The following is a 144,179-nucleotide window of genomic DNA, read 5'->3' on the forward strand; positions in this document are numbered from 1 at the left end:
TAAATCTTAATAATAAAACAAATCAAATTATTATCAAAATAAATTAAAAAATTAAATTAAACACAAAATTAAAAATAAATCAATAATTAACTAATACATCTTATTATATTAAATATATTTAATTTTGTTCAAAAAGATTTGTTTATATAAATTAGATAATATAAAAATATATGTATATATTATATGTTACTTTATTAAAAAAATATTATAATAAATTATTTTATTTTATTTTTACTGTTTATCCAAATAATAATTATTAAAAATTTTTTTTTTATTGATTTTAACTATTCAAAATAAGAGATAAATATACCTTTTATCTTTCTTTTAAAAAATTTACCTTTTTTTTTTTTTCTTTTTCCTTTACTCTCCTTTATGGCCCACTATTTACCAAGGTATATCAGCAATGCTAAACCCTGCTACCATTTGTAGGACTGGAACGTGCAAAGATAGGAGACCCAGGCTTTCCTTTTGGGTTATTAGAGTTTACATTTTTAGGATAATTAATTCTTCCCATCACTTATTTCAATAAAAAAAAAAAATCTTCCAATCACTTGTGTAGATAAACACTGTAAAGCTAACACAAGTACAGAACTTAGATTTCAGTGATTGCTTTTAGGGGACTTGAGTTTTTTATTTATGAATTTAACAGTTTGCGACGTAATATAATATGATATATGTAAAGATTTTAATATATATTTATAAAATATTTTTTGTACGATAAAATTATAAAATATTTAAATTAAAATAAATAATATCTTATGAATTTTTAATTTGAGTAAATTATTTAATTAAGTTTAGCAGTACAATTTGTTTATTCAAAGGATATTAATTAATGGGATCTGTACAAGCTAGAAATCACAACTAGCTTGATAATCTCTTGTTTCTGTTAGGAGGAAATCTGTCAACTATAGTTGCAATAGAATTTAAGATAAGTCCAAACCATCATTATTTTTTTGAAAAAAGAGCACAATTAGATTAAAAATTGACTTATAAATGATGATAAAATATAGTACAGAAACATACAACTATATACATGTTAAGATCCCAAATGTATTAAGAATTGAATTTCTTGTGGTTTTAAATTTCAAGATAAGTTTTTTTATTTATAATCAATTAATTTTAAGTTAGATATTTAATATAATATTAAAACTCAAGTTTTGATTCATAATTCATGAAAATTATGCTTACACATGATGAATTATATATATTTTTTGAGATTATCACGTATAATTATACATACAAGAAATGATAGTTTGTTAAATTGACATTATTTCACGTCTGTTAAATATTGAATTTTCTATAATTTTGTACTAAGTTAGGTACCCTCATATCTCATCCACTAAATATTGAATTTTTTGTAATTTTGTACTCAAGTTAGGTACCTCATATAACTAATTGGTCTTAATTTGGACGGTTATTGGAAGTATTTCTTCCTCTTCGTACCAGCTTAAAGAAAAAAGCAGCATGTTCATTTGAAGTAACCAAAAAGTTTTTCTTTTCCTTTCTTCTTTCTCACTTATTCGATGATTCCTTAGCTAATCAGCCACCTTTTAACCAGAGATATATGTATTTAAAAATAGCATCTATTGAAAAGAGTATTTTAATTTAATAATTAATTGGAAAAATGAAATTAAGTGGGAATAGTAAAGCCAAAAAGTTTGAACTAAGTTATAGTGGGTTTGGCTTGGTAGCAGAAGTTAGGCCAGGTTGAAGATGAATTTGTGTAACTAAGAATTAATCAAGAAAGTTGGAGGATTTCCACAATGTTGAAATTAATCAATAAAAGGCGCCTTTATTGCTTTGAGTCAGAGCTTACTAGCTCTGATATGAATCCAAAGGAGGATATGGAATCAATGGACCTTGAAGAAATAATATTGACTTCATGTCTCTGATGATGTTGGTTTTACAGAATGCAGAGCAGATAAGAATTTATTAAGGATTTTTGGGATTTTCAAATCCCAAATGATGGCTTCTCACCACCCATCAATGATCACATTTGAACTATAAAACTGAATATCAGGCTTTGGGTTTCCTCAAGAAAACGTGGAAACTCCTCCGTTTCCCAATTCTTCGAAGGAACCTAATTTTATACAGTAATGGCCTCTAGCAGTTGTTTCTTATTGGTTTTCTCTATTTTTATCGTGCTTTCAGGCATTGATACAAACTTTGCAGCTCGATATCTTCTTGACAAGACACCATCTCTAGCTCCATCTGTGCTGTCCGTTTCTGCTCCACAATCTTCACTGGCTTCGCCTGGTTCGAAATCAAGTTTGACACCACCTGCAGACCCTCCTTTGGCCACCCCTACACCATCTGTTTCTAGTTCCATGCCAAGTTCATCAGAATCAACTAGGTCTGGACCACCCTCGGCTTCAGATGAACCATCTCTGACTAATTCCAGGCCAAGCTTAACGCAACCTGCAATGGCGCCTAAAGCTTCTATTCCCACACCCTCTCAGCAATCTTCAGAGAATTCAGTCCCAGGCTCAACGGAGTCTACAGTGGCTCCAATGGCCTCCTCTCATCCGTCCTTATCTAATAAGAAGCCAAGTTTGATGCAACCTGCAGTTTCACCTTCAGCTGATACCCAACCATCTTCTTCTACTAATAATCCATCTCTGCCCAATTCAACGATCAGCTTGGCACAACCTGCTATGGCACCCATGGCTTCTACTAATCTATCTGCACCAGATAAAGTGCCAAGCTTGACACTGCCTGCAACATCGCCTTCTGGTACGACCCAACCATCTTTCCCAACTAATAGTCCATCATTGTCCAACTCAACGTCAGGCTTGACACAGCATGGACTGGCACCTAAGGCTTCCTCGGAGGCATCTTCACCTGATAAAATGCCAAGCTTGACATTGCCTGCAACATCACCTTCTGCTACCACCCAACCATCTTTGCCTACTAATAGTTCATCATTACCAAGTTTGACACAACCTGGAATAGCACCTATGGCTTCCTCTCAACCATCATTGTCAAACTCAACACCAAGCTTGCCACTGCCTGGAATGTCGCCTTCTGCTACCCATCCCTCTTTGCCGACTAATAGTTCATCGTTATCCAACTCAACTTCAGGCTTGATACAACCTGGAATGGCACCTATGGCTTCCTCTCAACCATCATTGTCAAACTCAACACCAAGCTTGGCACCACCTGCAATGTCACCTTCTACCACCCAACCATCTTTGCCTACTAATAGTTCATCAATACCAAGTTTGACACAAACTGAAAAAATGGCACCTATGGCTTCCTCTCAACCATCATTGTCAAACTCAACACCAAGCTTGGCACTGCCTGGAATGTCGCCTTCTGCTACAACCCATCCGTCTCTGCCGACTAATAGTTCACTGTTATCCAACTCAACTTCAGGCTTGGTACAACCTGGAATGGCTCCTATGGCTTCCACTCAACCATCAATGTCAAACACAACGCCAAGCTTGGCACGACCTGCAATGTCACCTTCTACCACCCAACCATCTTTGCCTGCTAATAGCTCATCATTACCAAGTTTGACACAACCTGGAATGGCACCTATGACTTCCTCTCAACCATCATTGTCAAACTCAACACCAAGCTTGGCACTGCCTGGAATGTCGCCCTCTGCTACCACCCATCCATCTTTGCCGACTAATAGTTCATCGTTATCTAACTCAACCTCAGGCTTGATACAACCTGGAATGGCTCCTATGGCTTCCTCTGAACCATCATTGTCAAACTCAACACCAAGCTTGGCACTGCCCGGAATGTCGCCTTCTGCTACCCATCCATCTTTGCCGACTAATAGTTCATCGTTATCCAACTCAACTTCAGGCTTGATACAACCTGGAATGGCACCAGTGGCTTCCTCTCAACCATCATTGTCAAACTCAACACCAAGCTTGGCACTGCCTGGAATGTCGCCTTCTGCTACCACCCATCCATCTTTGCCTACTAATAGTTCATCGTTATCCAACTCAACTTCAGGCCTGATACAACCTGGAATGGCTCCTATGGCTTCCTCTCAACCATCATTGTCAAACTCAACACCAAGCTTGGCACTGCCTGGAATGTCGCCTTCTGCTACCCATCCATCTTTGCCGACTAATGGTTCATCGTTATCCAACTCAACTTCAGGTTTGATACAACCTGGAATGGCTCCTATGGCTTCCTCTCAACCATCATTGTCAAACTCAACACCAAGCTTGGCACTGCCTGGAATGTCGCCTTCTGCCACCCATCCGTCTTTGCCGACTAATAGTTCATCGTTATCCAACTCAACTTCAGGCTTGATACAACCTGGAATGGCACCTATGGCTTCCTCTCTACCATCATTGTCAAACTCAACACCAAGCTTGGCACTGCCTGGAATGTCGCCTTCTGCCACCAATCCATCTTTGCCGACTAATAGTTCATCGTTATCCAACTCAACTTCAGGCTTGATACAACCTGGAATGGCTCCTATGGCTTCCTCTCAACCATCATTGTCAAACTTAACATCAAGCTTGCCACTGCCTGGAATGTCGCCTTCTGCTACCCATCCATCTTTGCCGACTAATAGTTCATCGTTATCCAACTCAACTTCAGGCTTGATACAACCTGGAATGGCACCTATGGCTTCCTCTCAACCATCATTGTCAAACTCAACACCAAGCTTGGCACTGCCTGGAATGTCGCCTTCTGCCACCCATCCATCTTTGCCGACTAATAGTTCATCGTTATCCAACTCAACTTCAGGCTTGATACAACCAGGAATGGCTCCTATAGCTTCCTCTCAACCATCTTCACCAGATCATAAAATTCCAAGCTTGACACTGCCAGCAAATTCACCTTCCAATACCACCCAACCGACTTTGCCTAACAATAATCCATCAATATCCAACTCAACCCCAAGCTTGACACAACCTGCAATGTCACCTTCTGTTCACCAGGCTTTGCCCCATTCCCCAATGGCACCTATGGCTTCCGCACAACCATCTTTACCAAACACGACTCCAAGCTCGACAAAAGCAGCAGTTGCACCTTCTCCTACAGCTCATCCTTCTTCATCTAATACAACATCAGGGTTAAAACCATCTTTGCCTAGTGCTTCCTCGCCTCCAGTTTCTGGCATGAATCCCATCAAGCCAACAAATGCAACTACAGCATTTCCGTCTATCCCAACGAAAATCTCTTTGCCATTCCTTTCCCCACCATCTACCAAAGCTAGGCCTTGAAATAACTATTTTTCAATTGCCTAGCTTGCATGCAAAGATAAGTATTTTATATTAATGTCAACAATAAAATGGTAAATCCTTTTACCTAGATAATAAAAATATCAAATCATTAGAATAAGCTTAATGACCGGGAAATTTTTAGCTATTTGTTTGGCTGAATTTCTTGGGTTTTTTTTTTTCTTTTTTTTCTTTTTTAAAGTTTTAGGAGAGATTCAAACTTGTTCTTTGACAGAAAATATGTGCATTAATTATCATATAAATCAAGTAGTTGTAATTTCTTTTCGATCCAACTGGCTAGGAAATTATCGGTTTTGATGTATAATGTTCTTTCTCATTTTATTTGATTTATGACAATTCAAATTTATCAAGTTGTATTTCCTGGTTACACATTTGTGAAAATTTAAGAAAGATATATGAACTAATTAAAAGCTTATATTGTTGGGTAAATTATGTTATTATCAGTTTTTTTTGTATTTTTCTGTCAAAATTTTCATTTTCCATGATTATATTTCACATTTAAAATTTTAGTTCAAGCAACCAAAAATAAAACAAATATACATATTTAATTTTTTTATAAAAAATGAATCACGATTTTTCATCAAATAAAACAAAGTTAGAAATAAAAAAAAAAAAAAAAGATTAATGAAGCATATGCCTTTGCTTTCGCCATTTTTTGGTAGAAAGCCAACGTGCTTTCTTGCATCACATTCATTATTAGTCAAACGAAAGGGTTTGGTATATAGCTCCACAAATACTAAGAATTTTCTAGGATAAGAGTTTGAGCATGTCCTTTTCCAAATGACCCCATTTTTTTAAAAAAATGGAATTAATAATAATTAAATTAATAAAATTTTAGATTAAAAATGTGAAAGAAAAAGGAAATGGGATGTGTGGCTAAAAAGTAAAAACCTTGTTTCTAATCATCTAGTTTCCAATTGTTTTGAGTGAAACCTAACTTTGCTGTTATATGACATTGATATATTCATATTTATAATCTATTTATAAAGTTTACAATCAATAGTATTTGTAACATCTACATCTTAAAACTATCTCTTAAAATGTTATAACATACTATTAAAATTATTTCTTAAGGGATATAATGGTGACATGTGGCAAGAAATGTGCCAAGCCTTTTGCTTGTCACATGTATTTTTTATTTTCTTAGTTTTTTTTAATCTCTTAAAAAATTTAATATTTTGACATGTAGCAAATTCTTTGTTTGTGATGAAAAATTTTAAAATTTTTCAAAAAATCATTTTGAAATTTTTTTATTTGTTTAATTAAAATTATAATAGAATAAAAAACATAATGGGAAGTGAGATAGGAGTAAGTATTATTTGCAATTAGAAAGCCTTCCAAATTTTTTGTAAAAAAAAAATCAAATATCTAAATAATAAAAAAATTAAAAAAATATATTCAACTCATCAAGAAAAAAGTTAACTTCAAAATTTCTAATTTTTTTATCAAAAAATCTCTTAAAAAATTAGTATGCCATGGGAAATTTTAAAATTTTTGAAAAACCTTTTTTTTGAAAAATTTATTTACTTAATTATAATTATAATATAATAAAAAATTAAAAACATAATATAGGAGGTTAGAGAGGAGTAAGTATTGTTGGCAATTAGAAAGCCCTCCAAATTTTTTTGTATAAAAATCAAACCAAAACACTTAAATAATAAAAAAATCCTTATAAATATATTCAACTCATCAATAAAAACAAGTCAACTTCAAAAATTTTAAACTAACCATATTAAATTTCAATAACATATTAAAAAATAAAAAAATTTATATTTGATATATTGTCAATGTATAAATTTTATACACTATCAGTGAATCAGATGATAACAACTCATTAATGAAGTGAATCAGATGATAATATCTCATTAATGAATAAGTTTTTTAAAAACTTTTAATTTGGGTAGATTTATTTTAAAGGTTGATATATGCTCATTAATGAAGTGTTATCATCTGATTCATTGATAGTGTATAAAATTTATATAGTGACAGTGTATCAAATATAAACTCAAAATGAAAAGACACAATTAAAAAAATAATTAATTGAAAAAATAACTTACACAAAAATTAACTAAAAAACTCACCAAAAAAGAATAAAAAATTCTTTAAAAGTTTTCTAGATCTAGAATTTAATTTCTTTTAAAAAAAAGTATTCTAAAAGCAAAAATAAAATAAAATTGAAAAGAATTAAAGACATTAGTTCAATAAATTTTTAGTAAATTTCAAAAGAAAAAAAATTAAAACAATCAACCATATAAAAACTGTAGATATAAGATTTTCAAATTCTATTTTTCTTTAAATCTCAAAAATCCAAAACTAAAAAAGATAAAATTTTTAAAATGATTTTTTATAAAAATTTTAAAAATCTCAAAGCAGCAGTAGCATTTTAGTAGAATAGAAGTTCTCGAAGTAAAAGTTGTAATTATTACAACTCAAAAATTGAATAATAATAATAATAATAATAATAATAAGTATATACAAATCTGTCCCCCACTTAAGATTTTTAGCCAACTTGTCAATGTAGTAAAAAAATAATTAGAGGATAATTTAAGGAAGAAGGGCAAAGCTAAAAGTAGGTTTTTAAGCCGTTTTTTTTTTTATTTCACTCCTGCAGATGTCGTGCCTGTCCTTTATGTTGGATATGCTTCATCATTTTCTGCGGCTTCACCTGCGGTTCCACTTGAGATGATTCAGCAGTGGATTCCCTTCATACATGCTATGTAGGGGAACATGGTAAAGGGGAAAAAGGCTATCGATGGACCAATCCTTCTACCGCTACCTCCTCATTCCTTAAGTTTTTATTTTTTATTTTTTATTTTCCTATTTTAAGATTTTTTCCTGTTTTTCGATTTTACCTTCAATTTTTTAATTTTTTGCTACAATGTTCGTTGTTGGTAGAAGCTAGGCTTTATCAGAGGAAAGTGGAAGCTGCAAAGAGAGAAGTTTTCTGTCATATTCAAGAGGTAATGACATGTGTTTTTTGTGAAAAATTTTATGTTTTTATAAAATTTTCAAACTTTATCTATTTGAGATACATACATGAAAAAATAATTTTTTGTTGGATTTTTTTTATAGATTACAAGTTTTGATTTTCTGAGTTTTTTTAGTGGAAGAAAATAATATGAAGTGTTTTTTCCAACATACTTTTGTTGCTTTGATTAGCCATTTCCATGAGAAGAATAGCAAATCATTTTTTAAAAAGGTAATTTGGGTTCATTTTAGGCTCAGTATATGAACATGGCTAGCAATTGCAAATCTTTCATTGCTTTTACAAGGCAAAAGGTGGCTGTTGAACAGGTGCATTTTTTAATGTTTACTAATTCTTTTGATAATCTGTTTTCTGGGTTTCTTTTTCATGCGCTTAGAATTATGCTAATGGGCTATGGCGGAGTTGAAATTTGAAACATTAATGAACCCATGAGTCCACCATAGTTCTAACACTATATTTCATCACTAAAATTCAAATGAAAATTGTTCTTCTCTCTGATTGAGATGCCAAATCCCCTCACTTTACTTCACAGGTATTGTAAAATGTGGAATGGCCTGAATAGTTCCTCTTTCAGGATGAGGATTTCAAACGCTTTGATGAGTAAATAATACAAACTAAATTTTTTTTTTTTAAATTGAAATCTATGTTAAAATTTTGTTTTCCTTGAGATTATTCATCTAATTTTGTTCATGCTTTGCTTCTTCCATGCGTTAATTTTCGAGCTGCTGTTACTCACCATCTTCATGATGATTATTCACATTTGTGATTGCTAGTTAGAAATTGGAGAAGTAAATTTTGAAGCATCTATTACCAATTTACTACAGGGGTTTTGGCTTTTAGTGGCCTTTTTTTATTGTTTAGCGACGTTTATTAACACCACTATAAGGTTACGACATTTGCAAAAAAACGTCACGCACTGCCTATTCACGCGTCACGGTAAACAGCGACGTTTTTACAAAAATGCTACTATTTTAACAACGTTTTTAAGCACAAACGTCACTAAATTTAACGGTATTTTCTAATACAAATGTCACTAAATTTAACGACGTTTTTTGATACAAACGTCGCTAAATTCAGCATTTAATGACATTTTTAAATACAAACGCCGCTAAATAAAAAATTTTACTTTTTTTAAATTTTCTTTTAATATTTATTATTATAATTAAGTAAAAATTGTTAAAAGAAATAAAAATGAATTTAAATTCATGAACTGAATATTATAAATATTTAAATATCTAAATCCATAATTTGTTCTAATATGCATGTAACACAAAGTTTAATATATGTAATAACATTTCACTTTGCATTTGTTTTCCTCTTGCCCATCAACGAACTCCATAAAAAGAGTCACATTTGCTTTTAGTGGAGCCTATAATGCCTATTCCTCCTCTTGGCTTCCATTGCTAAAAAGAACATTTATCCAGGAATCTCAAAATGTGTTGTTAGAATTGCATCACAGTACATTTCATTTATCTTCTCCACAACTTCATGTTCCATCCTGATTAAAAAACGTCATTGGGTAAGCTATAATGTAGCATAATACTTGTAATGCAAGATAAAATCAAGGAAGATATACAAGATCTCATTGATCTACACCTAATTGATGCTAAAACAAGTAATCATAAATTGGAATTGAAAAGATCAATTAAGGAACCAAAAGGAAAATTGATTTGAAGAACAAAAAGTGCAAGAAAATACAAGAATTAACTAGAAACAACTAAAATATAAAGTGAAATTCAACCAAAATTCACTGAGTTGAGGAAAGAAAAAATTAGGTCTAGAAGCTTATAATGAAAATGAACTTGAAATGAGCTAAGAAACAATTCATCAATCAAGTTTGCTACAAAATTCAACAAGAAAATGGTAGCAAAATAGAGAAAAATCGGCTTAATGAACTAGCAACTCAAGTGATACTGAAAACAGAGAAAACCAGAGCATTAACAATTAAATCTATACAAACAACAAATGAATTCATGAAAATAAATGCAATAAATTAAAAAATAACAAGTAAACATGTAAAACTAAGAATGTAAAATATGAGAGAATCAAATCAAACAACTAGAAGGAGAGAGGATCATCATTCATCAAGTTTTCATGCATGGATTGTTTCTGCCTTCTGAATTCACCCTTAATTTTGAAAAATTAACTGTACTTGTACAAATGGAATTTGAGGCTGAATTTTTACTAGATTATAGATCAAGCTAGAATTCACTGAGTTTTGATCAAAAGATTGAAGATAGGTCAGGTGTGCAATTTTGAAACCAGATTTGAGTTCAACGTGAATTTTACAGAATTTGAAAAGGAAATCATGAGAATTTGTAAATTTCATTATGAAAACCTTAAAGAACATTCAAAAAGAGTGTAGGAAACCTAAAATTATAACAAGATTCAATTAAAAAAATTGAAAATGACAGCAGATTAGGTTCTAACAAGAAAAATGAAAGGTAAAATATCAATGGTGTGCTTTAAGTTGCACCAGTAAAGATATATGGAAAGCATAAACTTTTTATAAGACAGTAGATTAGTCATAAAATATGGCTTAAATAAGGTTAAAAAAAGTATGAATAAGCATCAACAAATATCATACAGACATTCATGTGAAACCATGGCCTCTCACTTCAAAACCCTTCAGCTTTTTACAAATTATTAAAAGAAGTTCTTTTTGTAATTGAATACAAGATTCAAGTACATTATCATGAATTTATACTTTTATGCAGTTCTCTTGATTCAAAAGATTTTCTTTTAAAAAAATTATGTTTCTCGCTTCCTCTCACACTCACCCAAGCACATTTAACACATTAAATCAAATAGCAAGCAAAGATTTCTATATTAAACCAGCAGAGATAAAGCAAGAATCAAGGCAAAGCATTCACATATAGTTATGAGATAAGTGAGAGCAACCTTGTGCTAAGTACTCAAAGAGCTTTTCAACTGTTGAAAATACTAGAAGAGTTATCTCAGCATCGCAAAGAGTGGAAAGCTCATGAGCTTTCTTAAAAAGTCCTTATCTCCTTTTTGAGAAAGTCACCTACCTCATTGTTACGTTGTCAATCTTCTTGATTTGAATTTTCTTTCTCACCATTCTCTTCCAAGAAAAAAGTTGGGGAAAGAAAGAAAATTATAGAGGAGAAAGAGGGGGTTTCAATTTTTAAAAAAAATTTAGCCGTGCTATTTCATCATGATAGTGGCGTTTACTTTAAAAAAATGTCACTATTTGCAATGAGGATTATTGAAGGCATTTTTTGAAAAAAAACGTCTTCAATAATCCTCCCCAATTTTTTTGAAGAGACTATTGAAGGCATTTTTTTACCAAAAAATACTAGCAATAATCCTCTCTAATTTTTTAGAGGGGATTATTGAATGCATTTTCTGTAAAAAAAAAATACCTTTAATAATCCATTTCAATTTTTTATAAGAAATTATTGAAGGCATTTCAAGCAAAAAATACCTTGAATAATTTGCTTATAAAAAATAAAGATGATTATTGAAGTTTTTTTTTTTTGCCAAAAACACCTTCAATAATTTCGCTAAAAAATTGTAAAGGATTATTAAAGGCGTTTTTGGACAAAAATGCCTTTAATAAATTTTCTTATCAATAAATTTGTCAAAAATAGAGTAGCGTTGTCGGTTAGAATTTATGATTGTTAATCATAAGGTTGTAAGTTTGATTCCTCATTTCAGCATATTTTAAGTTTTTTGAGGGATTATTGAAGGCGTACAAATGCTGAAAAGAAAGATTGAACTTATGACCTTATAATTAATAATTGCATGCTCTAACCATCAATGCTACTCCATTTTTCACAAATTTATTGATAAGAATATTTATTGAAGGCATTTTGAACAAAAAATGCCTTCAATAATGTCTTAAATTTTTAAAAGAGATTATTAATGACGTTTTTTGACTAAAAATGCCTTTAATAATTCCCTCTAATTTTTTTAGAGGGGATTATTGAAGGTATTTTTTTTGTAAATAACGCCTTCAGTAATCCCTTTCAATTTTTTATAAGGGATTATTGAAGGCATTTTAAGCAAAAAAATGCCTTGAATAATCTGCTCATAAAAAATAAAGATGATTATTAAATGTGTTTTCTACTAGAAATGGCTTTAATAATTTTGCTAAAAAATTATAGAGTATTATTAAAAGCGTTTTTAGTCAAAAACACCTTCAATAAAGTTTCTTGTCAATAAATTTATCAGGAGTAGTGCTGTCGATTAGAGCATATGATTGTTAATTATAAGGTTGTAGGTTTGATATCTTTTTTCAGCATTTTTTTTATGTTTTTTAAGGGATTATTGAAGGCATTTTTGGTTAAAAACGCCTTTAATAATCCAGTGAAAAATTTAAAAAATGCTGAAGGAAAGGATCGAACCTATGGCCTTATAATTAACAACCGTATATTCTAACCATCAAGCTACTCCATGTTTCATAAATTAATTGACAAAGAGATTTATTGTCAAAAACGCCTTTAATAATTCTATACAATTTTTTAGGCGAATTATTGAAGGCATTTTTGACAGAAAATGCATTCAATAATCACTTTTATTTTTTATGAGCAGATTATTCAAGGTGTTTTTTTTGCTTGAAACGCCTTCAATAATCACTCTAATTTTAGCAGATAGGATTATTCAAGGCGTTTTAATTGATAAACGTCATTAATTTTTATCTTTAATGGCGTTTATATGTATAAACGTCACTATTTGAATATTTAGTGACGTTTGGATAATAAACACCTGAAGTTTTATAAAAACATGGAAGCTAGTGACGTTTGTAAGTGAAAGGTCACCACAAAACTGTTGCTAATACGCCATTTTGCTATAATGATTTTAAATGAATTAGGCTTGTTGATATGAGAAGACATGTTTGGCAAACCCTTTGTTCAAACTTCAAAGAACATGACTCTGTTGAATTTATAATTTCTCCTAGACTAAGGGCTTTATGTTTCAATCAAGTAGTTTGTACTTTTTGCTTGGGTATATCTCACGTAATTTTGCTACACTTTGCTAGAATAAAATAGAAAATGATGTTCATTATACTATTAAACAAACAGGAAACCTCACAGCACTCTATTACTCATCCTTGCATATATCATATAATTATTAATTTTGTTTCAGTACTGGTTATATTGGCCAATACGCTTCAGTTATATAAAAATATGATATAATTACAGATAATTTTTTATACTAAATTTGATACTAGATAATACATGTTGTTTTTGTTAGTTTCTGCCTGTTTCGGTGAATTTTAGTGAAATATCATGTTTTAATCGGTTCGTGAATGTGAAATATATTTTATAATTTTTAATTTTTTTTGTTATTTAATTATTTTTAACTTAATAAAAATAAAATTAATTGACAAAATAACCCTTAAAAATTAAGTTTCTTTATTTTTTATTTTAATTTTTTATACTTTATTTTTTCAAACCAAAGTTTATAAGTATTTCAATTTTTTTTCAAGAAAATAATTATACTTTTTTTATAAAGTTTAACAATCAATTTTTTCATATCTTTGTTTTTATCTTAATATTTGTATGAAAATACTTATTTATATATCATATTATCAAATTAAGTGTTTAAAAATATCATGAAAAACTTATGATATTATTTATTATGCTTTTAAACTTATTTATTTGATTTTTGAATATAGTGCATATTTATTTTGTATATTATTAATAACATTATAATGTACAAGTTCATATATATATTTATAGATATATTTGTACTAAACTAAAAAATTTGAAATAATATGTCAAAACAACTGGCATGCGTATATATTATATTTTTAAAAAAAATCAAAATGTTATCCGATACAATATTAATAGCATTGATATATCATCCTATATCATATTGATTACAAGATTTAATGCTTCAATGAGTTGTTCAATCAAGAAGATATCATTTAGCGCCTTCAATTTGGATTTGTTTTTGAAATTTGATAGTAACCTAGATTATATTTTTTAGGATGAATTTATTGTAAAGGCATGAATACATGACTGATATTGGATTTGTTTGGGATTTTGTTTTTTGGACTCAAAATGGTTTTTTTTTTGAAATTTTAGTTATTAGGGAATGTTAGGATATTAAGGGAAAATTTTCTTTTTTTTCTCTTAATTTTTCATATTACCTTAAATTAGTGTCCTTTCAAAAACTTTTTTTGGCTTTTTGGTTTTCGTTTGTTTAATATTTTATGTCAACCAAATGATCATTGTTGCTAATGCATCTTTTTTTTTTTTTATCTTAAATTGAACGTTTTAGTTTGTTTAATATTTTATGTCAACCAAATTATCATTGTTGCTAATGCATCTTTTTTTTTTTTTTTTTCCATTAGCATCATTGAATTATAAGAGTACTAACAAGCAATGCTTTTTGTTGTTCTAATCATATACTTTTAGCTTATTGTTATACAAGCTCCTAAATTGTTAAATGTTTAGAAATTTTTTGTGTTTGAGTAATGAAGGTTCATATCATTATCATAAACTTTCATTGCTGTGATTGATCTTGATTTCCAATTAGATGCACAGAAGTTTTTACAGTTGTTTGGTTTTTAAGTGCCTTCAGTTCTTATCTAAAAGATCTTTACTTTAAAGTTTTTCTCAATTTTGTTTTTCTCAAATACAAAGTGTTTGTGACATAATTTTTGTAGTACTGCTGCTTATAATTTATTTCTAAACCTAATTATTCATAGATTGAACCTAAATCAATTATGTATGCTACTTTTTGATAATTGCTATTAATCATTATTTTTATTTATCATGTCACATATGTAGTTATTGCAACAATCATCATAATTGTAGAAATTTTGAAAAACAATGGTTTGGCTATTGAGAAGAGTAAGATGTCTTCCATTTTTTATTTTTTAATTTATTTAAAAAATGTGTTAATGTAACCATTGAGTCTTGATAATCATTGGAATTAACTTACAGCTTTGCAAAGATCACAACCTCAATAGTTGACATGAATGAAGACTCTAAAGGGTGGCTTGTCCAAAAAGGAAAGGTAAATCGGCTTGATAGCTTTTTATGCTTCCTTTTGGATATTCCATGGTTTATGAAAAAACATATTTGCAAGCTGAGATATATTAGTTCTCTGTAGATAAAGTTAAAATTTAAAAGTGATATAGGGAAATTCAATATTAAATTTTTGTTTATTAAACATTCATTATTATTGGTGCTTATTTAACCATAGTGTTATAGTCATTGTAATATTGAGTTTGATCCTTCTTTTTAGCTTGGGTATTGATAAATATGATTTTTTGTTATTTTCTCAAATTGAGATATTATTGGGGAAGACAAAAAACTTTGATGAATTAATGGTAGCTTCTGCTAAAAAAAGAGATGCTATGGATGAAGAAGAGCAGAGTTGAAAAGTTGTTAGTTTTGAGTGATCATTTCTAAATTCTATAGTATGGTTAAGATAATTAGGTTTATTGCACATTGTAGGTGTATGAGTTATCTTGGTCTTACTGTTATAATGTATAGATCCATGAATCTATGGCTAGACATGGATTAAAGGAGTCACTACTAATCTTTTTTATTTATGTGTGATTAGTCACCTGATCAAATCAGTCTCATTTAAAGAGGAGTCCTAAGATTGACTTAGGTATATTTAAATAGTAAATTCGGATTCACGAAATTAGATTTTTGATTCAAGAGTACGATTACATATAAAAAAGGTTATAGCATTCCAATAGTGCCCATCCAAAAGATGGTATCATTTTGATTTCAAATTATCTAAGTCTTAAATATATTTATAATTTACCAACATATTTAATATTAAAAATTAATTTGAAATTACTTCAATAATTTAGTACCAATTTAAGATAATTTTTTCACTCAAGAGTATTCATGGAGACTAGTATCCTATCTTAAATAGGCTTTGTCATTAGATTTATTAATATATTTTATCCAAAGAAATAATTAGTAAAGTCCTCCAATAATTTAGTAAGGTTTACATTGATGTAAATCTCTCAAGAGTTTGGTGAGATTTTATTATAAAATATTTATAAAATGTATTTTTGAGAAAACTAATTAAATCCTCAAATAGTTTGGTAAGATTTAATTTAAGATGCAATCCTCCAATAGTTTGGTAGGATAAAAATTATTTTTCTTTTGGAAATCAATTTATGAAATTCTCTAATAGTTTGATAGATTTCATAAAATTTAAATTCATGAAAAATCCTCTAACAGTTTGGTAGAATTCATAAATTTTACTTGAAAAAAGATTTTTTTTTCATTTATATTTTATTTATATCTTTGTTGTTTTTTTAAAATAAATAATAAAAAGAGTTTTGCAAAATATTTAATAAATTACTTAATAAAAAATAGAAATAAATAAAAAAACCTAAAAATAAAAATCTTAAAATAAAAATGATAAAAATATAAAAAAAAAGTAAAATAAAATGGAAAAAAAAAACTTGTAATCAGGTCAGGATGAAATGTGGATCAGCATGCGAGTTAATGGATCTATGCTCGAATCTGGGGTTTTTAGAATGGTGTTGTCTTGGCATGATATAAAAGTTCAGATTCTTTATTTTTTCCAGAGTAGCCTCAGTCTTTTTTCTCTCTAACCAAAATATTCTCTGTTTTCTCTCTAAAAAACCCAGGCATTGTCACCGAAAATTGGACTTAGTTGTCGATTTCTGAAAAATTAACTGGAATCTTGTCGAAAACTTCCAACCTCACCAAAAAATTCAACTGGTAAATTCAAACATTCAGACAAAAACTCAAATTTTTTCAAAAATTTCCAAAAGTTTCCTGAAACTTAAATTCCAAAATCCTAGAAATCTAAACCTCACACTTAGAAATCCTAATCTTTAATCTCAAACCTTAAACCTAGAAAAAAAAACCAAAACCAAGAATCTCTTCCCCTTAGAAACTTTAAATCGCCAGAAACCCTTAACTCAGAATTTTCAAACCTTTTTCCCTATAAATCCACTCTTTTTATATCCAAAAATTCATTCCTCTTTCTTTGCAATATTGTGTCCAATTTATAACCAATACTCAGTAGAAATTTTATGGTTCGAACAGATCCAATCCAAACTTGAATCCTGAAATTAGATTTTGTCAAACATAAATTAGGCATAAGTTTTGGAAGTTGGTTTGATTGATCCGATTTTGAACTAAAAGCATATTTGATTTCCTTTGACTAGTTGGTTTGATTGGATTTCCTTATTCAATCATAGATCAAGAAGAAAAGGAAAGAACCATAATAATAATAATAATAATAATATACATAAAAATCTACGTTGACCTACATATAGGTCTCTACACTTATTATAAAATAATAATTAACAAAATATGTTTTTCTTTTAATATTCAATTTTGTTAACTGAATTTTTTGGCTTTTATTTTCCAATGAGTTGAAGGAGAATCAATGGGTGGTGAAAATAGTGATGCGATCGCTTCATTACACTTTCGTGGGACTCCAATAGAAGATCTCTATTTGGATTTTACACTTCCAGGCTATCCAGACTACATATTGAAGCCAGGCGATAAAACTGTATATCTTCAACTTTTCATTCTTTTCCCCTACCTCTTTTTTTTGTCAATAGATTATTCTAACATTCTGTTAAATACATCAGGTTGATATCAATAACTTAAAAGAATACATATCATTGGTTGTTGATGCCACTGTCAAGGCTGCAATTATGTGACAAATGGAGGCATTTAGGGCTGGATTCAATCAGGTCAAGTTGCTTTCTTTATTTTGAGTTTTCCTGACTAATCACAAGTTGATGTTCATCATGGATTTCCTTTTTAATTACTTGCATTAAGGAGCTATTTTTGGGATTCATTGCAATGTTAATATATCTATTATATGACAAGCTGGTTTTTAATATTGCATCATTACAGATATTTATTCCCTAAGAGTTGGACTATTTGCTATGTGGTCGTATAGAGTTATGAGAGGTAATTTGACACTTGGAATGTGTAATAATATTGCTAAATTCTTTGATTAGAACTGGTTGTCCGCTTTGATTTTAACAATATAACTTCTAATAATGCAGGCTGAGACACTTGCTAATCACATAAAGTTCGATCATGGATGTATTGCAAAGAGCCCTGCAATCTTAAATGCATGTTTCTTTCATAAGATTCTCATTTGAGTATTTTGAAATATATATTTGATCCATAATTATGTTTAGTTTTAAAATTTCATAGTTACATGAAATTATAGGAGAATTTACACCAAAGTAGCAACAGGTCTTTTGCAAAATTGTTACTAGTGCTTCGAGACTTCCATGTGGCAGTCTAGCAATGTTGAATCCAAAGTTGACAATTGTTAGAAAGGTAACTCGAGTTGCATTGAAAAAGCTTCTATCAATGTTTTATGTTTATTTAATAATTAATTCATTTTTATAAATATACTTTTAATGAGATAAGTTTTTTTTTTGTTACATTAGTAGACCTAAGTTTTAGTACAAGCAAAGAAAGAATGGGAGGTCTGATTCGAAATCAAATCCTTATTGTCTTCTCGTACTCTTTTAATTATTAAGTTAAAAGCTTAGATATGAGACAAGTTTCAATCAATATATAAATATATTGTATTTGTGAACTTGAATTAAAAAAAATAAAAGAAATACATATGTTTCGCATCCCATAAAAAAAATTGTATTTTCTACTTAGAGCTGATATAAATTCAACCCAAAACCAAAAACATTTGATTTGGTATTCTTATCATATGTGCTTTAAGAAGCCAAAGTATAATTCTTTTTATTTGTAGTATTGATAATCTGCTGTCCATGCTTGGAAATGAATCAATTTCTTTTAGCTATGATATGCGGTCAGCTAACCCTATTGTATTTATATCCAGTGAACAAACTAATCCGAGTATACCAAAAATTGAACAAGTCAAAGGAAAGCGAAAGTAGAACTTGCATTTTAGGATTGACTCTTAAGTTTTATCTTAATTTTATTATTATATTATCGGGAGATCCACACCAATTACTATGCTGTAACTCGGACATTTTCTATTATCCTTTGTTTATTTTTAAAATTATTTTAAACCTTATCTATTATTTTTTTTTGAACCATTTTAAAACTTTTACTTTAAATTACTACATTTCTTACATTTTTTTCATGACAAATAAATTTCTTTCCTTACTAAAATAAACTTGTAATATTGCGCGGGCCTACGCACTAATAATACTAATAATAAAGATCAAACTTTGAAATTAGAGTTATTCACGGATCAAGCTTTATATATAAGAGTTTTGGAGTCAAGGCTTAGTTTGGTTTGAAATGTTATTTTATTAATTAAATTTATTTTTAATTAATTTTAATTTTAAGATATATTTAAATATTAAAATTTTAATAATTTTTTAATATTTAATATATATTTAAAAAATTTTGAGTATCTAAACCTGATGGAGAGGTTTTTTGAATGATCAATCGAAACTCAACTTATGAATAGATTTATTCAAAATTAATAAATCTCGTTAAATTGATCACTAATTCAATGAATAATACATATATATAATTTAAAAATTTTATAAAAAATGTTAATGATAATAATCCTATAACAAATCATGGCTATGATTTTCTTTATTCAACAAGGAAATTGAAATGGCTTGGAGGGACCATTACTTGGAAACAGTTGAGCAATCATCTTTATGATCAAAAACTTTACTTAAGCTTTCTTTTTTTGGCTATAATGGGGCTTAGACAAGTAGAACATTGGCGAAAATTCAAAGCACTATTTTGATAAAAAAAAAAAAAAAACAAATTTATTGTAATGGGTCCATTGGATTTGTTCATGCTTAATCATTTTTAGTGATGTGACATCTGTGCATGGATAGACAAAAAATAATTATTATATTATTAATTAATTGGAGAGAGAAAAAAATGGGTATTTTGAATATTTCATGCCAGAGAAATAGAATGTTTAAAGGTAATATGAGATGAGACATATTAAAATAACATAAAGTGTTAGAGATAAAGATAAAAATAAATAGTACAATGAATTCATGAATAAGATGATTTGGATTTTTTTTATTTTTATTAGTTTATTTTGTTATTATATAATTAAATTCAAAATTAATAGGTATTTAAATTTTATAAAATTGGCAAAATTATTTTTTGAATTAACATGTATTAATATAAATAATTAAAGAAAAAATTTTTTATTAATGGATTTAAAAAATTGACTCAACCATAAATATATATTTTTATTTTTTATTCATTTTTTGTACATGAAAAAAACATTTTTTAATTTCACAAACTAAATTAAATAGCTGTCATATGTTTCATATTTTTAATTATTATTTTTTACATACTAAATCTGTTTTTTTATTTAAAAAATTAAGTTTAAAATTTTTCTTCAAATAATAATATTTTTACTTTTATTTTTCAGTTCACGTAAGGGAGCTATAGTTACAATCAAAAACCCCGAAAACAAGGCACTCATTAAATGAGAGCATTACACGTGGGCCGTCATTCCTTTTAAAAATTTAACCGCTTCGTAACTTTGTCTTAATAGTTTTCATTTTTTAAAATTTAAATCATTAATAAAAAAGAAGAATATAAAAATTATCTAAAATGAATTTATTTTCCAAAGAACATTATTGCATGCAATTAAAAAAAGAAAAAATCACAGTTTGGGGGAAGACGTGGAAGCCTCTTCTCTTCCCCCAACTGTCAATTTCTTGGGGGTAAAATTATTTTGATTAAAAAAAATTTACAATCCAAAATTTAATTTGACTACAAATTACATAATTATTTATTATTCTATATAAACTAGAATGAATTAGACTTTTTTTTTTTTTTAAATTTTCTGGAACTATATTCGTTGAACCGTTCGTCTCTTGATTCTCTTTCAGCTTTCAGGGCAAATACAGATCGAGGCTCTGGTGAGCTAGGTTTTTTGGTAGAATTAAGAGTTTCAAGCAATTGAATTGGTGGGTTTTTCTTAAATTTCGATGATTTTGCTTTCATTTCTTGCTATTACTATATATATTTTTGAAATATAAAATGTTTGATGAACCTTAAATCCTGCTAATTCTACCTTGAATATGAGAAGGGCATTATGGTTGAAATTTAGTTGATTTTGTGTTGTTTGCAGTTTGACCGTTATGATTGATGAGTAAATTGCCGAATTTTGTTTATGTTTTTCAATTTTTGGTATAGTATTTCTGGTTGATTTTTTTTGGTGTTGAATTTGGATTTTCAGAAAAAGTGTTTGTTTGAATTCCCATTGAAAAAAATGGGGGTAATGTCAAGACGGGTTGTGCCTGCCTGCGGTAACCTCTGTTTCTTTTGCCCTTCAATGCGTGCAAGGTCAAGGCAGCCTGTTAAAAGATACAAGAAGTTGCTATCGGACATTTTCCCCCGTAATCAGGTATTGTTTCAGCTCATCTTCTGTTACTTTTTATTGAATTTTGGGATTTTCAAATAGTTTTTTTGTTAATTTTTGGTTCTTCGAGTGAAAATTGCCGTTGGATATTAGTCTAGCTTGTTCATTGCGTTGTGCTTAATGATTGATGATCAGTAGTATTAAATTTAGTTAATTGTAGTATGATTATGATATTGTCTATTTGTATCTTGTGGTGAAAAACATGTAATTGATATTTGATGATGAAGGTTTACACAAGTATAATTTGTCTGTAAGATCTCTCACAGCTGCTGCTGCTATTTTGGTTTGGCTGCATAAATTTCTAATGCTGAACCTAACGATAGGAAAATTGGGAAGCTTTGTGAATATGTTTCAAGGAACCCATTATGAATGCCAAAGGAATGGCTTTTCTTTTGGTTCACTTATTCTTGGTAGAGTTTGATTCTATTATGGAATTTCTAAAATTTTAATTTTTTCTGTTTGCAATGTTGGTTTCCACCATTTTGTTGGGAAGTTCTTATCTCTGTTTTCAATTTTTTTTTTTCTGTTCACAATGTTGGTTTCCACAATTTTTGTTGGAAAGTGCTTATAACTGTTAATTTAAATGAAAACACAAAACTTGTAAGTGAGAATGTAGCTAACTCTTTTCTATTATTTTGGTTTCTATTTAGTTTAGGATATAAATCTTGCTTTTAAGGTGATTATGTTATGTTGGTTAAAATTGAAGTGGTTTAGAAAATTTTTTCTGAAATGTAGGTAAATTTTATCAAGAAATGTTCCAAACTGATTGAAACTTTGGAATGGTATTAATCTTGGCACAATTCAAATTAATAGAAATATCCTTGAGATGTTTGAAATTAGTTTGAAATTTACTATATCCTGTAATATATATAACTTTACTGAATTGCCTGTTGATTTGTTTTCTCACATCTTTAAATAATTTGTCTGCACAGATTACAAGTAACCTAGAGCAAAGATGCTTCAAGGATTTACGGAATGAGAACTTTGGATGTGTGAAAGTCGTATTGTGCATTTATCGGAAAATGCTATCATCATGTAAGGAGCAGATGTAAGTTTGATGTGTTGAAATTTAAACATTTAATTGATCTAAACATTTTATGGCATCAATTTTTCGGCCAAGTTTCATTTTGGGGTGAGCAGCTAGGACAGGGGGAGTTTCAAAGAATGAACCACTGAATTTAGATAACAAAATGTAAAGCAGAGCATAATATTTGGCTTGTTATTGTCACGTAATTGCTGAAGAGGCTTGTGTTGGGTGACCAAATCCTAGCGGGGGTTAAAATTACAAGATAGCTACCTATTAATTTATAATCTATATATTAACTTTCTTTGTTATCATTTAACGTTTCGCCTTGTGTTTGGTTTCATGGAAGGAATACCCAATTAGTTAACAGTGTTATTCTTCAAAGTTAACCATATTTTTGCATAAAAAATAAAACTTGGTTTATGATGTGAGACAAGATCATGTTTTTTGAAGGATTAAATTATTTAGAAAATTATTCTAGTAATTTTATCTATTTTCATGGGTTCAATTTTCAGTTTTAGCATTTAGGGATTTAATAGGGGATTTAGGGTTATATTAATTGTTTCATATTTATTCTAGTTTAGCAGGTAGCCTTTAAGTGTAAATGTGATTTAAGCATCCATATTTTTTATATGTGACATTCATGGGAGCACTTTATTCTTGCAGGCCACTTTTTGCTAGTAGTTTATTAGGGATCATTTGGACTCTTTTGGAACAAACCCAACAGGATGAGATGCGAATTATGGGTTGCAATGCTCTTGTAGAGTTCATTAATAGTCAGGTGTGTAGTAGTACGGATATGCCAGTAGTACGTATATGTGTGTCACTGGGTACAGCTGTTAAGTAGCCCTTTGAACTTTAAGCATTCCATGACTGGGCTTTTAAATTTTTGAAGTAGACGTTGAAGGAGCTCTTCACATATCTGACACTGGACTGAGACCTGCGGATTCACTTGTAGGCTTTAGATAACAAACAGACTATGTACAGAATACTTTACATATTAGCTGTAAACTAGAGAGCGTTTTCTAATTGTATGGGATTTGAAACTAGATGGACGGTACACAAATGTTTCACTTAGAGGGCCTTATTCCTAAACTATGTCAACTGGCTCAAGAAGATGGAGATGATGACAGAGCTTTGCGTTTGCGTTCTGCTGGATTGCAAGTGCTGGCTTCCATGGTGCTGTTCACTCTCTAATCTTGAAAATTTTCACATAAGAAACTCTTTTGCACAGAACAATACATGCACTGACATTAGCTCAAGCTAAAATTTATAAGTATTCATAACTTTTCTTCCTTAGGAACATACACGAATATGTGAACTCTTACTTTTTTTTCGTCTTTTTTACCTATTATCTTTTGTATCTAATACTTGTTGGAGTTGTGTGCATGTCTTTTCAGTCTTTTCCTTCTTTGCAATTTTTCTACTCTAGCTGATTTAGACTTGTTTCCAGTGAATTTACTGGTTTAGTTACCGGCAATGACAACTGTCTACCAGTTTATAAAAGCATGGGCTTAGTAAGATTTTGATGCAGCTGGTTGATTTACATATTTTCAAGTAGCTTCTGCTTCTTCTACCTTTGTGCAACCATCTAAATCCTCTGTTAGAAGATGTCCTTTAAAATGAGAGGCTGACTTTCTGCATATGTTTTAATGGGTAGGGGCTTTGATTTTGTGGTTTGTGTTCTATAACACTAGGTTAAAGTTGAGCTTAGATTAGTTAGAAGTTTAAACGATTGAATTTTTAGATTGATCTTTCTAGATTTGAAAGAAATCACTTCTATAATTTTGTGGACTCGGGGAATATTGTGGTTTTGGTACTAAATTGATGGAGAAAGTCTAAAATTCATTACCAAAGGGTGATCAGGTTTGTTCAGGTTGAACTTACAGCTTTAATTAACATGTGAATAGCCTTATGTCCTAATATGTTGAGTTGACATACAAGTCTTTACAAGTTCAGATATATAGGAGAATAATCCTGAATTTTTCTTGTTGAGTTTTTCTTTCATTAATATTGTTTCATTTGCTCTACTTCTTTTGTCATTTAGTATTTTTTACTCGTATTTGTTTTCTTTTGCTTCTATTTCTGGTCACTTATTACTTTCTCATTTCTTTTGCCTAGGTCTGCTTCATGGGTGAGCACTCTCATATATCGATGGACTTTGATAGTGTAAGTTATCATCTTTTATAGTGGCTTTTCCTATCAATGCTATTTTATATTCAAAGTTTGATGCCATTCCTGATCTGATACAATTTAACTGTGCAAATATAACTAAGTATATTTTAGTCCTAGCTGTAGTTCATTAAAAATATGGAAATAATTAAGATTCTCTTTGGTCTAGCTGGAGCTTCATTAAAAAGATTGAAATACAGTTTTGAAATGGTTACAAATAACTAAGTGTATTTTTGTCCATCCCAAATTTGGATTAATCTCTCTATTGGTTTCTCTCAGTTCACCTCCTCTCAGAAGCTTCATTTTTGGAGTTTCAGCTTTTAGCCTCTTGAATCTCCTTTTAAATATTGGAAACAAAAACACACACCAGACAAAGAGATATGCAGTAGGTACTGGCTTTTTTGTTCATCTTGAATTCGATTTTCATCTTGCATAGATCATATCAGTGACCTTGGAGAACTACATGGATATCCCAATGACCCTTCTCAATGGCAGTAAAGTGGATGAAAATGGTTCGTCCTTCCCAGATGTCAATGAGAAGGCTTCCTCTGTACCTAACCTTGTGATTGACTCTGACTTCGATCCAACCATGTAAGGCTTCATTTCAGTAAATCTCTTGCTGCATTAAATTCATTAGGATATATTTCATGTTCAAATCTCATCCTTTGCTTCATTTGGCTCTTTAATAGGGATACTTCCAATAGTCCCTCTTACTGGTCAAGGGTTATCTTATGTAATATTGCCAGATTGCCAAAAGAAGCAACAACTATCCGGCGTGTTCTTGAACCTCTTTTCACAATTTTGATGCTCCCAAGAGAAGGGAGTCGCTTTTTCTGTTCTAATTTACTTGCAGTTGCTAATGGAAGAAACAGGTTACTTTGGGAGTTTTAATATGCATCCTTGGTAAATATATACTTTTTCTGACAACTCTTTAGTTGACATAATGGTATTTATTTTTTAATGCCAGGAGAGAAGTCCCACCTACCATTTGCTATCTTGGTGAAGCACATGGAGCATAAGAATGTAGCCAAGCAACCTCAAATACAAGTTAACATTCTCAATGTCATTACTCAACTTGCACAAAATGCAAAGCTTCAGCCCTCCGTAGCAATCATTGGTACAATAACTGACTTGATGAAGCATCTACGAAAATGCCTACAAAATTCAGTTGAATTATCTAGTTCTGTGGGTGATATGGATAAATATAACACTGATCTTCAGTTGGGATTAGACAAGTGTATCTCACAGCTCTCAAGGAAGGTTGGGAATATGTTCTTGTACACATCCAATTTTAGCTTTCTGATTATTTTAAGATACTAACAGAAGCTAGTTTTTCTTGTTATTTAAATATATATATATTTTTTTTCCATTTAGTTGATTTTTTTTCTGCATGCATTTAACAGGTTGGGATGTGGGACCAATTCTTGATATGATGGCCGTGGTACTAGAGAATATTTTGAGCAACAGTATTGTTGCCAGAACAACAATCTCTGCTGTTCATCGAACAGCAGAGATTATCTCTTCTATCCCAAACGTATCATATCACAAGAAGGCAAGTGTTCTTGTGTAACATACTGTTATATTTGTACTTATCTTGTATTTGCATCTAAGTTCTGACATTACAATCTGTTCAGGCCTTCCCTGATGCTCTATTTCACCAGTTGCTCCTTGCAATGGCCCACCCAAACCATGAAACTCGAGTTGGAGCACATAGCATTTTCTCCATTGTGCTTATGCCATCCTTGCTTTCACCTTGGTCAGATCAAAATAAAAGAAATTCTGAAGCTGTTTCTTGTGACTTAACAGTTAGTGCATCCAAGAAGGTAAGGAGTTACAGCTTTGCCTTTCAGGATGATGGTAAAGACCAAGCAGAACTCATTGAAGGAAGACTAAAAGAAAATGGAAATCAAGCGTTAGATATGGCTGTGAAAGAATCAATAATGTGTCAGTCCCATGGGAACTCATATAGCTTCAAGCATGCTCTGGGTGATGGAAAAATGGTGTGAAACTGCTGTCTCTCTGTTGCTTAGTGTTATTATCAATTCAGATACTATTGAGTTTTCTTATGTGTCTGAAACTTTCAGCAGTTCACTTCCCTTCGATTAAGTAGCCATCAAGTGAGTCTTCTTCTTTCATCAATATGGGTCCAGGCGATTTCTGCTGAAAATACCTCTGCAAAATTTGAAGCTATGGCCCATTCGTTTTACATTGCAGTATTGTTTACCCGATCCAAGGTTAGTCATAATTTTAAACTGCCTATATTCCAAAATATTAATCTTCTTTATCAATTCACAAGGTTCAAAAATATGGTTGGTTTTAATGATATTACCTTACTCTTGATGATTGATTTTGATTTGTTTTTGGAGATGATGTATGATACAGCAAAAGGGTAGAATATGAAATTGGAAAATGATTATTACTTTTGGTAATGAACAAACATTTTGGAACAACCCAAAATAGAAGAAAGGACAACTTCTTTATTTATTTATTTTACAGTGAGAGTATCTGCTACTGCTGATTGTTCTTAATTTGATATTGTAAATGTCCTTTTCAAACATTATAGAAGTTCTTAGTCCTCACCATTGATGCTTTCCATGAACGTAGAAAAGCAACAAAGAAAACTAATGATTCTCCCTTCAATTCATTGTCTCTTTCTACTTGTTAGCTCCATCACCATTATCTAGAAAACTCAAAGTGAGATAGCAATGGTCAAGCTTGCTGTTGCAAGCATCCAAGTTAGGTTTATCATTTGATATTCAACTTCTTTTTGCTGTGAGGTGTGGCATGGGCCAACAGTTGGGTTGTGATACTATCTGAATATTACCTTGAGTTGCTCAGAGGGATGTCCCAGATCTTCTGCTAAAGAAGATTCCTTCTATCTTTAGTATTTTGTCTATGGAAATTTGTGATATTATCTTTAATGCTATTAGAGTTTCTCTCTTTCCATTTTGGTAGCTATTCCTGAACCGGTCTGTTAATAAATTATGCTGATGACAGACCTCCAGTCATAAGGCCCTAATTCGGAGTTTTCAGCCGGCATTCTCCCTTAGGAGCATCTCTCTGGATCAAGAAGGTATGTCACATCTATCATTATTGGTATTTATGTTTTTTATAGAGTGAAAGAGCACAATGTTATACGTATACATGCAGTAGGATTATGCTTTCTGTCCATTTTGCCAATTGGAAGCCTCACTTAGTGGACTATTCCATACACTTCTATTATCTGATTTATCTTTTGTTGATTTTTCTTAAAGATGTTACTTTAATTTGCTCACAGGCATCTCAAGAAGCAAATGGAAAGGAAACTCTGGCTTAGCAAAGTTTTTTCTTTTTGTTTTCCTAGATATTTACTAAGTAATATAGATTAATGGTTTATGGTGCTATCACTATGCATTCACGAACTTGCATGCTCATGCCAAAGAATATTCCTTATACATCCCTGACCTTATACCCTGCTGATTTTGTCTCACAAATGCTCTCTTAATGTTTCTGACAATCAAGAAAAATGAAATAGAAGCTCAGGTTTATCAAATATGATTCCTTTTCTTGCCCTCCTTTTTTATTGAGGAAATCATATCTATACCAATATTTAATGCAACTGGCTCAGATGGTATCACACCAACTTGTCTCCTTTAAAAAATTTAATATGTGTTGGTCTTCTAGATTTTTACTGAATTCAAACTTCATTTTCTTATTCTTTCTCCCTTATTTCATCAAACATCATACCAGGTCGTGTAACATTTAAATAACTTTACTACCTTTGTTTTCTCAGATAATTTTTTTAATACTTATTTTAAATAGTAAAAAATGATTGCCACATGCTTTTATCCACATGCCTAGTGGGTGCACAAAGGACTAGTTGATTGTTTATGTAAGATCATGCACATAATAATAAAGATGATAGCATCAAAAGATGGTTTGCACTGAATAACCTTTTTTTGTCAGTGGTAAGGGAAAAAGAATAGTCTTAAAAAATGTGATTTATCCTTAGGAAGTGGTACTTGTTCAAGTTTTGTAGGTTTGTTACATATGTTGAAAAATTCTCCTGACATTTGTGTCCCACATGCACGTTGAAGGAGGTTTGCAACCATCTCGAAGAAGGTCTCTCTTTACCTTGGCATCCTACATGCTTATTTTCTCAGCCAGGGCAGGCAATCTTCCAGAGTTGATTCCTATTGTTAAAACATCTCTGACAGATAAAACAGTCAGTTTATCATCCTTAATCTATAGGAGAGAATCATTTATATTGTTACTGCACTTTGTTTTCTGATTCTACAGGCTGATACTTGAGTTTATCATCCTTCACTAGGTTGATCCTTATCTCAAATTAGTTGAGGATGTCGGACTTGAGGCTGTTTGTGTGAAATCCGATCTGGGCAGCGTAGCATATGGATCAAAGGAAGATGATATTGCTGCGTCAAAATCTCTCTTGGCAATAGAGCTAGATGATCTTCATTTGAAGGAGACGGTCATATCCCATTTCATGACTAAATTTGAGAAATTGTCGGAGTCGGAGGTGATATATCAGTTTCTGATTGTTAGTCTTTTATTTTGAGGCTGATAGTGTTCGAGCTTCCCTAGCTCTATTGACTGTGATAACTATTTCTAATTGGAGATTATAAACAGTTACACCATCATAGGTTGAGTGAAGGGTGGTTCCTTTGGTTTTGATTACGTTATCAGTTACATTGATGTAGACTTTTTTTTTTTCTTCTTGAAGTGAGGACAGTGTTGAACGAAGGTTCTTTTGACTAGGTAATTAAGGATTCTTCATTTAATGAACATTTTATGTGAAAGATTTTGTCTGTGAGCAGCTTCTGTTGTTAACTAATAGGAACAAGTATCACAAAACAGAATGTATTTAGGAGTAATTTTACTTTGAATGGTGGCAGCTACTGCTTTCAATGAAATATAATAAGAAAGGGTTTCAAGACAAGAAAAGAGCCAGGTGAAATGAGGGAATCTAATCTTAACTTGCAAATTGCTTGTTATCAGTGAATTGTTGCCCCCCATCCTGTTCAGGTGTGTGACTTGTAAAGGGTAACAATGACGTTAACTATCAGTGCTCTTGGATAGCTATGGTAAGATTAGTTGTGGCATGTTATTAAGTTGTTCCATGTTTCATGTGAAAGGAATTAATGGTATTTATGGGAACTTGTTTGCAAACAATTCATCTCATCCCTTTGTGTGCTTCTTCCAGGATGAACTATCAAGTATAAAGAAACAACTTCTTGAGGGCTTTTCACCAGATGATGCATATCCATTAGGTGCTCCATTGTTTATGGAGACACCAAGACCATGTTCTCCTCTTGTGCAGATGGAGTTTCAGGCATTTGAAGAGGTAGATCTTGTTTGGATTACATTCTCTCCTTCAACACTATGATATTGTTTGGTTGATTTGATGCTTTTCTTTCAGATTATGCCTCTAGCTGCAATGACAGATGAAGAAGCCTTCCCTGAAGCCAACGGAAGTCAATCAGATCGCAAAACATCATTATCCATCAGTACACTAGATGTCTTAAGTGTCAATGAGCTTTTGGATCCGGTAAGATGGGAAGTTCTATTTATTAATATATTTTTATTATTTTTCGATTTTTATTATAATTTCTCAATGAATTTGGAAACAAAATAAACTACAAAAAAGGACGATATGTTTTTATTTAACTCCATTGCTCATCATTTGGATGTTTTGTGCTGTTTGTGCTTTTGATCGTTCATCTTGTTTTTTGAGAGGGTGCAGTAATCATTTTGGACATTTTGGGAGGGTACAAGAAAATAGGTTTGGGAGTCACATTATGAATATGTTACATTGTGATTGTACCTTATTTTGAGTTCTAAAAAGGTATGGTGTTGGCATAGAAATATAAGTTGCAAAAGAGTCGGCTCTTGAAGCATTATACTCATGAGTCGGTGTTATTTTGGGTAGAGAAGAAAGCCTACTAAATTAAACAGTGAAGGGTTCTTATCTTTGGCGAAAGATTCTAAATTTTTAGGTAAAGCCTACTAAATTAAACCATGAAGGGTTCTTATCTTTGGCCTAAGATTCTAAATTTTGTAGGCATTTCTCAGCCATCTAGTATATATTCTCAGGCTTCGCCATGTGGAAGTTGTTGATGTAAGTGGTAAATTAGAGAACTATGAAATAGTTGAGATTTTAGATTTTTTCCTAATACATGACTAGAATGGAGATGGAACATTTTATGGGTAGAGTTGCAGTACAGAAAAAAATGCTGCTATCATTATTAACTTACAAAAATAACTAATGAAAACCAAATTGAAACTATTATGTAGGCGGCTGAAAACATAAATGTCAGATGAGTTGGCATTGCACCAACTTGTTAACTATTTTTTAAATATATATTAGTGATTTAAAATTTCATCTAACTCGGTAATTCTCCCTCCCAATATTATTTCGTCTGCTTTCTCTTTAAAAGGTTGTGCAGTAAGAAACTGACTTCGTTTCTATTTAACTCTCCTCTAATTTAACATCAAATTGGTTAGGTTGAAATACAAAAACTATCCAACAATAATACAGTTATTTTTATCGTACTGGTATGATGGAGATGCTGATAAAACAAGAACATTTGAAAAAACTGATAAAAAGTTGAGGTGAAATATATTTCCAATGATATGTATAAAAGTTACGAAGATATTTTTGAAGCATTCCCCTTGATTGCTATAGAGTATTTTTTGAGTCCCTAAAGTATCTTCGCCATCGAGAGACCTGCCTTTCTTCATCTGAGCAGTTCTTATAATCTATAAAATATTAGATGGGTACAGACCACTTTCTGATTGTGGGATTGCGAGGGTAATTTAACAATTGAATTAATATTTGATACATTATCAATATAAAATTTTAATTACACAAATGGGATTAAGAAGAGGACGCAAGTTCCATTATCTTTTTTTTTTTTATAATTAGATTTTTATTTTTTAAATATACCTGTGGGACATGTGTTACCTTTTTAATCTTGCTTTTGTAATTAAAATTTACACTGACAGTATATCAAATATTAACTCTTTAACAATTACATCTTTGGAAAAGTAATGACTTTTGTTACATGATGGTGCAGTTTTGGTGTCTTTGTTTCGTTGTAAATGTATTGAACTTTTGCTTTTGCTTTAGAATCTTGTCAGACCACTTCCTTTTCCCTCGCCTTGAAGACTGTATGAAAAAGCAGAGCGCATGTATATATATACATACATTCTTATCTACTTGTATTAGATAGTGCATGGTAGACAAGATGATATAACATATAAACTTTAATTCATATCTCCACGAACTGATGAATGGAGTTGAGCTAGATCAAATGGGTTTGGTTCTTCAATGTTAATTTATGCGTCTTTGTACCTTTGTCATGCAATATATTTTACCACCCTAATTCTATGTGGTTGGGGACTTGAGATTTTTTTATCAAAATTGAACAAAATATAAACTCATGAATACACTCCCTCCTCCTGTGTGACGTTTAAGAATGCAGATGAGATAGTCTTGAATTAGATTATTGATATTAAGTTTGAGAAATTGCAGAAGTTAACAAGAGTAAGAATGGTCATTCCTATTTAGGTAATTGAACTTGGAAGGAAATAGAAAAGGAGAAAAGAGTATGCATGCTGTTTTAGCAAGTGTATTTACTGCTCAGATCATCATTCAAAAACCAAACACGATACTACTAGGGGGTTGGCGTGATATGATTAGATTTAGATTGAACACTTGAAGTTAGAAGAGAGAAAGCTATTTAATCCATTTTTTTGAAGAACCATTTGAACGATTTCTGGCCATTGGGTCCAGAGAAACTAATCTTCACATTCTTCATACATTAACCCCACTATATCTCCAGAGATTCATCTACCTTTCATTTTCTTACAAATTATATCGATTTTTTAATGTGAATAGGTTCTGGAAACAGCCCGTCAAGTTGCAAGCTTTTCAGTTTCCCCAACCCCCATTCCTTATGACCAAATGAAGAGTCAGTGTGAAGCTCTTGTAATGGGTAAACAGCAGAAGATGTCAGTGCTTCATAGCTTCAAGCATCAACAGGAAGACAAGGATACCTCGGAGGAAAGTGAAAAGGAGATCCTCTATTTAGCAAGTGTGGTAAGTTGGTCTATTAACACACGACAAACATCTGTATTATAATCAATTATGTGTTATGGAATTGGCAGGCACTACAGCAAGAGTTATAATCAATTAAATAGTATTCATGCAACCTATAATAGCAGTTTTGATGGATTATTCTTCTCTATTTCAGAAAGTGGAGTTTTCAGAAAATCTGAAGTTAATCAGTAAGGAGCAAGTTCGTGTACGGGGACAGCTTGCCCTCTGTTCACAAGAATACAGACGACATTCATTTCGATTACTGCCATCAAGCCCTTACGACAAGTTCTTGAAAGCAGCTGGATGCTAAAGAGGTTGGATATGTTTTATACATGTACATATGTGTGTGTGTGTGTGTGTGTGTGACAATCTATTCCTTTTATTTCTCTTTTCATTTTCAGACAATTGCCAATTCTTCTCATTTTTTTGGTTGCCATGGAAGCTCATTCAATACATTTCTACACTTTGCACCAAAATGAAAGAACTGATTAGGGGAGAGGTAGGGTGGGCATGATATAATATTTGTTTGAACAAAGTTTGTTTTTCTTGTTTTGTTTTTTTTTTTTTTTTTGGTGTGTAAATTTGTTAATGTTTATAACACTCCAGCTTGTAGGACTCAGATTATTCTTTGTATGGTAGTTTTATGATAATGTAATTTTATCCTTCGCAATTTTAGGTTTACCCTTCCATTTGTGTAAATTCAAACATTTTAACAGTTAGATCAAACAAGAGAGGTGTTTACCTTTGAAGTGCTATGTATCATAATTCTTCCTCTTATCCTTTAATTCTTTCGTGTATATATATATATATATATATATGTATATACATGTATGTATATATATGTCTATGTTTATATACACATATATATGTATATGTATATATATGTAGATGTATGTAAACATAGACATATACATATATATATACATGTACATCTATATACATACATAAGTATGTATATGCACATAGTTATGTACATATACATATATATATATGTATATCTATATATATATATATTATATATAGAAGATAAGGGTCACTTGTTCTATTGCATCATGTATACAAATTCATTGATTTAGGTGCCGTAATTTGTCGAAAAATATATTATTTCATATGTTGCCGTGAAGTTTATTTATTTATTGATTATATTAATTTATTAATTTTTAAAATGGTATATGATTACCCTTTAATTCTATTTATGAAATTTAAAATTTAATTGATGGTGTATTACATAATTTTTTTAAGAATTGAAATTCATTGAATTAATGAAATTTAGAAATTTGAAAAGCTTCAAAATAGATTGGGATCAAATTTATTACTACTTATTTTATAGTAGGTTAATGTTGAATTTTATCATTGTATTTTAAATTTATTATATTTAGTTATAATTTAAATTTTATTAATTTTTTAAGAAAAGAATAATAAAAGTCAATAAAATTTGCCGTAACTTTAACATTTTTGGACAAAGAATAATTGAATTTTTTATACATAAAAACATGAATTTAACTATTTAAAATAAAAGAACTTATTTTTCCTATAATATTGATAAATTGCTAACGCAATAAGCTCTGGATTTGACAATTTTAAATGAAAGTAACATGAATATACATTAAGATATAAAATTTTAATAAAATTTATATGTGAATTTGATAAAAATAAAAATTTTATTTCATAGTTACTATTAAAATAAAGAAAAAACATTAAACAAGTGGGAAGTAAAGAACAATTGATTTGCACGTAATTCCATTTTTATAGAAGAAAGTAATTCCATTTTTTTATTACTGATTTACACGTAAGTCTTCCCTGACCCAACACCGACGACCAAACCTTTCGGTTTACTTGCAAGTTACAATCCGAACGTGTTTGTCTCCAACTTGGTAAGAGAGAGAAATAAAGAAAAAAAAAATTATAATTTCGTTGTCCAGTCTCGTTCATCTAACTTTCCTTCAAGAGAGAGAAAGGAAAAAAATTCATTTTTTCTTTCTCTTTCTCTTTCGCTCCAACCAAAAACTGTCACACCACCATGTCGTGTCCTCCCGGAAGCCGACGCCGCTTTGCGGCGGCTCACCCTTTATTGTATTTCGTGGCTCTGTCATTTGCTGTTGCCGCCATCGCCAGCGCCGACGATGCCTCCCAGGAAGATGGCCCTAAGTTACCTTCCTGTAACAATCCTTTCAAATTAGTAATTTCATTTCTTTCCTCTTTATAATTATTAGAATTTACGACATTTCTATATGCATTTGTGTTTTTTTCTTTAATTTCTAATTTTCGACCTATTCCAACATGATTTGCAGTAGTTCCAAATTCTATTAGCTTCATTAAGATTTTTTTTTTTTTTTTCATTTTAAGGGTTCTGAGTAAAAGAGATAGAGAGAGAGATAAAAAAAAATTATTTCATTTTTCTTTAATTGGAGAAAGCAATGGAAAAAAATGTGGGTGTGGATAGAATTTTCACTCACAATGTAATTGAAGTTGGATATATTTATTTCAGCCAACTTGCACACGGCTGGCGAATTCCCTAGGCAAATTATAACAAACATGGATATGGAAAAAGAATTCAAATAATCTGCTTGATTGGGATTCTGTTATGAGATAGAGATTTGAAAAATTAGGGTATTTTAGGATTTGGATTTGTAATAGAAAGGGGTTTAGGATTTTTATAAAGTGGAAAGGTGGATGGTAGCTGAAGGTCATTTTGTAATTTACAAAGGAAGAATTAAACTGGTTGCCAATAATTGGAAACAAGCGGATGCTAAAGAGTGCTAATTATGAAGATAGGTTTTATCTGAAGGATCAAGCTGCTGGAAAATAGTGCTGTATAGGACAATAAAGCTACAGTAAAAGTACTGAAAGATAATTATAAGAAAGGCAAGGACCAACCTTGAAAACTTTAGTTCCTGGGATGCTATAAATTGGTGTGCTTGTGTAATGGATATATGGGAATTGAAATTTTTTTGTGATAAAAATAATGTTTTACACCTGTTATTTAATGGTACAGAAAATTTTGAGTTTTTGTTTAAGATCTGAAGGTCTTTTTACTGCTATTTTAAGGAGTTCCACTATCTTATGAAAGAAACTGGTTACTTTGTTGATTGGTGTTGAAACGTAACCTAGGGAAAGATAAATAACAGAGAAGTAGTGAGTGAGATTTTTGACATGGTAGGCTCCTTCGAATTTCTTATCTAGAGTAATAGAGTGCAAAAGAAAATACTATATGTTTACCCTAATTCCTTAATAATTGAGTTCAAATCTTCCAGGTCAAGGTGAAGATCTGGGTTGATGGTGTTGAAGGTGAGGATTTAACTGGGTTAACTGCGAGCTTTGGAAAATCATTGCCCAAGGAAGCCAACGAAAGTCCTAAATTGCCTGCTGTTTTCTCAAATCCCCTAAATGGTTGTTCTGATTCTTCTTCAAAGGTTTTGCCTCAATTGATCCTGTTCTCCCAAAATTTTTGGCGAACTGGCCTCGTCAAGAATTGTTTAGCTTTTTTATTAGGAGTCAAAGTTTCTTGTTTGATTAAATATGGTGAAATTTATAAATCATACTCTCAAAATTTCTCCAAGTTCTGGGAGGATCATGGCATCCTATGAAGTTCGGAGATAATACTTTATTAAAATTTTGAATAAAGTTTAATTGTTTCATAAGCACTATAATCTGATGTAAGCCAAATGAAAATTTTGAATCGTCATGGTTAGAATTTTATGATTACAGCTATCTGGCTCTGTAGCCTTGGCTACACGTGGTGATTGTGACTTTGTAACGAAGGCACAAGTTGCACAGTCAGGAGGTGCTGCAGCCTTGCTGGTGATAAATGACAAAGAAGGTTATAATGTTTTGTTTGCTAGCATATGCTATTTGTATTTTAAACTTTAGTTTGAAGTTCAACTAGGTGATTGATTAAAATATCGTAATGGTTTATCATTCTCTTACATAAGCTTCCTTTTTAATGATTTATCCAGAACTTTACAAGATGGTTTGTTCTGAGAATGATACTTCTTTAAATATTTCGATACCTGTTGTGATGATTCCTAAATCAGCGGGAGATGCAGTTAACAAATCTATGGAAGAGAAACGTGGTAAGTGTTTGTGCTCATTTGATATGTCTTCTTTTACCATTTGTTTATATTCAGATGTATATTAGCTATTTCCTAGATTGTTAAAAACAAGGATATCTTGTTCTGAAAGTGTTTTATGATGCTGTAGAACTGAATGCACTTATACCTCTAGATCTGATTAGGGCTACTTTTTTTACAGGAAAATATTAAACCTGCCAAGTGCAACTAGCTTTTGGTTAAGTCTTAGTCAAGTGCATTTCATATAGAAATATGTCTAAACTATTGTTAAGCACAGCTTTGGAGAGAATGGACAAACATTTTCAGGAAACACTTTATCATCCTTTGATTAGTTAAACAAAAATTTTAACTGGTCTAAATCTAAATGAAAAAATTACTTAGTGCCATTAATATAAGGTTTGTGGTTTTGGGGTTATGTATATGTCTTTCACAATGTGCAGGTTTTGTGCGTTTGTAGATGCGTGTTTGTATATAATTATGGGTCAGTGTAAGTGAACATTAAGCTTTAAAAAAGATAAAAAAATTGTTATGTTACTAAACAAAATCTTCAATGTTATTTCCCTTATATATGAACTTTTAATATAAGAATTTGAGGCTTTCTGCTTTTCTAGAATGCGTTGGGGTGATCTGGATTTGCACTAAAATAGTTCTTTTTTTTTTTTTTTTTAATTTTCAAGCAGACAATAATATCATTGGGTATTTAAGATTAGAATGCCTTAATAAGAAAGAGAATTCAGGTCTGAGTTGAGAGCGGTACTTTTTCCGGCTGAAGCTTTGAGGGGATGGGGGTTTTCTGCTGGCTAAGAATGAATCCGGAGGAACTTAAGAAAAGAAGTAAAATACGGGTAGAAAGAATCATCTGTCTGGAATAGAAATTGCAGGTTGCACTTCAATCTACTTCAGTTTGCAACATCCATTCCCAACAATCTTCATGATTTTCATGTCTATATTTTTATTCTCTTTCTCTCCCCCCCTTTTTTTTTTTTTTTTCCATGAATTGCACATTAAGCCTAAAGTGTTGAGACCAAAACTTCTACCAGCAATTTCTGGCTGAGTTTGAACTTGGTTGCTATTATTATAACTGCTAGTTCTTAGCTTGAGGTTCATGCTTTTTGTTTCAGTTTTTTACTTGAGGTTCATGCTTTTGCACTGATTCTTTATTTGGGGTTCACACTTTTGCTGCTAAGATTTTTTTTTCCTGGGCAATACTCTACTCTTGAATATTTAATAATAAATTTTATTTATATTTTACATGGAAATAATAAAATATAGAAATAAATAGTTTATTGATTGTCTATAACCTATTGTTTGTTCATGTGTGTGTCAGTTTTACTTTAGGTATATTTACATGTACATTCTTGTTGAACACAATTTTTGTAATATTTTCAGTTTATTCTTGTATAAAGATTCATATAAACCAAATCATGTTAATTTCCAATGCAGTGGAATTTTTATTATATGCACCAACTCGTCCCATCGTTGATTTGTCGGTAATATTTTTGTGGGCAATGGCTGTTGGCACAATTGTTACTGCTTCACTTTGGCAAGAGTTTGGAACTTCTGAGCATACTGATGAACGCTATAATGAATTATCGCCAAAGGTTTACCACATTCTATTCTCTATCATAGTTGCAGTTTTCTTGTTGATGCGTCTTATAGATATTTGTTAGCACCTGTTATAGGAAGTAATTGGTTGTAATGTGTATGCATAACATCTCTCTCGGTTATCCTAAAATTTTGAGCAACTATTAGTATTCCCATACAAATGATGTTGATGGCAAGTGCTCCTTCCAAGAAATATCATTGGTGCTTATAATCACTTTGTGCTATTTTTGAAGTTCAGGTGGTTATTTGTATGACTGTTTTCCTTGAAAAGTAAGTTTTTGGCAGCCCATAGTGAATGTTCCCTTAGTTGTGGGTGGGCCTAGTAGGCAGGCTGTTTAGAATTGAGTTTTTCTCTTTCTAGATATTTTTCTATTATTCAATCAGTTGGTAGATGATTACTATATATATAGTTTCTCATATCTCTAAAATGCCAGTTTGATGGGTAGTATGGTGCTTGTTCCATATTTACAATAAAATTATTAAAATTTTCTTGTTGGCACATGACACTGCAATGGGATACCTGGAGTTAATGTCCTTTGAAAGGAATTAAAAATAGATATGCAATTGATACTGCTTCATCAACAGTTATGGCATATAATGCTTTCTTTAAAAAGTTGTTCGGAATACGAACTGGTGAAGTTACAGTTTTTCTTTAATATAAAATGAGAATCTTATTATAGATTTCCATGAATATTTTTGTTATTGATATGTTTTCAAATTATATATTGAAGTTTTACATACAACAATTTTTAAAATATAAATGTTGAAGCATTGGTGAAAATTTTTTAACATTTAAAATTTCCAATTAATTAGTTAATGTTAGAACTAGGAGAAAGAGGAAATTAGGGATTTTAACTGCCTGAAACTTTTGACTATTGAAATTCAACTTGAAATTCAATTAGTTTTAACTATTGAAATTCAATTTGATAAGATTGATATCTAACTCAGTAACTAATTACTGTGAATGCATTTGTATATCATATTATGTTATATTATTTTGCGGGTGATAACAGCAATTAACCCTGGTACTGCTGGACTATACTTTTTACTCAGAAATTATATCTCAGGACCTTAGATGTTTGTAGAATTTCCAGTCCTCATCTAGGCTTGATTCTTCCAAAGAAAGCTGGTTTTGTTGCTACTTGGATTTGTGTCATGTGAAGAAACCATATCCAATTTATTTTAATTTCTCTCTTCCTCTTCTTAATTTATCTGAATTTTCATTTTTCTTTCTGATTCTATCATTATAGCATCTGATTATTGAAAGGAAATTCAAGTGAATTTTTTTTTTTGGCTGCTGTTGACTAGGAATCTTCCAATATTGGAACAGGCAATGATGATGAGAAGGAAATCCTTGATGTTACTGCAAAGGGTGCTGTAGTTTTTGTGATAACAGCATCCGCTTTTCTGGTGCTACTCTACTTTTTCATGTCCTCTTGGTTTGTCTGGTTGCTGATTGTACTCTTCTGCATCGGCGGTGTTCAGGTAATGGAGTTACTTTTGTGACTAATGTGTTATTTATCATGTATGTTTGGATCTATGTTTGAATTTGCTAATGATTAGACAGAGCATGTTCAAAACAAACTACACTTGTGAGTTATTGGTTTTTCCCCTGTTTTCTTAAATTCTTTTTGCTGGTTGTTTGCAAAATGGAAATGCATTACAGAAAATATAGCACCTCCAAATATATGACCATGCCCAATAAATAAATACAAGTAATGATTAGAAATGCATTAGTGGATTGCTGTTCATTGCAGTACTTCTGCATAGTTTATGTTGGAAAATACCATCTTCTGTCTCAACTTGTTTCTACAAAATGTAAAAGCACAGTACTGAAGTGCCTATTATTTTCCCTTTTTCTATTTCTTGTTATTTGCTTTTTTTTTTTTCTTCTCAATAGTGATAGGTTTTTCTTTTCTCAGGGGATGCATAGTTGCATTATGACGCCTATAGTAAGGTATGCTTGAAATTTGCTGTCTTTGCTACTAAACCTGTCACATAGCTGTTTTATAAGATCTGGTTTCTTTTTGTTCACGTTCCTAATATAAGTGTACTAGCAGAAAATGCAGAAATTGTTCACAGAAGACACTGAATTTACCCCTCTTTGGGGAGGTTTCTATTGTCTCACTTGTGGTTGCACTATTCTGTTTGATATTCGCTGTTGTCTGGGCTGTCAATCGGCGGGCATCATATTCATGGGTGGGCCAAAATATTCTTGTAAGTCTTCCATACCAACACCTGTATTCCAGACTGATTGTGGGGTTTTTTTTTTTTTTTTTTAGTCATAATTTCTAGATTCAAATACTTATCACTTTCTGCTGTGGTAATATCTTGGCTTAATGAAATGTTGAGTATCTGAAAGACAATTGTAGGGCAGGAAAGACGGTTGTATCAAATTGGCAACAAATTGATGCTATTGCAGGGAAACAAATAGGATTTTGAGAATAAATTTTAGGGTTAATGATGTTAAGAGGATTGGAAATTGTATTACAAGGTTTGGAATAGGATTCAGATCCAGGTCAGAAAATCAGAGAGTTAGAAAGTTATTTAGTTATGGTTCTGCTAATATGAACGGTACCAGAACACAGTAGAATATGAATTGTTGATTTAGTTAGCCATAATTGGGTTTTGAAAGATGTGGTATTTAGGATCTTTTGGTTGCAATTTAGTAGATCTCATATTGGAATTCCTGGTGATATCCATTGTTATTCCTTTTATTTTAATTGCTGCTATTTCATCTACACATTTCTCTGTTGTTTTAAATAGCATGAAGATAGTATTAACTCTGATTGCTGTTGGTTTTGCATAGAAGTTGGTTTAAACATTGTTTAGGTGCCTTTTGCTTTGCGATTGTTGACTACCTTAAAATTGATTTTTTTTTTTTTTTTGGGTTTAAAAGGGTATCTGTTTGATGATAACAGTCTTACAGTTGGCTCGATTACCTAATATCAAGGTACTGTGGGTTTTTTTTTTTTTATCATGTAGTTATGAATTATGTTTCACATCTTTCCCTAATTGTTCTTCATGACTCAGGTTGCTACAGTACTTCTCTGTTGTGCATTCGTTTATGACATCTTTTGGGTGTTTCTATCACCACTTATATTCCATCAGAGCGTGATGATTGCAGTAAGTGCTCATCCTTTTGGATTTTGAATTGAAATTGCTCTGCTTTGTGTTAATGATTGTAAAGCATTAACTAGTCTTTTGGTCTGACTCCATGGAAAGTATTGAATATTTGTGTTTAATTGAGCAGCAACATCTTTTCACATTACTACCATCAAAGTGGCGATCATGGCAGTTTGGTAATATGGGAAAGCCACAGTCTCATGATTTCCTTGTGTTTAGCTGGTGCAGTAGTACTTGATGGACATAAATAATAACACAATCATATATATGCTGATGGAACATAGGATGGTTTCCTGCTTGGTTTGGTTGCTGCTATGATTTTTCTCATATGCTTCTCTTGTTTGACTTATAAGAAATGATTTCTAGATTACAAAACATGCATGGAGCTACTAAATTGATTTTATTGTATTTTTGTTTTGGACTTTTTGCATGTTTTGTAGCTACATCTTTTTTTGGGTTTTAAATTCTTTGTTTTCTTTCTCTTTTATGTGATAGACAACATTCCCTATCAGAAAGCTTGTTTTTGTCAATCATATAATTTGTTGTCCTAATCTTTCCTGTCAAACATTTGGTTAAGGCCTGAGAATAAGTTTTTAACCCCAAACATCCTTATGGACAAGCCTTATGAAGTGTAAGCCAAGCTGGTCCATCACAAACTTGTGCTGAGATTTATATATTAGAAGAGGGCCTATTTGAATTTAAACTCTAAATGGCTAGATCAAGGAGGCTTTGATACCACATAAAAGAATCAATAGTGTTTTAGATGTCAATGTGTTTGAGGGGTTACTACCTATGTAAACTGGTTCAATTGGTAGGTCAATCCGGCTGCCTAATATATACTTTTTAAATATGCTAGAAGTTGGCACTAGTTTATACTTATAGTAAAATGTAAAATCCTGCTCTTTGCCCACGATTCCACTTTAACAAAAGGGTCTTGGCACATGGCAAGTTTCTAATTAATAAGCCAAGCTGGTTCCTCTTTTGTTTGGTTTTTCTTTTTATAATTACACTAAACATCCAGTCAACCTAAAGACTTATAATATAAAGTGACAGTCCAAGGACGAGCTTTGATCTCTTAAAACTTTGCTCCTGTTAATAGGTTGCTCGAGGTGACAATAGTGGTGGCGAATCGATTCCCATGCTCTTGAGAGTTCCTAGAGTTTTTGATCCATGGGTTGGCTATGATATGATTGGATTTGGGGACATTCTGTTTCCTGGTTTGCTTATTGCATTTGCTTTCAGGTACTATGTTTCTTTATTCTGTTGCTTCCATCATCTGATACCAAGATGGAAAGTTTTTGCTTTTTTTTTTTTGGGCAGTTCTGTATTTAAAAGGCTCTTTTATTTTTTATTCTTTTATTTTTGGTAATGCCCTCCCTAACTGGTAGCATAAAAAACTGGAAGCAGAAGAGACATTTGAGACTCCATTGTATTCGATTATCTAGATTCTAGTGTGATTTAACAGGTCATTAACCTTTTTCCTTAGTTTGCTCATATGAGATCCTTTTTGATACTACAACTTGCTTTCAAGTTAATGAAAAGCTGCTTTAAAAGATGGTGGATGTGGCTTTTAAGCTAGAATATTATATGGTGATGAGACCATTTTGCAGTAGGCTACTATAATAGCAACAACTTCAGTTATAATCCCCATAGAGTTGGAAGGAGCTAAAATTGCCCTTATTGGTTAAAAAGTTTTGCACCGAACCTCTTATGTTTGTGTTTGGCATAGCTTATGGAATATTGGTTCTTTAATAACTGGGATAATTACCTACTCGTAACTTATAAACTGAAAAATCGCTGCATCAAGACCTTTTCTGTTTCTTGATTTCTAGCTGAACTACTTGCTGTAGTAGGCAGGATCAAGAACTCCTGTTAAATCTGAGTTTGAAAGTCCTTTTATCAACAATAATCACCAAAGCAGTCAACTGTAAATTTTTGAAACCAATGATCCATTATTTAATTATGTAAAATCACATGAGGGGTTAATTGTAATTTGAATCAGTCCAAGAAGCCATACATATTCCATTTTGCAAGTTTGTTTTATTTGAATAAGCTAGTTATCACTAGGAGCAAGTTAGAAATATTTATAGTCCTTAGAAGGCGTTGACTTTTGTTGTTTTGTTTGCACTTGGAGAATCTAAAGTTAATGACCAATTAATTTTAAGAGTAAACCTTGCAATAACTTTAATTTTCTTTTTCAAATGACACAGATTAATCCTCTAAGGAGACATGAAAGCTAAAGGGTAGCTTGTTATTTTATTCTAAAACCTGTGGAACTTATAGGTGGCAATCACATCAGCTGTGTTGGGTTACATTAAGTTTGAGTCATTGATTTTTGAAGTCATTTATATTGGGCAGTCGAGTTTCAGCCTGGTCAAGCTGTGTCAACTTTTGCTGCCCTTATCCCTCTACCATGCTAAGCAGTCAGACAGGTTGAGTGTAGGTTGATTTTGGATTCCTTGTCACATCATTTGTCGAGTTTTTAGAGTCAAATCAGGGTAGGGTGCATCAGAATAGGTGGGATGTTGTTTTGTCTTTATGCACTTGTTATTTTTGGTGCATTGCCTTTTTTATGCCCTTGTTTTTGAAGGGTTTTCATCTTTTGTTATATGTGGGTTAATGATTATTTTCCCTGTTTGGTTGTCTCAGATACGATAAAGAAAACAAGAAGCATCTTGCCAATGGTTATTTTCTGTGGTTGGTAATTGGCTATGGATTTGGTGAGTGTGCATGCATCATGGTTTGTTAATATATATATATATATATATATATATAATATTTATTTATTTCTTTCTTGCTTTCCCACCCTAGGTCAGAATAACATATTTTTTTCTGTGAAATATAATAGTTTCTTTAGTCTAAGTTTAAACTGAGTTTGGTTGATTGGTGTTTCTGTCTTTGCAATTTCTTTTCCTTCTCTAACTTCCCTACAAATGTTTATTTAACTTGGAATGATTTCAATGATGTTTTACCTGGCATGTATGTTCTGTGATTTCAAATAATAGCAATTTTTGTCCGGTGGAAATGCAAGTGTTGAGACCAGCATCTGCTTAGTTACATACTTATATTTAATTATAGTGTCATATCTGGTTATCACTTTAGCTTTAAAGAGCGATTCTGTGATTCATGGGCATACAACTATCAAAAGCATCAGGCTTACCTTTATTTGGATATAAATGGCCTGTGGAATTACTTACTTTATTGTTCCAGTATAATTACTGGAATACATATTGATATATGCTCTTGATATTTTGTCTTGAAGGGAAAAGAATCAATCATTGACACGCACATACATACAGACTACACACTCACATGTACTATTGCTATTATATTCTAGTTTGTGAAACACGGTTGTTAATCTTGGGAAGCAAAATGTATCTTTCCGCGTATCGTGTAGGCTTCTGAGTATGGTATTGTCTGTGAACGTGAAAATACTGAATAACCTCGATGTTTGATTGGTGAAAATGACTGAATATCAGAGGTGTATTCTTGTATTTAGTTGGTTGAAAAGCTATTAAAAAAAGAGTTGGGTAACAACAAAATAACTGTTGTGAAGGTATATAGTTAATACTTATTTATTTCAATTTCACGTATTGCAGGCCTGTTCTTTACATACCTAGGGTTATATCTAATGAATGGGCATGGTCAACCTGCACTCCTCTATCTTGTTCCTTGTACGTTAGGTAACAAAGTTCAGAATTCCACCTGGATATAGGCTACTTCAGGCTGGCTTGTCAGAAAAAATCTCATATACTCTCTCATTGTAACTTTTTTGCCCCTTCCCTTTCTCCCTTCCGATTTTTCTTGCCTTTTTCAGGAGTTGCTGTCATATTAGGTTTGGTAAGAGGAGAGCTGAAAGGGCTTTGGAATTACAGCCCTGAGTCATCTTCCACGACAAATCCTTCTGGAGAAGCTTGAAGCGGGTAATTTCCTTCAAAAAGGGAATGCTGATCACCAGAAGCTAATGGTGTAAAGAGATGGGTTCCTTGTTACGTATACAAGGAGTACAGGGTTCAAGAAAGGCCGGTTCGAGCTTTCAGAGGCAACTTGCCATTCAAATCTATAATCCTGTCTCTTGATTTGTATCTATCTTGTAATATGAGGGCTCGATTCTTACCACCACATTGCTGCTAATGTTGTAATATTCTGGAATCTTATATAGATTTGTCATTTTTGTTTGTCAGAAGTTATGGGCAGGCAGATATATAACTTCAACGTTTAACGTACTTTGTCTACTCTTAAATGTTCAAATTTGACTGATGCCAATGCCACTGAAATGGCCTGTTGCACAAAGTTGTGATAAGCGAACTATAATTATGTTATTTTCAGTTCTATTCCAATTCAGTTATTATTTTTATATTTAGTTTCGCTCAATAATACGTAGGATGCCATAGAATTGAATTATTGTGGTCAACGAAAACTTAATATACAAGTCATGATTTTTTTCTCAAGGAAAAAAAAATTCCGAGTCATGGAATTGAATCCTCTTTTCCCATAAAGTAGTCGTCCTTAATTTGTTTATTTTGTTTGTAACAAATCTGAACTGCAAGATTCCTCCTTTTTTTTAGTCATTCTACAGCCAAATTTTCATACTTTTCCCTCCCATGAACTGAACACATGTATCAAACACAAGCATTAAATGTAAACAGTGGGTGCCAAGATTGATAGTGCCTTAAACTCTCCCCATAAATTTTATGCAAGAAGAGCACGAACTAAATACATGAACCCGACCAAGATAAAGTCCAAGTTTTTGCCAGGAAAATGCCACAAATAGAAAGAAAAGAAGAGGACAAGCGGAATAAAACAGAAACAAAGTTTTTAAGTTTCTCCTCCTTGGGTTTTGAAAGGCACTAGCTTTCTGAAAAAGAAGAAACCTTTTTTATTATACCAGTCAAGGAGCGCCCACTACAACATGAACCCGAGCCCCTGTGCTGTAAAAAAGGAAATCACCATTGGAGATGTTGACAACAAACAGAGCTTTTGCTTTTCACGTAAGAACAAATGTGGAAGGAGAGAACCATGTGGTTTTTTTTTTCAATCAAAACTAAAACGAAACTCCATCTCATTCCCAGCTTATCTTTTTTAATGACCCACTCAAGAAAGTTAACGACTTTCAAAGTTTCACTTAAAGAAAAGAAAACCAGCTTTTAAACTTACCCAAGAACCATTTATTTTAGTTACAGCCTTCCCCTTTTTTTTTTTTTTGGATGGAACGAAACCTCACTCACGGTTATGAACTATTTTTTTTTAATGTTTTATTTAAAAAAAAAAAAGAAAAAAAACTTAGAAAAGAGAACGTTCCTTTATGTATAGGATATAATTGTTAGGAAAATGGGATTCAGTCCCATATAAGTGGTTATGAACTATTTTTTTTTAATGTTTTATTTAAAAAAAAAAGAAAAAAAACTTAGAAAGGAGAACGTTCCTTTATGTATAGGATATAATTGTTAGAAAAATGAGATTCAGTCCCATATAAGTGATTTTGGATCAAGTAAAGGTCATGGGCCTTGATCTTTTATTTTACACAGAACCCTAGCTACTTAATAAAAAAGAGGTAGGGTTGTTTTATGTGTGTGTCGACAACCAAGTAAAAAAAGAAGAAAAGCCAGAAAAAGCAGAGAGAAAAAAAAGAGAAGGGAGAGTTGGTTGAACGAAAGTCGATCCGTGATCCGATTGAGTTAGAACCTTGTCAGGAGGTTTATGATTCAGAGTTATACATTCTGAACGGTGAAGATCGGGTTTGAAGCTCTCTAGGAACAAATCCAGGGTATATTTGTTGAGTCACTTATTTGGTGAGATTTCTCCAATTGTTTCTCTAGTTGTTGATTAGCTCTAGTTTTAGCTAGAGAAGAACTTTGTATAACTATTATTTGATAGTGAAGATTTTTCTGGTGACCCGTAGTTTTTTCCTCTACACTGGAGGGTTTTCCACGTAAATCTTGGTGTGCTTTATTTTTCCTGCGCATTTGATTATTGATTGTTGTCTATTGCTTCTGTATTGTTGTGATTATTGCTTCAGGCGCAACAATAATAACCATTTATGTTTTGAACTTCACGTGAAAAAACGCATAGAAAATAAGAAATGACATTATGATGTGAAGTGCTTGAGATGGGATCAAAGAAATCACCTTTTTGGTTTCTGAAGTTTATTTTCCTTCTTTTTCGTTGTACAGCCTTTCCTTGTTCCCTCTCTTTTTTTTTTTTTTTTGTTCTTGTGTTGTATATTTTGCCTTTTATAATTTTCCTTCCCTTTTGTGTTCCCGTAAACCTTTTCCTCTCCCTCCTCATTTTTTTTACCCTTTTTTTTCTTTCCTTTCCAGCCCCCCTTTCTTTTTCTCCTCCTTCTCATTTTAAAACCAGACACCCTTTCGCGTTCTTTTTCTCCTCCTTCCCCTCCTTTTGTAAAGAAGAAAACCCTTCAAAATATCTTTGAAAGATTGAATATAGGCCCTTGGATCAAATTCATCTAATGACTAAAATTTTTTTTTTCAAGAAGTAATCTTTAGTTATTGTATTAAGATTCAATATGAAATCTACTAGTCTATATTATTCACCGCAAAGATAAGATTTTTATAACCTCTAAACCATATGAAAAAATCATTTTACTTTTAATACAAAGTTTTGGTATTTAAGTCATTTTTTTATAAATCAATGTTATCATGCTCTTTTTTGAGATTTTAAAATACTATAAATCATGAAATATTATTAAATTAAGATATAAAAATTTTTGTGAAAATCTAAGCTTAAAAATATTAAATTTCGAAGATACTTTTAAAGGATATTTTCGTATTTTTACACTTATCAAGATATTGCTTGTGATTTCGATTCTTTTTAGTTACATTTATTTTACTAGAATAACTAGTACTAGAATAACTAAAATAAATAATAAAAAAAACTATGGATTTTTGCACAATCCATTTTTATGTTATGATTAAGTTCTTTTGTCGAATCCTATTTATCAAAACTCCTATAACAAAGGAAAGAAGTTTTTATTTAGTTATTTAAATTAAATAACTAATATTTTCTTAATTTTATCAAGTCTTCTGACAAAAGGCGGCAAGGTTCTAATTTTCAAGATTTTTTATTCTCTTATCTTGTGATCCTATCTTGATTACGCCCAATTCCCCTGTTCGACAAAGGGTTTCAAATAGTCTGCTTTTTCGTGGATACTCGGGTTCAAATACCTATGAATTCGTTGTTTGCTTACCGACTTCATATAATTCAGAAAACACTAGTTTTCTCGAAGCCTTTTTTTCATATCTCTCATCAAACGGTGCTATTCGATAATGTCTATCTAGTAGACTCCCTGCTAACCCAAGAGAGCATTCAAATATCTGTCCCACATTCATTCATGAAGGGACTCTTAATGGGTTGAAAACCATAGCAATAGGTCTTCTGTCTTGCAAATAAGGCATATCCTGTCTAGGTAAAATTTTGGAAAAGTTTGGTTTCAAACCCCGATTCGAACAGGAGAAGTACGCCATGCTAATTTGCCTTGGATGATCCACATCTCAGGGTCAGGCGCTGATGAGCACATTGAACTATCCATGTGGCTGAGAGCCCTCACAGACCAGGCACAACAACACAATTATCAGGGGGGCGCTCTACCACTGAGCTAATAGTCCGTCGTGCGGGCCTCCGCCCGCTATGCCAAAAGCGAGAGAAACCCCATCCCTCTTTTTCCTTTTTACCCCCCATGTCACCACACGGGAGGGACATGGGGGCGTAAAAGGGGATCCTATCAACTTGTTCCGACCTAGGATATGGATACATATAATTTAGAAGAATATGTGAGTGATTCATATACGGTATCCCTTTCTTTTATCAATGGTTCCACCAATTGATATGTTTCTACAAATAATTGAAATTCAATTTCTTGATCTGTATCTTCAATTTTTGGAAACTTATCAAGTTTTTCTGTTAAGCCCCGATCTATGAACCCACTAAATCCTTCAAATTGTATTTGATTCAACTAAGGTATTGTACACATTTCCCATCTTTTATTTATTATAGGATTCAATATCGACCTATTTTATGGACTCTTAAAGGGGTTTTTTTCCGGGCTTCAAATGGATTTTGTTTGGGTCTTTAAATGGGTCAAGTTGTGAGCTCTTTATGGGTTGTGAATGTGCCTAAATCAATCATGTTAAAAATATTTTAAAAAAAAATTGGTGTCTATAAACTCTAAATTAAGACCTCGATATAAATGGCCTGTGGAATTACATACTAAAAGCTTTAGCAACAGTGGGTGTTCAAAATTTGAACGAGAATATGAAAAGAGTCCAAAGAAAACAAGATGGACGGACTATTATATAAAGGACGGATGTAGAGTGGATGAGAAAAAAAATAAACAGTATATTTATTGCCAAAAATGAAAGCTTAGAAACTAAGGGGCAGAAAGGAACTTGTAACTTGTTTTAACTTGAGCAATAACCACATCGAATCCTTGAATTAATGCTCCTTTATTTCATTGATTCATATATAGCAATAGAAATGAAACAGTCGGCATTTTACATTTTAATTAATTTTGTGGAAGTAGCAGGCTTGTAGTTAGGGGTAACTATGGTATCCTTCATAAGAAAAAGAAGTAAAAAATGGCATAAACAATGAGCAAACCGGGAATGAAGGTGAGGCCAAGGGAACATGTGGCGATAGCAAACCCCATGGAAGATTGTAACACTGAGTAACTGCCTGTGCTGAAAGCAATCACCATTGCTATCATCGCAGAAAAAGTTAAGATTTCTGCCAGACCAATCACCTGAAATCGGAGATTAACTAGACTCCAATGCAGGCATACCAAGAGAAAATGAAGCAGGACCGCTAAAAGAGAGGAAACAAATGCGAGGGTATTTGTTATAATGAAGGCTTTAAAAGCTGGGTCACGACTTAAGGTTGCATCCCCTTGCTCATCACTCTTGTATCCACCAGGTACGGTGAATGCTGCGGCGAATGTTACGGTGGCTACAAGCGTTGCCACCAGCAAATGGGTCTCTCGTGTTTTTTCCACGTATTCGATGAAGGAGACATCATCCTCGTCCTTTACCTTTTCTCTGAAATTTGGGTGAACGCGTAACCCTTCCACTTCTGCATTATCACCAATGTCATTCAACAATTGGCGAATATCTTGCTGCAACGATAATCGTCGATTTAAGGAATGATTAGCATTTATCAGTCTATGAGTAAAATTCACAGGTACTTCACAATTTTTATAAATATATCATTTTCATTCATCACATAAAAGATATATATCTTTTTTTTTTTTTTTTAAATTCACTATCCATCGTTTTATCAATCAATAATTAGAAAATTAAAAGAATGTTCACGCAAACATTGTGATATAAATACAAACACGTGACAGGATCTACGCATGGGCCACATGCAAGTTTTAAATTTATTAAGTGAGATTTATCTCACTCACACCTACTTCATAAGTCATTGAAACATGTCATATCTATGCACCGAATAAAGATTTAGATGAAATTTTGTATGTGAAATACATGAAAATTTTAATTAAAATTAATTAAATAAAATTAAAATTTAAAATGTTTTGTTACGTAGATTAAATGTGTAAATTTTAAAAAATTTAATAAATTTTAGTATATACTTTTAAATGGATATTTTTAGTAAAAATATTGATATTACTAAATAAATACCGATCAAATTTGAATTATAAATAATATTTTTAATAATTTTTTTTACATATTATTAATCTTAACATTAGACTTTATCAATTTATTGGTTTGAATTTTCTATTAAAATTTGTATTAAATTATTTTTAAAAAAATTTACAAACTTCACCTAAAAATTTTTATACAAATTTTCTCCGTCCTAGGGGTAGACAAGTGATACTTGTATACATATTTTGATTGATTGTTGACTAAAAGAAGATAAATCATAAACTTTTGTAAAAGTTATTCATGGAAAATCAATTAAATTGATAAATATTGTCATTAATTCTTCTGTCTATGAAAATCAATTAAATGAAAAGAAAATCAAGAAAAATTATTACTATATTTTAAATTAATATATTTTCTCTCATTTTGTTTTGCATTAATTTCTTCTTTATATTTCATTTCCTAATTTTGAGTATTTATTATTTAAATTACTTATTTATTATTATTGTTTTTTTTACTAAGGTGTTTAATATTATGGTTGAATTGATTCTAAAAAAATTATTGAAATAATAAATTTATATTCTTTCTTCTATACAAGAAAATTAAACTAAATGAAAAAAAAATCTAGAAAAGTTAGATTAGCCTAATTTAATTTTCTTTAATTTTTTTGTAATTTTTATGAAACTGTTTATCCCTAAAAAGATAAAAAAAGAGAAAAATATAAAATGAAAATATTTACAAAAAATAGATAAATGAAAAGAAATTTAAAAAAATGAAAATGAAATTGGGAAAAATCTCATGGGATCCTTTCAATATATTGTATAGATTTGTAAATGAAACAATAAATTAGGAATTTATTAAAGGAGACACATGCATGTTGTTGTTAATTATCTAAACTCTGCATATAGTAGTTAGAGTTTAATATTTTCCTATCAGTAATTAAAAACTTTGCTTATAGTAGTCCACTTTTAAAGACTAATAAAATGTTAAATTATGTACTTAATAAAATACTAATCTAATCACAATTTTTTATCCATCTTTTCTTTTTTAAAACCCAAAAAAGCCAAAATCATTTTATAGAGTAAATAGTAATCGTTATCCTTAAAATTCGACTCCTTTATTTTCAAAAGTCACTTTTCAATCCTCGTATTTGTAAAGCTGTAACGATTTGATCCTTTTATTAGTCTTAAATCATTTCAGACGTTAAATATCTACTGGTATCACGTGTCTTACACTTGACATCAGTTGTTATGTACGAAATTGATGACTTGAATTTTTTTAGAAAAGAAAAGGTAAATATTAAGCACGTCAAAATCAATAATTTTTTTTTTCTGAAATTGAAAAAAAAAATTAACAATTTGAAAAGGAGAGAATAGTAAAAATCAAGCAGGGTAAAGCTTTATACCTTCTTTCGTGTCATTTGGGCGAAATATTGCTCGGACTTCCATCCTCTTACTTGAAGTTCACGATCTAGAAGAAAAGAACTAAAAGAAAACCAACCAAGGAGCTGACGAGCAGGCCCCGTTAAGGAGATATGGATAGGCGTGTACCCGTTAACATCCTTTTCATGAAAAAGATTTCTATTTGTGAAATCATTAATCTTGTTATCAACTAAGAATCTCTTAAGTTTTTTGGGAGATACTGCAACGACAGCAAAGTGAAGAAAATTCCAGCCTCTTTTGTCCACCATTTCGCAGCAACCTGGACAATTGGAGATAATTTCTTCCATTATCCCTTGCTCGCCTTGCCAAGCTGCCATATGAAGAGCCGACATCCCTCTCTCTTTATCACTTATATAAGCAGCAGACGCATCTTTTTCCAACAAAACTTTGGCAATTGAACGTTTACTGAAATGCGCAGCATAGTGGAGTGGAGTCCGCCCATTGTCATCAGTTTGTTTGGTTAGTTGCATTTTTGCCTCTATTAGTTTCCTTACTGTCTCTGTCATTACCAAAACACAACAAAAAGATAAAAAAGTTCAACAACGGCAGTACATGCGAATTTATTTAATTTTGAAAAATGAATGACCAAGACTATGCATTTGTTTTGTTTTATTTTCCTCGTTTGGCCAGGGAAGAAACAGAACATGCGTTATTTAGAATGATGAGGAAGATTATCCCATTGGCAGAAAAAGCAACGAGAATAGCCATTGAGTTAACTATCCCAAAACAACAACAATAACACAAAATAATGAACTGATCACTTACTTTCATCTCCGGCCAGGACTGCTGCATGCAAAGCTGTTCTACCATGGGGGCCGCCATAAACCGTTGATTTGCAATTATCTAACATCTCAGTAACCATACCGTGATATCCTCCCTCGGCAGCTAAGTAGAGTGGAGTCTCACCGCTTGTATTAGCGAAGAAAGCAAAATCAGGATCTTCTTTGGCCAATAGTCGCAACACATCAAGATGACCATATCGAGCGGCCAAATGGAAAGCAGTATTTTCTTCCTCATCCCTCATTCTCAGCATCTGCCTCGCCCCGGTTGCAACCAACCCTCTCTCGGGGTCTTCATGTAGCACTACATTGGCGCGTTCAATAAGGACTTTGACTATGCCAGAATGCCCATGTCTTGCTGCAATGTGCAATGGGATTTCCCAGTTGGCATTGCGTTGCAGTAGCAGTGATGGGCACTTGTCGACAAGTTGTTCCACAAAGTTAATGGAGAACTCTCCTTCGAATACCCTTTTCTGAAAACACGGAAACGCTCTAACATTTTTGACTACCAGGCGTCCTCCGGTTCTGGAGTAAATATGAAGCACCGTGTTTTGGCTTCCGTCAACCAGGCAATCAAGAGCAACTTGGCAGTCACTAAATGCTTCCACGTCACCATCCGCCGCAGCTTTGAACAAAACAAAGTCCATGTAGGTGATAGCCTTTTCTTCCATAGGCTGTTCAGAGGGAATGGATGAGCTAACTGAGGGATTCAGCTGCATCATTATAAATTCCATAGGCTGTTCCACCACGAGGGATATCATATTATATTTTACTTATACCAATAAATTATAATATTATAATTATGGAATTTAACTATTATCTTATTCACCAATTACTAACCATTTGACACTTTTATTAATATTAATTATGGAATTTGCTACTATATTATCAATCATTTATTATTATATTATAAATATTTGCAACCATATTATTTATCATTTTCTACCATGTTAAAAAAAATCATCAAAAGCTGTTTTACTATTTTATTTTTTTAACTTTTTTCCTTATTTAATTATATTAAGGTTTATTTTTTTAACTTTTTTCCTCTGTTTATTTAATTCTAATTATAAGCATAAATTTAATTTAATTTTTTATAAATATAACAATAAATTGAATAAAAATAAAAATAAAGAAAATAATTAACTGAATAGGTTAAATTTTATTATTGTAATTTTTGAAAAATTCAATATATTAAATTTATCGTTTTGGTTTTATTATTATTCTTATTCTTTTAAAAATAAATATTTTCAAAATACTATTTTTGTTTTATTATTTTCATTATTATTTTAATAATATGCGGATTCAAAATAAACCATCAACTTTTGTAATTCTACTCAACTTTTGATATGAGAATAAAAATATTCAAGACAAATTCTCAACCAAAATCTTATTAAGAATTCGATTGAATTTGTCCTAACAAATAGTTTGATCCTTAGATAAGTCCAATAATAAAATATCATATAACAAGGTGTCATAGAAGCATTTATACTATTTTATAAAAACAACATCTAATTTACGGTAAAAAATTATAATAATAATTTATTTAATTCCATTCAAATAAATGGCTGAAAAGGAAAGCTTAGCTGGATATGATGAAAGCAAATGCATCAGCATCGGTTGTAATTAATTAAATTGCAAATTTCAAACTCTCCCGAAAGTGAACAAAACAGTATAAGAAAAAATTTGCAACGAGACAAGTATGTCTTAACGTGTAAAACCAAGCAGAAGACCTTATTTAATGTGACAAGAGACAAGTATTTGTCTTAATGTGTAAAACCAAGTAGAAGACCTTATTTTCCAAAAAGAAAATGAATGTAAATGAGGTCTTTTTCTCAGGCCACTTGCAGTATGAAGAAATTAGTGGGAGTGCCAACAAAAATAAGATCCAAAGGAACAATGCAATTGATTAATTCAATGTCTTTCATATGTAGCAGCGTAATAATTTGTTAATAGGGAAAATAAATGATCGAAAATAAACATCCTAATCATGTTATTTGCTAAGGATTAGTAACTGTGGAGAATTTTATGAAATATTTTAAAAATTTTGAGAAAAATGTAAAAAAATAAATAAAAATAAAAAAGAGATGGTTGAAGAAACGCTACTGTGACGTAATATTTAATAATTAACTCGTGTTCTGTGCAAAAATAAAATTTATAGTATGGACTGATAGTATTAGAATTGAGATTTGGGAAATTGAATTCGTCCACACTGTCTCTAAAGAGGCCAACATAATTAAAAAAATAATTAATTAAATTGTAAATTGCAGGAAACTTTGGCAATTACTGTCAAGGTCGTCTTCTCTTGTCCGTAATAAATTTCAAACTCTCCCAGAAGTGAACAAAACAGTATAAAAGAAAAAAATTGCAACGAGACAAGTATTTGTCTTAACGTGTAAAATCAAGCAGAAGACTTTATTTAATGTGATAAGAGACAAGTATTTGCCTGAACGTGTAAAACCAAGCAGAAGACCTTATTTTCCAAAGAGAAAATGAAATTAAATGAGGCCTTTTTCTCAGGCCACTTGCAGTATGGAGAAGTTAGCGGGAGTGTCATAACGTCTAGATCCGAGGATCCATCGCTAGACATTGATTTGAAAGAGTCACCACCAATTTTTTTTATCTAGGTGCGATTGGCCACCCAAAGAATCTGTCCTTTTAGGGAACACCTAAGTTTAAGGGTCCCTAAAAGAATAGGTTCAGATCTACTAACCAGAACAGGGTTTGAGAGTTCGGTTACGTGTGAGGAAGGTTATAGCACCCTCACAAAGCCCATCAAAAGATGGTACCAACTTAAATTTGTATTATCCAATGAGCCTTAAAAATTTACCAAGTGATTAATTATTGAAAATTATTCTCAATTGACTCTAATACTTTTAGCAAAAAATTAAGAAAATTCCCTCACCTCAGGAGTATGCAAGAAAACTACTGTTTCACTTGCAGAGGCTCCATCGTTGGATTATTTAACATTAAAAAATAAAAAGGAAGAAAAGAATGATTGTTTCTGTGCAGGAAAAATTGATACTTTCAACTTTTCTCCAAAATATTTTTTAGAAATTTTAATCTCGAGAAAAATTGGTACTTTCAACTTTTCTTCAAAAACCTTTTTTGAAAATTTATTTTTAAGAAAAATTGATACTTTTAACTTTTCTCCAAAAATATTTTTTAGAAACCTTAATTTCGAGAAAAATTGATACTTTCAACTTTACCCCAAAAATATTTTTAGAAAGTTTATTTTTAAGGAAAATTGATACTTCTAACTTTTCCTCAAAATTTTTTTTTGAAAATTTATTTTTAAGGAAAATTGATACTTTCAACTTTTCTCCAAAAATATTTTTTTTGGATTTTATTTAAAGAAAATAAAATAATAAAACAAAATAAAAGTGAAAATAAAAAAAATAAAGAAAAGTAAAACAAAAATAAAAATAAAATAAAGATAAAAATAAAAGAATATTAAATAAACCTAATCTAATAAAATAAATAAATAAATAAATAAAATATATATAAATAAAAAACCTGGAACGACTCGGCTAACGGCTCGGCTCGGCTTAAGGAAGAAAAACGGCTCGAAGAAGCGGCTCAGGGGTGTCGGCTCGGCTTGACTAACGGCTCGAAGAAACGAGACACGCGCGGGTCGAAAGCGGGTCGACGCTCGGGTCGGGTCGGATCTCGACAAAACGCACAGATCTTCTGGGTTACTTAACGCAAAAACGACGTCGTTTTGAGAGGGTATATAAGGCTGATTCCTTCATTTTTTTAGCAGACCGAGCCTTTTCTCTCTCTCTCTCTCTTCCTTTCTCTTCTCCTCTTTCTTTCTAAACTTTTTGAAGAACTCCGGTTGAATATTCATCGAATTCTAAAAAATTCATCGAAATCTAGATTTTTCTCCGAAAGTTCGTCGAAAAGTTGGTCGGTTTCTGGGAATCTTCATCGAAAACTGGGCAGCTAGTTGAAAACTTCAATCTTTACCGAAATCGTCATCGAAAAATTTAACTTTCGCCAAAAAATTTAACCGAAATCTGGAAATTTTTCAGAAATTTCCAGAAAAAATTCGCAGAAAAATCTTCAAAAATTTCCCAATGATTCCTAAAGCTATTCTAATGCCTCTAAACCCTTTTTCAGCTTTCAAATCTCTTCTGTCTACCTTTTTCTCTCAACCAGTACTCTTTTCCTTCTGTTTTTCTGTGTGTTTCCTTTGATTTTGAGGATCCTTTTATAGGGATTGATCAGAAAAGTTTTTGATCAATCCCAACTCCTCTTTGGATCGGAATTCAATCATTAAATTCAACATGGACTCTTCTGATTGAATCCCAATCCAATCTTCAGTCGAATAAATCAAAAAAATAAAAAAAATCAAATAAAAATATTAATGAAAATAAATAAGATAAATAAAAAAATTAACAGATAAATTAAAATTAAATAACAGATAAATTATAACATATAATCTGATAAATATACATATAAATATTAACAGAAAATAATAATAATAATAAGGATATATATATTAATAAATAATAGTAATAAATAAATAAATAATAAATACATAAGATAAAAATAAAAGAAAAATATATATAAAAACAAAAATAAAAATAAAAATAAAAATAAAATAAAAATGTAAAATACAAAAAAAAAAAAAAATAGACTTACCTATTTGGACCAGGCCCAATTGATCCGGGCCTGGACCAAATTGGGTGTCTACAGCTGCCCCTCTTTGCATATTTTCTGTGAAACAAAAATTGCACAAAGACGTAAACACCCAATCAAGACTCATCTTGACATTTTTCTTTTAAGATTTGATCAAAACTCTTCTAAATAGAGGCTCAACGACTTTGAAAAAATAAATGGCTCCTCTAATCAGAGGCTCAACGACTTGGAAAAGTAAATTGCTCCTCTAAACAGAGGCACCACAACTTTGAAAAGTAAATTACTCCTTGACAATCATGTCCAAAAGAGTTGAAAATTGTGTTTGAAGGAATTTCAGGAGATTATGCCCGAAGGTTTTATAAATCAATCCTGATACCAAAAGACATCCTATTTCAAAGATTAGGAACTTACCTGACAAGTTTCTTCTCAAATTTGAAAATATCTTCATATCTGTCTTCTCTATGTGGGATCTTGGAACACCTCTGCTTCTTGAATTTGTACACTATACTTTCCTGAAAGTAGTATATGCTATGCAATGCATATGAATTTTAATGCATGCTATGCAAATGTTAGCCAATTAATTCCTATTCAATGTATGGTACTCAAGTTTCTCAAGCTCTTTTCTTGGGAATCAAGCCCTTTGATTCTTCAAAGATCCAATTACACTGTTCTTCTAAGATTGAGCCAATGTAGCTCTTAATTGTCTCTTCCACTCACATTCTTCCTGTAAGAAATCTCTTCCCAGATTCAATGTCCTAATCAAGAACTGAACATCTCGATTTCACCTTTATCACTCTTGACTTAATCAATGTAATGTAAAAATCTTTCATGTTGTTATTCATTCATCAATCATTATCTCAAACTCAAAAAGTAAGAATGCATTTGCACATTTCTTCCATGGTGGGGTATTAGAAAGAAAGGAATATGAATGGTTGAGAAACAGTCACCAGAAAAAGACACAAAGAACGAAATAGAATGTCTCTTATTAGCAAAATGTTGGCTAATTTCGGCCAAGAGAGAATTACAAGGATAAGTATGGAGACAAAGCCAAAAATGAACAATCAGATAATCATGATAACACATCTCAAAGTTTTTTTTTTCTAAAAACCCAACCATCTGATATACTTAACAATTTGAACACTTCCGAATTTGCTAGCCTCCATATCAGCAGACTTTCAAATTCGATGCTGTATTCTCCTTATCTAAGCTAACTTTTCAGGTTTTCAACTTAGACAAACCCCCTATGACTCAAACCGCCCTTTCAAGGTTTTCGCCTTGAGTCTTCCCTTTTTATTCAATTTTTTTTCTTTTTTTTCACTTTTTATTTTTTTCTTTTTTTTAAGCATAATATTTTTTCACAGCATCAAAATTTATAGGATGAGGTAAATCATTTCCATACATCTTAGTCAGTATCAACGCCCCACCTGAAAAAGCCCGTCTCACCACATACGGTCCTTCCTAAATTTGGAGTCCATTTTCTTCTACTATCATATTGGATAGGAAGGATTCTCTTTAAGACCAACTCTTCTTCTTGAAAGTAACGGGGTCGAATCTTCTTATCATGAGCCCTCATCATTCTTTTTTGATATAGCTGATCATGGCACAGTGCAGTCAATCTCTTTTCTTCTATGAAATTTAACTGCTCATAACGTTCTCGAATCCATTCAGCTTCTTTCGACTCAACTTCTTTTAGAACTCTCAAGGAAGGGATCTCTACTTTCACTGGTAGTACAGCTTTCATCCCATAAACCAAAGAAAATAAAGTTGCCCTAGTAGAGGTGCGAACTGATGTTCAATATGCATGTAATGCAAATGGTAACTTTTCATGCCAATCTTTGTAAGTCTCGATCTCTAAAATCCATTTTATGTTCTTATTGGCTGTCTCAACTGGCCCATTCATTTTCGGACAGTATGGTGCCGAGTTATGATGCCTGATCTTGTATTGAGCACATATTTCTTGTATCATCTTACTATTTAGATTCTTGGTATTGTCTAAAATAATTCTCTCTGAAAGTTTATATCTATAGATGATCTCTCTCTTTATGAACTTACAAACCACAGAGCATGTCACACTTGCATATGATGCTGCCTCTACCCATTTTATGAAGTAATATATCATCACAAAAATGAATCTGTGCCTGTTGGACCGATGACATCCATGCCTCACATTGAGAATGGCCATGGTGGTGCCATAACATGTAAAGCAGATGGCAGATCATGGATCTTATTAGCATATATCTGGTATTTATGGCATTTACGAGCAAAGTCAATGCAATCATTCTCCATCATCAACCAGTAATATCTTGCTCTTATGATCTGTCTCGCCATCATATGTCCACTGGTATGTGCCCCACATATTCTATTATATACCTCTTCAATAATTTTTCTCGCTTCAGTCTTACTTACGCACCTCAATAACACCTGATCCCGATTTCTTTTGTACAGAATATCTCCATCTAGGAAAAAACTCATAGCCAATCTTCAAATAACCCTTTTATCATTTTCTGTTGCTTGAATTAGGTACTGCTGATCCTTAATATACTGTAGGATATCATAATACTAGGACTTTCCATCTTCTTCTTCTTCTACATTAGAGCAATAAACTGGTATATCCTTAACATCTAACTTGATGGGTTGAATGTCAGTATTATTATTAATTTGAATCATTACAGTCAGAGTAGCCAATGCACCAGCAATCAAATTCTCTTCTCGAGGTAAATGGTCAAACTGGATATCTTTAAATTGTTTTGTCAACTCTAAAATATACTTATGATATGGAATGAGTTTTGAATCTCTCGTCTCCCATTCTCCTTTCAACTGATATATAACTAGAGCTAAGTCTCTAAACACTTTTAGTGCGTTCACTCCTCTATATATAGCAGCTTGTAAGCCCATGACACATGCCTCATATTCAACGATGTTGTTTGTGTAATTGAAATTTAACCTTACTGTTACAGGACAGTATTGTTCTTCTGAAGAGATCAGAATTACCCTAATTCTATGTCCCAAAGCATTGGCAGCTCTATCAAAATACATTCTCCAACATTTTTCTTCATGCTCTCTTTTCTCCAGTTGAGAAATAGTTATTAAGTCTTCATCAGGGAATTCCAACTTCATTGGCTCATACTCTTCAGTAGCACGATCTGCAAGAAACTCCGCTATAGCGCCCCCTTTTATTGCCTTTTGGCTCACATATATAATATCATACTCCAAGAGCATTACTTGCCATCCAGTAATTCTTTCGGACAAAGAAGGTTTCTCGAAGATATATTTAATTGGATCCAGTTTTGCTATGAGCCATGTGGTATGATAAAGCATATACTATCTGAGTCTTTTGGCAGTCCACATTAATGCACAACATATTTTCTCCAATGAAGAATACTTATATTCGTACTCTGTAAACTTCTTACTCAGATAGTAAATAGCTCTCTCTTTTCGATTAGACTCATCTTGTTGCCCCAACACACATCTCATTAAATTTTTGCATACTGTTAAGTACAGAATTAAAGGTTTCCTTGGAACAGGTGACACCAACACTGGAAGGTTTGAAAAGTATTGCTTAATTTTATCTAATGCCTCTTGACATTCTTCATTCCATTTTTCAGGATTATTCTTACGAAGAAGCTTAAATATGGGGTCACATTTGTAAGTAAACTGAGAGATAAACCGAGAAATGTAGTTCAATCTCCCCAGAAAACCTCGAACTTCTTTTGGTGAGCTAGGAGGTGACAAATTCTGAATGGCCCGTATCTTATCTGGATCGACTTCAATTCCTCTTTCACTGATCACAAAGCCTAGCAACTTCCCTGACTTTATCCCAAAGGTGCACTTGGCTGGGTTTAATTTTAGCTAAAATTTTTTTAACCTCTCAAATAACTTTCTAAGGCTGGTGACATAATTTTCATCCTCACAAAGACTTTGTAATCATATCGTCTATATACACCTCGATCTCTTTGTGCATTATGTCATGGAAGAGTGTTACCATGACCCTTTGATATGTTACCCCAGTATTCTTTAACCCAAAAGGTATGACTTTGTAGCAAAAGGTTCCTTACATGGTCATAAAAAATAATCTTTTCCATATCATCTGCAGCTATTTTTATTTGATTATACCTTGAGAAACCATCCATAAAGGAAAAAATTGAATGCTTAGCCGTGTTATCTACCAGTATGTCGATATGAGGCAAAGAAAAGTTATCCTTTGAGCTAGCCTTATTCAAGTCCCGATAGTCTACACACATTCATACCTTTCCATTCTTCTTAGAAACTGGGACTATATTGACTACCTCTTTGGACACTTAGCCACTTGTAGAAAACCAGCATCAAATTGTTTCTTCACCTCTTCTTTAATCTTTAGTAGCATTTCGGGCTTCATCCGTCTTAGTTTTTGCTGAAATGGCTTACATTCTGGCTTTAGGGGTAATCTGTGCTCCACTATTTTTGTGCTCAATCCTGGCATATCCTAGTAAGGCCAAGCAAATACATCTACAAATTCTCGAAGTAGGTTTGCCAATCATTGTCTATCTCCTGATGAAAGTGAAGTGCCTATTCTGACATCTTTCTTATTCTCTTTATCTCTCAAATTTACTAAACCAACTATCTTCTGATGAGGCTCAATTAGCTTATTTTCTTGTTCAATCAATCTCATTAGGTTTGAAGGCATAACATATTCTTCAAAATTCTCTTCATTGTTAAGTTCATCAGTGTTAATTGAATTCTCAAAGCTAACCTCTTGATTGTTATCATGATTATCTTCATGTTCATTTAAAGACTTGAAATTGAATGAAATGGGATATGTTAGCAAGATGTGCTTAGAAAGATGGAAATAATGAAGACACAAGAAGAAATGAATGAAAATGCATCCTTTCTATTTTTTATTAAAAAAATAAAAGACAAACGACCCAAACAAGAAAGATCACCCCAATGCCTTGGGCAATAGCTATTGGGATGTTACAATTACATTGTATTAGTCTCAAAAGTCACAGACATCTTGATGGCACTCCAATTATTTAGCTCATAATCTGGTGGACAAAGGTGAACCCACTCATTTTAATTAAGCCCTACTTCATCTTCAACAGCATGAATGGTTAACTGCGTAAAAACGTTTTCCATGCTTTTTCTTGTATCTGGGTATATGAATCCTCCAGGTTTGAAAGTTTCATACAGGTGAGGGATAACCATTAGTCTTGTTGTCTTTCCTGATGACATTCTTTTGACCTTCCATTCTGTCATCTCATAGCCTAGGCCTATCATATCGCTATTGTTTATTACTGTCGGAGGTTCTTTTATCCCCTACAAGTTTTTACCTAGCCCTGATCCTGGATACCAACCCTTGTTGATGACTTGGCTCATCACTATCCTTGAAAAGGGTTAACTTTTAAATCTTTCACCTACAGAATTAACTAATTCAAAAGATCGATAAGAGCATTATAATGCTTTTTCGATAGCCTCTACATATAGAGTATTCAATGGTTGGGTCACTAGCATGTCTTCTTCCCCAACTACCATTACTAATTGGCCTTCTACATTGAACTTGATCTTCTGATGCAAAGTAAAGGGCCAGCTCCTGCCATGTGAATCCATGATCTTCCTAACAGATAACTGTAGGATAGAGAGATATCTATCACTTGAAACTTTACATTGAAAGTGCATGGCCCAATTTGTAAGGGCATCTCGATATCCCTCAGGACTTTTCTTCTGGTCTCATTAAAGGCTCTCACAATCATCTGACTGTCCTTCATATGAGAATAGTCAATGGGTAGTCTTGTCAAAGTTGACATAGGCATAACATTTATAGTAGAGCCATTATCGATAAGGACCTTGGCTATGATATGGCTCTTGCACTTGACTGTGATATACAGAGCCTTGGCATTTTTTTCCCTCCAAAAGAATCTCATCATCGCTGAATGAAATATGATTTGGCATGACTAGATTTCCAGTCAGGTGGTTCACATATTCAACAGATACATTATGTGCCATGTATGCCTGATTTAACACTTTCAGCAGGGTATTTTGATGTGGCTTTGAGTTCAACAGCAGTGATAATAATGAGATTCGAGCTGGCATTTTATTCAATTGTTCCATAATTGAATACTCACTATGTTTTATCAGTTTCAGGAATTCATAAAGCTCTTTTTCTGATTCTGGCTTTGGATGATCTTCTTTAGGTTCTAATTCAAGATTATTTCATCTTTCTTCTTCTTTAGCCTTCTCTGTTCTAGCCTTCTTTAACATTTCTGAAGTGTAGCACCTTCCACTTCGAGTAATGCCTCTTACACCAGTTATATTGAAAGCGTCAGCTTTGGAGACATCTTCTTCTTGCCCCTGAACTACAATGTCACAACCATATCTCCAGGGTACAGCTTTATTATCTTTGTATGAAAAAAGAGTAAATATTTTAAAAGTTACATTCCTAGGGATGAGTTTGTCTATGATTGACTTCGATTTGTTCCCACACTGAATTGTCATTGGTTTTGGAAACAGCTTTACAGGCCTATCAGTTATGGACACCTCAACATTCTTTAAGTCTTCTCTTCCTTCATAGACCACCATCTAATGTGAATCTAAGAGTTTTTACACCTCTTGGAGAAACTGTTCACAGGTTTCAATGGAATGGCCTATTGCCCCATTATGATACCTACAACTAGTACCAGCTATATATGTTCTATGATAGTTATGTGAACTTACTAGTTGTATTATGTCAGCTCTCCGTAAAATATCGAACAGTTGGCTGAGAGGTGTCTTAATATCTGTCACTTCTTTCTTCACATGGCGCTTCTGTTCTTCACTTATAGCATTCACATTATGATTTGGCAAGGGATTGCCACTAACATTCGATGCAGTCATTCCTCTTGTATCAAAACAGATCATTCCATCTTTAATCAAACATTGCACTTTATGTTTCAGAGTGGTGTAATTTTTTATGAAGTGACCAGCGATCCCATAATGGTAGTCACAATGGGCTGTGAGATCATACCACTTGGGGTAAGGTGAGGGGTTTCAATTTACTAGGAGCAATCAAATGACTATTGTAAAGCTCTTTATATAATTCTGTATAAGTCATTAGAATTGGGTCAAACATAAGTTTCTCACGGGTAGTTCATTGCTATCGCGAACCACCAATGGGGTTAGTTGGGCGATTTTGGGGTCTTGGGGTAGGCTGATTGTTAGGACTGTACATGGTATTTTAAGGCATATGAGGGGTTTGATATGTTTGGGGGTATGATGATTATACAAATGGTTAGTATAGGTGAGGGGAAATATTATTTATAGTAGGATAATATGGTAGATATCCTAGTGGTGAGTAGGGTTGATAGCCTCCAAATTGCTGTCTATCAAAGCTCACAGCCTGAGCTTCAGTTTCTTTCTTCTTCGAGACTCTCTTGCTAGATGTTTCATTTTCTTATAGCTTACCATTCTTGATGGCATTCTCAATAATTTCTCTCAAAATTACCATATCAGCAGAGTTTTTCGTTGTATTCTCTATTATCTTTTCATAATATGGAGGTTTTAAAGTACTAACAAACAGCATTGTAGTCTCTTTCTCAGTCAGAGGAGATTGTACTTGAGAAGTAATATCCCTCCACCTCTAGACATACTCTTTAAAAGACTCGTTTGCTTTTTTCTCCAGATTCTGTAAAGATAAATGATCAGGGGCTAAATCGATAATATGTCGATATTGACTGATGAAGTCATGTGCCATATCGCTCCAAGAGTGAATGCAGGTTCTGTCCAACTAAACATACCATCTGGTCGTAGAGCCAGTAAGGCTATCCTGAAAGACATGTATTAAGAGTTTTTTATCATGAGCATGAGCTATCATCTTCCGACAATACATGGTGATGTGAGTTTTGGGGCACTTCGTACCGTCATATTTTGCAAATTTTGATACTTTGAACTTATGAGAAATGACCACATCAGGGACTAGGCAGAGCCCAGCAGCATCAACTGACCCATAAAAACCAAATCCATTCACAGCCCGTAGCCTTTGCTCAGCATACTAATCTTGGAGCTTTCTTGAGTTTCCACTCTTATATTTTTTTTTTCCTTCTCTTTTAAATTATCTAGATCAGGAATTGGTTCTGCTGTATTTTCAGTAAAGATAGGATTTACATAGCTATTATAATGCCCTGGGTTGGAAGCTGACGGTATTCCAGGATATGTTGGATATGTGAAGTATTGCGGTGGAACTTTTTGAGCAGACTGGGCTTGAGGTGGGCCAAAACCTGGAGGATATAAAGGGTCAGTCACTTCTTGCGATGGGAGAACTTATGGGCTTGCATTTTCTTCAACTCTCTTTCCTTTATTCAAGTTATTAAGAGCATTCAAAATCTTGCTCGACTCACTTTCAATCTTCTCATGTGCTTTTTCTATCTTTTCAAATCTGTGAGAATTTTTCTGCTCCATTTACCTTGCTCTGAATCTTGTGTTGTATCAATGGGTAAGGTTCTCGCTAGCTGGAGCTATCTTTGAACCTTGAGTACCATATCTTAAAATTAGTAAATTTGCATAACTATCACATAGTTACTTTGTTAAGTGTAATGAATGAGAATGCAATGAATGAAAAATGCATGTATGCAAAGAACATTTACCTTAAAAATGGTATTCAACTAAAAGATTTCATTTATTCCAAAAAAACTTTTATCTACATTGAGTTTATCATCCTAGAATTATAGTCATAAAATTGTTTGATCTGTTCATATTGGACCTTGGCTTCTTTGATGAAGTTTAACAGATGCTGTCCATATTCTCCTACTAGGGTCACCATTTATCTCAACGTCTCTGCTTCTTCCACCATCTTTCTTACCTTGCATACCCTTTTACAGATTTGGGTCGTTAGGTGCTCAATGTATATCTGTCTTTCTAAGTTCTTTCTTTTACTACACCAGACTTGGTATGATAATTCTCTATGCTCCCTAACCAATGCAGCAATGTGGTCTTCTTGTTCATTCAATTTTTACCTTAGCCTACTCAAGTAACTGTTTAGCATGTTATTCTCTGCCTATACTTCGGTACTTTCTTCTTCCAGTTCAGCATACTCTTGTTTCAATATTATATTTTTTTTAGTCAGCTCGATAATGGTTATCTCTTTGGCCCTTTCTCTCACACATAACCTTTTATGCTCTTGGTGTAGCTTTGCTAGATCTTCAATAGTTGTATCACGTTCTCTAGCAATCTTGTGAACTTTAACTTCATGACTTTCGGCTCTATCTTTCCACTAGGCTTTTTCTTCTTGAAGCTTCTGGATTTTTTGCTTTAATTTGTCCTTTTCAGACTCAAATTCTTTTGTTGCAAGCTCTAATTTTGATGGTGTCTCTTCAAGTTTTTCTTCTGTTGGTGGTTGAGAGATTTCATAAGTGAATACCATTTCTTGTCTTCTTTTTGTTCTCCAAACCAAGTACCCTGGGGTGACTTTATCAGTGAACGATCTAGGACTCACTCTTCGAGGATTTTCCATGCTTTAATCATCTCATTTATCTTCTGAAATGTTTTTGGCTCACTATAAAAGAAATCTAACTGATAAGGCCCATAAGTCATAGGAATGAACTGTTCTCCCACAAATTGCCTTCTCACTAGGAGTGGTGCATAATTTGTCGCTCCTCATAAACCCAAAAGTGGGACCACTATACTATCCCTACATTGGTACAACATAGGCTCACGATTCATCCATGGGGCCAACCATCTCACCTTAGCGCTTTTCAACTTTTATAGGAAAATTATCCATTCTTGTTTAAACTTTCGTTCTGACCACTCACTTTCACAGAATTCCTTAATCAGAGCTCGATTATGGATATAAAGCTTCGAGAAAGCACCATTTCCCTATTCAAAATGGCTTTTCATCCATAAGTACAATAACTATATGCAACCTATGAAGTGCCCTCAATTTCGATGATAATAACTTAAAGATCTGATAGTCTCTGCTAATATTACCGTTGAAGGATTACAGCCATTGATCACACTCTCGAAGAAGTCAACCATCACTATCTTAATATATCCCAAAACTTTTGAAAGATCACCAGTCCGTATACGGCCAAGGCAAATACGTCTAACCCCCGTTTTTCATTGGCATGTTGCATTAGAAACTCATGAAAGAACTTTCAAGGTAGGCAAACCTATTCTTGCTTCTTCTTTGTATGAGAATGTACAATTTCCTTGTCTATCTCATGTGTTGAACCAGACCTTTACGAAATCCTGACTTGTGTTTTTTGACATATATCTTGTTGGGAGCCTTAAGGTGCAAATCCAGTAGAATAAAATATTCTTTAATGGTGAGAGTCATACCAGCTTTATTGAAGATGAAACACTTGTATGCAGGGTCCCAAAACTGTGTTGCAGCTCTGATTAGTTTATCATCAACAACTACTGCTAGAAGGTGTGCTATATGACCGTGCTTCTGGCAAAACTGCTCTTGTCTTGACGGACTCATCTTTTTTCAGATATCAACCAAATCCTCTAGATTGTTCTGTTTGAAGAGGATGGATGTTTCTTGAGATAGAATAGAATCATATCCAATTGGTAAACAATCCCCCATCTTCAGTTGAATCTTTTTTGACTGGGCCCTTACTTCATTGGGTGTCTCACAAGACGCTAATACGGATGAAGAGCAAACTAGTCGTTCATTGGAGTCCACGAAAAATTTTGTTGAAGACCGTTTTTCAAGCAAATGTTCTTTATGCAACTTTATGATATACATATGAACCAATGCAAAAGAATAAGAAAAAGGTTAGTATACCCAGAAAAAGAATAAATAAATCACTAAGTAAATTTAAACATCACACAGAGTAAAAGGAATGAATCCTATGCTTTTAGTTAATTCTAAAAGGAAAAAGTGATGGCTCTATCTATAGGTTAGGCACACTTAAAGTTCACTATATGCGGTTTTAAGGTCAAAATCTAAAGGTTCCCAAATTGTTCCTTACATCTTTGTCCATCACAGACTAGTAAGGCACCCTAATCCTCACCCATTACAGGCTACAAGCGAAAAAGGTTCAATTTGAGTGGGAGTATTTCGCTAGCCACTATGGAGGCATTAGACCTCACGAAAATAATAGGTACTTTACTCCCTCCTTATCCAATATTATTTACCAAATATGTTTTATATTTTCAAAATTCAACAAAAATAAATAAATAAAAACATAATTTAAAAAAAAACAAAAAACAATTTTAAATAGTCCAAAAATTTGCCAATTATACAAGATTTTCCTTGACTATAAATGTTATTTTTGGTAATACTATATTAACTATTTTTTCTTGTCAAGTAGCTAGCTAGGTAGCATAGCATGCATTCAATTGGTCATGGTTTTCAAAGCTCAATTTGTTATTTTACTTTATTTATAAATATTTATTTATTTATTTATTTGATGGTGTTGTGCATCTATATAAATAAATTACTATAGTAGAATTGCTTATGGGTCAGGTCGGGCTTAGTTTAGGCTGAGCTTATGTATGTATTCTAGTATTTTAAGCAAGTTTAGGTTCGGCTTGACTTCATTTTTTGGGCCTTATTTTCTATCAAATCCCATTCTTACATGTAATAATAAAGCACAAACCCGCCCAAAGCACTAATATTTAAAATTAAAAAAATGATTTAAATTTTTTTTTATAAATTATTAATTTAACTAATTTATTTAATTTTAATTAAATTTATGAGTTATTTAGGCTTGGATCCAATTTAATTTTATTGAATATAATTTAAAATTAAATTATTATTTTTAATGTTTTATATAAAGAAAAAATTGAGTTTTATCCTATTATAAGTAATAAAGCAAATGGGCCTTATCCATTATAAAAAATAAAGTAGATGGATCTTATCTTATTATAATAAATATATATATTTTAATTTTCAAGCCAGACCTAGCCAATCTTTGGATCTTAAATGGTGAAATCCAAGCTCGGTTTTTTTTTTTTTTTATCGAACCTCATTTGTTATTCAGATCCTTTTAACGGGCTTAATATTTATATCCAAGCACTTTAAAATTTTAGGCAGGCTTTCGAGTTCAGGCAAATAGCCTAACCCTTGAACAAGACTATTCTATGGACACTACAGAAGCAAAATTTAGACTTGTTCCTATTGCATGAAGTGAGCTTCTAAGATAGATATATTTCATCTATCATTTATATATAAAAGTATGAACTTCAACAATGCTAAAAGTGATTAATTTAAATACTCCTATAAATGTTTAAATTAACAAATATATCTTTAAATATCTAACTTTTGTTAATTTGTTTAAATTTAATTTAAATCAATTAAAAATAAAAATAAAGTTTATGTGAAAATAAATTTTTAAAAATTTTAAAATTTTAATTTCAAAAATATTAAAAGTGATTGACTCAAAATACCCTTAGTAATTTCTTTTATAAATTTTAATTTAAATGAATATTTTATTAGTAGACTTATTTTTTATAATTAAACTCAAAATGTGCTAAAAGTGATTAACTAAAATACCTTTAATAAAATTTAATTCCAAAAGTCTTAAAAATGATTGATTAAAACACCATTACTAATTTTTTTTTATAAATTTAATATAAATGATTTTTTTTTATTATTAAACCCTTTTTTTTTACAATTAGAGTCATATTAAAAAACAAAATATGATTTTTATATCAAATAAAAATATAAATATAAAGAGATCAAAACTAATTAGTGTGCATAGCTATAATTTATGGAGTTTTCTCTTTATTGTTGTAAAAACAATTGGGCATGTAGTTTATGTTAATAAATAAATTTATTAAAGATAATCATAATTAAGTTATTAAAGTAATTTTTTTCTATTTTTTACCTTTCAATTTTTTCCTTAATTGATTTGCTAACTATATGTGTATGTTAATGATTTTATTATTTGTATATTTTATGACTCGAACATTCTATCATTGATAACATAATTAAATATTTTTAATCCATTGAAATAATTCTTTGATATATATCATTTTTATAGTTTAGTCTGATCTCTATAATTAATTTCTCTATTGTATTTTTTCTTTAGAATTTTTTAATTGTTATTTCCAAGAACAAAAACTAATATTAGATCAAATGCAAATTAATTGCACACCTTCCTTCCCCCAATAATTAGCAATATGTGATTCATTAAATAGTTCAATTTGACTTCCCACCTATAGAATTAGGAAATTCAAGAGGTGATAGAGCTATTAGTAGCTCAGACCCAAATTACCATAAGAGTTGTTTATCTTAACTAATTTTAACACTCTTTTGTTCAATCTAATTAAGCCAAGGTAGGTAGTTATAGTATTTTCTTGAACCAAATCATTGAGTCCTCTTTAGGCGTGTAATTGAGCCGAGCCAATATAGTGTCAAGCTGGAGCTCAATTCAGAGATTGAAACTTGAAATTAGCTCAAGCTTGATCGAGTTCTATTTTTCAAGCTCGAGTTTGACTATAGATAAAACTCAAACTAAGCTCAAGCTCACTTGATTAAACTCGAATGATAATAAAAAATTTTCAAATTTGTTTAATATAAGCATAAGAGCGCTTACATCTTACCAAGAAATTGCCCCATTCGAACTTTCATTCACTTGTATTTGTAAAATTGCTTCATCATTTGGAACTACCTCTTGAAAAACCTGTCCTGTCTATGCTATTCGTATATTCCTTCTTTATAAAATTACTCATCTACAAAACTAAAAAATCTATTAATTTATTGTGTCATTTTCAAAATCATAAATTAAATTCAATAAATCACTCCAAATTCCCAACCTGCATGATATGATCTTTATAGTCACCAACATTAAAATTAATGAACTTGAACTTGATTCTCAATCATATAAGCCCTATTAACTAAAAAATATTCCAAATCTCAACATTTATTCAAAAAATAACCAAGACAAATGAGGTGCGGTGGAGAAAAAAACCCAAATTTCAATATTTATTAAAAAAAAAAGCAAGACAAATAAGAGTGTTGGAGAAAAAGTAATTTTCTATACCTAGAATATTCAACAGAAGAGCATTCATCATGAAGTTTGAAGTTCGGAGTTAAAGGTCCATCTTGATTATGGAGTTTTCAACTTTTTTAGCTTGAGCATGAATCTCATGATGTTATTTTCCACCAAGCAGCTTCAGTCCTTTTGATTATTAGTTGTCAGTGGTAGAGCAAGGATAGTGGTAGATCTTGATATATAATTTTACAGGGGTCAACTAATAGTATATAATATACTTTATTTTATTTTTTACCTAAAGTATAGTTTATAATACTCATAAATATATATATGCAAACAATATACTAATAAAAACATGACAAGTTCATAAAATTATAAAACAAAAATATTACTATGACAACATTATACTTTTAACAATAAAATGATTTACAATTAACCTTTTGAATTACTAGTTACACAATATATCAAAGAATTATGGGAATTTTTTTTATTTTTTTAATAATTTAAAATTTAAATAAAAAAGAGTACGAATAAATCAACCATATTTAAACATTTTATCAAAAAAAAAAAAACTAAATATTTTTTTTAAGTGAATATGAAATTTTGAGACTAGGAGTTTGGTGTTTTTCTAGCATTTTTGTAAATTAGTTTCATATATATATATATATGAAGAGAAGGAGTTGTAGTAAGCTAAATCTCCTTTTTCTTTCCTTAAATCTACTTAACTTTGACCTTGTACTAAAAAAAAAGAAGGAAAAACACATTTGGTACTTGGTTAAAAACTTAAATCTTGTTGAGAAAGTTGAAAAATTAATTTAACTTTTGTTAAATTCATTTTGATTGTAATCTAAAAATTGTGACAACACTCTTAATTTTAAGAATTTACAAGTAATAATTGTTAGATATAATAAATAAACATATATCAATGTGATTTGAACATCTTCTAAATTACAATGCATAAAATTAATTTATAAAACACAAAAATAATAAAATTAACACTTTTAGTTTGTAAGATCAATTTAAATGTATTTAATATAAATAAATATATATGTTAATAAGGGTTTTAAAATTTTTGGAGGGGCAAGGCCCCTTTAGGCCATTATTATCAATTACCCCTGAGCAAGGAGTGAGCACAAGCGGTGGCTTTGGACGAACAATCGTCGTTGCCAGTGGTGGAGCAAGGAACCAAGGAATGATTGCTACTAGGTTTGTGTCTTGCTGTATTGGGAGAGTGAGAGAGGGAAAGAGAAACATATGAGATTGATTTATGAGTGTTTAGGTTAGGTTAAGGTGTATGTGTATAAAAGGGTGAAATCATAACTTTATAAGTAAAATAATAAAAATATATTAAAATAAAAAAATTCGATTAGACTCACGAGCCACTCAAGATGAGTATTAAGATACTTGAACTTGGTTCGTTTGATAATTCGAGCTGCTCGAGCTCAAGTTCAATTCGATAATGACTAAGCCAAATTCAATTTTTTTTAATCGAATTTGAATAACTTATGAACTAATGTGTTTTTTCGAATCATTTACACCCTTACTCCTCTTGCCTTTTTATAGATCTTCATTATTCTTTGTTCTCATTCCACTCATTGTGCCTTGATTATCACTTTAATCTTTATTCGATCAATAAACTTCAATATTACAAAATACAATACCTTTGCCTTTATTGGTTAGTACGTACACAATCGTTTTCTCTTTCGTAAATACTTTATTCTAATAATCTTTATTCTATTAATTACCTTGACGATTAGGTTATATCATATACTCTCTACTTGTATTGTTTTTCTTAGATCATTTGAATCATGTTGAAAGAATAGTATTTGTTTTTAATATGTAACAATAACATTTACTAAAATAATTTAGTTTAATTCATATAATATTTAAAACAAAGATCTTTAGGATAATTTAAGATTAAATGGTACTATCTCTTGGATGAGCGTGTGAGGGTACAATAACCTTCCTTATACGTAATCGAACTTTTAAACCCTATTTTAAAATGCAAAGCAGAACTTATTCTCTTAGAGACCTTTAGTCAAGCTTAGGACATCTTTAAAGGGATAGATTCATTAAGTGGCCAATCACACCTAATAAAAAATATTGGTGGTGATTCCTTAAAATCCATATCTAGTTATAGGTTTAAGGATCTATATGTTATGACACTCTCTATTTGTATAGTTTTTCTTAGATCATATGAATATGTTGAAAGAACAGTATTTGTTTTTAACGTGTAACAATAATATTTACTAAAAAATTTAAAGTTTAATTTAGATAATTCATACAGACACTTTTAAAAAATAGCATCTAGTAAGTTTCACCAGCAAAAAATTGATTTTTACCTACAAAATTTTCCTTTAATAATAGCATGTTTTCCGTTAGTAATAGTGTTACTGATGAAAATTTTCATCGATAATAGACAAGTTAGTAATACTGTTCCGTCAATAATGTGTAAAATCCATCAATAATTATCAATGGAATTATCCATTGGTAAATTTTGTTAGTAATAATTTTGTTGATAATTAGGTCAATAATCCGTCGATAAAATCCATTGGTAATACTTATTTTTCAACATATTTAATATATCTTATTTATAATTTTTTCATTTTATTTTAGTTTTTTAATTTATTTTTAAAGTAATTACATGAATACTAAATATATATAAATGGAAAAAAATAAATAAACAAAATGCTCTATTTTATTTATAAAAGAATGTAAAATATATTTTTAAATTGTTTATGAATTCTATTAAATAAAAATACAAAAAATACATATATATTACAAATTCTATACAAATATTTGGTAATATACATAAGTCATATAAATAAATACTTTCAATACACAATAATAAAAATACCTACAAAATAAATAAAAAAAAGTTAAATTATAAAGAAAATAGGAACTTAAACTTTTGTAGTATGTATGATAAGGATCTTATAGTAACAATTCTATTCAAAAAATTATACATTTTATATTTGACTGTAACCTGCAAAAGGAATTATAAAAATTTATGAGAGAAATGAATATATAATATAGATTACTTGTTAGTGAAATAATGAGAAAAACAAAATGAATTGCAGAGAATATGGCTAAAAATCAACGACTGGTGGAGTGAACATCACTGCGAAAACTGGTCCTTTATTACTGATACACCATATTTATAGGTAGTAGACTAATGCTGAGAGCACAACTCCCTATAACAAATACCATTATGAGCAAAATCTTGCAGAGAATCAATTATGCAAGCTACTAGCCTTGTCACATTCAATTTCTCTTTTCTTTTTTTAAGTAAACATGAGCTATTCATTAAACAAATAAATGAAAAAACACATCCAAAAATGCAACTAATAAGCTCTGAAATATAACAAGGAAAATCTTATGATTTATGAGACAAGATTATATTGCCTACAAGGGATACAAAGATTTCAATAGCAACACTTTAGAATTGAAAATTTTTTTTTGAAAGATTATATTGCCTACAGGGAATACAAAAATCATTCAAACTTTAAAACCTCGACCTAAACATATACTCAAAACCATTTCAAAACTTTAAAGATACATGTGAAAATCTCAAGTAGAGTGATTTGTTCCCGAATGCCACCTATACGATAAGGTATCTTGGAAATTTTATTCCATTAAGTTTTTTGTACTAGTCCTTAATTCACATTAATAATGGGATTAAACAAACGATAAAATATATAAAATGGAATCTTAACTATAAATAGTCACATCTAAACTCTGCTTAGTTGTTGGAGAGTTAGAGTGGCCTTATTATATTTAAGAACCCAAATTTCAAAATTGCATTTTATCATTATGCATAACATTTATTAATGCATCTATTTATTATTGATTGCACTCAATTCGCATTTTTATGCCTTTAGTTATTGTTTGTTATACAATAATACCATTGTTGATATTTTTGCATAAAAAATATGTTTAATTTAAAAATGAGGAATAAAACAAAAATAACATCTCAATGGAAATAATTCTTGGTACTCTGCTTAAATGTTGAAAAGTCACCAATAGTTATTTTCCTCGAAGAATGTTAGTTTTATTTTCAAGGAATGTTGTAATAAATATTAGTTAAAAGATTTATCTTTAAAGTTGGAGAATTTTAAAATAATTTTTTACTTTAGAGATTTTTTTGATATTCCTAAATAACGAATTTTAATAAAATTACTTTCTTTTTTTTTTTTTTAAAGAAGGGAATTAGTATTAAATTTCAAATCAAAACCATTTCATCCAACACCAGAAATTATGCATGATTAATTGGTACCAATTTATGGGTGTTGTGGGGGTGTTAATCTTTTTCACATGTAACCGAACTCAAAATCTATTTTTGTAGACCAAAATTTGTCTTTTGATAAACTTTAAACTTGTTTTTATAGTTTATTTAAAAAAAAAAACTTTTAGATGGCCAATCATATACTAAAAAAGATTGGTGGTAACTCCTTTATTTTTTTTCTCTATTTTAAAATTCCTTACATCTAGTGGACCCAAAGCCATTATGACACTCATGCATGTGATCCATCACATTGAGCTCATAAATTGGGCAAATATTTTAGAAAGGAAAATGGTTTTTGAAATTTTAGACTTTGTTTTGTTTATGAAAAACATGAGAAAAATATATAGAGAGAAAAATTTGTCTATTATTCCCTTGTAAACTTTAATTGGATACCAAGCATTGAGGCGATATGCTTTTTTGATTTCTTAATAAATTTTTCTAGTCAGGAAAAAGGAAAAGATGATAAAATTGATTATCCAACATTATCTTGCTTGGAATTACAAGCTTTTGTCATTACAAGTTGAACCAATAGATTGATCTGGTTTCCTTGTTATAATGACTGAAACAAAATCATCCAATGTTTTAATGGAAGACCCATTTTCTTGTCCTTTCTCTTTCATCATCGCCCTTATATGTTCTGTAATCTCTTCTGCTTTCTTCTTCATAGCCTTTCCTTTCCCTTCCCTGTCCATTACCGATTTTATGACTTTCTTAACCTATTTCCTTGAAATACTACTCTCCATTCCTCTTGTCAGCTCCACTGAGACACCCATTTCCTCCATCAATATCTTCGAATTGTAAGCCTGCTCTACTGCCTTGGGCCACCTTATCATTTTCACACCTTGGCTTAAACTCTCCAATGCTGAATTCCAACCAAAATGGCTTAAAAATGCTATTGTAGATTTTTGTGACAAGATCTCCAATTGTAGTGCCCAGTTTTCACCAACAAACCTTGTTTGCTCTTCCTCATTCTATCTTCAAACCCTTCTAGTAACCATTATGCTCTGAATTTTGCTTTTAAGTCAAAACTAAGTGGAGGCCTTATTAACCAAATAAATGGATTCCTATTTTCTTCCAATCCAATTGGAATTCCATCATTTATGATTGATTGATAGTATTTTAAGATCCAAAAGAAATGTTTAGAACTGAAGCAAGGCTATGTAAATCAAGCCATTGGAGGCATCTTTTAGGTGAAATTTTGGGCTCGTTTCCTACATGTTGTCTAAATAAACTATTAAAAGATGATAACGATGATTTGTTTAGCAATTTTTTAGGTAAAAAAGGCCCAATTGCCAAACAAAAACCTTGGTATATTTTCTCAACAACTCCAATGAGGCTCAATCTCTTCAACTGTGTTACACAACCACCCAAAAGATTGCAAAGAACCTGAAAGCTATGGCTGTGTAAACCTAGACCATAGATCGATACCATCAGCATTTCTTATAAAAGCATGTAGTTGAGAAATATAAAAATGAAAACTTTCAGGGTGTTAGGAAATCAACACACATACGCAGTACTCACGAACAAAACAGCTACCTCAAATCAAGAATAAAAACACACAAATATAGTTGTTTTGACCCAACCCAAAATGGCCTACTCCAAACCCAATCCATTAACAAATAAATCTTTATAACTATGAGACTTTTAGAATTAGAAAAGTCTCTAAAAACTCCTTACTCAAAACTTAACCGAAAACCCAATTACATCATTTTAATAGCCTACTCACCTAGCTATTCTCTTGGTGTCTAACTATCTGGGATTGCCAAACTAAAACCAAAACATCTTATTTATAAGGGTGAAACCCTTTATACCTTTATTAAACTTCCAATATAGCATACAAAAGAAACTCTCAACTCTTATAACTTTACTTAACTTTCGATGTGAGATTTTGAGATTCAAGGTAAATCTCAATAAATTCTCCATTGACTTGAATCTCCAAACACTTCAATAGAATTTGCAAAGCTAACACACTTATCCTTCTTCTTTTTTTTCATCATAGGGATCCTAGTAATTAAGCCTTCATCAAGCATGTACAAGTGATTTTTGACCCTATTCCCGTTTAGAATCACATTACCATTTTTGTATACTTTTAACCAATTATTATTATCATAATATGTGTACCTTCGATAAGCTAACTCACCTAAAGCAATCAAATTGTAGTACAATTCGATCCATATCTTACATGACAAAGCGTCCTAACAACACTATTTGTGAGATATAAGACAAACACTCATAATACCTTGAATTTGCACATTTTCATTGTTAACAACCACAATAACCCTATACTTCTCATTCTCATCCAACTCCATAAAGTAATTCCTATCATTGCAAACATGAACTATAGTAGTAGAATCTAAAACCCAACATTTATCACCTTTTAAAGTCTAAGTCTTATCCACGCAAGTCGTTAAAATGACATCATCATCATTAGATACAACGGTAGTAGTATCACTCTTTCCTTTATTTAATTTCTTCTCATCATTCACCTTTTTGAAAGCAATCATATTCCTTCTTAGATTCTTGCAGCGCACTTGGATATGTCTCTTTTCCCATAATAATAATATTCTATATCATTGTAATCTCTATCTCTTAACTTAGATCTTTCTCTTAATCCATCAATCCTCTTTTTAGTCCTCCTTTGATCAAAATCCTCTACAACTAGTGTACTTCCTCTAGGTGATGAGTTTTGTGCTCCCATACACCTTTCATTCTCACGTAACAAGACAGTCACATCATCCAACTTCAAAGTAGACCTACCTACCAATACAGTCTGAACTAAAGGTTTATAAGACTTAGGCAAAAATGATAACAAAATTAAAACCTTCTTTTAATCTTTTAACTCATCAATAGAAATTGCCAACAATTGAGAAACTAATCTATTAAACTCATTCAGGTAATTATGAAAACTTATACCCTTTTCCATCTTCATAGAATATAGATTTATCTTTAAACATAATTTGTTAGTTAACGACTTCGATGTATTAATACCCTTAAGCTTATCCCACAAACTCTTCAGAGTACTTTTTGTCAATACACTATATTTTACCTCTAGGGCTAGCACCAATCTAATAGTACTAACAACTTTCTTTTGAATTTTATTCCAATTACTATCAGACATTTCCTTAGCTTTGCTACTTTACCCTTGTTGTACTAACAGATCTTGAATCATATTTTGTCATACTATAAAATTACTCTTTCCATCAAATAACGGAATCTCAAACTTAGGTATAGGCATACTAGACATATCTTTTTTAGACATTTTGAAATACTTGCTTCATGATATCTTAGGCTTGCCTCTTCTTCTATGAACCTCTCTCTGATACTACTTGTTGGGGATCACTACAGCTCTAATATCACTTGTTAGGAAATCAATACGTACACGCAACACCCACAAACAAAATAGCTAGCTCAAATCAAGAATAAGAACACACAAATATATTTGTTTCGGTCCAACTCAAAATGGCTTACTCCAAACCCAATCCACTAACAAATAAATCTTTACAATTGTGAGACTTTTAGAATGAGAAAAGTCTTCAAAAACTCCTTATTCAAAACTTAACCCAAAACTCAATTACACCATTTTAATAGCCTACTCACCTAGCTATTCTCTTGATGTCTAACTATCTGAGATTACCAAACCAAGACCAAAACATCTTATTTATAAGAGTGAAATCCTTATACCTTTACTAAACTCTCTATATGGGATACAAGACAAACTCTCAACTCTTATAACTTTACTCAACTTTCGATGTGAAATTTTAAGATTCAAGACAAATCCCAACATAGAGAAACCATGCTAAACAAAATTCTTTAGTGTCTGCTTGATGATGAGGATGGTTCAACCCCAAGGAAACATAAGCCAAGATACCATAAGCGCCACTTGTATTAAAAGTAATGTTTACAGTGCCTGTACTCTTTGCAACATCCATAGTCCATCCGAAGAACACATCCGATATCATAAACAGAGGGGGCTTGCCTTGTTTCACTATCATATCTAACAACAATTGCTGAAATGGTGTATTGAGAGAAATAGATGAAATAACGAGTTTACCAATTTGATTCAAAGACACGTTCTTAGTGTTCTCTATGTTGGGTTGCAGGCCAGGGTCAGCGCTGTTGAATGGAAGCTTGGCCAAGCGGATCCATGAAGGAGTGGAATTTTCTTGGTGAAGAGTGGAACGGAGATATTGGACGTTGAGAGGGGTGTTGGCAATGGTGATGTTGAAGCCTGTGCGCTGGTGGATTTGTCTTGCAAGAGCTAGATATGGTATAAGATGGCCATAAGCCATGAAAGGTAGCATTACAATGTCAATTTGCTCATAATCAGAAGAATTCATGGTTCTATTGGGTATTTTGGCTCTTTGCTGAAAGAAGTTTATCCTAGTGATCAGTAGTACAATAATGATTTACATTGTTTTTGGGGAGGGACAAAAAGCGCCTTTAATTTTGATAGAGAAGTTTTAGACAATGTGCCGGTCCATTTTGTCTCTCTCAACCGGTCCTATTTTTTGGATGCATTGAGATTGAATTAATGGAGAGAAACAATGATGCTTCATCTTTCAAAACTAGCCTGCTGTTGAATAATTTAAAATATGATACAATAAAAAAAATGAAGATGACTTAAATTAAAATTTTAACAAAAATAATATATTAAAGTTTAAAAAAATTAAAAAATATATTTTATATTTATATAAATTATAATATGTAATTTTATGTAACATATATATAAATACATAAATTATTAGTGTTTTAAATAACATGATAATAAAAAGATCGATCTTATAATGAGTGAATTGATCTTTTCTAGTTGCAACTCAAAATTTTCGAATGTTAGAAGGAAAAAAAATCAGTAGGCCGCGGATTGACTTTTTTAGTTTTACTGTCACAAAAGAACATTTTGTTTGAAAAATGATGGATTTATTCAAGTTGGAGATCAATCATTTTAGCTTTGCGTCCAAAAGATAGCATTTTGTTTGAAAATATATGCTTATGAGAACCCATGGTCGACCTGTTGGGTTTGTTTGGCTGTTTTTGCAGAAGTTTCTGCTAACTAATGACTGGTTGTATGTTCGTAGGAACAAGCTTTTACTGCTGATTCCCCGTTGGAGAGTGTAACAGGGTGGCTCTTTGGGGAATCTGATTTCCTTTGAGTAAATTGCACTGCCACTTAATTTTATTTTATGGATTCTAAATTTTTAAATAATATAAATGTAATAAAAAATTTCTAATGCAGTAAATTTTGTAAATATTTTGCATAATTGTCACGTGGATTCCAAATGACAATCAATAATTTATGGATTTTGATTAAAAGTTTTATTGCTAAGGTTGAATGTTGAATGTTTTGTTAGATGAACACATAATTTGAAATAGTGATCAAAACATCTATATATAAATTGATTGGGTTAGTATTGTTAGATTCTGTATAATTTAAAAGTTCAAATTATAAATTATATATAAAAATTCAAATATTGATTTATACATTTTTAAATTCAAATATAGTAATTAATTCTTTTCGATTCAAGATTTATTTGACAATATGATCGGTTGCGCCACTGTGTATTTTATAACTAAACTTTTTAAAAATTTGTATGTATTTGTGGGTTTGAAAAATGAATTAACACAAGCAGAATGAAGGGAGGTAGAAATTGTCCGAATTTTTCTTACCTTTCCAAGAGGAACTAGGAAAGGATTCATTTTGCAGATCCAACAAGTTTGGGACGTTTAGCAACATTGATTTTTATTACGAGGCCTTTAGGTTGCCAGGCAGCCAATCCCAAAAAGGGGCATTGAACCGAGTGTTTGTCGAGCTGGTCAAACACCTTGTTGAACCGGATTAGACAGGGCAGGTAGGCGTTTGAACCGTTTTCAGTGTTAATTTTGAGTTTTACTGTTAATATTGCACGTCGGTGCATTGCCTTTTTTATGCGCTTGTTTTTGAAGGGTTCATGCCCATGTTAATGATTATTTTCCCTGTTTGGTTTTTTTCAGATATGATAAAGAAAATAAGAAGCACCTTGCCAATGGGTGTTTTCTGTGGTTGGTAATTGGCTATGGATTTGGTGAGTGTGCATGTATCATAGTTTGTTAATATATATATATATATATATATATATATATGTACTGTGTCTCTAAGACTTCTTTCCCACCCTAGGTGAGAAAATCATATTTTGTCTGTGAAATATAATAGTTTCATTAGGCTTGCTAAGTTTAAACTGAATTTTGTTGATTGGTGTTTCTTTCTTTGCAATTTCTGTTCGATGTCTGACTTCCCTACAAATGTTTATTTAACTCGGAATGATTTGAATGATGTTTTTCCTGACATGTATATTCTGAGATTTCAAATAATTGCAATTTTTGTCCAGTGTAAATGCAATTGTTGAGACCAGCATCTGCTTAGTTATATACTTATATTTAATTATAGTGTCATATCTGGTTATCACTTTAGCTTTACAGAGCAATTCTGTGATTGATGGGCATACAAGTATCAAAAGCATCAGGTTTACCTTTATTTGTTTCAAATTGGCTCCAACTTAAGACCTGGATATAAATGGCCTGTGGAATTACATACTTTATTGTTCCAGGATAATTACTGGAATACATATTGATATATGCTCTTGATATTTTGTCTTGAAGGGAAAATAATCAATCGTCATTGACACACACATACATACAAACTACACACTCACATGTAGTATTGCCATTATATTTTAATTTGTGAATCACGGTTGTTAATCTTGGGAAACAAAATGTATCTTTCTGCATATCATGTAGGTTTCTGAGTATAGTATTGCCTGTGAACTTGAAAGTACTGAATAACCTCGATGTTTGATTGGTGAAAATGAATGAATATCAGAGGTGTATTCTTGTATTTAGTTGGTTGAAAAGCTATTAAAAAAAGAGTTGGGTAACACCAAAATAACTATTGTGAAGCTATATAGTTGTACTAATTCATTTCAATTTCACGTATTGCAGGCCTCTTCTTTACATACCTAGGGTTATATCTAATGAATGGGCATGGTCAACCTGCACTCCTCTATCTTGTTCCTTGTACATTAGGCAACAAAGTTCAAAATTCCACCCGGATATAGGCTACTTCAGGCTGGCTTGTCAGAAAAAATCTCTTATACTATCTCATTGTAACTCGTTTTCCCCTTCCCTTTCTCCCTTCTGATTTTTCTTTCCTTTTGCAGAAGTTGCTGTCTTATTAGGTTTGGTAAGGGGAGAGCTGAAAGGGCTTTGGAATTACAGCCCCGAGTCATCTTCCATGACAAATTTATGATAATAATAACACATAAATTTTGTCATAATAAATTTAATATTTGTGGTAAAATTACTCATGATCACAAGAAAATCCTCACTAAAAACCTGTTCAAAATTCGAAAGAGAATATGAAAAGAGCCAAAGAAACAATATGATCGGACCATATAAAGGGCGGATATATAATGGACGAGAAAAAAAAATTTATTGCCAAAAATTAAACTTTCATGAAACATTAATAGCTTAGAAACCAGGGGGCAGAAAGCAATTTGTAACTAGTTTTAACTTGAGTAAAAACCACATCGAATCCTTGAATTACTGCCCGCTTTATTTCATGATTCATATGTAGCAATACAAATGAAACAGTCGCCTTTTATATTTTAATTAATTTTATGGCAGTAGCAGGCTTGCAGTTAGGAGTACGTATGGTGTCCTTTATCGGATAAAGAACTTATAAATGGCAGAAGCAATGAGCAAACCGGGAAAGAAGATGAGGCCAAGGGAACATGTGGCGATAGCAAACCCCATGGAAGATTGTAACACTGCGTAACTGCCTGTGCTGAAAGCAATCACCATTGCTATGATCGCATAAAAAGTTAAGACATCTGCCAGACCAATCACCTGATATCGGAGATTAACTAGACTCCACTTCAGGAATACCAAGAGAAAATGAAGCAGGACCGCTAAAAGAGAGGAAACAAATGCAAGGGTATCTGTAATAATGAAGGCTTTAAAAGCTGGGTCACGACTCAAGGTTGCATCCCCTTGCTCATCACTCTTGTATCTACGAGGTACGTTGAATGCTGCGGCGAATGTTACGGTTGCTACTAGCGCTGCCACCAGTAAATGGGTCTCTCGTGTTTTTTCCACAACTTCGATGGAGGAGACATCATCCTCGTCCTTTACCCTTCTTCTGAAGTTTGGGTGAACCCGTAACCCTTCCACTTCTACATTATCACCAATGTCATTCAACAATTGGCGAATGTGTTTCTGCAACGATAATCGTCGATTTAAGGAATGATTAGCATTTATTAGTCTATGAGAAAAATTCACGGGTACTTCACAATTTTTATAAATATATCATTTTCATTCATGACACAAAAGATATATATCCTTTTTTTTAAAAAAAAAATTTGCTATCCATCGTTTCGTCAATCAACATTTAGAAAATTAAAAAAATGTTCATGCAAACATTGTGATGTAAATACAAACACGTGACGGGATCCACACGTGGGCCACATGCATGTTTTAAATTTATATGGATCATATTTGAATTATAAATAATTTTTTTAATAATTTTTTTACATATTATTGATATTCACATTAAACTTTATCAATTTATTGGTTTGAATTTTCTATTAAATTATTTTTAAAAAAACTTTACAAACTTCACCTAAAAAATTTCATATTAGTTTTTTTCATCCTATGGGTAGACAAGTGATACTCGTATACATATCCTAATTGATTAATGACTAATAGAAGATAAACCATAAACTTTTCTAAAACATTATTCATGGAAAATCTTTTTTTTTTGTCATGTATAAAAGTGAGATATATATATATATATATATATATATATATATCATGGAAGTTCATGAACTACTAGTGAATTTTACTTATCCATATATTGGTGATGGAGTTTTTAAACTAGATAAACAAAATTAAAAGCCTTTGTTGTAACATTTTCTCATTTTTTAACTTTATTTCTACACAATCTTTTTATTAAATTATACATTTCATTATCTGCTAGTATAATAGTTGTCTCTAATGTGACATCCCAATAATTAAAATTTAAGACTTTAGTTTAAATGTTTTGAATTAGGATTTTGAGATGGGCAGAGTGAGATTTATGACAAGAGAGAGTAACTTTTTATTAGGATAATAATAGTTCATATCGAATTTAATTTAATTTTTTTAAATAGAGTATAATATTATGAATTTTTAAAGTTTGATTTAAATTCTAATCAACTTTTCTTTAAATCGATACAATTACAACCAATAAGAAAAAATCGATTCCATCTAAATCAAATGTTATGATTTCGAATTAATTTTTAATTTTTTTGGTTTTCTCTCATCCTTACCTTTCATTATGTATTCCATTTTTCCCTTTTTTGCAATGATTTCTTTTTTGTATTTCATATCCTAATTTTGATTATTTATTATTATTTAAATTATTTATTTATTACAATGATTGAATTGATAAATATTTTATTTAATTCTTCTGTCTATGAAAATAAAATAAATGAAAAAAAATCAAGAAAAATTATTACTATATTTTAAATTAATATATTTTTCTCTCATTTTGTTTTGCATTAATTTCTTCTTTATATTTCATTTCCTAATTCTGAGTATTTATTATTTAAGTTACTTATTTATTATTATTGTTTTTTTACTATGGTATTTATTATTATGGTTGAATTGATTCTAAAAAAATTATTGAAAATAATAAGTTTATAATCTTTCTTCTATACAAGAAAATTAAACTAAATGAAAAGAAAATCTTTAAAAGTTAGATTAGCCTAATTTAATTTTCTTTAATTTTTTTTGTAATTTTTATGAAGCAGTTTATCCCTAAAAAGATAATAAAAAAAAAGAGAAAATATAAAATAAAAATATTTACAAAAAATAGATAAATGAAAAGAAATTTAAAAAAATGAAAATGAAATTGGAAAAAATCTCATGGGATCCTTTCAATATATTGTATAGATTTGTAAAGGAAACAATAAATTAGGAATTTATTAAAGGAGACACATGCATGTTATTGTTAATTATCTAAACTCTGCATATAGTAGTTAGAGTTTAATATTTTCCTATCAGTAATTAAAAACTTTGCTTATAGTAGTCCACTTTTAAAGAGTAATAAAATGTAAAATTATGTAGTTAATAAAATACTCATATAATCTCAATTTTTTATCCATCTTTTCTTTTTTAAAACCCAAAAAAGCCAAAATCATTTTATAGAGTAAATAGTAATCGTTATCCTTAAAATTCGATTCCTATATTTTCAAAAGTCACTTTTCAATCCTCGTATTTGTAAAGCTGTACGAAATTCGATCCTTTTATTAGTCTTAAACCATTTCAGACGTTAAATATCTACTGGTATCACGTGTCTTACACTTGACATCAGTTGCTATGTACGAAATTGATGACTTGAATTTTTTTAGAAAAGAAAAGGTAAATATTAAGCCCGTCAAAATCAATAATTTTTTTTTTCTGAAATTGAAAAAAAAAATTAACAATTTGAAAAGGTGAGAATAGTAAAAATCAAGCAGGGTAAAGCTTTATACCTTCTTTCGTGTCATTTGGGCGAAATATTGCTCGGACTTCCATCCTCTTACTTGAAGTTCACGATCTAGAAGAAAAGAACTAAAAGAAAACCAACCAAGGAGCTGACGAGCAGGCCCCGTTAAGGAGATATGGATAGGCGTGTACCCGTTAACATCCTTTTCATGAAAAAGATTTCTATTTGTGAAATCATTAATCTTCTTATCAACTAAGAATCTCTTAAGTTTTTTGGGAGATACTGCAACGACAGCAAAGTGAAGAAAATTCCAGCCTCTTTTGTCCACCATTCCGCAGCAACCTGGACAATTGGAGATAATTTCTTCCATTATCCCTTGCTCGCCTTGCCAAGCTGCCATATGAAGAGCCGACATCCCTCTCTCTTTATCACTTATATAAGCGGCAGACGCATCTTTTTCCAACAAAACTTTGGCAATTGAACGTTTACTGAAATGCGCAGCATAGTGGAGTGGAGTCCGCCCATTGTCATCGGTTTGTTTGGTTAGTTGCATTTTTGCCTCTATTAGTTTCCTTACTGTCTCTGTCATTACCAAAACACAACAAAAAGATCAAAAAGTTCAACAACAGCAGTACATGCGAATTTATTTAATTTTGAAAAATGAATGACCAAGACTATGCATTTGTTTTGTTTTATTTTCCTCGTTTGGCCAGGGAAGAAACAGAACATGCGTTATTTAGAATGATGAGGAAGATTATCCCATTGGCAGAAAAAGCAACGAGAATAGCCATTGAGTAAATTATCCCAAAACGACAACAACAACAACAATAACACAAAATAATGAACTGATCACTTACTTTCATCTCCGGCCAGGACTGCTGCATGCAAAGCTGTTCTACCATGGGGGCCGCCAAAAACCGTTGATTTGCAATTATCTAACATCTCAGTAACCAAACCGTGATATCCTCCCTCGGCAGCTAAGTAGAGTGGAGTCTCACCGCTTGTATTAGCGGAGAAAGCAAAATCAGGATCTTCTTTGACCAATAGTCGCAACACATCAAGATGACCATATCGAGCGGCCAAATGGAAAGCAGTATTTTCTTCCTCATCCCTCATTCTCAGCATCTGCCTCGCCCCGGTTGCATCCAACCCTCTCTCCGGGTCTTCATGTAGCACTACATTGGCGCGTTCAATAAGCACTTTGACTATGCCAGAATGCCCATGTCTTGCTGCAATGTGCAATGGGATTTCCCAGTTGGCATTGCGTTGCAGTAGCAGTGATGGGCACTCGTCGACAAGTTGCTCCACAAAGTTAATGGAGAACTCTCCTTCGAATACCCTTTTCTGAAAATACGGAAACACTCTAGCATTTTTGACTACCAGGCGTCCTCCGGTTCTGGAGTAAATATGAAGCACCGTGTTTTGGCTTCCGTCAACCAGGCAATCAATAGCGCCTTGGTAGTCACTAAATGCTTCCACGTCACCATCCGCCGCAGCTTTGAACAAAACAAGGTCCATGTAGGTGATAGCCTTTTCTTCCATAGGCTGTTCAGAGGGAATGGATGAGCTAACTGAGGGATTCTGCTGTATCATTATAAATTCCATAGGCTGTTCCACCATGAGGGATATCATATTATATTTTACTTATACCAATAAATTATAATATTATAATTATGGAATTTAACTATTATCTTATTCACCAATTACTAACCATTTGACACTTTTATTAATATTAATTATGGAATTTGCTACTATATTATCAATCATTTATTACTATATTATAAATATTTTCTACCATATTATTGATCATTTTCTACCATGTTAAAAAAAAAAATCATCAAAAACTGTTTTACTATTTTATTTTTTAAACTTTTTTCGTTATTTAATTATATTAAGGTTTATTTTTTAACTTTTTCCTCTGTTTATTTAATTCTAATTATAAGCATAAATTAAATTTAATATTTTTGTTATAAATATAACAATAAATTGAATAAAAATAAAAATAAAGAAAATAATTAACTGAATAGGTTAAATTTTATTATTGTAATTTTTGAAAAATTCAATATATTAAATTTATCGTTTAGGTTTTATTATTATTCTTATTATTTTAAAAATAAATATTTTCAAAATACTAATTTTGTTTTATTATTTTCATTATTATTTTAATAATATGCGGATTCAAAATAAACCATCAACTTTTGTAATTCTACCCAACTTTTGATATGAGAATAAAATATTCAAGACAAATTCTCAGCAAAAATCTTATTAAGAATTTGATTGAATTGGACCTAACAAATAGTTTGATCCTTAGATAAGTCCAATAATAAAATATCATATAACAAGATGTCATAGAAGCATTTACACTATTTTATAAAAACAACATCTAATTTACGGTGAAAAATTATAATAGCAATTTATTTAATTCCATTCAAATATATGGCTAAAAAGGAAAGCTTAGCTAGATATGAGGAAAGCAAATGCATCAGCATCAGTTGTAATTAATTGAATTGCAAATTGCAGGAAACTTTGCCAGTTACAGTCAAGATCTTCTCTCGTCGGTGGTAAATTTCAAACTCTCCCGAAAGAGAACGAAACAGTATAAGAAAAAATTTGCAACGAGACAAGTATGTCTTAACGTGTAAAACCAAGCAGAAGACCTTATTTAATGTGACAAGAGACAAGTGTTTGTCTTAATGTGTAAAACCAAGTAGAAGACCTTAATTTCCAAAAAGAAAATGAAAGTAAATGAGGTCTTTTTCTCAGGCCACTTGCAGTATGAAGAAATTAGTGGGAGTGCCAACAAAAATAAGATCCAAAGGAACAATGCAATTGATTAATTCAATGTCTTTCATGTGTAGCAGCGTAATAATTCGTTAATAGGGAAAATAAATGATCGAAAATAAACATCCTAATCATGTTATTTGCTAAGGATTAATAACTGTGGAGAATTTTATGAAATATTTTAAAAATTTTGAGAAAAATGTAAAAAAATAAATAAAAATAAAAAAGAGATGGTTGAAGAAACGCTACTGTGACGTAATATTTAATAATTAACTCGTGTTCTGTGCAAAAATAAAATTTATAGTATGGACTGATAGTATTAGAATTGAGATTTGGGAAATTGAATTCGTCCACACTGTCTCTAAAGAGGCCAACATAATTAAAAAAATAATTAATTAAATTGTAAATTGCAGGAAACTTTGGCAATTACAGTCAAGGTCGTCTTCTCTTGTCCGTAATAAATTTCAAACTCTCCCAGAAGTGAACAAAACAGTATAAAAGAAAAAAATTGCAACGAGACAAGTATTTGTCTTAACGTGTAAAATCAAGCAGAAGACTTTATTTAATGTGATAAGAGACAAGTATTTGCCTGAACGTGTAAAACCAAGCAGAAGACCTTATTTTCCAAAGAGAAAATGAAATTAAATGAGGCCTTTTTCTCAGGCCACTTGCAGTATGGAGAAGTTAGTGGGAGTGTCATAACGTCTAGATCCGGAAATCCATCGTTAGACATTGATTTGAAGGAGTCGCCACCAATCTTTTTTATCTAGGTGCGATTGGTCATCCAAGGAATCTGTCATTTTAAGGAACACCTAAGTTTAAGGGTCCCTAAAAGAATATGTTCAGATCTACTAACCAGAACAGGGTTTGGGAGTTCGGTTACGTGTGAGGAAGGTTATAGCACCCTTACAAAGCCCATCAAAAGATGGTACCAACTTAAATTTGTATTATCCAATGAGCCTTAAAAATTTATCAAGTGATTAATTATTAAAAATTATTCTCAATTGACTCTAATAGTTTTAGCAAAAAATTAAGAAAATTCTCTCACTTCAGGAGTATGCAAGAAAACTACTGTTTCACTTGCAGAGGCTCCATCGTCGGATTATTTAACATTAAAAAATAAAAAGGAAGAAAAGAATTATTGTTTTTGTGCAGGAAAAATTGATACTTTCAACTTTTCTCCAAAATATTTTTTAGAAATTTTAATCTCGAGGAAAATTGATACTTTTAATTTTTTCCCAAAATATCTTTTGAAACTTTAATTTCAAGAAAAATTGATACTTTCAACTTTTCCTCAAAAACCTTTTTTGAAAATTTATTTTTAAGAAAAATTGATACTTTCAACTTTTCTCCAAAAATATTTTTTAGAAACCTTAATTTCGAGGAAAATTGATACTTTCAACTTTACCCCAAAAATATTTTTAGAAAGTTTATTTTTAAGGAAAATTGATACTTTCAACTTTTCCTCAAAAATTTTTTTTTGAAAATTTATTTTTAAGGAAAATTGATACTTTCAACTTTTCTTCAAAAATATTTTTTTTGGATTTTATTTAAAGAAAATAAAATAATAAAACAAAATAAAAGTGAAAATAAAAAAAATAAAGAAAAGTAAAACAAAAATAAAAATAAAATAAAGATAAAAATAAAAGAATATTAAATAAACCTAATCTAATAAAATAAATAAATAAAATATATAAAAAAAGAAAAAAAAACCTAGAACGGCTCGGCTAACAGCTCGGCTTGGCTTAAGGAAGAAAAACGGCTTGAAAAAGCGGCTCATAGGTGTCGGCTCGGCTTAAGGAAGAAAAACGGCTCGAAAAAGCGGCTCAGGGGTGTCGGCTCGGCTCGACTAACGGCTCGGAGAAACGAGATACGCGTGGGTCGAAAGCGGGTCGATGCTCGGCTCGAGTCAGATCTCGACAAAACGCGCAGATCCTCTGGGTTACTTAATGCAAAAACGACGTCGTTTTGAGAGGGTATATAAGGCTGATTCCTTCATTTTTTCAGCAAACTGAGCTTCTTCTCTCTCTCTCTCTTCTTTTCTCTTCTCCTCCTTCTCTCTAAACTTTCTGAAGAACTCCGGTTGAATATTCATCGAATTCTAGAAAATTCATCGAAATCTAGATTTTTCTCCGAAAGTTCATCGAAAAGTTGGTCGATTTCTGGGAATCTTCACCGAAAACTGGGCAACTGGTCGAAAACTTCAATCTTGACCGAAATCGTCGTCGAAAAATTTAACTTTCGCCAAAAAATTTAATCGAAATCTGGAAATTTTCCAGAAATTTCCAGAAAAAATTCACAGAAAAATCTTCAAAAATTTCCCAATGATTCCTAAAGCTATTCTAACGCCTCTAAACCCTTTTTCAGCTTTCGAATCTCTTCTGTCTACCTTTTTCTCTCAACCAATACTCTTTTCCTTCTGTTTTTCTGTGTGCTTCCTTTGATTTTGAGGGTCCTTTTATAGGGATTGATCCGAAGAGTTTTTGATCAATCCCAACTCCTCTTTGGATCGAAATTCAATCATTGAATTCAACATGGACTATTCTGATTGAATCCCAATCCAATCTTCAGCCGAATAAATCAAAAAAATAAAAAAAATCAAATAAAAATATTAATGAAAATAAATAAGATAAATAAAAAAATTAACAGATAAATTAAAATTAAATAACAGATAAATTATAACGTATAATCTGATAAATATACATATAAATATTAACAGAAAATAATAATAATAATAAGGATATATATATTAATAAATAGTAGTAATAAATAAATAAATAATAAATAGATAAGATAAAAATAAAAGAAAAATATATATAAAAACAATAATAAAAATAAAATAAAAATGTAAAATACAAAAAAAAATTAGACTTACCTATTTGGACCAGGCCCAATTGATCCGGACCTGGACCAAATTGGGTGTCTACAGCTGCCCCTCTTTGCACATTTTTTGTGAAACAGAAATTGCGCAAAGATGTAAACACCTAATCAAGACTCATCTTGACATTTTTTTTTTTTAAGATTTGATCAAAATTCCTCTAAACAGAGGCTCAACGACTTTGAAAAAATAAATGGCTCCTCTAATCAGAGGCTCAACGACTTTGAAAAGTAAATTGCTCCTCTAAACAGAGGCACCACAACTTTGAAAAGTAAATTGCTCCTTGACAATCATGTCCAAAGGAGTTGAAAATTGTGTTTGAAGAAATTTCAGAAGATTATGCCCAAAGGTTTTATAAATCAATCCTGATACCAAAAGACATCCTATTTCAAGGATTAGGAACTTACCTGACAAGTTTCTTCTCAAATTTGAAAATATCTTCATATCTGTCTTCTCTATGTGGGATCTTGGAACACCTTTGCTTCTTGAATTTATACACTATACTTTCCTGAAAGTAGTATATGCTATGCAATGCATATGAATTTTAATGCATGCTATGCAAATGTTAGCCAATTAATTCCTATTCAATGTATGGTACTCAAGTTTCTCAAGCTCTTTTCTTGAGAATCAAGCCCTTTGATTCTTCAAAGATTCAATTACACTGTTCTTCTAAGATTGAGCTAGTGTAGCTCTTAATTGTCTCTTCCACTCACATTCTTCCTGTAAGAAATCTCTTCCCAGATTCAATGTCCTAATCAAGAATTGAACATCTCGATTTCACCTTTATCACTTTGACTTAATCAATGTAATGTAAAAATCTTTCATGTTGTTATTCATTCATCAATCATTATCTCAAACTCAAAAAGTAAGAATGCATTTGCACATTTCTTCCATGGTGGGGTATTAGGAAGAAAAGAATATGAATGGTTGAGAAACAGTCACTAGAAAAAGACATAAAGAACGAAATAGAATGTCTCTTATTAGCAAAATGTTGGCTAATTTCGGCCAAGAGAGAATTACAAGGATAAGTATGGGGACAAAGCCAAAAATGAACAATAAGATAATCATGATAACACATCTCAAAGTTTTTTTTTTCTAAAAACCCAACCATCTGATATATACTTAATAACTTGAAACGCTTTCGAATTTGCTAGCCTCCATATCAACAAACTTTCAAATTCAATGCTGTGTTCTCCTTATCTAAGCTACCTTTTCAGGTTTTCAACTTAGACGAACCCCCTATGACTCAAACCGCCCTTTCAAGGTTTTCGTCTTGAGTCTTCCCTTTTCATTCAATTTTTTTCCTTTTTTTTTCACTTTTTATTATTATTTTTAAGCATAGTATTTTTTCACAGCATCAAAATTTATAGGATGAGGTAAATCATTTCCATCCATCTCAGTCAGTATCAACGCCCCGCCTGAAAAAGCCCGTCTCACCACATACGATCCTTCCCAATTTGGAGTTCATTTTCTTCTACTATCATGTTGGATAGGAAGGATTCTCTTCAAGACCAACTCTCTTTCTTGAAAGTAATGGGGCCGAATCTTCTTATCATGAACCCTCATCATTCTTTTTTGATATAGCTGATCATGGCACAGTGCAGTCAATCTCTTTTCTTCTATGAAATTTAACTGCTCATAACATTTTCAAATCCATTCAGCTTCTTTCAACTCAACTTCTTTTAGAACTCTCAAGGAAGAGATCTCTACTTCCACTGGTAGTACAGCTTTCATCCCATAAACCAAAAAAAATGAGGTTACCCAAGTAGAGGTGCGAACTGATGTTCAATATGCATGTAATGCAAATGGTAACTTTTCATGCCAATCTTTGTAAGTCTCGATCTCCAAAATCTTTTTTATGTTCTTATTGGCTGCCTCAACTGGCCCATTCATTTTCGGACAGTATGGTGTCGAGTTATGATGTCTGATCTTGTATTGAGCACATATTTCTTGTATCATCTTACTATTTAGATTCTTGACATTGTCTGAAATAATTCTCTCTAAAAGTTTATATCTATAGATGATCTCTCTCTTTATGAACTTACAAACTACAGAGCGTGTCACACTTGCATACGATGTTGTCTCTACCCATTTTGTGAAGTAATATATCATCACAAAACTGAATCTGTGCCTGTTAGAAGCTTTTGGGGTGATTGGACCGATGACATCCATGCCTCACATTGAGAATGGTATTTACAAGCAAAGTCAATGCAATCATTCTCCATCATCAACCAGTAATATCTTGCTCTTATGATCTGTCTCGCCATCATATGTCCACTGGTATGTGTCTCACATATTCTATTATGTACCTCTTCAATAATTTTTCTCGCTTCAGTCTTACTTACGCACCTCAATAACACCTGATCCCGATTTTTTTTGTACAGAATATCTCCATCTAGGAAAAAACTCATAGCCAATCTTCAGATGACCCTTTTATCATTTTCTATTGCTTGAACTGGGTACTACTGATCCTTAATATACTGTAGGATATCATAATACTAGGACTTTCCATCTTCTTCTTCTTCTATATTAGAGCAATAAACTGGTATATCCTTAACATCTAACTTGATGGGTTGAATGTCAGTATTATCATTAATTTGAATCATTACAGCCAGAATAGCCAATGCATCAGCAATCAAATTCTTTTCTCGAGGTAAATGGTCAAACTGGATATCTTTAAATTGTTTTGTCAACTCTAAAATATACTTATGATATGGAACGAATTTTGAATCTCTCGTCTCCCATTCTCTTTTCAACTGATATATAACTAGAGCTGAGTCTCTAAACACTTTCAGTGCTTTCACTCCTCTATCTATAGCAGCTTGTAAGCCATGACACATGCCTCATATTCAGCGATGTTGTTTGTGTAATTGAAATTTAACCTTACTGTTACAGGGCAGTATTGTTCTTCTAGAGAGATCAAAATTACCCTAATTTCATGTCCCAAAGCATTGGCAGCTCTATCAAAATACATTCTCCAACATTTTTCTTCATGCTCTCTTTTCTCCAGTTGAGAAATAGTTATTAAGTCTTCATCAGAGAATTCTAACTTCATTGGCTCATACTCTTCAGTAGCACGATCTGTAAGAAACTCCATTATAACGCCCTCTTTTATTGCCTTTTGGCTCACATATATAATATCATACTCCGAAAGCATTACTTGCCATCCAACAATTCTTTCGGACAAAGAAGGTTTCTCGAAGATATATTTAATTGGATCCAGTTTTGCTATGAGCCATGTGGTATGATAAAGCATATACTATCTGAGTCTTTTAGCAGTCCACACTAATGCACAACATATTTTCTCCAATGAAGAATACTTAGATTCGTACTCTGTGAACTTCTTACTTAGATAGTAAATAGCTCTCTCTTTTCGATTAGACTCATCTTGTTACCCCAACACACATCTCATTAAATTTTTACATACTGTTAAGTACAGAATTAAAGGTTTCCCTAGAACATGTGGCACCAAGACTGGAAGGTTTGATAAGTATTGCTTAATTTTATCAAACGCCTCTTGACATTCTTCATTCCATTTTTTAAGATTATTCTTACGAAGAAGCTTAAATATGGGGTCACATTTGTAAGTAAACTGAAAGATAAACCGAGAAATGTAGTTCAATCTCCTCAGAAAACCTCGAACTTCTTTTGGTGAGCTAGAAGGTGACAAATTTTGAATGGCCCGTATCTTATCTGGATCGACTTCAATTTCTCTTTCACTGATCAGAAAGCCTAGCAACTTCCCTGACTTTATCCCAAAGGTGCATTTGGTTGGGTTTAATTTGAGCTAAAATTTTTTTAACCTCTCAAATAACTTTTTGAGGCTGGTGACATGATCTTCATCCTCACAAAGACTTTGTAATCATATCATCTACATACACCTTGATCTCTTTGTGCATTATGTCATGGAAGAGTGTTACCATGACCCTTTGATATGTTACCTCAGCATTCTTTAACCCAAAAGGTATGACTTTGTAGCAAAAGGTTTCTTACATGGTCATAAAAAGTAGTCTTTTCCATATCATCTGCAGCTATTTTTATTTGATTATACCTTGAGAAACCATCCATAAAGGAAAAAATTGAATGCTTAGCCGTGTTATCTACCAATGTGTCGATATGAGGCAAAGAAAAGTTATCCTTTGAGTTAGCCTTATTCAAGTCCTGATAGTCTACACACATTCGTACCTTTTCATTCTTCTTAGAAATTGGGACTATATTGACTACCCACTCTGGACACTTAGCCACTTGTAGAAAACCTGCATCAAATTATTTTTTCACCTCTTCTTTAATCTTAAGTAGCATTTCGGGTTTCATCCGTCTTAGTTTCTGTTGAACTGGCTTACATTCTGGCTTTAGGGGTAATCTGTGCTCTACTATTTTTGTGCTCAGTCCTGGCATATCCTGGTAAGACCAAGCAAATACATCTACAAATTCTCGAAGTAGGTCTACCAATCGTTGCCTATCTTCTGATGAAAGTCAAGTGCCCATTCTGACCTCTTTCTTATTCTCTTTATCTCTCAAATTCACTAAGTCAACTATCTCTTTATGAGGCTCAATTGGCTTATTTTCTTGTTCAATCAATCTCATTAGGTCTGGAGGCATAACATATTCTTCAGAATTCTCTTCATTGTTAAGTTCATCAGTGTTAATTGAATTCTCAAAGCTAACCTCTTAATTGTTATCATGATTATCTTCATGCTCATTTAAAGACCTGAAATTGAATGAAATGTGATATGTTGGCAAGATGTGCTTGGAAAGATGGAAATAATGAAGACACAAGAAGAAATGAATGAAAATGCATCCTTTCTATTTTTTATTAAAAATAATAAAAGACAAACAATCCAAACAAGAAAGATCACCCCAATGCCTTGGGCAATAGCTATTGGGATGTTACAATTACATTGTATTAGTCTTAAAAGTCACAGACATCTTGATGGCACTTCAATTATTTAACTCATAATCTGGTGGACAAAGGTGAACCCACTCATCTTGATTAAGTCCTACTTCATCTTCAACAGCATGAATGGTTAACTGCGTAAAAGCGTCTTCCATGCTTTTCTTGTATCTAGGTATATGAATCCTCCAAGTTTGAAAGTTTCATACAGGTGAGGGATAACCATTAGTCTTGCTGTCTTTTCTGATGACCTTTTTTTGACCTTCCATTCTGCCATCTCATAGCCTAGGCCTATCCTGTCGCTATTATCTATTACTATCGGAGGTTCTTTTATCCCCTGTAAGTTTTTACCTAGCCCTGATCCTGGATACCAGCCCTTATTGATGACTTGGCTTATAACTATCCTTGAAAATGGTTGACTTTTAAATCTTTTACCTACAGAATTAACCAATTCAAAAGATCGATAAGAGCATTATAATGCTTCTTCGACAGCCTCTACGTATGGAGTATTCAATGGTTGGGTCACTAGCATATCTTCTTCCCCAACTACCATTACTAATTGGCCTTCTACATTGAACTTGATCTTCTGATGCAAAGTAAAGGGTCAGCTCCTGCCATGTGAATCCATGGTCTTCCTAACAGATAATTGTAAGATGGAGAGATATCTATTACTTGAAACTTTACATTGAAAGTGCATGGCCTAATTTGTAAGGGTATCTCGATATCCCCAAGGACTTTTCTTCTGGTCCCATCAAAGGCTCTCATAATCATCTGACTGTCCTTCATATGAGAATAGTCAATGGGTAGTCTTGTCAAAGTTGACATAGGCATGACATTTATAGCAGAGCCATTATCGATAAGGATATTAGCTATGATATGGCTCTTGCACTTGACTGTGATATGCAGAGCCTTGGCATTTCCTTTTCCCTCCAAAAGAATCTCATCATCACTGAATGAAATATGATTTGGCATGAATAGATTTTCAGTTAGGTGGTTCACATTTTCAACAAATACATTATGTGTCACGTATGCCTGATTTAACACTTTCAGCAGGGTATTTTGATGTGGCTTTGAGTTCAACAGTAGTGATAATAATGAGATTTGAGCTGGCATTTTATTCAACTGTTCCATAATTAAATACTCACTATGTTTTATCAGTTTCAGGAATTCATAAACCTCTCTTTCTGATACTGGCTTTGGATGATCTTCTTTAGGTTCTACTTCAAGATTATTTCATCTTTCTTCTTCTTTAGCCTTCTATCTTCTAGCCTTCTTTAACATTTCTGGAGTGTAACACCTTTCACTTCAAGTAATGCCTCCTACACCAGTTATATTAGAAGCGTCAGCTTTGGAGACATCTTCTTCTTACCCCTAAACTATAATGTCATAGCCATATCTTCAGGGTACAGCTTTATCATCTTTGTACGAAAAAAGAGTTAGAACTTTAAAAGTTATCGGCCTGGGGATGAGTTTGTCTATGATTGACTTCGATTTGTTCCCACACTGAATTGTCATTGATTTTGGAAACAGCTTTACAGGCCTATCAGTCATGGACACTTCAACATTCTTTAAGTCTTCTCTTCTTTCATAGACCACCATCTAATGTGAATCTAAGAGTTTTTGCACCTCTTAGTGAAACTGCTCACAAGTTTCAATGAAATGGCCTATTGCCCCATTATGATACCTACAACTAGTAGTAGCTATATATGCTCCATGATAGTTATGTGGACTTACTAATTGTATTATGTCAGCTCTCCGTAAAATATCGAACAGTTGACTGAGAGGTGTCTTAATATCTGTCACTTTTTTCTTCACATGGTGCTCCTGTTCTTCACTTATAGCATTCACATTATGATTTGGCAAGGGATTGCCACTAACATTCGATGCAGTCATTCCTCCTGTATCAAAACAGATCATTCCATCCTTAATCAAACATTGCACTTTGTGTTTCAGAGTGGTGCAATTTTTGGTGAAGTGACCAGCGATCCCATAATGGTAGTCACAATGGGCTGTGAGATCATACCACTTAGGGTAAGGTGAAGGGTTTCAATTTACTAGGAGCAATCAAATGACTGTTGTAAAGCTCCTTATATAATTTTGTATAAGTCATTAGAATTGGGTCAAACATAAGTTTCTCACGAGTAGTTCATTGCTCTTGCGAACCACCAATGGGGTTAGTTGGGTGATTTTGGGGTCTTGGGATAGGCTGATTGTTAGGACTGTACATGGTATTTTGAGGCCTATGAGGGATTTGATATGTTTGGGGGTATGATGATTGTACAAATGGTTAGTATGGGTGAGGGGAAATATTATTTATAGTAGGATAATGTGGTAGATATCCTGGTGGTGAGTAGGGTTGATAGCCTCCAAATTGCTGTCTATCAAAGCTCATAGCCTGAGCTTCAGTTTCTTTCTTCTTCGGGACCTTTTACTAGATGTTTCATTTTCTTCTAGCTTGCCATTCTTGATGGCACTCAATAATTTCTCTCAAAATTACCATATCAGCAGAGTTTTTCGTTGCATTCTCTATTATCTTTTCATAATATGGAGGTTTTAAAGTACTAACAAACAACATTGTAGTCTCTTTCTCAGTCAGAGGAGATTGTACTTGAGAAGTAATATCCCTCCACCTCTGGGCATACTCTTTAAAAGACTCGTTTGCCTTTTTTTCAAGATTCTATAAAGATAAACGATCAGGGGCCAAATCGATAATATGTAGATATTGACTGATGAAGTCATGTGCCATATCGCTCTAAGAGCGAATGCGGGTTCTGTCCAACTAAACATACCATCTGGCCGTAGAGCCAGTAAGGCTATCCTGAAAGACATGTATTAAGAGTTTTTCATCATGAGCATGAGCTATCATCTTTCGACAATACATGGTGATGTGAGTTTTGGGGCACTTCGTACCATCATATTTTGTAAATTTTGATACTTTTAACTTATGAGAAATGACCACATCAGGGACTAGGCAGAGCCCAGCAGCATCAACTGACCCATAAAAACCAAATCCTTTCACAGCCCGTAGCCTTTGCTCAGCATACTAATCTTGGAGCTTTCCTGAGTTTTCACTCTTATATTTTCTTTCTCCTTCTCTTTTAAATTATCTAGATCAGGAATTGGTTCTGCTGTATTTTCAGTAAAAATAGGATTTACATAGTTATTATAATGCCCTGGGTTGGAAGCTGACGGTATTCCAGGATATGTTGGATATGTGAAGTGTTACGGTGGAACCTTTTGAGTAGACTGGGCTTGAAAGGGGCCAAAACCTGAAGGATATAAAGGGTCAGTCACTTCTTGCGATGGGAGAACTTGTGAGCTTGCATTTTCTTCAACTCTCTTTCCTTTATTCAAGTTATTAAGAGCATCCAAAATCTTGCTCGACTCACTTTCAATCTTCTCTTGTGCTTTTTCTATCTTTTCAAATCTGTGAGAATTTTTTTGCTCCATTTACCTTACTTTGAATCTTGTGTTGTATCAATGGGTAAAGTTCTCGCTAGATGGAGTTATCTTTGAACCTTGAGTACCATATCTTAAAATTAGTAAATTTGCATGACTATCACATGGTTACTTTGTTAAGTGTAATGAATGAGAATGCAATGAATGAAAAATGCATGTATGCAAAGAACATTTGCCTTAAAAACGGTATTCAACTAAAAGATTTCATTTATTCTAAAAAAACTTTTATCTACATTGAGTTTATCATCCTAGAATTATAGTCATAAAATTGTTTGATCTGTTCATACTGGGCCTTGGCTTCTTTGATGAAGTTTAACAGACGCTGTCTATATTCTCCTATTGGGGTCACCATTTATTTCAACGTCTTTGCCTCTTCCACCATCTTTCTTACCTTGCATAACCTTTTACAGATTTGGGTCGTTAGGTGCTCAATGTATATCTGTCTTCCTAAGTTCTTTCTTTTACTACACCAGATTTGGTATGATAATTCTCTATGCTCCCTAACCAATGCAGTAATGTGGTCTTCTTGTTCATTCAACTTTTACCTTAGCCTGCTCAAGTAACTGTTTAGCATGTTATTCTCTGCCTATACTTTGATACTTTCTTCTTTCAATTCAGCATACTCTTGCTTCAATATTGTATTTTTCTCAGTCAGCTCGATAATGGTTATCTCTTTGGCCCTTTCTCTCACACATAACCTTTTATGCTCTTGGTGTAGCTTTGCTAGATCTTCAATAGCTGTATCACGTTCTCTAGCAATCTTGTGAACTTTAACTTCATGACTTTTGGCTCTATCTTTCCACTAGGCTTTTTCTTCTTGAAGCTTTTGGATTTTTTGCTTTAATTTGCCCTTTTCAGACTCAAATTCTTTTGTTACAAGCTCTAATTCTGATGGTGTCTCTTCAAGTTTTTCTTCTGTTGGTGTTGAGAGATTTCATAAGTGAATACCATTTCTTGTCTTCTTTTTTTTCTTCAAACCAAGCACCCTGGGGTGACTTTATCAGTGAACGGTCCAGGACTCACTCTTCGAGGATTTTCCATGCTTTAATCATCTCATTTATCTTCTGAAATGCTTTTAGCTCACTATAAGAGAAATCTAACTGATGAGGCCCATAAGTCATAGGAATGAACTGTTTTCCCCCAAATTACCTTCTCACTAAGAGTGGTGCATAATTTGTCACTCCCCATAAACTCAGAAGTGGGACCACTGTACTATCCCTACATTGGTACAACATAGGCTCACGATTCATCCATGGGGCCAACCATCTCACCTTAGTGCTTTTCAACTTTTGTAGGAAAGTTATCCATTCTTGTTTAGACTTTCGTTCTGACCACTCACTTTCACAGAATTCCTTAATCAGAGCTCGATTACGGATATAAAGCTTCGAGAAAGCACCATTTCCCTATTCAAAATGGCTTTTCATCCATAAGTACAATAACTATATGCAACCTATGAAGTGCCTTCAATTTCGATGATAATAACTTAAAGATCTGATAGTCTCTGCTAATATTATCGTTGAAGGATTACAGCCATTGATCACACTCTCGAAGAAGTCAACCACCACTATCTTAATATATCTCAAAACTTTTGAAAGATCACCAGTCCATATACGGCCAAGGCAAATACATCTAACCTCCGTTTTTCATTGGCTTGTTGCATTAGAAACTCATGAAAGAACTTTCAAGGTAGGCAAACCTATTCTTGCTTCTTCTTTGTATGAGATTCTACAATTTTTTTGTCTATCCCCATGAGTTGAGCCAGACCTTTACGAAATCTTGACTTGTATTTTTTGATATATATCTTGCCAGGAGCCTTGAGGTGCAAATCCAGCAGAATAGAATATTCTTTAATGGTGAGAGTCATACCAGCTTTATTGAAGACGAAACACTTGTATGCAGGGTCCCAAAACTGTGTTGTAGCTCTGATTAGTTTATCATCAATAACTACTACTAGAAGGTGTGCTATATGACCGTGCTTCTGGCAAAACTGCTCTTGTCTTGACGGACTCATCTTCTTTCAGATATCAACCAAATCCTTTAAATTGTTCTGTTTGGGGAGGATGGATGTTTCTTGAGATAGAGTAGAATCATATCCAATTGGTAAACAATCCCCCATCTTCAGTTGAATCTTTTCTGACTGGGCCCTTACTTCGTTGGGTGTCTCACAACACGCTAATACGGATGAAGAGCAAACTAGTCGTTCATTGGAGTCCACGAAAAATTTTGTTGAAGACCGTTTTTCAAGCAAATGTTCTTTATGCAACTTTATGATATACATATGAACCAATGCAAAAGAATAAGAAAAAGGTTAGTATACCCAGAAAAAGAATAAATAAATAACTAAGTAAATTTAAACATCACACAAAGTAAAAGGAATGAATCCTATGCTTTTAGTTAATTCTAAAAGGAAAGAGTGATGGCTCTATCTATAGGTTAGGCACACTTAAGGTTCACTATATGCGGTTTTAAGGTCAAAATCTAAAGGTTCCCAAATTGTTCCTTACATCTTTGTCCATCACAGACTAGTAAGGCACCCTAATCCTCACCCATTACAGGCTACAAGCGAAAAAGGTTCAATTTGAGTAGGAGTATTTCGCTAGCCAGTGCGGAGGCATTAGACCTCACGAAAATAATAGGTACTTTACTCCCTCCTTATCCAATATTATTTACCAAATATGTTTTATATTTTCAAAATTCAACAAAACAAAATAAATAAAAACATAATTTAAAAAAAAACAAAAAACAATTTTAAATAGTCCAAAAATTTGCCAATTATACAAGATTTTCCTTGACTATAAATGTTATTTTTGGTAATACTATATTAACTATTTTTTCTTGTCAAGTAGCTAGCTAGGTAGCATAGCATGCATTCAATTGGTCATGGTTTTCAAAGCTCAATTTGTTATTTTACTTTATTTATAAATATTTATTTATTTATTTATTTGATGGTGTTGTGCATCTATATAAATAAATTACTATAGTAGAATTGCTTATGGGTCAGGTCGGGCTTAGTTTGAGCTGAGCTTATGTATGTATTCTAGTATTTTAAGCAAGTTTAGGTTCGGCTTGACTTCATTTTTTGGGCCTTATTTTCTATCAAATCCCATTCTTACATGTAATAATAAAGCACAAACCCGCCCAAAGCACTAATATTTAAAATAAAAAAAATGATTTAAATTTTTTTTTATAAATTATTAATTTAACTAATTTATTTAATTTTAATTAAATTTATGAGTTATTTAGGCTTGGATCCAATTTAATTTTATTGAATATAATTTAAGATTAAATTATTATTTTTAATGTTTTATATAAAGAAAAAATTGAGTTTTATCCTATTATAAGTAATAAAGCAAATGGGCCTTATCCATTATAAAAAATAAAGTAGATGGATCTTATCTTATTATAATAAATATATATATTTTAATTTTCAAGCTAGACCTAGCCAATCTTTGGATCTTAAATGGTGAAATCCAAGCTCGGTTTTTTTTTTATCGAACCTCATTTGTTATTCAGATCCTTTTAATGGGCTTAATATTTATATCCAAGCACTTTAAAATTTTAGGCAGGCTTTCGAGTTCAGGCGAATAGCCTATCCTTTGAACATGACTATTCTATGGACACTACAGAAGCAAAATTTAGACTTGTTCCTATTGCATGAAGTGAGCTTCTAAGATAGATATATTTCATCTATCATCTATATATAAAAGTATGAACTTCAACAATGCTAAAAGTGATTAATTTAAATACTCCTATAAATGTTTAAATTAACAAATATATCTTAACTATCCAACTTTTGTTAATTTGTTTAAATTTAATTTAAATCAATTAAAATTAAAAATAAAGTTTATGTGAAAATAAATTTTTAAAAATTTTAAAATTTTAATTTCAAAAATATTAAAAGTGATTGACTCAAAATACCCTTAGTAATTTCTTTTATAAATTTTAATTTAAATGAATATTTTATTAGTAGACTTATTTTTTATAATTAAACTCAAAATGTGCTAAAAGTGATTAACTAAAATACCCTTAATAAAATTTAATTCCAAAAGTCTTAAAAATGATTGATTAAAACACCATTACTAATTTTTTTTATAAATTTAATATAAATGAATTTTCTTTTTTATTATTAAACCCTTTTTTTTTTACAATTAGAGTCATATTAAAAAACAAAATATGATTTTTATATCAAATAAAAATATAAATATAAAGAGATCAAAACTAATTAGTGTGCATAGCTATAATTTATGGCGTTTTCTCTTTATTGTTGTAAAAACAATTGGGCATGTAGTTTATGTTAATAAATAAATTTATTAAAGATAATCATAATTAAGTCATTAAAGTAATTTTTTTCTATTTTTTACCTTTCAATTTTTTCCTTAATTGATTTGCTAACTATATGTGTATGTTAATGATTTTATTATTTGTATATTTTATGACTCGAACATTCTATCATTGATAACATAATTAAATATTTTTAATCTATTGAAATAATTCTTTGATATATATCATTTTTATAGTTTAGTCTAATCTCTATAATTAATTTCTCTGTTGTATTTTTTCTTTAGAATTTTTTAATTGTTATTTCCAAGAACAAAAACTAATATTAGATCAAATGCAAATTAATTGCACACCTTCCTTCCCCCAATAATTAGCAATATGCGATTCATTAAATAGTTCAATTTGACTTCCCACCTATAGAATTAGGAAATTCAAGAGGTGATAGAGCTATTAGTAGCTCAGACCCAAATTACCATAAGAGTTGTTTATCTTAACTAATTTTAACACTCTTTTGTTCAATCTAATTAAGCCAAGGTAGATAGTTATAGTATTTTCCTGAACCAAATCATTGAGTCCTCTTTAGGGGTGTAATTGAGCCGAGCCAATATAGTGTCAAGCTGGAGCTCAATTCAAAGATTGAAACTTGAAATTAGCTCAAGCTTGATCGAGTTCTATTTTTCAAGCTTGAGTTTGACTATAGATAAAACTCAAACTAAGCTCAAGCTCACTTGATTAAACTCGAATGATAATAAAAAAATTTCAAATTTGTTTAATATAAGCATAAGAGCACTTACATCTTACCAAGAAATTGCCCTATTCGAACTTTCATTCACTTGTATTTGTAAAATTGCTTCATCATTTGGAACTACCTCTTGAAAAACCTGTCCTATCTATGCTATTCGCATATTCTTTCTTTATAAAATTACTCATCTACAAAACTAAAAAATCTATTAATTTATTGTATCATTTTCAAAATCATAAATTAAATTCAATAAATCACCCCAAATTCCCAACCTGCATGATATGATCTTTATAGTCACCAACATTAAAATTAATGAACTTGAACTTGATTCTCAATCATATAAGCCCTATTAACTAAAAAATATTCCAAATCTCAACATTTATTCAAAAAATAACCAAGACAAATGAGGTGCGGTGGAGAAAAAAACCCAAATTTCAATATTTATTAAAAAAAAAAAAGACAAATAAGAGTGTTGGAGAAAAAATAATTTTCTATACCTAGAATATTCAACAGAAGAGCATTCATCATGAAGTTTGAAGTTCGGAGTTAGAGGTCCATCTTGATTATGGAGTTTTCAACTTTTTTAGCTTGAGCATGAATCTCATGATGTTATTTTCCACCAAACAGCTTTAGTCCTTTTGATTATTAGTTGTCAGTGGTAGAGCAAGGATAATGGTAGATCTTGATATATAATTTTAAAGGGGTCAACTAATAGTATATAATATACTTTATTTTATTTTTTACCTAAAGTATAGTTTATAATACTCATAAATATATATATGCAAACAATATACTAATAAAAACATGACAAGCTCATAAAATTATAAAACAAAAATATTACTATGACAACATTATACTTTTAACAATAAAATGATTTACAATTAACCTTTTGAATTACTAGTTACACAATATATCAAAGAATTATGGGAATTTTTTTATTTTTTTAATAATTTAAAATTTAAATAAAAAAGAGTACGAATAAATCAACGATATTTAAACATTTTATCAAAAAAAAAAAACTAAATATATTTTTTAAGTGAATATGAAATTTTGAGACTAGGAGTTTGGTGTTTTTCTAGCATTTTTGTAAATTAGTTTCATATATATATATATTTATATATATATATATATGAAGATAAGGAGTTGTAGTAAGCTAAATCTCCTTTTCCTTTCCTTAAATCTACTTAACTTTGACCTTGTACTAAAAAAAAAAAAGGAAAAACACATTTGGTACTTGGTTAAAAACTTAAATCTTGTTGAGAAAGTTGAAAAATTAATTTAACTTTTGTTAAATTCATTTTGATTGTAATCTAAAAATTGTGACAACACTCTTAATTTTAAGAATTTACAAGTAATAATTGTTAGATATAATAAATAAACATATATCAATGTGATTTGAACATCTTCTAAATTACAATGCACAAAATTAATTTATAAAACACAAAAATAATAAAATTAACACTTTTAGTTTGTAAGATCAATTTAAATGTATTTAATATAAATAAATATATATGTTAATAAGGGTTTTAAAATTTTTGGAGGGGCAAGGCCCCTTTAGGCCATTATTATCAATTACCCCTGAGCAAGAAGTGAGCACAAGCGGTGGCTTTGGATGAACAACCGTCGTTGCTAGTGGTGGAGCAAGGAACCAAGGAATGATTGCTACTAGGTCTGTGTCTTGCTGTCTTGGGAGAGTGAGAGAGGGAAAGAGAAACATATGAGATTGATTTAGGAGTGTTTAGGTTAGGTTAAGGTGTATGTGTATAAAAGGGTGAAATCATAACTTTATAAGTAAAATAATAAAAATATATTAAAATAAAAAAATTCGATTAGACTCACGAGCCACTCAAGATGAGTATTAAGATACTTGAACTTGGTTCGTTTGATAATTCGAGCTCAAGTTCAATTCGATAATGACTAAGCCAAATTCATTTTTTTTAATCGAATTTGAATAACTTATGAACAAATGTGTTTTTTCGAATCATTTACACCCTTACTCCTCTTGCCTTTTTATAGATCTTCATTATTCTTTGTTCTCATTCCACTCATTGTGCCTTGATTATCACTTTAATCTTTATTCGATCAATAAACTTCAATATTACAAAATACAATACCTTTGCCTTTATTGGTTAGTACGTACACAATCGTTTTCTCTTTCGTAAATACTTTATTCTAATAATCTTTATTCTATGAATTACCTTGACGATTAGGTTATATCATATACTCTCTACTTGTATAGTTTTTCTTGGATCATTTGAATCATGTTGAAAGAATAGTATTTGTTTTTAATATGTAACAATAACATTTACTAAAATAATTTAGTTTAATTCATATAATATTTAAAACAAAGATCTTTAGGATAATTTAAGATTAAATGGTACTATCTCTTGGATGAGCGTGTGAGGGTACAATAACCTTCCTTATACGTAATCGAACTTTTAAACCCTATTTTAAAATGCAGAGCAGAACTTATTCTTTTAGAGACCTTTAGTCAAGCTTAGGACATCCTTAAAGGGATAGATTCATTAAGTGGCCAATCACACCTAATAAAAAATATTGGTGGTGACTCCCTAAAATCCATATCTAGTTATAGGTTTAAGGATCTATATGTTATGACACTCTCTATTTGTATAGTTTTTCTTAGATCATATGAATCATGTTGAAAGAACAGTATTTGTTTTTAACGTGTAACAATAATATTTACTAAAAAATTTAAAGTTTAATTTAGATAATTCATATAGACACTTTTAAAAAATAGCATCTAGTAAGTTTCACCAGCAAAAAATTGATTTTTACCTACAAAATTTTCCTTTAATAATAGCATGTTTTCCGTTAGTAATAGTATTACTGATGAAAATTTTCATCGATAATAGACAAGTTAGTAATACTGTTCCGTCAATAATGTGTAAAATCCATCAATAATTATCAATAGAATTATCCATTGGTAAATTTTGTTAGTAATAATTTTGTTGATAATTAGGTCAGTAATCCGTCGATAAAATCCATTGGTAATACTTATTTTTCAACATATTTAATATATCTTATTTATAATTTTTTCATTTTATTTTAGTTTTTTAACTTATTTTTAAAGTAATTACATGAATACTAAATATATATAAATGGAAAAAAACAAATAAACAAAATGCTCCATTTTATTTATAAAAGAATGTAAAATATTTTTTTAAATTGTTTATGAATTCTATTAAATAAAAATACAAAAAATACATATATATTACAAATTCTATACAAATATTTGGTAATATACATAAGTCATATAAATAAATACTTTCAATATACAATAATAAAAATACCTACAAAATAAATAAAAAAAAAGTTAAAGTATAAAGAAAATAGGAACTTAAACTTTTGTAGTATGTATGACAAGGATCTTATAGTAACAATTCTATTAAAAAAATTATACATTTTATATTTGACTGTAACCTGCAAAAGGAATTATAAAAATTTATGAGAGAAATGAATATATAATATAGATTACTTGTTAGTGAAATAATGAGAAAAGCAAAAAGAATTGCAGAGAATATGGCTAAAAATCAACGACTGGTGGAGTGAATATTACTGCGAAAACTGGTCCTTTATTACTGATACACCATATTTATAGGTAGTAGACTAATGCTGAGAGCACAACTCCCTATAACAAATACCATTATGAGCAAAATCTTGCAGAGAATCAATTATGCAAGCTACTAGCCTTGTCACATTCAATTTCTCTTTTCTTTTTTTAAGTAAACATGAGCTATTCATTAAACAAATAAATGAAAAAACACAGAATGTGCAATAAAAACACATCCAAAAATGCAACTAATAAGCTCTAAAATATAACAAGGAAAATCTTATGATTTATGAGACAAGATTATATTGCCTACAGGGGATACAAAGATTTCAATAGCAACACTTTAGAATTGAAAAATTTTTTTTGAAAGATTATATTGCCTACAGGGGATACAAAAATCATTCTAACTTTAAAACCTCAACCTAAACATATACTCAAAACCATTTCAAAACTTTAAAGATACATGTGAAAATCTCAAGTAGAGTGTTTTGTTCCCGAATGCCACCTATACGATAAGGTATCTTGGAAATTTTATTCCATTAAGTTTTTTGTACTAGTCCTTAATTCACATTAATAATGGGATTAAACAAATGATAAAATATATAAAATGGAATCTTAACTATAAATAGTCACATCTAAACTCTGCTTAGTTGTTGGAGAGTTAGAGTGGCCTTATTATATTTAAGAACCCAAATTTCAAAATTGCATTTCATCATTATGCATAACATTTATTAATGCATCTATTTATTATTGATTGCACTCAATTCGCATTTTTATGCCTTTAGTTATTGTTTGTTATACAATAATACCATCGTTGATATTTTCGCATAAAAAATATGTTTAATTTAAAAATGAGGAATAAAACAAAAATAACATCTCAATGAAAATAATTCTTGGTACTTTGCTTAAATGTTGAAAAGTCACCAATAGTTATTTTCCCCGAAGAATGTTAGTTTTATTTTCAAGGAATGTTGTAATAAATATTAGTTAAAAGGTTTATCTTTAAAGTTGGAGAATTTTAAAATAATTTTTTACTTTAGAGATTTCTTTGATATTCCTAAATAACGAATTTTAATAAAATTACTTTCTTTTTTTTTTTTTTTAAAGAAGGGAATTAGTATTAAATTTCAAATCAAAACCATTTCATCCAACACCAGAAATTATGCATGATTAATTGGTACCAATTATGGGTGTTGTGGGGGTGTTAATCTTTTTCACATGTAACCGAACTCAAAATCTCTTTTTGTAGACCAAAATTTGTCTTTTGATAAACTTTAAACTTGTTTTTATAGTTTATTTAAAAAATAAACTTTTGGATGGCCAATCATACACTAAAAAAGATTGGTGGTAACTCCTTTATTTTTTTTCTCAATTTTAAAATTCCTTACATCTAGTGGACCCAAAGCCATTATGACACTCATGCATGTGATCCATCACATTGAGCTCATAAATTGGGCAAATATTTTAGAAAGGAAAATGGTTTTTGAAATTTTAGACTTTGTTTTGTTCATGAAAAACATGAGAAAAATATATAGAGAGAAAAATCTATCTATTATTCCCTTGTAAACTTTAATTGGATACCAAGCATTGAGGCGATATGCTTTTTTGATTTCTTAATAAATTTTTCTAGTTAGGAAAAAGGAAAAGATGATAAAATTGATTATCCAACATTATCTTGCCTGGAAATTACAAGCTTTTGTCATTACAAGTTGAACCAATAGATTGATCTGGTTTCCTTGTTATAATGACTGAAACAAAATCATCCAATGTTTTAATGGAAGACCCATTTTCTTGTCCTTCCTTTTTCATCGTTGCCTTTATATGTTCTGCAATCTCTTCTGCTTTTTTCTTCATAGCCTTTCCTTTCCCTTCCCTGTCCATTACCAATTTTATGACTTTCTTAACCTGTTTCCTTGAAATACTACTCTCCATTCCTCTTGTCAGCTTCACTGAGACACCCATTTCTTCCACCAATATCTTCGAATTGTAAGCCTGCTCTACTGCCTTGGGCCACCTTATCATTTTCACACCTTGGCTTAAACTCTCAAATGCTGAATTCCAACCACAATGGCTTAAAAATGCTCTTGTAGATTTTTGTGACAAGATCTCCAATTGTAGTGCCCAGTTTTCACCAACAAGCCTTGTTTGCTCTTCCTCATTCTATCTTCAAACCCTTCTAGTAACCATTATGCTCTGAATTTTGCTTTTAAGTCAAAACTAAGTGGAGGCCTTATTAACCAAATAAATGGATTCCCATTTTCTTCCAAACCAATTGGAATTCCATCATCTATGATTGATTGATAGTATTTTAAGATCCAAAAGAAATGTATAGAACTGAAGCAAGGCTATGTAAATCAAGCCATTGGAGGCATCTTTCAGGTGAAATTTTGGGCTCGTTTCCTACATGTTGTCTAAATAAACTATTAAAAGATGATAATGATGATTTGTTTAGCAATTTTTTAGGTAAAAAAGGCCCAATTGCCAAACAAAAACCTTGGTTTATTTTCTTAACAACTCCAATGAGGCTCAATCTCTTCAACTGTGTTACACAACCACACAAAAGATTGCAAAGAACCTGAAAGCTATGGCTGTGTAAACCTAGACCATAGATCGATACCATCAGCATTTCTTATAAAAGCATGTAGTTGAAAAATATAAAAATGAAAACTTTTAGGGTGTTAGGAAATCAACACACATATGCAGTACTCACGAACAAAATAGCTACCTCAAATCAAGAATAAAAACACACAAATATAGTTGTTTTGACCCAACCTAAAATGGCCTACTCCAAACCCAATCCATTAACAAATAAATCTTTATAACTATGAGACTTTTAGAATTAGAAAAGTCTCTAAAAACTTCTTACTCAAAACTTAACCTAAAACTCAATTACATCATTTTAATAGCCTACTCACCTAGCTATTCTCTTGGTGTCTAATTATCTGGGATTGCCAAACTAAAACCAAAACATCTTATTTATAAGGGTGAAACCCTTTATACCTTTATTAAACTTCCAATGTAGCATACAAGAGAAACTTTCAACTCTTATAACTTTACTTAACTTTCGATGTGAGATTTTGAGATTCAAGGTAAATCTCAATAAATTTTCCATTGACTTGAATCTCCAAACACTTCAATAGAATTTGCAAAGCTAACCCACTTATCCTTCTTCTTTTCTTTCATCATAGGGATCCTAGTAATTAAGCCTTCATCAAGCATGTACAAGTGATTTTTAACCCTATTCCCTTTTAGAATCACATTACCATTTTTGTACGCTTTTAACCAATTATTATTATCATAATATGTGTACCTTCGAGAAGCTAACTCACTTAAAGCAATCAAATTGTAGTACAATTCGGTCCATATCTTACATGACAAAGCGTCCTAACAACACTATTTGTGAGATATAAGACAAACACTCATAATACCTTGAATTTGCACATTTTCATTGTTAACAACCACAATAACCCTATACTTCTCATTCTCATCCAACTCCACAAAGTAATTCCTATCATTGCAAACATGAACTATAGTAGTAGAATCTAAAACCTAACCTTTATCACCTTTTAAAGTCTAAGTCTTATCCACGCAAGTCGTCAAAATGACATCATCATCATTAGATACAACGGTAGTAGTATCACTCTTTCCTTTATTTAATTTCTTCTCATCATTCACCTTTTTGAAAGCAATCATATTCCTTCTTAGATTCTTGCAGTGCACTTGGATATGTCTCTTTTCTCATAATAATAATATTCTATATCACTGTAATCTCTATCTCTTAACTTAGATCTTTCTCTTAATCCATCAATCATCTTTTGAGTCCTCCTTTGATCAAAATCCTCTACAACTAGTGTACTCCCTCTAGGTGATGAGTTTTGTGCTCCCATACACCTTTCATTCTCACGTAACAAGACAGTCACATCATCCAACTTTAAAGTAGACCTACCTACCAATATAGTCTGAACTAAAGGCTTATAAGACTTGGGCAAAAATGATAACAAAATTAAAGCCTTCTTTTAATCTTTTAACTCATTAATAGAAATTGCCAACAATTGAGAAACTAATCTATTAAACTCATTCAGGTAATTATGAAAACTTGTACCCTTTTCCATCTTCATAGAATATAGATTTATCTTTAAACATAATTTGTTAGTTAACGACTTTGATGTATTAATACCCTTAAGCTTATCCCACAAACTCTTCAGAGTACTTTTGTCAATACACTATATTTTACCTCTAGGGCTAGCACCAATCTAATAGTACTAACAACTTTCTTTTGAATTTTATTTCAATTACTGTCAGACATTTCCTTAGCTTTGCTACTTTACCCTTGTTGTACTAACAGATCTTGAATCATATTTTGTCATACTATAAAATTACTCTTTCCATCAAATAACGGAATCTCAAACTTAGGTATAGGCATACTAGACATATCTTTTTTAGACATTTTGAAATACTTGCTTCACGATATCTTAGGCTTGCCTCTTCTTCTATGAACCTCTCTCTGATACTACTTGTTGGGGATCACTACAGCTCTGATATCACTTGTTAGGAAATCAATACGCACACGCAACACCCACAAACAAAATAGCTAGCTCAAATCAAGAATAAGAACACACAAATATATTTGTTTCGGTCCAACTCAAAATGGCTTACTCCAAACCCAATCCACTAACAAATAAATCTTTACAATTGTGAGACTTTTAGAATGAGAAAAGTCTTCAAAAACTCCTTATTCAAAACTTAACCAAAAACTCAATTACACCATTTTAATAACCTATTCACCTAGCTATTCTCTTGGTGTCTAACTATCTGAGATTACCAAATCAAGACCAAAACATCTTATTTATAAGAGTGAAATCCTTATACCTTTACTAAACTCTTTATATGGGATACAAGACAAACTCTCAACTCTTATAACTTTACTCAACTTTCGATGTGAAATTTTAAGATTCAAGACAAATCCCAACATAGAGAAACCATGCTAAACAAAATTCTTTAGTGTCTGCTTGATGATGAGGATGGTTCAACCCCAAGGAAACATAAGCCAAGATACCATAAGCGCCACTTGTATTAAAAGTAATGTTTACAGTGCCTGTACTCTTTGCAACATCCATAGTCCATCCGAAGAACACATCCGATATCATACACAGAGGGGGCTTGCCTTGTTTCACTATCATATCTAACAACAATTGCTGAAATGGTGTATTGAGAGAAATAGATGAAATAACGAGTTTACCAATTTGATTCAAAGACACGTTCTTAGTGTTCTCTATGTTGGGTTGCAGGCCAGGGTCAGCGCTGTTGAATGGAAGCTTGGCCAAGCGGATCCATGAAGGAGTGGAATTTTCTTGGTGAAGAGTGGAACGGAGATATTGGACGTTGAGAGGGGTGTTGGCAATGGTGATGTTGAAGCCTGTGCGCTGGTGTATTTGTCTTGCAAGAGCTAGATATGGTATAAGATGGCCATGAGCCATGAAAGGTAGCATTACAATGTCAATTTGCTCATAATCAGAAGAATTCATGGTTCTATTGGGTATTTTGGCTCTTTGCTGAAAGAAGTTTATCCTAGTGATCAGTAGTACAATAATGATTTACATTGTTTTTGGGGAGGGACAAAAAGCGCCTTTAATTTTGATAGAGAAGTTTTAGACAATGTGAAGCCGGTCCATTTTGTCTCTCTCAACCGGTCCTATTTTTTGGATGCATTGAGATTGAATTAATGGAGAGAAACAAGGATGCTTCATCTTTCAAAACTAGCCTGCTGTTGAATAATTTAAAATATGATACAATAAAAAAAATGAAGATGACTTAAATTAAAATTTTAACAAAAATAATATATTAAAGTTTAAAAAAATTAAAAAATATATTTTATATTTATATAAATTATAATATGTAATTTTATGTAACATATATATAAATACATAAACTATTAGCGTTTTAAATAACATGATAATAAAAAGATCGATCTTATAATGAGTGAATTGATCTTTTCTAGTTGCAACTCAAAATTTTCGAATGTTAGAAGGAAAAAAAATCAGTAGGCCGGGGATTGACTTTTTTAGTTTTACTGTCACAAAAGAACATTTTGTTTGAAAAATGATGGATTTATTCAAGTTGGAGATCAATCATTTTAGCTTTGAGTCCAAACGATAGCATTTTGTTTGAAAATATATGCTTATGAGAACCCATGGTCGACCTGTTGGGTTTGTTTGGCTGTTTTTGCAGAAGTTTCTGCTAACTAATGACTAGTTGTATGTTCGTAGGAACAAGCTTTTACTGCTGATTCCCCGTTGGAGAGTGTAACAGGGTGGCTCTTTGGGGAATCTGATTTCCTTTGAGTAAATTGCACTGCCACTTATTTTATTTTATGGATTCTAAATTTTTAAATAATATAAATGTAATAAAAAATTTCTAATGCAGTAAATTTTGTAAATATTTTGCATAATTGTCACGTGGATTCCAAATGACAATCAATAATTTATGGATTTTGATTAAAAGTTTTATTGCTAAGGTTGAATGTTGAATGTTTTGTTAGATGAACACATAATTTGAAATAGTGATCAAAACATCTATATATAAATTGATTGGGTTAGTATTGTTAGATTCTGTATAATTTAAAAGTTCAAATTATAAATTATATATAAAAATTCAAATATTGATTTATACATTTTTAAATTCAAATATAGTAATTAATTCTTTTCGATTCAAGATTTATTTGACAATATGATCGGTTGCGCCACTGTGTATTTTATAACTAAACTTTTTAAAAATTTGTATGTATTTGTGGGTTTGAAAAATGAATTAACACAAGCAGAATGAAGGGAGGTAGAAATTGTCCGAATTTTTCTTACCTTTCCAAGAGGAACTAGGAAAGGATTCATTTTGCAGATCCAACAAGTTTGGGACGTTTAGCAACATTGATTTTTATTACGAGGCCTTTAGGTTGCCAGGCAGCCAATCCCAAAAAGGGGCATTGAACCGAGTGTTTGTCGAGCTGGTCAAACACCTTGTTGAACCGGATTAGACAGGGCAGGTAGGCGTTTGAACCGTTTTCAGTGTTAATTTTGAGTTTTACTGTTAATATTGCACGTCGGTGCATTGCCTTTTTTATGCGCTTGTTTTTGAAGGGTTCATGCCCATGTTAATGATTATTTTCCCTGTTTGGTTTTTTTCAGATATGATAAAGAAAATAAGAAGCACCTTGCCAATGGGTGTTTTCTGTGGTTGGTAATTGGCTATGGATTTGGTGAGTGTGCATGTATCATAGTTTGTTAATATATATATATATATATATGTACTGTGTCTCTAAGACTTCTTTCCCACCCTAGGTGAGAAAATCATATTTTGTCTGTGAAATATAATAGTTTCATTAGGCTTGCTAAGTTTAAACTGAATTTTGTTGATTGGTGTTTCTTTCTTTGCAATTTCTGTTCGATGTCTGACTTCCCTACAAATGTTTATTTAACTCGGAATGATTTAAATGATGTTTTTCCTGGCATGTATATTCTGTGATTTCAAATAATTGCAATTTTTGTCCAGTGTAAATGCAATTGTTGAGACCAGCATCTGCTTAGTTATATACTTATATTTAATTATAGTGTCATATCTGGTTATCACTTTAGCTTTAAAGAGCAATTCTGTGATTGATGGGCATACAAGTATCAAAAGCATCAGGTTTACCTTTATTTGTTTCAAATTGGCTCCAACTTAAGACCTGGATATAAATGGCCTGTGGAATTACATACTTTATTGTTCCAGGATAATTACTGGAATACATATTGATATATGCTTTTGATATTTTGTCTTGAAGGGAAAATAATCAATCATCATTGACACACACATACATACAAACTACACACTCACATGTAGTATTGCCATTATATTTTAATTTGTGAATCACGGTTGTTAATCTTGGGAAACAAAATGTATCTTTCTGCATATCATGTAGGTTTCTGAGTATAGTATTGCCTGTGAACTTGAAAGTACTGAATAACCTCGATGTTTGATTGGTGAAAATGAATGAATATCAGAGGTGTATTCTTGTATTTAGTTGGTTGAAAAGCTATTAAAAAAAGAGTTGGGTAACACCAAAATAACTATTGTGAAGCTATATAGTTGTACTAATTTATTTCAATTTCACGTATTGCAGGCCTCTTCTTTACATTCATAGGGTTATATATAATGAATGGGCATGGTCAACCTGCACTCCTCTATCTTGTTCCTTGTACATTAGGCAACAAAGTTCAAAATTCCACCCGGATATAGGCTACTTCAGGCTGGCTTGTCAGAAAAAATCTCTTATACTATCTCATTGTAACTCGTTTTCCCCTTCCCTTTCTCCCTTCTGATTTTTCTTTCCTTTTGCAGAAGTTGCTGTCATATTAGGTTTGGTAAGGGGAGAGCTGAAAGGGCTTTGGAATTACAGCCCCGAGTCATCTTCCATGACAAATTTATGATAATAATAACACATAAATTTTGTCATAATAAATTTAATATTTGTGGTAAAATTACTCATGATCACAAGAAAATCCTCACTAAAAACCTGTTCAAAATTCGGAAGAGAATATGAAAAGAGCCAAAGAAACAATATGGCCGGACCATATAAAGGGCGGATATATAATGGACGAGAAAAAAAAATTTATTGCCAAAATTTAAACTTTCATGAAACATTAATAGCTTAGAAACCAGGGGGCAGAAAGCAATTTGTAACTAGTTTTAACTTGAGTAAAAACCACATCGAATCCTTGAATTACTGCCCGCTTTATTTCATGATTCATATGTAGCAATGCAAATGAAACAGTCGCCTTTTATATTTTAATTAATTTTATGGCAGTAGCAGGCTTGCAGTTAGGAGTACGTATGGCGTCCTTCATCGGATAAAGAACTTATAAATGGCAGAAGCAATGAGCAAACCGGGAAAGAAGGTGAGGCCAAGGGAACATGTGGCGATAGCAAACCCCATGGAAGATTGTAACACTGCGTAACTGCCTGTGCTGAAAGCAATCACCATTGCTATGATCGCATAAAAAGTTAAGACATCTGCCAGACCAATCACCTCATATCGGAGATTAACTAGACTCCACTTCAGGAATACCAAGAGAAAATGAAGCAGGACCGCTAAAAGAGAGAAAACAAATGCAAGGGTATCTGTAATAATGAAGGCTTTAAAAGCTGGGTCACGACTCAAGGTTGCATCCCCTTGCTCATCACTCTTGTATCTACGAGGTACGTTGAATGCTGCGGCGAATGTTACGGTTGCTACTAGCGCTGCCACCAGTAAATGGGTCTCTCGTGTTTTTTCCACAACTTCGATGGAGGAGACATCATCCTCGTCCTTTACCTTTTCTCTGAAGTTTGGGTGAACCCGTAACCCTTCCACTTCTGCATTATCACCAATGTCATTCAACAGTTGGCGAATATGTTTCTGCAACGATAATCGTCGATTTAAGGAATGATTAGCATTTATCAGTCAATGAGTAAAATTCACGGGTACTTCACAATTTTTATAAATATATCATTTTCATTCATGACACAAAAGATATATATCTTTTTTTTAAAAAAAAAAAATTCACTATCCATCGTTTCGTCAATCAACATTTAGAAAATTAAAAAAATGTTCATGCAAACATTGTGATATAAATACAAACACGTGACAGGATCCACACGTGGGCCACATGCATGTTTTAAATTTATTAAGCGAGATTTATCTCTCTCACGCCAACTTCACAAGTCATTGAAACATGTCATATCTATGCACCGGGTAAAGATTTAGATGAAATTTTGTACGTAAAATTCATGAAAATTTTAATTAAAATCAATTAAATAAGATTAAAAATTAAAAATTAAAATGTTTTATTAAGTAAATCAAACATGTAAAATTTTAAAAAATTTTAAAAAATTTTGATATATACTTTTAAATAAACATTTTTAGTAAAAATATTGATATTGTTGAATATATTTGGATCATATTTGAATTATAAATAATATTTTTAATAATTTTTTTATATATTATTGATATTCACATTAAACTTTATCAATTTATTGGTTTGAATTTTTTATTAAATTATTTAAAAAAAAAAACTTTACAAACTTCACCTAAAAAATTTCATATTAGTTTTTTTCATCCTATGGGTAGACAAGTGATACTCGTATACATATACTGATTGATTGATGACTAATAGAAGATAAACCATAAACTTTTCTAAAAAATTATTCATGAAAATCCTTTTTTTTTTTGTCATGTATAAAAGTGAGATTTATATATATATATATATATATATATATCATGGAAGTTCATGAACTACTAGTGAATTTTACTTATCCATATATTGGTGATGGAGTTTTTAAACTAGATAAACAAAATTAAAAGCCTTTGTTATAACATTTTCTCATTTTTTAACTTTATTTCTACCCAATCTTTTTATTAAATTATACATTTCATTATCTGCTAGTATAATAGTTGTCTCTAATGTGACATCCCAATAATTAAAATTTAAGACTTTAGTTTAAATGTTTTGAATTAGGATTTTGAGATGGACAGAGTGAGATTTATGATATGAGAGAGTCACTTTTTATTAGGATAATAAAGTTCATATCGAATTTAATTTAATTTTTTTAAATAATATATAATATTATGAATTTTTAAAGTTTGATTTAAATTCTAACCAACTTTTCTTTAAATCGATACAATTACAACCAATAAGAAAAAATCGATTCCATCTAAACCAAACGTTATGATTTCAAATTAATTTTTAATTTTTTTGGTTTTCTCTCATCCTTACCTTTCATTATGTATTCCATTTTTCCCTTTTTTGCAATGATTTCTTTTTTGTATTTCAAATCCTAATTTTGATTATTTATTATTATTTAAATTATTTATTTATCACAATGATTGAATTGATAAATATTTTCTTTAATTCTTCTGTCTATGAAAATAAAATAAATGAAAAAAAATCAAGAAAAATTATTACTATATTTTAAATTAATATATTTTTCTCTCATTTTGTTTTGCATTAATTTCTTCTTTATATTTCATTTCCTAATTTTGCGTATTTATTATTTAAATTACTTATTTATTATTATTGTTTTTTTAGTATGGTATCTATTATTATGGTTGAATTGACTCTAAAAAAATTATTGAAATAATAAGTTTATAATCTTTCTTCTATACAACAAAATTAAACTAAACGAAAAGAAAATCTTTAAAAGTTAGATTAGCCTAATTTAATTTTCTTTAATTTTTTTTGTAATTTTTATGAAGCAGTTTATCCCTAAAAAGATAAAAAAAAAAAAAGAGAAAACATAAAATAAAAATATTTACAAAAAATAGATAAATGAAAAGAAATAAAAAAATGAAAATGAAATTGGAAAAAATCTCATGGGATCCTTTCAATATATTGTATAGATTTGTAAATGAAATAATAAATTAGGAACTTATTAAAGGAGACACATGCATGTTATTGTTAATTATCTAAACTCTGCATATAGTAGTTAGAGTTTAATATTTTCCTATCAGTAATTAAAAACTTTGCTTATAGTAGTCCACTTTTAAAGACTAATAAAATGTAAAATTATGTACTTAATAAAATACTCATCTAATCTCAATTTCTTATCCATCTTTTCTTTTTTAAACCTCAAAAAAGCCAAAATCATTTTATAGAGTAAACAGTAATCGTTATCCTTAAAATTCGATTCCTTTATTTTCAAAAGTCACTTTTCAATCCTCATATTTGTAAAGCGATGACGCCTTGGTTCTTTTATCAGTCTTAAATCATTTCAGACGTTAAATATCTACTGGTATCACGTGTCTTACATTTGACATCAGTTAGTATGTACGAAATTGATGACTTGAAATTTTTTAGAAAAGAAAAGGTAAATATTAAATACATCAAAATCAATAATTTTTTCTGAAATTGAAAAAAAAAAAAAAACTTAACAAGTTTGAAAAGGAGAGAATAGTAAAAATCAGGCAGGGTAAAGCTTTATACCTTCTTTCGTGTCATTTGGTCGAAATATTGCCGGGACTTCCATCCTCTTACTTGAAGTTCACGATCTAGAAGAAAAGAATTAAGAGAAAACCAACCAAGGCGCTGACGAGCAGGCCCCGTTAAGTAGATATGGAGAGGCGTGTACCCATTAACATTCTTTTCATGAAAAAGATTTCTATTTGTGAAATCATTAATCTTGTTATCAACTAAGAATCTCTTAAGTTTTTTGGGAGATACTGCAACGACAGCAAAGTGAAGAAAATTCCAGCCTCTTTTGTCCACCATTTCGCAGCAACCTGGACAATTGGAGATAATTTCTTCCATTATCCCTTTCTCGCCTTGCCAAGCTGCCATATGAAGAGCCGACATCCCTCTCTCTTTATCACTTATATAAGCAGCAGACGCATCTTCTTCCAACAAAACTTTGGCAATTGAACGTTTACCGAAATGCGCAGCATAGTGGAGTGGAGTCCGCCCATTGTCATCTGTTTGTTTCGTTAGTTGCATTTTTGCCTCTATTAGTTTCCTTACTGTCTCTGTCATTACCAAAACACAACAAAAAGATCAAAAAGTTCAACAACAGCAGTACATGTGAATTTATTTAATTTTGAAAAATGAATGAACAAGACTATGCATTTGTTTTGTTTTATTTTCCTTGTTTGGCCAGGGGAGAAACAGAACATGCGTTCCCATTGGCAGAAAAAGCAACGAGAATAGCCATTGAGTAAATTATCCCAAAACAACAACAATAACACAAAATAATGAACTGATCACTTACTTTCATCTCCGGCCAGGACTGCTGCATGCAAAGCTGTTCTACCATTGGGGCCGCCATAAACCGTTGATTTGCAATTATCTAACATCTCAGTAACCATACCGTGATATCCTCCCTCGGCAGCTAAGTAGAGTGGAGTCTCACCGCTTGTATTAGCGGAGAAATCAAAATCAGGATCTTCTTTGACCAATAGTCGCAACACATCAAGATGGCCATATCGAGCGGCCAAATGGAAAGCAGTATTTTCTTCCTCATCCCTCATTCTCAGCATCTGCCTCGCCCCGGTTGCATCCAACCCTCTCTCCGGGTCTTCATGTAGCACTACATTGGCGCGTTCAATAAGGACTTTGACTATGCCAGAATGCCCATGTCTTGCTCCAATGTGCAATGGGATTTCCCAGTTGGCATTGCGTTGCAGTAGCAGTGATGGGCACTTGTCGACAAGTTGCTCCACAAAGTTGATGGAGAATTCTCTTTCGAATACCCTTTTCTGAAAACACGGAAACGCTCTAACATTTTTTACTACCAGGCGTCCTCCGGTTCTGGAGTAAATATGAAGCACCGTGTTTTGGCTTCCGTCAACCAGGCAATCAAGAGCAACTTGGTAGTCACTAAATGCTTCCACGTCACCATTCGCCGCAGCTTTGAACAAAACAAGGTCCATGTAGGTGATAGCCTTTTCTTCCATAGGCTGTTCAGAGGGAATGGATGAGCTAACTGAGGGATTCAGCTGCATCATTATAAGTTCCATAGGCTGTTCCACCATGAGGGATATCATATTATATTTTGGCAATTACAGTCAAGGTCGTCTTCTCTTGTCCGTAATAAATTTCAAACTCTCCCAAAAGTGAACAAAACAGTATAAAAGAAAAAAATTGCAACGAGACAAGTATTTGTCTTAACGTGTAAAATCAAGCAGAAGACTTTATTTAATGTGATAAGAGACAAGTATTTGCCTGAACGTGTAAAACCAAGCAGAAGACCTTATTTTCCAAAGAGAAAATGAAATTAAATGAGGCCTTTTTCTCAGGCCACTTGCAGTATGGAGAAGTTAGTGGGAGCGCCAACAAAAATAAGATCCGAAGGAACAATACAATTGATTAATTCAACGTCTTCATGTTTAACAGCTTAATAAGTTCTTAATAGGGAAAATAAATTTTAGAAAAACATCCTAATCATGTTATTTGCTAAGGATTAGTAGCTGTGGAGAATTTTATTATTTATAGCTGCAACAACAATTGTCCTTCTCAATTCTGGAAGAATATCTTAGTTGAAAAAAACAAGTAGAGGTGTCCCCGGGGTGTCATATGGACTTATCCATTAAGCTTAAAATATTAATTTCATAAACTAAGGTATTGTAGACATTTATCTGTGTTCGGAGTCTATCGAATCGATTTTTATTACTGTAGTTATTTTTATTATCATTTTTTAGTTTAGTGTATCTAAAAAAAATTAATTTATATACATGCTCTAGGAATATCAAGACAATGAGAAAAAAAATATTGAAATGATATAATCTATTTCTTAAGCATCCTAAAATACCTTTACTTATAGGATGCGTCTTGCCGTCTTAGAAATAATTATGGAATGATTTATAATTTTTGAATGATTAATTGATTAAAATGAATTTAAAAACCAAATCAAGATCAATAATAGTATTTTAAATTGAGAGTAATTTATACTTGATGATTATAATAATCAAACATAATGTGTATTAACTTGTTTGGGAGAAATGAAAAAGAAAAGATTTTGAAATTAGTGTAATAATGGTAATGAAATCCATTTGATATTATATATACCAAAATTAATTTTAATTTTTTAATCATCTATTAATTATTTTAAAATAATATACATATATATTAAACATATGTATATATAAATATATATATATATATATAACATAGTTTAAATGGTTGAGTAAATAAATAGGTCATAGGTTAAAAAATTGACAACCAATTTTTTTTTTTTTTACACAATGTAGTTTAAGAGTTGAATATTTACAATTGCAAAAGTGGTGACAAAATTATTCTATGATGATGGAACTTAAAGTTTTATTATCTTTAATATGAATTTAATTGGAAGTGATTTAAGGTAAATAATAAAGTATAAATGTAATTAATTTATTAGAAGAGACATGATAATTTTTTAAAATTGTTTACATGTCAATTATATTAGCCATCCACATTGGATAATTTTTATTTTTATCAAAAGTTTTGGTTTTTATATATTTATATAAGATTATATAAAATAATATATATATATATATATATATATGAAACGTGTGCGTGCGCGCGTGTGTGTATAGCATAACTTAAATGATAGAGTAAATAAATAGGTCATAGGTTAAAAAATTGGCAATTGAATTTTTTTTTTTACACAAATATAATTTAAGAGTTGAATATTTATATTTGAAAAAGAAAGTGACAAAATTATTCTATGATGATGGCAATTAAAGTTTTATTGCCTTTAATATGAATTTAATTAAAAGTGATTTAAGGTAAATAATAAAATATAAATGTGATTTATTTATTAAAAGATATATGACAACTTTTTAAAATTGTTCACATCTCAATTATATAGGTTAGATAATTTCCTTTTTGGTCAAAGGTTTTGACTTTTATATATTTATATAAGATAGAAGATGTATGTTTGATTTAATTTTTATTGAATTTATCTAATTAAATTTTAATTAATTAATTTAATTATTTAATAATATAATACTTGATTATCATTATAATTTTTTTTGTATATTTATAATTTCAAAATATAGCATAAATTTAAGAAAAAAAATTAATCCTTTCAGCGTTGAAATCGGGGAATTTAACAACTTCTTTGTCGGATCTGTTGGTGTAATGAACCATAATCATTAAAATATATTTACCATAAAGTCTATATATCTACCATATTTTAATGCAATGGTATTATTATATTATGGTACGTACATGTCATTATCTCCGATATTGAAGACAACGACATATTGAAGTCTAGTCTATCATATTGAAGTCTATACATCTATCATATTTTAATGCAATGTTATTATCGTATTGTATATGTCGTTGTCTTCAATATATATCTATCGTGTTGAAGTCTATATATCTACCATATTTTAATGCATATGGTGTTATTAAAATAGGGTCGGTATATGTTGTCTTTAATATATATCTATCATATAAATATGGTAGTCTGATAGATATATATTGACTTAAGAACTACTATTATCGTCTCATTTAATAATTGAAATTAAATCCATCTATTTGCATATTTATGTATAAGATATAAAAATTATCATATTAAATTTATATTGACATAATAAATACAAAACATTTTTTTTAAATTTTTATCCATCCACATACAGCTTTCACTAAATTTTAAATCTATTGCTTTCATATATTTTTTTGTTCATATAATTTTTATGTCGTATTTAAAATTTTTAAGTCTAATTGAAATAGATGAAATTGAAATATTTTTAAAAGGTTATTTTTTAAGGTTGCAAACATAAAATTTTGGTTTTATATTGATGTAAAGTTGTAGAAATCCGACTTAATTTATGAATATTGTTTACTTTGACTTAGTTTTATGGTTTTATTTCATAAAAATTATTTTACAAATAAATATATATATCATATAGTTACTACAAGAAAATGAAAGATTAGTGGCAGTTTTGTAGCAGCGTTTCATTTACAAATGCCGCTAACTTTCATGTTTTTATAAAACTTAAAGCGTTTATTATCAAAACACTACTAAATATTTAAATAGCGGCGTTGTTACTTATAAACGCCATTAAAGACAAAAAAGTAGTGGTGATTATCGACTAAAACGCTTTGAATAATCCTTTCTAAAAAATTAGAGTAATTATTAAAGGCATTTTTTTTTTACAGAAAATGCCTTGAATAATCCCCTTATAAAAAATGGATAAGGGATTATTGAAGGCGTTTTCTACAAAAAAAAAACACTTTCAATAATTCCCCTAAAAAATTGTAAAGGATTATTGAAGGCATTTTTGATCAAAAACGTCTTCAATAAATCTCCTTGTCAATAAATCTACCAAAAATGGAGTAGCATTATTGGTTGGAGTATATGGTCATTAACCATAAGGTTGTAAGTTTGATCCCTCCCTTCAGCATTTTTTGGATTTTTTACACCTTTAATAACCGCCCCCAATTTTTTAAGGGAATTATTGAAGGCGTTTCTGGCAATAATCCTTCAAAAAACTAAAAGATGTGAAAAGAGGAATCAAACCTACAATTTTATGATTAATGACCGTATGCTCTAACTAACAATGCTACTCTATTTTGGACAGATTCATTGACAAGAAGATTTATTGAGGGTGTTTTTGATAAAAAATGCTTTCAATAATCCTCTACAATTTTTTAGAGAAATTCTCAAAGGCGTTTCTGACAGAAAACGCCAACAATAATCTCTTTTATTTTTTATGAGCAGATTATTCAATGTATTTTTTACCTGAAACGCCTTTAATAATCCCTCATAAAAAATTGGAGGAGATTATTGACTGCGTTTTTTTGCATGAAACACTTTTAATAATCCCCTCACAAAAAATGAAGAGGATTATTGAAGGCATTTTTTTTTACAGAAAATGCCTTCAATAATCCCCTCTAAAAAATTGGAGGGAAATTATTGAAGGCATTTTTAGCTAAAAACGCCATCAATAATCTCTTTTAAAAAATTGGAAGGGATTATTAAAGGCGTTTTTTGTCTAAAATGGCTTCAATAATCTCCTTATCAAAATTCAAGAAGATTATTGAAGGCGTTTTTTACCTGAAATGCCTTTCATAATCCCCTCTAAAATATTTGAGGGGATTGTTGAAGGCGTTTTTGCTCCTTATCAAAATTTAAGGGGATTATTGAAAGCATTTTCTTGCCTATGATATTTTTTGATACTTATTTGTACTTTTTTGAACCTTGTTTAAGCCATATTTTATGACTAATCAGCTGTCTTATAAGAAGTTTATGCTTTCCATATATCTTTGCTGGTGCAACTTAAAGCACAAACCGATATTTTTCATTTTTCTTGTCAGAACCTGATCTACTATTATTTTCATTTTCTCTCCAACCAAACAGCTTTTAATTTTCAATTTTCTTAATTGAATCTTGTTACAATTTTAGGTTTCTACACTCTTTTTGAATGTTTTTTAAGGTTTTCATAACGAAATTTACAAATTCTCATGATTTTCTTTTCAAATTCTATAAAATTCAGGTTGAACTCAAATATGGTTTCAAAACTGCACACCTAACCTATCTTTAGTCTTTTGATCAAAACTCAGTGAATTCTAGCTTGATTTACTTCAAAATTTTTTTCCTAGATTCCTAGTTCAAAAAGCTATAATCTAGTAAAAAGTCACCCTCAAATTCCATTTGTACAAGTACAGTTAATTCTTCAAATTTAAGGCTGAATCTAAAAGGCAGAATGATCCATGCATGAGAACTTGATGAATGATGATCCTCTCTCCTTCCAGGTGTTCGATTTGATTCTTTCATACTTTACATTCTTAGTTTTACATGTTTACTCGTTATTTTTTCATTGATTGCATTTATTTTCATGAATTCATTTGGTGTTTGGATAGATTTAGTTGTTAATGCTCTGTTTTTCTCTGTTTTGAGTATCACTTGAATTGCTAGTTCATTAAGCTAGTTTTTCTCTATTTTGCTGTCATTTTCTTGTTGAATTTTGTAGCAAACTTGATAGATGAATTGTTTCTTAGCTCATTTCAAGTTCATTTTCATTATAAGCTTCTAGACCTAATTTTTTCTTTCATCAACTCAGTGAGTTTCGATTGAATTTCACTTTATATTTTAGTTGTTTCTAGTTAATTATTGTATTTTCTTGCACTTTTGGTTCTTCAAATTAGTTTTCCTTTTGGTTCCTTAATTGATCTTTTCAATTCCAGTTTATGATCACTCACTTTAGCATCAATTAGATGTAGATCAATTAATTCACATTTGGTTACAAGTTAGTTGTTAGTTGCAGTTTTCTGTTCTTTTATTACATTGTGCCATTTTTCTGCAACTTTTGCTTTTCAAATTGATTTCTCATGATTTTTTTTGTAGATCTTTGAAATTCCAGCTTGTTTTGAAGAAAATTTAAAGGAACAAAAATGAAAATTCAGATTTAATAGACTAGTTTTGAAATGTATTCTATTTCAATTATATGTGTGTGTCTAGGGTTGGAGTTGGATTTGTTTTGCACCAATTGCTTTAAAGTTTGGGCTACGACACTTGTAATGTTGATAACTTATCTATAGAAGAATTTCCTTTATTTAATGTATCCTAAAGTTGATATGTGTTAAGATACTCTTACTTGTTTATTTGAATGAAGATCTAAATGTGGCCAAAGGGTTATTTTATCCCAAAAGTCAAGGAATTTGGGCTTTTTCCATAAATTGGTATGATTGAAAAAGGTTAAAAAAGGATGTTTTGGCTTCATGCTTTTAATATCGAAACAAGAAATTAAGTTAATCATTTTAGTATGACCCATTATAAAAAATTTAGTTTTAAGGTTCAATCTAATTATTTTGTCGCACCTATATATCACACTCATCTTGCTATTAACCATTGAGCTTGGGAGTTATATGCAACATGCCCTTTGTATTTATATCTCTTTCAATCAGAAACTTTTTTGTTGATGTCATCCCTTTAAATCTTACTCTTCTTCTACTTTTGTATCATAAAATAGCATGGCTAGCAATATTTTACATGTGTATGCCAATTGGATATGCATTCAGATGTGTTTACGATGGAATAGTAAGTTTTCTTTTCTAGCTTTTTTATAGGTATTTATTAAACTGATCTCCTTAATTCCTTCCTAGTTTAAGAATAAAAGAACCAGCCTTATTTCAAATATGCCAAGTTTTACTACTGTCCATATTTTATGATGCTCTATGCTCTACCCATATGTTAATATGAGATAACTAGCTAACAAGTTAGCAATCATTTAAATTGGCATTTTGCATTTTGGGTGAAAACCATTGTGATGCTTCGATTTGTTATTATGGATTTTATTATGAAGCCTTTGCAGTTGAAAGGTGCATACTGTAGACCTATAAACTTGGATTAGTCTTCTATACTTTTTCCAATTACTTTATAATGATTCCATGATACAATTTTTGCTGCTGCTAAGTCTAAAAAAGCATTGATCTCTGTAGACACAGTTGTACCATCAGTTCAAGGTGTAGCATAGTTGATTTATCCATTACACAATTTGCATTTTCCTCTTGAAACTCTATTGTGTGGTCATTTTATTTTGAAAGATTGGTTTATTTCCCTCTTGAAGCATTTAAATCCATTTATTTCTATGAATTTATTTATGAGCTGAAAATATGATTTGAAATGGTTTATCTTATAAACTTCTTGGAATCAAATAATCTTTATCTTTTTCCAATGCAATCAAACATGAACTTGATTGAGGATCTATCTCTCAACCTTTCATATATTCTATTCCCTCAAATTATATGGCATTGCATTTCAAGTCTAGCAATTTCATAATGAAATATGCAAAATGGAAGAACTATGATTATGAAAGTCATTTTTGTGAAATGCACTAAGAAAGGGAATGTACATCCCTTTGCCTTGTGCATTTATCTAGATCATTGGCCAAAATATATATCTTAGTTTGTTGCTTTAGTTAAATCTATTTCTCTGTTATTTCTGCATGTATGTAATAATGAGATATTGTATATCTTCTTTGATTTTATCTTGCATTACAAAATTTATGGTACTTTTTATAGCTTACCCAGTGACATTTTTCAATCAGGATAGAACATGAACTTGTGGAAAAGATAAATGAAATGCACTATGATGCATTTCTAACAACACATTTTGAGGTTCCTGGACAAATGTTCTCTTTAGCAATGGAAGCCAATAGGAGGAATGGGCATTGTAGGTTCCATTCAAAGCAAGCGCGACTCCTTCCATAGAGTCCGTTAATGGGTAAGAGGAAAACAAATGCAAAGTGGAATGTTATTGTATATACTAAACTTTGTGTTACATGTATATTGGAACAAATTATGTATTTAGATATTAAAATATTTATAATATTCAATTTATGAATTTAAATTCATTTTTATTTCTTTTAACAATTTTTATTTAGTTATAATAAATATTAAAAGAAAATTAAAAAACAGTAAAATTTTTTATTTAGTGGCATTTGTATTTAAAAATGTCACTAAATGCTGAATTTAGTAACATTTGTATCAGAAAACACCATTAAATTTAGTGGCGTTTTTACTACAAACGCCATTATTTTCAGCATTTTACGGTGTTTTTAAACATAAACGTCGCTAAATTAGTGGCATTTTTTTATATAACCGTCACCAAAGTAATGGCGTTTTTTTTTATTAAAACACCAATAAATTAGTGGCATCTCAAAGATACAAATTAGTGGCATTTTCCAAAAAATGTAACGTCGTCATTTTTCATGATGCGTGTATAGCCGACACTCTGACTGGCATTTTTCACAAATGTCGTAAATATTTTAGTGGCATTTATAAGCACTGTTAAATATTTAAAAAAATGCCACTAAAAACCTAAACCTTGTGTGTGTATCTCCACACTTAATAAATATGGGATCGGGGCACACAATAGTGCAATTTAAACAAAGGTGATTGGAATGAGAGTAATGAATGAGGATATAAAAGGGAAAGAGGATTCCATGATTTGCTTTAGAAAAATTAATTGTGTGCTAGCACTTGCCTTGGCTTAGTCGAATAGGAGAGCCTTAATTAGCCAGCCAAATTATTTATCCAAAAAAAAATTAGCAGCCAAATTAATTGTAATGACGTAGTTGGATCCCCCAGTTAGCTCATTCATTCCCTTTCGTTCTGAACAAACTCAACAAGCAGAGGCTATGACCTACATGGACAGTGATTTGTTCAAAGATTCAGAAAATGGTGTCATGGAACTATTGTTAATTAATTTAAGAAAAACAAAAATAGTAAGAAAGAAGAAAATATGGCTTTGAGGCGTGAATAACACTATCTTAAAGGCAATTATGCCTATAGGATATAACAAAGCCTTAAAACTCTTTAAATTAGAAGTAGTGAAATTGGTTAGGCAGAAAGATCTATTTATAATAAAATGAATAGTCATCAATCAAGCCAATTCAAAAAGTTATGATATTTTGTATAGTCATAGTTTATTGTTTAAATAAACTTTATTTAAACAATCATATTTTTCACTGTTTAAACATATTTATTCAGAATTAGTAATATTTTGAAATAAATAAAAAATAATAAAAATAAAAAGATTTAAAAATTAAATCAATTTGCCAAACAAGCCCAAGTGCCCATCTTTGACTTTTTAAAATTGTATGACCCACTAGGAAAACTCTCAACAAGCCTAAATGACTTAGCCCACTCCGACACTTCGTTCAATTACTTAAATAATATAAGTAATTTCTTTTAAACCATATATAAGTGATCTTTCTACTCAATGTGGATTCACCACATTCTAAACTACCAACAACTATTTGAAAAGTGTCAAGTTGATCTTCATTGCCTGGTTGATGGAAGGCAAGACACAGCGCTCCATATTCACTCCAGAACCGGAGGACGCCAGGTAGTCAAAAATGATAAACGGTTTCTGTGTTTTCGGAAAAGGAGATTTGAAAGATATTTCTCCGGTAACTTTGTCAAGCAACTTGTCGACAAGTGCCCATCACTGCTACTGCAACCCAATGCCAAAGGAGAAATTCCATTGCACGTAGCAGTTAGACATGGTCATTCTGATATAATCAAATTCCTTATTGAACGCGCCAAAGTATTGGAGCGTGAAGACCTGTAGAAAGCGTTGGAAGCAACCAGGAAGAAGCAGATGCTGGGAATGGCAGATAAGGAGGGAAATACCGCTTTGCATATGGCAGCTGAAAGTGCTAACCATGATGTGGTGCGACAACTGGTGGAGGAATTAGATCCTGACTTTTCATCCTCCGCTAATAAACGCGGTGAGACTCCAATCTACATAGCTGCCAAGGGAAGCAATCCTTCGGTGTCTGAGATATTGAATAATTGCAAATCAATGGAATGTGGCGGCCCTGATGGTAGAACTGCTTTGCATGCAGCAACCATGGTCGGGAAGGAAGGTAAGTGAGCTTATTATTTTGTGCGATCCGCTGTTGTTTTGGGTTAATATAATTAAGACTATGATTGACACTTTTACTTTTTTTTTTTTTTAAATTGAATTAAAAATTAGAAATTTAAACATAATAGAAAACCAAAGATAAATATAAAAAAAAAAAAAAACCAAAACAAAAATATCTTTTGAACAAAATTTTTTTAGTCTTTCACTCCTCATTTCACGTCATTAACCAAGTAATTAAACCACTTTTCCACTTGGCAAGGTAAGAAAAAAATAAATTCTTTTTTTTATATATACATTAAAAAAAAAGGTTCTTATCTTGATGTGGATATGATAATGTGGCAAAGTTCTTGCCATGTCTTAGGAGCTCGGTTCGTGATCTTTTAAGGACTAAAGCAGCAAACAATAATATTTATCTATAATATAAATTTGACATATTTTTGGGTGCAATGTGGCATCTCATGAGCTTTTTTATGTTTAATAATTAATTTTATTATTATTTTTTTAATTTTGTATTGAATCTATTTGATATTTTTATTTTTTTGTTATTTTAAATTAGATATTTTTGTAAAAAATAACAATAGAGGTGCAGATAAGACATTCATTTTTTTTTCTTTTTTGTTAATTTATTATTAAATTTCATAAGAAAATGAGGCCAAAAAGTAATGTCACCTAGTTGTCCACGTGGCAACACTATTCGGCTTTTTTTGTTAAGTTTTCTAATTTTTAATTAAATAAATTTCGTGAGAAAATAAGTTAATATAGATAAAAATGACAAAATAATCCATTTTTATGGATTTTGACCCCTTCAGATCTAATAGGGGGGGTTCTTTTTTTAAATTGATATTTGGTTGGGAGAGGATTTATTTTTTCAAAAATCGTGATTGGATCGGAGGCAAGTTTAGTTTTTTTTTTTGTCTCGGGATATAAAAAAATATGTTTATTTATTATTTATTTAATTATATATATACATGTATTATATTAATAAATTTATTTTTAATATATTAATTTGATACAAATACAACATTTGTATATAATTAAGATGAAATTATATAAAAAATTATATTTTTATTAACATTATACTAAATTAAAATTATTAAATTAATTTCAAATCAAATTAGGTCAAATGTATGCATATATATATATATGTATATATAGCTGGTCAAAATCAGGTATATAAAAAAAATATGATGTCAAGTAAGAGTTGGAGTATGATTAAAATTATTAAAGAGTCGGATCGACGTTAGGTCAATTTTCCAATCCAACCAGCACCATATCTAAATGTAAGGTGTCTATGTGGCACCCCCATTTGTCTTTTTTTTTTTTTTTTGCTTTGGCCTTTTCTCTAATTTTAGCTTTTTTTTTATTAATTATCTATTTTAGTATTTCTTAATTATGTTTGGAAAGATAAATGGTTAATAGAGGTCTTCACATGACACCCCCGTTTGGTTTCCTTTTTTTGGCCTTTCATTTTTTGTTTTTTTTTTTAATGAGATAAATTTCGTAAAAAAATAAGTCACCTAGAGATAGGAATGATAAAATAAATTGTATTTGATAGGTTTCGACCCATCTCAATCTAATAGGGACAATTTTTTTCATTTGAAAATTGGGACCAGGTGGGGGTCGGGGGCAATTTTTTTCTTTTTGAAATTTAGGATCGAATTGGAGGTGGGTTTGTCTTGCTTCGACCTCCTTGAGATATATATAAAAAATATATATTTCATTATTTATTTATTTATTTTTATATTTATATATATGTATTATATTAATCAAATTATTATTTAATATTAATTAAATAAAAATTATATTTATATATAATTTATATTAAAAAATAATTATTTTATTTTTTTATAATTGAGACTATCAAGATTTGATCTTTGATCACTAGAAGTATAAGTTCAACACTTTATCAATAGATCATGTAGTTGGCAAAAAATTATATTTTTTAAATATTTTACTAAATTAAAATTATTGAATTCATTTTAAGTCAAGCTAGATCAGATGCAATTACAAATATATGTGTAAGATTGGAGTCGAGTATAAAAAAATAACTCGATACCAATTCTGAGTTGGAGCCAATTTGAATTATTATATAATCAAAACGGGTTTAGGCAAGTAAAAAGCAATCTTGACCTAACCAGTTATCATCCCTAAACAGAGGTATCTACATAATACTTAAATCTCACTCCTTTTCCTTCTTTTTATTTTTTGACCCATTCCTTTTTTTTAGTTTTATCTTTCTTTTGTTTTTTTTCTAATTTTTAATTTTAGTATTTCTTAACTACATTTTAAAAGATAAAATTGAAAATGTGAATTTTGATTTGATTTGTGATATAAGTTATAAGAAAGAAATACACATTGTACATAAATTAATTAATAAATTTTCACTAATCAATAGTCACAGTACCTGGTGGATACAAGACTAAGCAAGGCATTGCGACCTTGAGTCGTGACTCAGCTTTTCAAGCCTTCATTATAACAGATACCCTGGCATTTGTTTCCTCTCTTTTAGCCATCTTCCTTCACTTTCTCTTTGTGCTTTTCTCTCCGACCAAATTCTATGTCCCAGTTCGTTGGAAAAGTCTGGCGGATTGGTTAACTTTTATGGCAATGGCAGCGATGGTGGTTGCTTTCAGCACAGGCACTTACGTAGTGTTGCAATCTTCCTTGGGGTTTGCTATCGCCAGTTGTTTCCTTGGCCTCGTATTCTTTCCCGGTCTGCTCATACCCTTTATTTTACCTTTTTGTTAATTTATCATATTAATTATTTTATTTATTTTCTTACTGACATTGCAGTTCTTAATTATTAAAATAAACTTCCTTCAACTGATATGTTTTCTTAGTTAAATTTTACAAATTTTTATCATCTATTTTTTATTTACCTTAAAGTAAAATGTTCTTATTAAATTAATGCACTCTGACAGGTACTCATCCTCCCAACTCTAACGCCTAACATCTTATAACACATATACACGTATAACCAACAGTCATTAATGTCTGAAATCATATACTAACATTATTAAATATAAATTCGATATTTAATTGCTCCTGTTTTCAATCATTAATGTGCCCTTTATTTCTTTTGGATAGTAAGGAAACTCTTTCCTTGTAATTATTTTAATTTAATTCTTATTCCATGAATTTCCTTTTGATTATTACATTATACATTTGCATGAGGCCTGCAATTATGAGGTTCTAGATTTTAAATTTTATTATATGTGAGTTTAATTATTTAGTTATTTTTTAGATTGTGAATTGATTATTAAGTGATTATAACTTAATTATGATGTCATAATTAATTATTTAATTAATTATATAAATAAAATACTTAAATTGTAATTGTAATAATTTAAGAAAATACTATTTCACGGACAAAAGTCCCTAATGCTTCAACTCAAGTTTGAATGTGAGCTTTTTTTTTTTTTTTTTAAGTGAAGATATTCTTTTAGCATCTCCATAACTTCCAAGGTCTTTTACTTGTATTAAGCACTGCAACCGTTGAATCAGCTTCGATAATTAAAGATTTAGTACAAGCCAAACATAATTGCAAAAAGCTTCCAAAGCCACTTTAATAGCATGTGCTTCAGCATAATTTGAATCAAACACATTTATAAGACAAAAGGACGGGTTAAATCTTTAAATCAGCATCGATAACTTGGGTCGTTTCAATATAATTTTGGGTTTGAGCTGTCTTAGATTTGGATCCTATCAAATTCGAGCTACTTTGGGTTTAGTCCCTTTTATTTATTTTTTTTTCCTCAAGCTTGATCGATCTTACATTGTTATAAGTTAAACATTCTCAAGTTAAAAATTCAAGTTTTACAAGTTTTAAATTGAATCCATCTCGAGTTTGTTTTCGTATTAATTTACATTCAAGTTGCTTTCACTTCATATTGTTTTGACTTGAATGTTTTCACGTTCAAATTTTTAAGTTTTTTAATCAATTCAAATCAAATTAAAATTTGATCTCAAACAATTTTGACGATTTTCCAAGCTCGATAAGATTTTGCCACCTCTATCTTTTGTGCAATAATTTAATAACTCATGACTTTAAATCCAAATTTATGAGCTATTGGGTTATTTTGGAAGGACTTTGGAACATTTAAACCAAATTTAAATTTTGAACTTTGAGACAACGTAATTTAAAGTCATGCTTGTTTCTTTTAATTCTTGCTATGTTACCCCTATATATTTGATTTGATATTCTTGTTTATCTCTATATTGACATATTAGTTGTTGCCATAGAAGCTAAATTTGGACCGGTTTATATTACATGAAGTGAGCTTTGTAGATATATATATATATATATCATTTGTCTATCTATCTATCTATATAAAAATCTAAATTCTAAAAACTTTAAAAGTGATTAACTTAAATACTCTTATAACATTTCAAATTAAGAAAATTATCTTTAAATATGTAGCTTTTCTTAATTATTTTTAAGTTTAATGTAAATTAACTAAAATTAAAAGTAGAGTTTATGTGAAATTAAACTATTTGAAATTTTAAAATTTTAATTTCAAAAGTATTAAAAGTGATTGACTAAAATATCTTAATAATTTTTTTATAAAGTCTAATTTAAATGAGTTTTTTTTTTTTTTTTTATTATTAGACTCCTTTTTATAATTAGACTTAAAAGTATTAAAAGTGATTGACTAAAATACCTTCAATAAAATTTTAATTCCAAAAATGTTAAAAGTGATTGATTAAAATACCATTAGTAAATTTTTTATAAATTTCAATTTAAATGAATTGTTTTATTATTAGACTCTTTTTTATAATTAGACTCATATTAAGATACAAAATATTATTTTTTACATCAAATAAAAAAAAAATAGAATGAGATCAAAATAGGACAATAGTTTTTTTTTAATTGTTGTAAAAATAATTGCACATATAGTTTATGTTGATAAATAAATTTATTAAAGATAATTGTAATTAAGTTATTAAAGTATATTTATTTTTCTATTTTTTTCCTTTCAATTTTTTGTTTTAATTGATTTGCTAACTTTATATGTATGCTAATGATTTTATTGTTTGTTTGTTTTGTAAGTTGACCATTTGATCATTAATAACATAATTAAATCCCTTTAGTCCCTTAAAATAATTCATTAATATATATCATTTTTACATTTTAGTCTAACCTCTATGATTAATTTCTCTTTTGTATTTTTCCTCCAAAATTTTATAATTGTTATTCTAATGAACAAAACTAATATTAAATCAAATACAAATCAATTGCACATCTTTAACAAACAATTAACACTGTGATTCATTAAACACTTTGTAGACACCCAATTGGGTCCGGGCCCAGATCAATTGGGCCTGGCCCAAACGGGTAAGGCCCAATTCAATCCTGTATTTTTTTTTTCTTTTTCTTCTTTTGTATTTTATGTATTTTATTATTATTATTATTATGTATATATTTATTTATTTTTTTATTAGATTAGATTTATATGTATATAGTTATATATTTATTATTATTATTATTATTATTTTTTTTTTGTAATATATACTTGGGTTTATCTTATTTTATTATTATTATTATTATTATTATTATTTTTAATTATCTGTTCTGATTTTTCCTGATTATCAGATTTTTTTTTTTTAAATATCTTTTGATTTATCTGATTATTATCTAGTATTTTTTTATTTTTGATTATTGGAGGGCTAAGATTGAAGCTGAAGAATCCTACCGGGAATGGGAATTCAATCAAGAGAATCCAATTGGATTCAAAGACTGAATTCCCGTCTAAGGAGGAATTGGGATTGATCAGAAACTCCTGATCAATCCCTATATAAAGCACCTCCTGGAACAGTTCAAGAACACACAGAAAACAGAAGCAAAAGCTACTGATTGAGAGAATAGGGGTGTTTAGAGAGCTAAGGAAAAGTTTAGGAGTGTTCTGGCAGTGAGAAAAATTTTTTAGAAAAATTTGGCGAAAAAAATTTTCTGGAAATTTCTAGATTCCGGCGAAAATTCCGGCAACTTTTGAATTTTCCGGCGACAATTCCGGCGAACTTTGAAGTTTCCGGCGACAGACCCAGTTTCCGACGGAGAATCCCAGAAACCGGCGACCATCCGGCCAACTTCCGGCCAATTTCCGGCGAAAATTCCCAGATTCCGGCGAAATTTCCAGAATCCGGCACCGGCGTTCTTCAAATTCTAGAGAGAAGGCAGAGAAGAAGGGAAGAAGAGAGAGAGAGGGGAGGAACGGTCTGCTGAAAAACGGAGGAAGGTGCCTTTTATACCCTCCCAAAACGACGTCGTTTTGGCTTTAAGTTAATAAGAGGATCCGCGCGTTTTGCCGAACCCGACCCGACCCGAAGCGTCGACCCGCTTTCTGACCCGCGCGTTTCAGCCCTCCGAGCCGAGCCGAGCCGCACCAAGCCGAGCCGCGATCCGAGCCGCTCCAGGTTTTTTTTTTTTTTTTTTTTTTTGAATTTTTTGAATTTTTTGAATTTTTTTTTATTTGACTTTAATTTTGATCTTGATTTTTTTTTCTTTTTTCTTTAATTAATCCGACGACGGAGCCTCTACAAGTAAAAACAGTAGTTTTTCTTGCATACTCCTGAGGTGAGGGAATTTTCTCAATTTTCTGCTAAAAGTATTAGAGTCAATTGAGAATAATTTCCGATAATTAATTACTTGGCTGATTTTGATTTTTTTTTTCTTTAATTAATCCGACGACGGAGCCTCTGCAAGTGAAACAGTAGTTTTTCTTGCATACTCCTGAGGTGAGGGAATTTTCTCAATTTTCTGCTAAAAGTATTAGAGTCAATTGAGAATAATTTTCGATAATTAATTAATTGGTTGATCTTGATTTTTCTTTAAATAATCCGACGACGGAGCCTCTGCAAGTGAAACAATAGTTTTTCTTGCATACTCCTGAGGTGAGGGGATTTTCTCAATTTTCTGCTAAAAGTATTAGAGTCAATTGAGAATAATTTCCAACAACTAACTACTTGGTAAAATTTTAAGGCTTTTGGATAACACAAATTCAAGCTGGTACCATCTTTTGATGGGCGTTGTGAGGGTGCTATAACCTTCCTCACACGTAACCGAACTCCCGAACCCTGTTCTGGTTAGCAGACTTGAACCTATTCTTCTAGGGACCCTTAAACTTAGGTGTTCCCTGAAAGGACAGATTCTTTAGGTGGCCAATCGCACCTAGACAAAAAAGATTGGTGGCGACTCCCAAAAGTCAATGTCTAGCGATAGATCCCCGGATCTAGACGTTATGACACACTTTAATTTGACTTATCATTTGTAGAATTAAATGATTTAGGAGGTGATGGGGTTACCAATAGCTTAAAATTGAATCTCGTCAAATTGTCATAGGAATTGTTCACATTGATTAAAACAATGAACAATTTAATATTCTCTCAATTTTTATCTTAATGTGCATATATATATGATTAATTTCTATTTCAAAATGATTTAATCTTTCTCAATTGTATTAAATTGCTCACTTTTGTTTGTCATTTAGGTGGTTGAACGATCTAATGTGAATTTCTATAAGTAAAGAATTATCAAATGAAGTAAAATTAAATGTTTTTGGTTTTAAAACCATATTTTAAATGAGTTTATATCAAAGTTACATTCATTTATAAAAATCTATGCTATTAATGCTTAAAATGAAATTATTATAAATTATATACGTGCTACATAACAAGTTTGTTATTTTGGGAATTTATTTTATTTCTTTTTAATTCTTAAAAATAGTTTTATATAGTAAGAATTTATGTCAATAAAAAATTTCAAATAAAAGAAAATTTATGCTTTCAATTGTTAGAACCTAAAATTACATTTAATTGATGAAAACAGTAATGGAAGACTATCCTTTACAAAAAAAATAAGACAAAAAATTGACTTTTTATGTAGAACTCTATTTTTTCATATGGCAAAAAGGTTAGTGTTATATGATATTTTCATGAATATTATATAAATGTATTGATTTCAAATTTTTTAAAAATTAATATGAAACTATTTTATTAGGACAAACATTATTTACTATTTCATTTTTTCCCTTATACCAATTGAAAAATGTTCATTGCTATATCAAAATTTTAAAGATTACTATACTATATAATATTTATTCAAAACTATTGGAATTCATCAAATCAATAATCACTATTATATTTAATATAAAAATATTATTATAAATTATAATTTAATTAAACTCGAATGATTTAAGGTCTTTTATTAGCAATACTTATTTGATAAATTTTTATTTAATTGTGTATTTAGTATTTTAGTTATTTTGAATTTTGACTTTTCATAATTTCAAATTGGATTTAGACTTAAGATAAGGGATACACTAGGTTTAGTCATGTTTTATGATCTATTACTATTTATTGTATACTCAATTATTCACTTTTGTACTTGAACAAATTTTATTTAATAACTGGTGTATACTTCTCTTTATTTAAAAAGTAATATTTAAATCATCTTAAATCCAAATAAAAAAAATACTCAATTAGTTATAATTACAATTTACTTTAGAAACATTCTTAAAAATTAATTAACTAATTTAACCATAAAGACAATAAAAATGAGAAATTGAATATGAACAAAAAATAGAAGTTTAAATAAGAAACTTGTAAATTATTTTAGAAAATGAATACTCTGATTAGGTTACTATTTTAATTCGAATTTTAATCACATTCAATCATTTCGGGTTGTACATAATTACTAAGTTGTCAATTTTTTAAAATCAATTGAAATTAAGTTACATTAGCTCATTTTTATAATTATGTCTATTATATTATTTTTAATTAAACTAAAATTTTAAATGAGTAAAAATTTTATTTATATTCAATTTGAAATTTAAATTATTTCAAGTTAGAGTTGATTAATCCATGCTATTTTTAACTATACTTTTATATCACTGATAATAAACTTCAAAATTAGGGTGAGCAATTGGTCAATTCGATCGATTTAGTTTAAAATTTTTGATAACTGACTTAACCGATTTTTATTTTTCAAATAATCGAACCGACAAAAAATTCTAAAATAATTGACCATAAATGAACCAACTTAAATTAATTCAGTTTTATTGGTTTGGTCAGTCTAGTCAAATATTCTTTAAAAACATAGATAATCCAGCATCTTCATTCTAAAACCCTCCCAAAAGCATCTTTTTAGTAATTAATCATCTCCCTATGTTTTCAGAATCACAATCACCAAATTTAACTATACAAAACCTTGAAAATTAGCTTTTTCCGTTAATTATAGACACAAACAAAACATAATAAAGTAAATCCAAGAACACCAGCAATGAAGAACAACAAGAAAAGATGGGTTAAAAGACAAGTAAAAGAGAGCTCGCGATGGTTGGAAGATGGGTCAAGGTGGTTGGGTTGGTACTCATGGTAGTGACTTTCAGTGGTGCTGCCCATGATTCAATTGGGGATTGGCAGGAAAGTCTTGTCCTTGGTCCTTTTGAACTCGTGCAAATCAATCGACGATGGAATCATGATTTGCGGTCATGTTTTTGTTTTTGGGGCATCTTGAGGGGTAAAGCAGCAGAGTAGCAGTTAGCAGTAGAAAAAGAAAAAGGAAAGGATTGAGACAGAGAGAGGCAAAACTCAGAATAAGACACAAAAGAGGCAAAGTAATTTTTGTTTTGTGGGCATGGGTCTTAGGTGATTAGGAGAAGACTTAGGTTTTTTCAAATGGGAAGTTACAAGTTTGCCCTATACTATTTAACCATTAAAAAAGATTGGTTATTTTGGTCAGTTATCAATTTCAGAAACTGAAAAACAGCCAATTGAACTAATTTAATAGAAAAAAATTGAATAAAATTGAAACTAATTTAACTTAACCGAATTAACCAAATTCGATCAATTTTAATCGGTTAAATAGGTTTGAATCGATTTTGCTCACCCTTATTCAATATAAAATGAGAATAAAATGCAATAAAAATTTAAGCACTAAAGTTATAAAGATATTAATGATAATTTTAAGAAAACATCTTTATACCCAAGTCTTTTAGACGTAGACACCCGTATTTGTTTGGGGTCCAAAACAATTGGACTGGATTAGTTTCAAACCCGAATGTTCAACGTTCATATTTTTATTTTATTTCATTCTTATTTTTATTTTAATCTTTACAATTGTATTTATCATTATTTTTATTTATATTTATTTTTGTTTATCTTATTTATCTTTATTTTTTATTTTATTTAATTTATCTTTACTTTAATTTGCTTAGAATTTATCTTATTTATTTATTTATATTTTATTTTTCATTCATCTTATTTATCTCATTTAACTTTACTTATTATTTTTTATAATAAAAAGATAACAAAAAATAAATAAAAAATAAAAAGAGAAGGTTCGGCTAATGTTGAATATTTTTATTATTAGTGATAATTCAAATTGGATTTAGGTTAGGATTATTGAAAATAATTTCTACTTTTAGGTTTAAGATAGGAATTTTATTGATAATGAAGGTTTCTTTAGAGATTTAATCTTTTAGGACCTTGTTATGATCAAGACTTTTCCCCTATAAATAATCAAGTAATTCAATAGAAAGGACAACAAAGAGAGCAGAAATTAGAGAGAAAAAGAATTCTTAGGCAGGGACAATTCAAGTTCCAGTGTTTAGTGTTTTGATTTTAAGTTGTTTTAGAATTTTAGAGTTTATTTTGGTTTAATCCAAGTGAATTAGGGGAATAAACAGCTTTGGGAGGTCAAAATTTGTCAAAAGAGGATTTTCTACAATTTACTGGTATGTTTTGGGTTCTCTTGAATTTTTCAACAAAACTGAAGTTTTCTGGCACTACTTTGAAGGTTTCGATGTCAATTTCCAATTGTCGACTACCACCCCCTGATTTTGACAAGGCACAGGCTACCATTCCTAGACTCCGATGAGATTCCAACGACATTCCCAAGTTCCAATTTTCAAAACCTATTGAGCTTTCCAACGATTTTTCGATAAAGTTTTGAAGAATCTGGCCGGTGTTCAAATTTTTCCGTAAACTATTTCTTTTTTTATGAAAATTTATTATTATTATTATTATTTATCCTTTTTATACTTTTTTTTATTAATTTTTTAAAATTTTTTTAATAATTTTTTATTTGTAATTCCTTAACATCTAGGCGAAATTATATTTTTAGAAGTATATTTTTATTCCCTCCAACATCTAGGCAAGGAAAATAAAATACAATAAATATTCCATTTTTATTATTATTTTTTTAGATTATTATTATTATTATCTAGCATTTTTAGTTTTTTTTATTTATTCTTCTATTTTATTTTCATTTATTATTATTAAAAACAACTGAATATTTATCTTAACAAATTTAAAAATTTATCATGCATGAATATAAAAAAAATACTCAAAATAACAAAAATAATAATATATAAAAAAATTCAAAAAAAAATTTTTATTTTACTTGAACCGGACTGGTCAATGGTCCGATCAAAGCTGGTATGGACCGATTAGACTGGTTCGGTAATTCAATCTATGGTTCGGGTGATCTAACAGTTCAGATCGGTTCACTGGCGGTTCATTTGGACCGATTCAAGGCTGGTTGAAGCGGGTTGTGGGTTGAGTTACGCGGATCCCGATTAGATTCAGGTCGACGCATGGATCATTCTTGGTTTAAACGGCATCGTTTTGGGGTTTTATTGAAATGACGTCGTTTTGGCTTATACCATTTCTATAAAAGGTAATTTTTTTTCAGTTCATTTTCTCCTTCTACCGAAAAAAATCCCAAACCTCAAAAAAAATCCTCTCTGGCTTTGGCCAGAATCGACGTCGGACCGCCTCGCCGACCGCTGCCTAAGTCACCATCGACGGTCGTTGTCGGTGGTCACCAGTGGTCGGAGAATACCAAAAATACTCTCATAAACTCTCTTTAATGCGCTCTTCTTGGATCTGACCTTCTTTTTATCGGAAACAACCCCGATAGCGTAGAT

General features: G+C 31.0%; 5 protein-coding genes and 3 pseudogenes across 17 annotated transcripts; 3 read left to right on the top strand and 5 right to left on the bottom strand.

Annotated features, from left to right (window-relative positions):
- Positions 1-1,843: 1,843 nt before the first annotated feature.
- On the top strand, positions 1,844-5,485 carry LOC111279972 (uncharacterized). The gene has a single exon (XM_022867061.2). The coding sequence runs from the start codon at positions 2,097-2,099 to the stop codon at positions 5,196-5,198; it is 3,102 nt and encodes a 1,033-aa protein (XP_022722796.2). The 5' UTR covers positions 1,844-2,096; the 3' UTR covers positions 5,199-5,485.
- Positions 5,486-20,932: 15,447 nt separating this feature from the next.
- On the top strand, positions 20,933-33,592 carry LOC111279652 (protein SEMI-ROLLED LEAF 2-like; annotated as a pseudogene). The gene is made up of 19 exons (XR_016334726.1): positions 20,933-21,094; positions 21,367-21,534; positions 22,482-22,597; positions 23,240-23,354; positions 23,624-23,752; positions 24,695-24,742; positions 25,182-25,336; positions 25,435-25,617; positions 25,713-26,009; positions 26,152-26,297; positions 26,380-26,745; positions 26,833-26,979; positions 27,743-27,818; positions 28,822-28,949; positions 29,055-29,261; positions 29,946-30,086; positions 30,162-30,290; positions 32,643-32,843; positions 32,998-33,592. The product of XR_016334726.1 is annotated as a protein SEMI-ROLLED LEAF 2-like (transcript).
- A 1,167-nt stretch (positions 33,593-34,759) lies between these two features.
- Positions 34,760-83,397, top strand: LOC111279463 (signal peptide peptidase-like 2). 12 transcript variants are annotated; one of them, XR_016334722.1, is made up of 15 exons: positions 34,760-35,022; positions 36,098-36,256; positions 36,552-36,663; positions 36,800-36,916; positions 38,357-38,514; positions 39,827-40,003; positions 40,441-40,475; positions 40,579-40,735; positions 41,418-41,471; positions 41,552-41,644; positions 42,744-42,886; positions 43,855-44,161; positions 44,294-44,364; positions 45,244-45,327; positions 45,462-46,003. XR_016334722.1 is itself a non-coding variant. In XM_089756466.1 (14 exons), exons 1-14 carry the CDS (start codon positions 34,864-34,866, stop codon positions 45,560-45,562), a joined length of 1,620 nt encoding a protein of 539 aa, XP_089612592.1. In that variant the 5' UTR covers positions 34,760-34,863; the 3' UTR covers positions 45,563-46,003. The 12 variants fall into 12 exon arrangements, 8 of the variants coding, with proteins under 8 accessions (XP_089612592.1, XP_089612595.1, XP_089612596.1 ...); XR_016334723.1 differs by having other exon boundaries at positions 45,244-45,318; XR_016334724.1 differs by lacking the exon at positions 45,244-45,327.
- Positions 50,057-54,302, bottom strand: LOC111279093 (protein ACCELERATED CELL DEATH 6-like). Its single transcript, XM_089756512.1, has 3 exons — positions 53,466-54,302; positions 52,664-53,199; positions 50,057-50,771 (listed from the first exon to the last, which is right to left on the bottom strand). Exons 1-3 carry the CDS (start codon positions 54,238-54,240, stop codon positions 50,217-50,219), a joined length of 1,866 nt encoding a protein of 621 aa, XP_089612638.1. The 5' UTR covers positions 54,241-54,302; the 3' UTR covers positions 50,057-50,216.
- Positions 76,792-80,631, bottom strand: LOC111279092 (UDP-glycosyltransferase 92A1 pseudogene; annotated as a pseudogene).
- A 412-nt stretch (positions 83,398-83,809) lies between the features above and the next one.
- Positions 83,810-88,408, bottom strand: LOC149510939 (protein ACCELERATED CELL DEATH 6-like). The gene is made up of 3 exons (XM_089756554.1): positions 87,650-88,408; positions 86,839-87,374; positions 83,810-84,541 (listed from the first exon to the last, which is right to left on the bottom strand). Exons 1-3 carry the CDS (start codon positions 88,395-88,397, stop codon positions 83,987-83,989), a joined length of 1,839 nt encoding a protein of 612 aa, XP_089612680.1. The 5' UTR covers positions 88,398-88,408; the 3' UTR covers positions 83,810-83,986.
- Positions 88,409-111,081: 22,673 nt separating this feature from the next.
- Positions 111,082-114,920, bottom strand: LOC111279446 (UDP-glycosyltransferase 92A1 pseudogene; annotated as a pseudogene).
- Positions 114,921-118,267: 3,347 nt separating this feature from the next.
- On the bottom strand, positions 118,268-122,926 carry LOC111279447 (protein ACCELERATED CELL DEATH 6-like). Its single transcript, XM_022866425.1, has 3 exons — positions 122,164-122,926; positions 121,386-121,921; positions 118,268-118,822 (listed from the first exon to the last, which is right to left on the bottom strand). The coding sequence occupies exons 1-3, from the start codon at positions 122,924-122,926 to the stop codon at positions 118,268-118,270; spliced, it is 1,854 nt and encodes a 617-aa protein (XP_022722160.1).
- Between the last annotated feature and the right edge of the window lie 21,253 nt (positions 122,927-144,179).

The sequence above is a fragment of the Durio zibethinus genome, chromosome 27, assembly GCF_047325235.1.
Source record: "Durio zibethinus cultivar Kanyao isolate XHJ-2024 chromosome 27, ASM4732523v1, whole genome shotgun sequence".
Taxonomy (NCBI): Eukaryota; Viridiplantae; Streptophyta; class Magnoliopsida; order Malvales; family Malvaceae; genus Durio; species Durio zibethinus.

Coding starts and splice junctions, on each gene's coding strand:
- LOC111279447 (XM_022866425.1), bottom strand. CDS start 122,926: ATGGTGGAACAGCCTATGGAACTTATAATGATGCAGCTGAATCCCTCA. Junction 121,922..122,163: donor AGTCCTGGCCGGAGATGAAA/GTAAGTGATCAG, acceptor TGGTAATGACAG/AGACAGTAAGGAAACTAATA. Junction 118,823..121,385: donor ACCAAATGACACGAAAGAAG/GTATAAAGCTTT, acceptor TTATCGTTGCAG/AAACATATTCGCCAACTGTT.
- LOC149510939 (XM_089756554.1), bottom strand. CDS start 88,397: ATGGAATTTATAATGATACAGCAGAATCCCTCAGTTAGCTCATCCATT. Junction 87,375..87,649: donor AGTCCTGGCCGGAGATGAAA/GTAAGTGATCAG, acceptor TGGTAATGACAG/AGACAGTAAGGAAACTAATA. Junction 84,542..86,838: donor CCCAAATGACACGAAAGAAG/GTATAAAGCTTT, acceptor TTATCGTTGCAG/AAACACATTCGCCAATTGTT.
- LOC111279972 (XM_022867061.2), top strand. CDS start 2,097: ATGGCCTCTAGCAGTTGTTTCTTATTGGTTTTCTCTATTTTTATCGTG.
- LOC111279463 (XM_089756466.1), top strand. CDS start 34,864: ATGTCGTGTCCTCCCGGAAGCCGACGCCGCTTTGCGGCGGCTCACCCT. Junction 38,515..39,826: donor ATAATGAATTATCGCCAAAG/GTTTACCACATT, acceptor GCTGTTGACTAG/GAATCTTCCAATATTGGAAC. Junction 41,472..41,551: donor CTCGATTACCTAATATCAAG/GTACTGTGGGTT, acceptor TTCATGACTCAG/GTTGCTACAGTACTTCTCTG.
- LOC111279093 (XM_089756512.1), bottom strand. CDS start 54,240: ATGATATCCCTCGTGGTGGAACAGCCTATGGAATTTATAATGATGCAG. Junction 53,200..53,465: donor AGTCCTGGCCGGAGATGAAA/GTAAGTGATCAG, acceptor TGGTAATGACAG/AGACAGTAAGGAAACTAATA. Junction 50,772..52,663: donor CCCAAATGACACGAAAGAAG/GTATAAAGCTTT, acceptor TTATCGTTGCAG/CAAGATATTCGCCAATTGTT.